This window comes from Salmo salar, chromosome 15 (genome assembly GCF_965601325.2).
Source record: "Salmo salar chromosome 15, fSalSal1, whole genome shotgun sequence".
Classification (NCBI taxonomy): Eukaryota; Metazoa; Chordata; class Actinopteri; order Salmoniformes; family Salmonidae; genus Salmo; species Salmo salar.
Window position 1 is genome coordinate 100,747,724 of NC_138305.1, and position 125,112 is coordinate 100,872,835.

Consider the following 125,112-nt stretch of genomic DNA (forward strand, 5'->3'; position numbering starts at 1 on the left):
AGCAGAAATCGTTCTCTGGAGTGATGAATCACACCTCCCCATCTGGCAGTCCGACAGACTAATCTGGGTTTGACAGATGCCAGGTGAATGCTACCTTCCCGAATGCATTGAGCCAACTATAAAGTTTGGTGGAGGAGGAATAATGGTCTGGGGCTGTTTTTAAAGGTTAAGTCTAGGCCGCTTATTTCCAGTGAAGGGAAATCTTAACGTTACAGCATACAATGACATTGCAGAAGATTCTATGCTTCCAACTTTGTTTCAATAGTTTGGGGAAGGACCTTTCCTGTTTCAGCATGACAATGCTCCTGTGCACAAAGCGAGTTCCATACAGAAATGGTTTATCGAGATCGGTGTGGAAGAACTTGACTGGCCTGCACAGAGACTTGACCTCAACGCCGACTGCGAGCCCGACCTCACTAATGCTCTTGTGGTTGAATGGAAAGCAAGACCCCGCAGCAATGTTCCAAAATCTCGTGGGAAGCCTTCCCAGAAGAGTGGAGGCCGTTATAGCAGCAAAAGGGGGACCAACTCCATATTAATGCTGATGATTTTGGAATGAGATGTTCGACAAGCAGGTGTCCACATACTTTTGATTAAGACCCCACTGAACGATTCAGAACATGAAAAATCATGTTTATCTTGGTAAAAATGTATTTATTAACATCAGGAAGTGAAATTGTCCACCCCGCTCTGGGCAAAGTGGGTTGACACCCTATAGTGAGGGTTTGGTCTCAGAAGGAAAAGGAAGGAGATGTGTGTTTTGATTGTTACATTGCTGAAAGTGAATGTATATTGTGTGTTGTTTTTCCTCACTATCTCTATCATTTACAGTAAACAACCTCTTCTGTTATGCCACCATCTGTATTAACTCTGCCTTAAGCTAGAATCTCAGGTGGATATTTGAAACTGTTCCTCCCTATTGTACTTATCAAGCCGGGGCATAAAGTATGAACGCTATTTTAATTGGATTCCACAAGCCAAGAGTTCCAAATGTGGGTTCCTAATGTGAATGCGGGTGAACTCGGATTAAGACCATCATGTCGAAGATAAGGCCATCATGTCAAAGAAAAGGCCATCATGTTGGAGATAAGACCATCATGTCGAAGATAAGGCCATCATGTAGAAGATAAGGCCATCATGTCGAAGATATTTTGTCCAAGATGGCATAGCAGTCAGACGTCTTTGTCCTTCGTCCTGTCGTGTCCCATGTATATATATTTTAATATATTTTTCTTCGCATATCTTTTTATATTTTTCTAACCCCTTACTTCAAAATACTCTCCTGCAACCCGCCTCACCCAATGTGGTGTGGACCTGCTTTTTCTCTAAGGTATTTTTCTCTACCTCTATTACTAGAATCTCCAACATAAGCTAGCCAGCTAACGATCATCAGCTAACCGTTAGCTCGGAAAGCTCTCGTCAGTTTGTACGACGCGATTCAACCAGAGCATACCGGACCTATTTTTCTCTCCATATCCCCGGATTCCTACTGCAAGCTCTGAACCTTCTCATCTTCCGACCTTCGCAGCTAACGTCCCCTGAATGCTACCTGTCTAGAGCACAACGGACTGTTAGCTTACGAGGCCCATCGAATACATTTCGAAGCTCCTAGCTAGCAGTCAGCTATCCTTTGCTAGCGGTCATCAGCTACCTTCATCCCGGACAACTCTCGCCAGTCTGTACAGCACGACTCAAACCAGAGCTAGTCGGACTTATTCTTCTCCATATCTCCGGATTCCTACCGCAAGCTCTGAACCTATTTTTTATTATATATATATATATATATATATATATATATATATATATATATAATTTTTTTCCCACCTAGAATTATAGCAGCTAACGTCCCCTGAATGCACAGCCGCTAATCCGCGGCCTGCTAGCTTTCTAAAGCACATTGGACTGCTGGCTTAAGAGGCCCTTCAGACATATTTCTTTAGCCACTATACATCTTTTGTGAATTGGCCTGGTTTACCACACGGAGCCCTGCTGATCCGTCCGCTGATGTAACTGCACGAGGAGGCCACAACAGACTTTCCTCCGTCGCGTCGCCCCTCTAAGGCCTTTCTGTTAGCCTGCTAGCCCGCCGCTAGCTGCCTGAAGCCACACACTGAACTCTTATGATCACCCGGCTAAGCATGCCTCTCCCTAACGTTACCATGCCTTGTCTATTGCTGTTTTGGTTTGTAACTATTGATTTTATTTCACTGTAGAGCCTCTAGCACTGCTCAAAACGCCTCGGCTAACAATTTAGTTCCACCTCCCACACACGCAGTGACATCACCTGGTTTAAATGCTATTTCTAGAGACAATATCTCTTTCGTTATCACTATATGCACAGGTTTACCCCCCACTGTATTCACATCCTACAATACCTTTGTCTGTACATTATGTCTTGAATATATTCTACCCTGCCCAGAAATCTGCTCCTTTTACTCTCTGTTCTGAACGTGCTAGACGTCCAGTTCTGTTAGCCTTTAGCCGTACCCTTATCCTACTCCTCCTCTGTTCCTCTGGTGATGTAGAGGTTAATCCAGGCCCTGCAGTGTCTAGCTCCACTCCCATCCCCCAGGCTCTCTCGTTTGTTGACTTCTGCAACCATAAAAGCCTTGGTTTCATGCATGTTAACATTAGAAGCCTCCTCCCTAAGTTTGTTTTATTCACTGCCCTAGCACACTCCACCAATCCGGATGTCCTAGCCGTGTCTGAATCCTGGCTTAGGAAGACCACCAAAAACCTTGACATTTCCATCCCTAACTATAACATTTTCCGACAAGATAGATCTGCCAAAGGGGGCGCAGTTGCAATCTACTGCAAAGATAACCTGCAGAGTTCTGTCTTACTATCCAGGTCTGTACCCAAACAATTCGAGCTCATACTTCTAAAAATTAACCTTTCCAGAAACAAGTCTCTCACTGTTGCCGCTTGCTATAGACCACCCTCTGCCCCCAGCTGTGCCCTCGACACCATATGTGATTTGATTGCCCCACATCTATCTTCTGAGCTCGTGCTGCTAGGTGACCTAAACTGGGACATGCTTAACACCCCGGCCATCCTACAATCTAAGCTTGATGCCCTCAACCTCACACAACTTATCAATGAACCTACCAGATATAACCCCAAATCCGTAAAAACGGGCACCCTCATAGATATCATCCTAACTAACTCGCCCTCTAAATACACCTCTGCTGTTTTCAATCAAGATCTCAGCGATCACTGCCTCATTGCCTGCATCCATAATGGGTCCGCGATCAAATGACCACCCCTCATCACTGTCAAACGCTCCCTAAAACACTTCTGCGAGCAAGCCTTTCTAATCGACCTGGCCGGGGTATCCTGGAATGACATCGACCTCATCCCGAGAGTAGAGGATGCCTGGTTGTTCTTTAAAAGTGCCTCCCACACCATCTTAAATAAGCATGCCCCATTCAAAAAAATGTACAACCAGGAATAGATATAACCCTTGGTTCACTCCAGGCCTGTCTGCCCTTGACCAGCACAAAAACATCCTGTGGTGTTTTGCATTAGCATCGAATAGCCCCCGTGACATGCAACTTTTCAGGGAAGTTAGGAACCAATATACACAGGCAGTTAGGAAAGCTAAGGCTAGCTTTTTTAAACAGAAATTTGCATCCTGCAGTACAAACTCAAAAAAGTTCTGTGACACTGTAAAGTCCATGGAGAATAAGAGCACCTCCTCCCAGCTACCCACTGCTCTGAGGCTAGGAAACACTGTTACAACCGATAAATCCACTATAATTGAGAATTTCAATAAGCATTTCTCTACGGCTGGCCATGCTTTCCACCTGGCTACCCCTACCGCAGTCAACTGCCCGACACCCTCCACAGCAACCTGCCCAAGCCCCCACCATTTCTCCTTCACCCATATCCAGACAGCTGATGTTCTGAAAGAGCTGCAAAATCTGGACCCCTACAAATCAGCCGGGCTAGACAATCTGGACCCTCTCTTTCTAAAATTATCTGCCGAAATTGTTGCAACCCCTATTGCTAGCCTGTTCAACCTCTCTTTCGTATCGTCTGAGATTTCCAAAGATTGGAAAGCTGCCACGGTCATCGCCCTCTTCAAAGGGGGAGACACTCTAGACCCAAACTGCTACAGACCTATATCTATCCTACCCTGCATCTCTAAGGTCTTTGAAAGCCAAGTTAACAAACAGATGACCAACCATTTTGAATCACACTGTACCTTCTCTGCTATGCAATCTTGTTTCAGAGCCGGTCATGGGTGCACCTCAGCCACACTCAAGGTCCTTAACGATATCATAACCGCCATCGATAAGAGACATTACTGTGCAGCTGTATTCATCGACCTGGCCAAGGCTTTCGACTGTCAATCACCACATTCTTATTGGCAGACTCAACAGCCTTGGTTTCTCAAATGATTGCCTCGCCTGGTTCACCAACTACTTCTCTGATAGAGTTCAGTGTGTCAAATCGGAGGGCCTGTTGTCCGGACCTCTGGCAGTCTCCATGGGGGTGCCACAGGGTTCAATTCTTGGGCCGACTCTCTTCTCTGTATACATCAATGATGTCGCTCTTGCTGCTGGTGATTCTCTGATCCACCTCTACGCAGACGACACCATTCTGTATACTTCTGGCCCCTCTTTGGACACTGTGTTAACTAACCTCCAGACGAGCTTCAATGCCATACAACTCTCTTTCCGTGGCCTCCAACTGCTCTTAAACGTAAATAAAACTAAATGCATGCTATTCAACCGATCATTGCCCGCACCTGCCCGCCCATCCAGCATCACTACTCTGGACGGCTCTGACTTAGAATACGTGGATAACTACAAATACCTGGGTGTCTGGCTAGACTGTAAACTCTCCTTCCAGACTCATATTAAGCATCTCCAATCCAAAATGAAATCTAGAATCGGCTTCCTATTTCGCAACAAAGCATTCTTCACTCACGCTGCCAACCATACCCTCGTAAAACTGACCATCCTACCGATCCTCGACTTCAGCAATGTCATCTATAAAATAGCCTCCAACACTCTACTCAACAAACTGGATGCAGTCTATCACAGTGCCATCCGTTTTGTCACCAAAGCCCCATACACTACCCACCAATGCGACCTATACGCTCTCGTTGGCTGGCCCTCACTGCATACTCGTCGCCAAACCCACTGGCTGCAGGTTATCTACAAGTCTCTGCTAGGTAAAGCCCCGCCTTATCTCAGCTCGCTGGTCACCATAGCAGCACCCACTCGTAGCACGCGCTCCAGCAGGTATATCTCGCTGGTCACCACCAAAGCCAATTCCTCCTTTGGTCGCCTTTCCTTCCAGTTCTCTGCTGCCAATGACTGGAACGAACTGCAAAAATTTCTGAAGCTGGAGATTCCCATCTCCCTCACTAGCTTTAAGCACCAGCTGTCAGAGTAGCTCACAGATCACTGCACCTGTTCATAGTCCATCTGTATACAGCCCATCTATCTACCTCATCCCCATACTGTATTTATTTATTTATTCTGCTCCTTTTGCACCCCAGTATCTCTACTTGCACATCCATCTTTTGCACATATTCCATTCCAGTGTTTAATTGCCATATTGTAATTACTTTGCCACCATGGCCTATTTATTGCCTTAATTCCCTTATTTTACCTAATTTGCACTCACTGTATATATACTTTTTGTTTTCTTTTTTCTACTGTATTATTAACTGTATGTTTTGTTCATTCCATGTGTAACTCTGTGTTGTATGTGTCTAATTTCTATGCTTTATCTTGGCCAGGTCACAGTTGCCAATGAGAACTTGTTCTTAACTAGCCTACCTGGTTAAACAAAGGTGAAATGTAAAAAATTTTTTTTTACAAAAAATAAGGCCATCATGTCAAAGAATTGAGCATCATGTCGAAGAAAAGGCCATCATGTTGAAGAAAAGGCCATCATGTCAAAGAAAAGGCCATCATGTCAAAGAAAAGGCCATCATGTCGAAGAAAAGGCCATCATGTCGAAGAAAAGGCCATCATGTCGAAGAAAAGGCCATCATGTTGAAGAAAAGGCCATCATGTTGAAGAAAAGGCCATCATGTTGAAGAAAAGGCCATCATGTTGAAGAAAAGGCCATCATGTTGAAGACTTGGCCATCATGTAGGACAGTGGTTCCCAAACTTTGTATAGTGCTGTACCCCTTCAAACAATCAACCTCCAGCTGCGTATCCCCTCTAGCACCAGGGTCAGCTCACACTCAAATGTTGTTTTTTGGCATCATACTGTAACTCTGCAATGTTGGGTTGTATTGGAGAGAGTCTCAGTCTTAAATAATTTTCCACACACAGTCTGTGCCTGTATTTAGTTTTCATGCTATTGAGGGCCGAGAATCCAGTCGCACATTGGTACGTGGTTGCAAAGGGCATCAGTGTCTTAACAGCACGATTTGCCAAGGCAGGATTCTCTGATCGCAGCCCTATCCAGAAATCTGGCAGTGTCTTCTGATTTAATTCCATTTTTACAGAACCACTTGTTGCAATTTCGATGAGGCTCTCTTGTTCAGATATGGGTAAGTGGACTGGAGGCAGGGCATGAAAGGGATAATGAATCCAGTTGTTTGTGTCATCCGTTTCGGGAAAGTACCTGCATAACTCATGCGTAACTCATTCAAGTGCTTCGCTATATCACATTTGACATTGTCGGTAAGCTTGAGTTCATTTGCACACAAAAAATCTTACAATGATGGAAAGACCTGTGTGTTGTCCTTGTTAATGCAGACAGAGTAGAGCTCCAACTTCTTAATCATAGCCTCAATTTTGTCCCGCACATTGAACATAGTTGCGGAGAGTCCCTGTAATCCTAGATTCAGATCATTCAGGCGAGAAAAAACATCACCCAGATTGGCCAGTCGTGTGAGAAACTCGTCATCATTGAAGCGGTCAGACAAGTGAAAATGATGGTCAGTAATGAAAACTTTAAGCTCATCTCTAAATTAAAAAAAAACATGTCAATATTTTGCCCCACTTCTGTATGTTGTAAAAGAGTTACATGGTCACTGCCCATATCATTGCGTAGTGCAGAAAATACACGAGAGTTCAGGGGCCTTGCGTTAACAACTGCATGCACGCGCGTTACCACTCCACTAAGTTTCCCTGTCATGGCTTTTGCGCCATCAGTACAGATACAAACACATCTTGACCAACAAAGCCCATTTCATGTCACAAAGCAGTCCAGTACATTCAAAATATCCTTTGAAAATGTGAAAAAATATGTTTTGGCGTACCACCGACGGCATTGCGTTTACCCCAGTTTGGGAATACCTGATGTAGGAGATAAGGCCATCATGTAAAATATAAGGCATTCATGTAAAATATAAGATCATCATGTAAAAGATAAGACCATCATGTAAAAGATAAGGCCATCATGTAAAAGATAAAGCCATCATGTAGGAGATAAAGTCATCATATAGAAGATAAGGTCGTCATGTAGGTGATAAGGTCGACATGTAGAAGATAAGGTCATCATGTAGAAAATAAGGTCATCATGTAGGAGATAAGGCCATTGTGCAAAAGATAAGGTCATCATGTAGGAGATAATGTCATCATGTAGAAGATGTGTCACGCCCTGATCTGTTTCACCTGTCTTTGTGATTGTCTCCACCCCCTCCAGGTGTCCCCCATCTTCCCCATTATCCCCTGTGTACTTATACCTGTGTTTTCTGTTTGTCTGTTGCCAGTTCGTCTTGTTTGTCAAGCTTACCAGCGTTCGTCCTGTCAGCTCCTGGCTTTTCCCAGACTCTCTTTTTCTCGTCCTCCTGGTTTTTGACCCTTGCCTGTCCTGACCCTGTACCCGCCTGCCTGACCACTCTGCCCGTCCCTGAGCCTGCCTGCCATCCTGTACCTTTGCTCCACCTCTGGATTACTGAACTCTGCCTGAGCCTGCCTGCCATCCTGTACCTTTGCTCCACCTCTGGATTACTGAACTCTGCCTGTCTCTGAGCCTGCCTGCCGTTCTGTACCTTTGCTCCTACTCTGGATTAACGACCCCTGCCTGCCTTGACCTGTCGTTGGTTACAATACACATTGTTACTTCACACAGTCTGCACTTGGGTCTTACCTTGATTCCTGATAATAAGGTTATCATGTAGGAGATAAGGCCATCGTGTAGAAGATAAGGCCATCGTGTAGAAGATAAGGCCATCGTGTAGAAGATAAGGCCATCGTGTAGAAGATAAGGCCATCGTGTAGAAGATAAGGCCATCGTGTAGAAGATAAGGTCATCGTGTAGAAGATAAAGTCATCATGTAGGAGATAAGGTCATCATTTAAAAGATATGGTCATCATGTAGAAGCCCAGCAATAGAGCCATTTTAACTCTTCCCACAATGTGTGGCCCTTTATGTGTTGTATATGATGTTTAGAGAGAGGACGGGGGAGCAGACAAGGAGAACGTTATAGTGTGATCAGAAAATCCTTTTAGCATGTTGGATGGAAACAAACAGAGACAGACAGAAATCCACATGCACCTCACACCGCCACAAGCAAGCCTGAGGGAGGGAGGGAGGGAAAACAGTCAAAAACAATACAGAGAAATGAAAGAGACATGGATTGAGAGGTGGTGTAAATAGCTAGAGGGAAGGATGGGACTTTGTTGTTGGAATAAAAGGATGGGGTGTAAGCTTTGGTCTCCAGTGACAGCTGCCAGTAGGTATAACACACATACATTTATAGCTGCTAATAGGTTTAACAGGGTTTGGCAGGAGGGTTGATAAACTGACAACCATTAATATCCACAGCACAGTCCCAAATGACAAAAAGACAGATTTATGAATCTGGAAATAAAATGTAATATCTGGCGGTTTGAGTAGAACTCTGTAATCAACAACAGATAGGCACTATGACCATCTCGCACATCTCAAATGAACACGTCCATGTCACAATAATGTGTGTCACCACTTTTGTATCTCTACTTTCTCCAAAGCCTTGTTGGTAACATGCTAAGCCATCAAAGGTCATTTAGACACCAGTTAAGGTGTTTGTTTGGTAAAAGACTGACAGATCAAAGAGGAGAAACGAGCGTGTTGTCAGTTCTAATCCTACATGGGGGAACCTCACAGCTCTCTTGTCTGGGGAGTAGCACACACACACACACACACACACACACACACACACACACACACACACACACACACACACACACACACACACACACACACACACCACACACACACACACACCTGGGGAGGTGAGGGTGCTTCCTGACATGCTCCTCACTGGGGAGGTGCAGTGTTGTTGCTGCGAGGGTCCTGGAGCCCCCTGGAGCTGCAGCATCTGATCCATCTGGTCCATCTGGTCCAGCTGCGGCTCCAAGCTGCAGGCGTATAGGTCTGCAGGCAGGCAGGCAGGCAGGTCTCCACCGGGCCCTCCTCTTCTGCTTCCACACATGACACCACGCTATGGAACCTGGCAGCTCTGAAAGCACTCCACACCACCCTGCCCTGCGTCCCCCGAACACACTCACTGAGTGATACATGACAGAGCACTGTGGCTATTAAAGATGGTATATAAGGATTTCCTATTCTCACAGGACTTCATATTTTGTATGAAATGTAACAAGCCTGTTCTGATTAGGAAGTAAAGATTTTAGGCACAGAAAGAGGCAAACTTCTTACATAAATAAATACACATAGATATATTCATACAAGTTTGTGCGCACTCACGGACACACACACAGTCTTTCTCTGAGAGAAGCAAAAGGGCTTGCTGTGAATCAACTGTAAACAGACAGAGTCTGAAGTCAATAGAGCCCCCTTTCACACCTAATCCCCCCAACACTTGTGAAGCGATCTGGGGGAGGCTGGGAACTGAAGAGAGGCCTGGGAGAAAGGGAGGGTACTGCAATCTGTAATATCCTCCCATCTTCACCAACCGATGTTACATTTATCATAGAGTTATCCAGAACCCCCAACCGATGTTACATTTATCATAGAGTTATCCAGAAACCCCAACCGATGTTACATTTATCATAGAGTTATCCAGAAACCCCAACCGATGTTACATTTATCATAGAGTTATCCAGAAACCCCAACCGATGTTACATTTATCATAGAGTTATCCAGAAACCCCAAACGATGTTACATTTATCATAGAGTTATCCAGAAACCCCAACCGATGTTACATTTATCATAGAGTTATCCAGAAACCCCAACCGATGTTACATTTATCATAGAGTTATCCAGAAACCCCAACCGATGTTACATTTATCATAGAGTTATCCAGAAACCTCAACCGATGTTACATTTATCATAGAGTTATCCAGAACCCCCAACCGATGTGTTACTTTTATCATAGAGTTATCCAGAACCCCCAACCGATGTGTTACTTTTATCATAGAGTTAACAAGAAACTTATACTTTGAATTTCCTCGTACAACAAACCTCCTTTTACCTCTTGTGTTATTCTCTCTCTTTCTGTCTCTCTCTGTCTCTCGCTCTCTCTGTCTCTCGCTCATTCTCTCTTTCTGTCTCTCTCATTTGTAATTCTGTACAGCCTTTGCATTTCTTATTAGGAAGCATATCTTATTAGAACTGAATCCACCCCTCACTCCTCTGCACCTATGTATTTTATACTGTTTTAAACCCTCCATTATGTCTCTCTCACATCTGTCTCGCTCCCTTATTGACTTCATCAAGATCTTTTCTAACTGCTGGGAGAGAGAGAAGTACAGAGTGGGTAGGAGAGAGGTAGAGACACAGAGAGAGAGAGAGAGAGAGAGAGAGATACATATATAGAGAGAGAAAGATTGTGGGAGAGAGAGACAGACTGAAAGAGAGAGAGACAGACTGAAAGAGAGAGAGACAGACTGAAAGAGAGAGAGACAGACTGAAAGAGAGAGACAGAGTGAGGTGCGTTGAGGTGGGTTAGGGTGAGACGCTCCAGTGCTTAGCTGCCAAACAGAAGGTCCCTCCAGAGCAAAGCAGATGAGAAGAGAGGAGCGAAAGAAACGGCTGAGAGAAAAGAAAAGGATGGGAGTTTGATGTGAGCAGTCAACCCCCCTCAACCACTTCACCCCCTTCTCTCTTTCTCCAGCAGAACGTCTATGCTTGCTTTCTTAGTATTCCTCTGAAGCCTCAAGGGAGAGAGAAATGCAGACATGTGGACTGCTGGTGAGGCCCAGGCTGGGTGGTGTGTGTGACGGGGTGTTTGTTAAGGCCTGACAGAGAGGATAGGGAGACTAGCGACTTGAAAGGCCGCCACCAGGGACTTGGGCTGGACAAGTCCTCCCTATACCTCACCCCACTCTACCTCTCCTCCCTCTACCTCACCCCCTCGACTTCTCCTCCCTCTACCTCTCCTCCCTCTACCTCTCCTCCCTCTACCTCTCCTCCCTCTACCTCTCCCTCTCCTCTACCTCTCCTCCACCTCTCCTCCCTCTACCTCACCCCCTCTACCTCTCCTCCCTATAACTCTCCTCCCTATAACTCTCCTCTACCTCTCCTCTCTCTACCTCTCCTACCTATACCTCTCCTCCCTTTAACTCTCCTCTACCTCTCCTCCTCTACCTCTCCTACCTATACCTCTCCTACCTATACCTCTCCTCCCTTTAACTCTTCTCTACCTCTCCTCCTCTACCTCTCCCTACCTCTCCTACCTATACCTCTCCTCCCTTTAACTCTCCTCTACCTCTCCTCCTCTACCTCTCCTACCTCTACCTCTCCTCCCTCTACCTCTCCTACCTTTAACTCTGCCCTATCTCTCCTCTATCTCTCCTCCCTCTACAGTACCTCTCCCACATCTACCTCACCCCCCTCTACCTCTCCTCCATCTCTGCCTCTCCTCCCTCTACCTCGCCTCTCTATCCTCCACCTCTCCTCTCCTCCCTATATCTGTCCTCTACCTCTCCTCCCTATAACTCTCCTCTGTCTCGCCTCCCTCTACCTCACCCCCCTCTACTTCTTCTCCCTCTACTCTCCTCCTCTTCTCCTCTCCTCCCTCTACTTCTCCTCTCCTCTCCTTCCTCCACCTCTCCTCTCCTTCCTCCACCTCTCCTCTCCTCCCTCCACCTCTCCTCTCCTCCCTATAACTCTCCTCTGCCTCTCCCCCCTCTACGTCACCCCCTCTACCTCTTCTCCCTCTAACTCTCCTCTCCTCTCCTCTAGCTCTCCTCTCCTCTTCTCTCCTCTCATCTCTTTCCCCTACCCTACCTCTCCTCTCCTTCCTCTACCTCTCCTCTCCTTCCTATAACTCTCATCTGCCTCACCTCCCTCTATCTCACCCCCTCTACCTCTTCTCCCTCTACCTCTCCCCTCTAACTCTCCTCTCCTCTCCTGCCTCTAGCTCTCCTCTACCTCTCCTCTCTTTCCTCCACCTCTCCTCCCTCTACCTCTCATCTCCTTCCTCTACCTCTCCTCCTTCTACCTCTACTCCCTCCACCTCTTTCCTCTACCTCTGCTCTCCTTCCTCTCCCTCTCCTCTCTTCTCTCTACATCTCTATCCTCTACCACTCCTCACCTCCCTTTACCTATCTTCCCTCAACCTCCCCTCCCTCTACATCTATCTCTCCTTCTCTCTACCTCTACCTTTCCTCCCTCTAATGCTCCTCTCACTGTCCACATGTCCTTCTCTAGTCCTTTCTGTGCACAGTTCTCATGCCGACCAGATTCACATGACCAGTTAAAATCCCATCAATAATACTGAGATATATTCACTTCTGTGTTCCAAGCCTCGGTAGAGGTGACGTATGTTGTCTTCTTTATTAGTGCGAATGGTAAAGTTTGTGTTTTAGTAACTATAGCTACAACAATGATTCCCTTACAGAACAATTACTATCCCAACTATCCTCTCTATTGCTACTACCAATAAACCATACACACAAACTTTGTCCGTTCCACTTCCTCCTCTCCCCCAAAGTGTCCCTCTTCTGTCACCTTGAGCCTGGTCGTCATGCTTCCCTGACCGTTCCAAAGGTCACAGCTTGTAGCCACTGTCATTACCTGTCACTCTTCCCACACTCCCTCCCTCCTTCCCGCCATCTCTCCATCTCTCCCTCCTCAAGACGCTCTCTGTCATGGATTTCATTCCTCGGCTCTGGGAGACACATCAAAGTGACATTCTTAGTTGGGCTTTGAAGGTTAAGAGCGGAGAGAGTGAGAAGTGATCCTACTAGGAAATGAGCAGAGTGTGTGTGTAGCGTGTAGCTTGTAGCGTGTAGCGTGAAGAATGTAGTATGTAGTGTGGACATGGGAGGGAATGGAGAACATGCAGATGCAGGGCAGTAGAGTCAAGTTGACCAAGGTTGCGCTCAACAGGACCCTGTTAAAGTGTTAATTTATGTGTTTCATTGTATCAGACAGTCTGCCATTTACAATTACAGTTTTATCTGATTCTCAGTCTATCCACATCTAAGGATTCATCATTCTAACATTTTTGGAGGAACAGATAGTTGTGTTTCAGCACAAAAGCAGTCTAGTCTAATCAGGGAATGTTGTTACTGCGGGAGGAACCAGATGAAAGGGAGGCACTGCAGACAAGTCACTGTCCTTCATATTACCACTGAAACACTCAGTAAACAAAGCTATTGTAACATCTTTGTTTAATTGAAACAAGCTTGATTGAGAGGAGAAGGGAACAACTTAAAGAGACAGGGATGTGAACACAGGCAACTGTGGTGTCATTTCATCAACCAGGAGAGAGAAGGGAGTGTCGCAAAACTTTAATCACATCAGATCAATTATTCATGTTGTGGGCCCTGGTGATACACACCACACACACACACACACACACACACACACACACACACACACACACACACACACACACACACACACACACACACACACACACACACACACACACACAGACCTGACAGACAGACTGGCGGGCTGGAATGAATAATGCAAGCAGCATTTACACTGGAAAGTCCATCTCTGATCTCTGCTCAGTCTGTTAGAAACATTATGTAACAACAGGGAATGACAAGTAGAGAGAGAGGCAATGTATCAAACAGGATGAGACAAAACCCTCAAACTAAACCTGCCAGGTCACACCAGACCCACTGCAGTATTATACGTTTGTCCTGGCAACAGGGTAAAATACATTGTAGATGTATCCTGGCAACAGGGTAAAATACATTGTAGATGTGTCCTGTAACACCACCACAGCATTTTTTAAATCAGTCTGTTATACACATTACGACAAATGAGGACATATCGCTACAAAATTCATTGCAACTTGGAAGTTATTGCTGTCAAGGGAGAAGGGAGACGACAAAGACAGAGAGAGGTTCTGGGGGAGGGAAGAGGAAGGAGAGAGGATGATGGGCGTGGAGTGGGGATGGGGGGGGCGAAAAGAGGCAGGGAGGGGAAAACAGGTAGGGTGAGATAGAGAAAAAAAGAGAAAAAAAGTGTAATTCTTGGCTGCCACCATTTATCGTTAAATCCATGACAGGCACCTACCATAAGTCACTAAATAATCGCACAGAGATCCCTCATGTCCTCCTCTCTCCTTCCTGATGCCCTTGGTACCACCGCAGTGATAGGTCAAACTACTGCCTGTCGGCACCGGATTTGCTATATGGTGCGTTGGTTTTGTCTCTGACTTGTTCATTCCACAGGAGTTGTGTTGGGTCTACTGTACAAAAGCAGCGGTGCGTTTTTACTTCCTTTTTTCATGGAACCCCTTAAATACCTACTAAAGATCTAGGGTTGAGAATCACCACTACAAGGTGGATGGATAAAAGACGATGGAATATAACAGGACACAGTGTGTTTCTAACACGGCATCACCAGATAGTGATCCTGCATTTCAGAGGCCACATTAACTGTATTGACATCTGCATGGGAAACGTTCCATTGCATTAGCAATTCTCAATTCACCTTTGTTCTCTTCTTAAATTCCATTAAAGTTTCAGATATGTGAGACGCAGGAAGAGTATCCTTCTTTCTGGACATATATGACATGTTTATATCTACAGTGCTTTCTAAAAGTATTCATGCCCCTTGACTTATTACATATTTTGCTGTGTTACAACCTGAATTCATAATGGATTAAATATAAAAAAAATTCTCACCCATCTACACACAATACCTCATAATGACAAAACCAAAACATGTTTTTAGAAATTTTTGCAAATATATAGAAATATCTCATTTACATAAGTATTCACACCCCTGAGTCAATACTTTGTCAATACTTTGTAGAAGTACCTTTGGCGATTACAACTGTGAGTCCTTTTGGGTATGTCTCTAAGAGCTTTGCATACCTGGATTCTACAATATTTTACCATTATTCTTTAAAAAATCTTCAAGCTCTGTCAAGTTGATTGTTGATCATTGCTAGACAGCCATTTTCAAGTCTTGCCATAGATTTTCAGGGTGTTTTAGGTCAAAACTGTAACTAGGCAACTCAGGAAGTCTTCTTGGTAAGCAACTCCAGTATAGATTTGACTTTGTGTTTTAGGTTATTGTCCTGCTGAAAGGTGAATTAATCTCCCAGTGTCTGGTGGAAAGCAGACCGAACCAGGTTTTCCTGTAGGATTTTGCCTTTGCTTATAGCTGTATTTTTTTAAACCCCCCTAGTCCTTGCTGATGACAAGCATTACCATAACATGATGCAGCCACCGCCATGTTTAAAAATATGAAGAGTGGTACTCAGTGATGTGTTGTGTTGGATTTGCCACAAACATAACACTTTGTATTTATTTCTTTACTACATTTTTTGCAGTATTATTTTAGTTAGTGCATTGTTGCAAACAGGATATATGTTTTGGAATATTTTTATTATGTACAGGCTTCCTTCTTTTTATTCTGTCATTTAGGTTAATATTGTGGAGTAAGTATGTTGTTGATCCATCCTCATTTTTCTCATATCACAGCCATTAAACTCTGGAGCTGTTTTAAATCCCTGAGCAGTTTCCTTCCTCTCAGGCAACTGAGTTAGGAAGGAGACCTGTATCTGTCACGTCCTGACCAGTGAAAAGGGTAATTTTGCCATAGTAGAATGGTCAGGGCGTGGCAGGGGGGTTGTTTTGTGTGTTTTGGGGTTGGTTTGTTTCTAGGGGAATTTGTTCTAGTTTTCTGTTTCTATGTTTCATTTTCCATGTGTGGCCGAGTATGGTTTCCAATCAGAGGCAGGTGTCTTTCGTTGAACAAAGTTGTCTGTTCTACAACTAATTAACTAAATGATAATCAAAACACAGAAGAATACAGTATGCATCGGTCATAAATGCTAATAACATAAAGAATTGTTATATACAGTACCAGTCAAAAGTTTGGACACACCTACGCATTCCAGGGTTTTTCTTTATTTGTACTATTTTCTTCATTGTAGAAAATAGTGAAGACATCATAACTATGAAATAATACATATGGAATCATGTAGTAACCAAAAAAGTGTTTAAACAAAGTAGCCACCCTTTGCCTTGATGACAGCTTTGTAGACTCTTGGCATTCTCTTAACCAGCTTCATTAGGTAGTCACCTAGAATTCATTTCAATGAACAGGTTTGCCATTTTAAAAGTTCATTTGTGGAATGCATTTGAGCCAATCAGTTGTGTTGTGACAAGGTAGGGTTGGTATACAGAAGATAGCCCTATTTGGTAAAAGACCAAGTGCATATTATTGCAAGACCAGCACAAATAAGCAAAAGGAAAACAACAGTCCATAATTACTTTAAGACATGAAGGTCAGTCAATAGGGAACATTTCAAGAACGTTCAAGAAGTTTCTTCAAGTGCAGTCGCAAAAACCAAGCGATATGATGAAACTGGCTCTCATGATGACCGCCACATGAAAGGAAGACCCAGAGTTACCTCTGCTGTAGAGGATAAGTTCATTAGAGTTAACTGCACCTCAGACTGCAGCCCAAATAAATGCTTCACAGACTTCAAGTCACAGACACATCTCAACATCAACTGTTCAGAGGAGACTACAGTACATGAATCAGGCCTTCATGGTTGAATTGCTGCAAAGATACCACTACTAAAGGACACCAATAAGAAGAAGAGACTTGCTTGGTCCAAGAAACACGAGCAATTTACATTAGATCTGTGGAAATCTGTCCTTTGGTCTGATGAGTTAAAACTAGAGATTTTTGGTTCCAACCACGGTGTCTTTTTGAGACATGTCCAATCATTTGACTGGTAATGTATATGTCATGTTAATGCCTTTAAATGGGTTGATTATGTTTGTTGGGCCGCACTATGTATCCTTGTCATGTCCCTGCCTGTCACACCTGAGGTGTAGAGGAGCGATGAGCACCATGTTAGAATGATGTACGGTGTCTCCCTTTGACTCTGATAAAAAGGTAGAGTGTCTGTACAGACGGACCGATGGATGGAGAGAGGGATCAATTCTTCCCTCTGTCCTCTTCCTCTCCATGTGTGATATTTATCTCCCCTTCTCCCTGAACAGGGATATTTTGGACACTTTGTACCTGTCTACAGAGATTAGCATGAAGTTGGGGGACATGCATGAAAATGTCATTGTTTTCTTGTGTTTTATTTTCCTGATGCTGTTTATACAGTGTGGATGATTCTTCATCCCCGACGGGGAGAGAGAGAGAGAGAGAGATAAAAAAAAAACGAGTTTTGTCTTCCTGGAATGGGGAACAATAAATAAGTAGTAATGAGGGAAATGCATGCATGCATGCGCGTGTGTGTGTGTGTGTGTGTGTGTGTGTGTGTGTGTGTGTGTGTGTGTGTGTGTGTGTGTGTGTGTGTGTGTGTGTGTGTGTGTGTGTGTGTGTGTGTGTGTGTGTGTGTGTGTGTGTGTGTGTGTGTGTGTGTGTGTGTGTGTGTGTGTGTGCATGTGTAAATGTGTGTATGCTTGTGTGTGTGTGTGTGCGTGCCGGCGCATGTGTGTCTGTCTGTGTGGGTTTGTTAGGAATCGTTTTCTGTCATCACTTTAGAAGACTGTGACCCCAGAACACAGTGGCACTGAGCTGCTGTGTTATTCAGACAGTGGCTCACCCCCCCATCCTCTGGAGAAGGCTAGTCTGTGGTTGCTGGGAGCTGACTGACTGACATTTGCACATCAAAATCGACTCCGTTTCCCCCCTAAAGACCTACACTGCTTAAGGAAAACAGTGGAGGGACAAGGGTCTCTGTTTGTGGAGGTGGTGTGTGTGTGTGTGTGTGTGAGAGAGAGTCGTGTAATGAATGGAATCCTGCTGTGCCATATTAGCCTCACTTGAATGCCACACAAGGCTCTGCTGCAATTCTGCCTATTAATTTAGGTGAGTGTGTGTGTGTGAGAGAGAGTCGTGTATGAATGGAATCCTGCTGTGCCATATTAGCCTCACTTGAATGCCACACAAGGCTCTGCTGCAATTCTGCCTATTAATTTAGGTGAGTGTGTGTGTGTGTGAGAGAGAGTCGTGTATGAATGGAATCCTGCTGTGCCATATTAGCCTCACTTGAATGCCACACAAGGCTCTGCTGCAATTCTGCCTATTAATTTAGGTGTGTGTGTGTGTGTGTGTGTGTGTGTGTGTGTGTGTGTGTGTGTGTGTGTGTGTGTGTGTGTGTGTGTGTGTGTGTGTGTGTGTGTGTGTGTGTGTGAGTGTGTGTGTGTGTGTGTGTGTCCTGCATGCCTGTGTGTGTCCATCATGTGTCACGGTAGCTGCCAGGGCTTCGTGTTCTGTCTGGCTGAATCTCCTGCTCTGCTTCAGCAGTCAGTCTCCTCTCAGTTCCCTCAAAGAGCATCTCTGTCCCTTAGAGGCTCTACCTCTTCTACACTGCATCCATTTCAGATACACTCTCTTCTCCTCATCCTCTTCTCCTCTCCCCTCGGCACCAGACTCACCACAACTCCTCTCCTCCTTTCTTCCTCTCCTCCTCCTCCTCCTCTTCTCCCCCTCCTCCTCCTCTCCCGGGGCTCAGGTGTGTGATTGACAGCTGTCCACTTATATGAGGCAGAAGAACACCAATAGTTCTCGGACTGAACAACACTAAAACTATTCTAAACCAGATTAACTGTTTCCTCTAACATTTCTCAGTTTTTCTTTTTATCAGCGTCTTAAAAAGTTACAATATGCAGAAATCACTCAGCCATTTCCTGGTTGCTAAAATTCTAATAAACTAATCAGAAAAAGAAACGTCCTCTCACTGTCAACTGCATTTATTTTCAGCAAACTTAACATGTGTAAATATTTGTATGAACATAACAAGATTCAACAACTGAGACATAAACTGAACAAGTTCCACAGACATGTGACTAACAGAAATTGAATAATGTGTCCCTGAACAAAGGGGGGGGGGGGGGGGGTGGGGGGTCAAAATCACAAGTAACAGTCAGTATCTGGTGTGGCCATCAGCTGCATTAAGTACTGCAGTGCATCTCCTCCTCATGGACTGCACCAGATTTGCCAGTACTTGCTGTGAGATGTTACCCCACTCTTCCACAAAGGCACCTGCAAGTTCCCAGACAATTCTGGGGGAATGGCCCTAGGCCTCACCCTCCGATCCAACAGGTCCCAGACGTGCTCAATGGGATTGAGATCCGGGCTCTTTGCGGTCCATGGCAGAACACTGACATTCCTGTCTTGCAGGAAATCACGCACAGAACGAGCAGTATGGCTGGTGGCATTGTCATGCTGGAGGGTCATGTCAGGATGAGCCTGCAGGAAGGCTACCACATGAGGGAAGAGGATGTCTTCCCTGTAACGCACAGCGTTGAGATTGCAGGCAATGACAACAAGCTCAGTCCGATGATGCTGTGACACACCGCCCCAGACCATGACGGACCCTCCACCTCCAAATCAATCCCGCTCCAGAGTACAGGCCTCGGTGTAATGCTCATTCCTTCAACAATAAACGCGAATCCGACCATCACCCCTGGTGAGACAAAACCGTGACTCGTCAGTGAAGAGAACTTTTGCCAGTCCTGTCTGGTCCAGCGACGGTGGGTTTGTGCCCATAGGCGACGCAGTTGCCGGTGACGTCTGGTGAGGACCTGCCAGGTCCTCACCAGATGAACGTTCACGCAGATGAACAGGGACCCTGGGGATCTTTCTTTTGGTGTTTTTCAGAGTCAGTAAAAAAGCCTCCTTAGTGTCCTAAGTTTTCATAACTGTGACCTTAATTGCCTACCATCTGTAAGCTGTTAGTGTCTTAACGACCGTTCCACAGGTGCATGTTCATTAATTGTTTATGATTCTTTACAATAAAGATATGTGAAGTAATTTGGATTTTTATGAATTATCTGTGAAAGACAGGGTCCTGAAAAAGGGACGTTTTTTTTTTTGCTGAGTTTTGTTTGACTAATTTCACTTTATGTGACAAAACCTCCAGTCTTCGTGTAGAGAATCATTGTACCATTCTAAACAGCTCTTAAATATATTTTTCAGCTGTTTGAAGCTGGTGTACAAAACCCAAAGTAAAAGACGCAAAAACAAAACTTAAGAATGGGAAGCATAGAAATTGCTCCACAGAACAGATCTACCACTTCTTAGACTTACTTTCAATGAGAATGACAGATCTATAACTCACATTTCTATGTGAATTTGGTCAGGTGGCCCACAAAGTGACATATTGCAGCTTTTAACCACCACTTTGTTTTGAAAGGTTTTCTCAATAGCATGTCTATAGTTCCAGTTCTATTTTTTTAATAAATGATGCTTCTATACTTTATATATCCTAAATATAATGAAAATGGTAGTTGTACCTCTTTAATCCATGGGGTTTCGCAAAATCATGTTGTGACATCCCCCTAGGTTTTAGCATTTTCTAACGGGGTAGGAGGTGAAGTGCTCCATTTACTGCTCTATGGCTGAACCTTATTTTAGTGGTCTACAATAGAACCTTTAGTCTACTGCTCTACGGTAGAACCTTTAGTTCACTGCTCTATGGTAGAACCTTCAGTTTAGTGCTCTACAGTAGAACCTTTAGTTTACTGCTCTATGGTACAACCTTTAGTTTACTGAACAGGTCAAACTGGCTCTAACCAGAATAGAAAGAGGAGTAGGAGGCCCCGTTGCACAACTGAGCAAGAGGACAAGAAATAAAAGATTAAGATGGGCAAAAAAACACAGACATTGGACAGAGGAACTCTGCCTAGAAGGCCAGCCTCCCGGAGTCACCGCTTCACTGTTGACGTTGAGACTGGTGTTTTGCGGGCACTATTTAATGCAGCTGCCAGTTGAGGACTTGTGAGGCGTCTGTTTCTCAAACTAGACACTCTAATGTACTTGTCCTCTTGCTCAGTTGTGCACCAGGGCCTCCCACTCCTCTTTTTATTCTGGTTAGAGCCAGTTTGCACTGTTCTGTGAAGGGAGTAGTACACAGCGTTGTACGAGATCTTCAGTTTCTTGCCAATTTCTCGCATGGAATAGCCTTGATTTCTCAGAACAAGAATAGACTGACAAGTTTCAGAAGACCGGTCTTTGTTTCTGGACATTTTGAGCCTGTAATCGAACCCACAAATGCTGATGCTCCAGTTGCAGAGGGAGGTGTTTTGTCCCAGAGTCCTTAGCTTAGCGATGAGCTTTGTGGGTACTATGGTGTTGAACGCTGAGCTGTAGTCAATGAACAGCATTCTCACATAGGTGTTCCTTTTGTCCAGGTGAGAAAGGGCAGTGTGGAGTGAGATTGAGATTGCGTCATCTGTGGATCTGTTGGAGCGTTATGCGAATTGGATTGGGTCTAGGGTGTCTGGGAGGATGCTGTTGATGTGAGCCATGACCAGCCATTCAAAGGACTTCATGGCTATCGATGTGAGTGCCACGGGGTGGTAATCATTTAGGCAGGTTACCTTCGCTTCCTTGGGCAATGGGACTATGGTGGTCTGCTTGAAACATGTAGGTATTACAGACTCTGTCAGGGAGAGGTTGAAAATGTCAGTGAAGACACTTGACAGTTGGTCCGCGCATGCTTTGAGTACACGTCCTGGTAATCCGTCTGGCCCAGCAGCTTTGTGAATGTGGACCTTTTTAAAGGTTTTGTTCACGTCGGCTACTGAGAACATTATCTAGAACAGCTGGTGCTCTCGTGCATCCTTCAGTGTTGCTTGCCTCGAAGCGAGCATAAAGGCATTTAGCTCGTCTGGTGTGTGTGTGTGTGTGTGTGTGTGTGTGTGTGTGTGTGTGTGTGTGTGTGTGTGTGTGTGTGTGTGTGTGTGTGTGTGTGTGTGTGTGTCAGTCACCAGATCTCAACCCAATTGAACACTTATGGGACATCCTGGAGAGGCGCCTGAGCATCCCTCCAGTAGAGTTAACCTTCTGTCTTATGTAACTATACCAAACATAACATACTAATTTCTTTGTCCTGGATTTACTTTAACTATGTTCCGTCTAGTCTATGAGACCAGTCTGAAATACAGGACAGATTCAGGTGGAGGGAAATAGGAAGACAACCAGACAATACAGAGAAGTGTTTACACTGATGTTAAAGCTCATTAGAGAAGTATCAGTGTCTCCCTCTGTCATTTCTCCCCATGATGACTAGGACCTCAAGTGTTTTCAGCTGCATCTGTGCGTTATTGATTTGTATGATGTATTAAAGGTAGCCTAGAGTCTAGGCTGAAAGAATATATATGATAGGATTACCAGGAAATAGAGCTATTGATCGGGTCAAGAAGAAGAAGCAGGCTTTACGTTATAGGTAAAGAGAGGATTCGAGGGCGGCAGGTAGCCTAGTGGTATAAATATGAACTTGATAGAACTAAAAATGCATGCATTGTCTAACATAATGTCCTAGGAGTGTCATCTGATGGAGATTGTAAAAGGTTAGTGCATCATTTTAGCTGGTTTTATGGTTTTGGTGACCCTGTCTTTGAATTGACAAAACATTACACACAACTCTTGTAAATGTACTGTCCTAACATACTCTAAATTTATGCTTTCGCCGTAAAACCTTTTTGAAATCGTAAAACGTGGTTAGATTAAGGAGATGTTTATCTTTCAAAGGGTGTAAAATAGTTGTATGTTTGAAAAATTTGAATTTTGACATTTATTTGGATTCAAATTTGCCGCTCTTGAAATGCACCTGCTGTTGATGGAGTGCACCACGGGGGGGACGCTAGCGTCCCACCTAGCCCATAGAGGTTAAGAGCGTTGAACCAGTAACCGAAAGGTCACTGGTTTGAATCCCAGAGCCGACAAGGTGAAAGATCTGTCGCTGTGCATTTGAGCAAGGCACTTAACACATTTAGCCAGTATTTCCCATGCTGGACTGAGTCTTTTTTCCCAGCAGGCATTAAATTGCATTCAAATATATAAATAAATTGTGCATTGCCAGGAATCCTAAATACACCAGTCCTTTCCAGAGCAAAATCTATGGCTCTGATCTTTCTATTCCAGCCCAGAAGGTGGCGATCATGCACTCACAGTTCGCTACCAACCGCCATTACACTCCACTGAAGAAGAACAAGGAAAAACGGAAGTCCTGTGGTATGTGCGTAGCAAATAAATAATATTTTTCACAGGTATTTGCAAGCTAATACATATTACGCTGGTGTGGAATTTGTAATGCTACTTTTGCCACATATACATATTAATTAATGACACGAATGCCTTCGACTTAGCCTCTAATAAAGTCCTTTATCGACTGCATGCTAGCCAGCTATTAACATTAAAGCAGCAATCAGCAGTTAAAACAATAACAAAGCTGAGAAATGTAACCACCCTCAAAATCAGAGATATAGCTATGAATGCAAAGGCTGACCATCACATATCAAACTTAGGCTAAATAGTGTTTACGTTACTCAGTTTACAAACATTTGGGTAAAACATGCTTAGATTTGGGGTTCTGATGGTGTACGACAGTTGAACTAATCTCAAGAATATATAGGTACATATCGTTAATTCACAAGTCCAAAAATGGATATAGCAACTGCAGATTGCCCCCTTTAACGTTACTGTTGACAGCGGTTGTAAATACATTTGTTTATTTAAAAATGTAGCAAAAGCAAACCTGTGGGATAACTTGCCATAAAGAGTGTGCGTGTGACCACCTCTCCCTCCCAGATATAGCTAGGTCAGTGGTCTTCCTCCTCCAGTCCAGATTGAGGAGATTGCCACCTGTCTTCCTGTCTGTCAGTATGTCATCCAGGACAGAACAGAGTTGCAAGTCTCTCCTATTTGGCTTGCTGCTTGTGCTGCTCTGTGAGGTGTTCTCGTTTGCACACGCAAGCAAGGTATGTTAATTGACGGGGCCATACTCACTGGTGTACAGTGTCAATTTCTGATGATGCTCACACAAATCATTAGCCTGGTCCCAGATCTGTTTGTGCTGTCTAACCAATTCCTGCGGTCATTGTCAGTTGGCAAGACAGCACAAACGGATCTAGGACCACACTCTTAGAAAAAAGGGTTCTTCGGCCATCCCCATAGACAGGTTGGTTGTTTAGCAACTATGCAGCGAAACAGACACAAAACAGACAGTGTTGGCTTAGATTGTTGACATGTTAAATATATTTCGACTCCAATGTTTATTGAAAACATAAATAAGTTTACACAATGAGCGCTTGTTGTCTCTCAAATACATTGTTACAGTTGTTGGTTAGCTAGCTAGGGAATTTTTGCCATATTAGCATAGATCTCAAAACAGACACGGTATCAAGAACAAGATAAAACTAGCTGAAACGAGCGACCTATGGTTCCCACATGGCAGCTTTAGTCATTGTTGCTAGCTATCTGACCATCCAGAATCACAACAACACACGGACTTCTGCCCCATTGGAGCACATTGTTTTCGTGACGTTGTTAGCAAACCCATTTTGGTTTCAGGTAGAACCCTTTTGGGTTTCATGTAGAACCCTCTGTGGAAAAGGTTCTACATGGAACCAATAAGGGTTCTCCTATGGGGACAGCCAAAGAACCCTTTTAGGTTCTAGTTATCATCTTTTTTTCAAAGAGTACAGGCTAACAAATCACTGTGTTTTGAAGACCCCCATGACGATAATGTTATTCTCTATGTTCACAGAGTTTTGAAGACGTGCGCTGCAAGTGTATCTGTCCACCCTACAGGAACATCACTGGACACATCTACAGCAGGAACGTCTCCCAGAAAGATTGGTGAGAAATGTTCTATCACATAGGTCCTATGCACATCATGCAGAATTCACAATCTGGTCTAACTCAGTCACTCATCTTTGTTCGCTCCTATTGTCTTCCACAGTACATTTAACTAGTTCTGCCAATGAGCCGTGGATTTAAGGTTCCCCCACTCACACAATTTGCTGATCGATGTCTTCATGTTTCAATGTAGTTCTGGAAAGAATGAATAAAAGTGTGAAGCTTACATCTTGGACTAACATAGAGGCAGTAGACTAATAATAAGAGACTAGTTATGTATAATGTGTGTACCTTTGTCTGTGCTCAGTAACTGCCTCCATGTAGTGGAGCCCATGCCAGTGCCAGGCCATGATGTGGAGGCCTACTGTCTGCTGTGTGAGTGCAAGTATGAGGAACGCAGCAGCAACACCATCAAGGTACTACTGACCCTTTACAATGACACACAGAGTTGATTTCAACTGATATTACCTGGTCAAAATTGGCAATTTTAATGCTAAAGAGACTATGGTGTAGGGAAGGAGTATGATATTCAACAAGTTACATCATTAGTAAAGGAACAGATTGTACCACGGTAATATCACGGTACCAATACGTCATGATACTTATGATACCAACATTTTAGAATACTGTAGTACCATTTCATATGATACTACCACATCTTTCAGCCCTTAGATTTACTCAGCCTCTGAGTGCCAGAGAGGAAAAACAACCTTTTTTCAATCTGTCGCGGATTTTATATCATTTAACAAACCATGTTGCGGGCTGTTTTGAACTAATCCCGGGCCACTAATTATTGGTTTGATAACAAACAAACTTGTTCAGTCATGTGTTTCTGATTATATTTTGCCCAATAGGAAATGAATGGTGAATAATGTATATTGTAAATTTGGAGTCAGTTTTATTGTAAGTAAGAATAGATGTTTCTGAACACTTCTACATTAATGTGGATGCTACCATGATTACGGATAATAATGAATGAATCGTGAAAAATGATGATCGTATCCCCAAAATCATGACTAAAGATCATACATTACCCCTAAAGAAATCTCTCACTGATACCAATAATACTTTTGGGGGTATGGTATTTGTGTCCTCTGTAACTTTCTCATTCATCATTATTCACAATTCATTCATGATTATTCCTTACCATGGTAGCATCCACATTGACGTAGAAGTGTTCAGAAACATCTATTCTTATTTACAATAAAAGTGACTCCAAAATGACAGAATACATTACTCACCATTCAGTTCTTATTGAGAAAAACATCATCCGAAACGCAACCAAAACAAACTGTATATGCATCCAACAAGTTTGTAGTGTCACAAGCTTGATGTAGTCATTGTGTGCTAGGAATATGGGACCGAATACTAAACTTTTGACTATTTTAATACACTATTAGTGAATTTGTCCAAGTACTTAACTTCTTTAAATGGGGGAGTAGATGCAAAAAGTGCTTTCATTTCTAAACAGTAAAATAATCCTGCAGCAACAGGATTTGAACCTTTAGTCCATAAATGTGCTTGATCGGTGATTAAACTATTAGCTAGACAATAGTAGGATTCATGAAAGTGCAGTACTGTTAATATAACTGTGGGGTTTCAGTGAATTTATGTGGCTTAGGAAAATTCTCAGCAACAAAAGTGATCAAATTAAGATCCTATATCTGTATGTATGAAAATGCCCTCAAATAAAAGGTGACATTCTGTATTGTTGCCAAGTATGAAACATTTGATCTCGAATCCAAAATGCTATAGTATAAAGTAAAATGTAAAAAATGTAGCTTCTCTGTCCAAATAAATGAGAGAACCAGACTGAGACCATTGTTCAGAAATGCAAGTTTTTATTTAGGCCTTAATGTTCATCAGTAAAATTCATTAGAATTTCATTAAGGAATGTGATGGCCAAATGTTGTACATTATCTCTGGCTTACTGGTAACTGATGTTGTACATTATGGCTGGCTTACAGGTAACTGTAAGTGTAGTAGAAGGTTCCACTACTCAGACCGCAGGTTACGCTGTGACTGCCAAACTGGACCTTAGTGGTGCAGGTTCCCAGGTGGTCATCAAAGTTTAGGTCCTTGTCCCAGATCTCGAACTTGAGGGAAGCACTGGAAGGCACATTCAGAAAGTTGAATACAGCACTCCAGGATGGGTTTTGAGTATCCTTGTGCCAGTCTGTCATGCCACCGGGTTCGCCACCACACCAAACCTTGACGTAGGGGTCAGGGTAATTACCAGCAGGGTCCCCTCGAAGGCCGCTGGCTTGAAGGCCGGACACCCTGACGTTTGCACCATGGACGCCAACCAGCATACAGAGAAACAGCAGTCCCAGAGAGAGGGAGGCCATGGCTTTCAGTAGGGGAAAGAAAACTAAGAGAGGGAAAAAATAAAAGGGAGGGGTTTAAATACATTTGCATGTCAACAGGATGACAAAATATAGCCTATTCAAGCCACATGAGAGTCAGAAAGAACCTAAGTAAAAAACACTAACTGTCTTCAGAGAAGAGGAGATACAACACTGACAGTCTTCACAGAGAAGAGGAGATACACCACTAACAGCCTTCACAGAGAAGAGGAGATACACCACTAACAGTCTTCACAGAGAAGAGGAGATACAACACTAACAGTCTTCACAGAGAAGAGGAGATACAACACTAACAGTCTTCACAGAGAAGAGGAGATACAACACTGACAGTCTTCACAGAGAAGAGGAGATACAACACTGACAGTCTTCAGAGAGAAGAGGAGATACAACACTAACAGTCTTCACAGAGAAGAGGAGATACAACACTAACAGTCTTCACAGAGAAGAGGAGATACAACACTAACAGTCTTCACAGAGAAGAGGAGATACAACACTAACAGTCTCCACAGAGAAGAGGAGATACAACACTAACAGCCTTCACAGAGAAGAGGAGATACAACACTGACAGTCTTCACAAAGAAGAGGAGATACACCACTAACAGTCCTTCACAAAGAAGAGGAGATACACCACTAACAGTCTTCACAGAGAAGAGGAGATACAACACTAACAGTCTTCACAGAGAAGAGGAGATACAACACTAACAGTCTTCACAGAGAAGAGGAGATACAACACTAACAGTCTTCACAGAGAAGAGGAGATACAACACTAACAGTCTTCACAGAGAAGAGGAGATACAACACCAACAGTCTTCACAGAGAAGAGGAGATACAACACTAACAGCCTTCACAGAGAAGAGGAGATACAACACTAACAGTCTTCACAGAGAAGAGGAGATACAACACTGACAGTCTTCACAGAGAAGAGGAGATACAACACTGACAGTCTTCAGAGAAGAGGAGATACAACACTAACAGTCTTCACAGAGAAGAGGAGATACAACACTAACAGTCTTCACAGAGAAGAGGAGATACAACACTGACAGTCTTCACAGAGAAGAGGAGATACAACACTGACAGTCTTCACAGAGAAGAGGAGATACAACACTGACAGTCTTCAGAGAAGAGGAGATACAACACTAACAGTCTTCACAGAGAAGAGGAGATACAACACTAACAGTCTTCACAGAGAAGAGGAGATACAACACTAACAGTCTTCACAGAGAAGAGGAGATACAACACTAACAGCCTTCACAGAGAAGAGGAGATACAACACTGACAGTCTTCACAAAGAAGAGGAGATACACCACTAACATCCTTCACAAAGAAGAGGAGATACACCACTAACAGTCTTCACAGAGAAGAGGAGATACAACACTAACAGTCTTCACAGAGAAGAGGAGATACAACACTAACAGTCTTCACAGAGAAGAGGAGATACAACACTGACAGTCTTCACAGAGAAGAGGAGATACAACACTGACAGTCTTCACAGAGAAGAGGAGATACAACACTAACAGTCTTCACAGAGAAGAGGAGATACAACACTAACAGTCTTCACAGAGAAGAGGAGATACAACACTAACAGTCTTCACAGAGAAGAGGAGATACAACACTGACAGTCTTCACAGAGAAGAGGAGATACAACACTGACAGCCTTCACAGAGAAGAGGAGATACAACACTGACAGTCTTCACAAAGAAGAGGAGATATACCACTAACATCCTTCACAAAGAAGAGGAGATACACCACTAACAGTCTTCACAGAGAAGAGGAGATACAACACTAACAGTCTTCACAGAGAAGAGGAGATACAACACTAACAGTCTTCACAGAGAAGAGGAGATACAACACTAACAGTCTTCACAGAGAAGAGGAGATACAATACACTGCTTTTCAACCAGTCGGAAATAATTAGATGAATTCCGGGCTTGTAAAATTACACCAAGGCTAATTATAAGCCTTCAACCATAACACCCACTAATAATTGTATTATTTTATCAAAATAGTTCAACCTGCTTTTATTTCAATAATCACTGATCTGGCTTTCAAGTGTGTCTATGAAAATGTCATTTTTGTTACAAATGTAACCAGAACCATGCACATCCACTAATAGTGAACAACGTCTGGTAGCAGTCTTTATAGAACATTAACACAGGTTTCAAACAGTTTCTCAAGCACAAGCCCACCGCTAGCGAGTAGCCAGCTAATCTTGTATATTTAAAGTCTAGCCAACTTGGATCTATTTGTTTGTTAACAAGGTAGAACAGTTGACCTGTTATGAATACACCCTCCTGTCTGTCTCCAACTGTTTAAACAGCATAGCCTGCGACCTACATGGATAAAAATGTGCTTATTTCTCAGAATGAGAACGTGTCAATTCCTTATACAAACATATGCGGGAAGTACTTTCTATTTGAGTGTTTACCAGCATTTGTAGCTTGAGTCTGATAATTATATGTACAAAACAGTTAATCTGGTAATACTTGCGGAATACAAAAATATATTTTTGGTATGTTTTCCAGTTTCTTGAAATACTTTATAAATGCAACTTATTTCTATGTGAAATGGTCTATTCATTCCTTTTACATTTTTGTAGACGCTCTTATCCAGAGCAACTTACAGTAAGTAGTGAGTGCATACATGTTCATACTGGTCCCCCGTGGGAATTGAACCCAACAACCTTAGCGTTGCAAGGTGTGTCCAAACTTACAGTGCCTTCGGAAAAATATTCAGACCCCTTGACTTTTTCTAAATGCTGTTACGTTGCAACCTTATTCTAAAATGTATTAAATAAACTAAATTCCTCATCAATCTAATGACAAAGTGAAACATCTGCAAATGTATTGAAAATAAAAAACATAACTTATGTAAATAAGTATTCAGACCCTTTGCTATGAGACTCGAAATTGAGCTCAAGTGCATCCTGTTTCCATTGATCCTCCTTGAGATGTTTCTACAACTTGATTGGAGTCCACCTGTGGTAAATTCAATTGATTGGACATGATTTGGAAAGGCACACAGCTGTCTATATAAGGTCCCACAGTTGACAGTGCATGTCAGAGCAAAAACCAAGCCATGAGGTGGAAGGAATTGTTCGTAGAGCTCCGAGACAGGATTGTGTCGAGGCACAGATCTGGGGAAGGGTACCAAAAAATGTCTGCAGCGTTGAAGGTCCGCAAGAACACAGTGGCCTCCATCTCATCATGGTGGTGGCAGCATCATGACCATACTTGAACCCGATCGAACAGCTCTGGAGAGACCTGAAAATATCTGTGCAGCAACGCTCCCCATCCAACCTGACAGAGCTTGAGAGGATCTGCAGATAAGAATAGGAGAAACTCCCCAAATACAGGTATGCCAAACTTGTAGTGTCCTACCCAAGAAGACTCGAGGCTGTAATCGTTGCCAAAGGTGCTTCAAGAAAGTAATGAGTAAAGGGTCTGAATACTTATGTAAATGTAATATTTCATTATTTTTTTATATTTTTTTTGCAAAAATGTTTTAAAAAATGTTTTAGCTTTGTCGTTATGGGTTATTGTGTGTAGATTGATGAGGAAAAAAACTATTAAGACAATTTAGAATAAGGCTGTAACGTAACAAAATGTGGAAAAAGTTGAGAGGTCTGAATACTTTCCGGGGGTCAAAACTTAAATTAAAAAAAAATAGATAGGATTTTTAGGCCGTATCGCCCTGTCCTATGCAGGTGGTTGCTGTTTTCATCAAATGCCATAATTTATCATCAATTTACACATGCATTTCTATTCTATTAAGTATTCGATAGTTCATTGTTTTATTAATTGTTCCATTCTTTTTTTTTTACATACAATACTAACTATTACTGCATTTGTAAATAACATGAATAATAAATAATATTATTTATATTATATAAATAGCAAATAATATATGAAATATCACCCTTCTTTTTAGATACATCCTTCCTTTCCTCTCTTTGTACCCCTGCATGTTTAACTTGTCAAATGTTTGCCTTAGCATGTCAGAAAGCTAAACTTGAATCCAAGCTACATTTATTTTCCATCCCCCCCCAGGTGACGATCATCATCTACCTGTCAGTGGTGGGCTCTCTGCTACTCTACATGTTGTTCCTGCTGCTGGTTGAACCTCTCATCCGTAAACATGACCCCTACATCCAACCCCTTCACAACGAGGATGACTCTGAGGTATATAAACAGATATACAGTGCCTTCGGAAAGTATTCAGACCCATTGACTTCTTACACATTTTGTTTTGTTACAGCCTTATTCTAAAATGTATTTAACCAAAAAAAATCCTCATTAATCTACACACAATACCCCAAATCATCAAGTAAAAACAGGTTTTTAGACATTTTAGCAAATTTATTAAAATTAAAAAAACATACCTTATTTACATAAGTATTCAGACCCTTTGCTATGAGACTCGAAATTGAGCTCAGGTGCATCCTGTTTCCATTGATCATCCTATAGATGTTTCTACAACTTTATTGGAGTCCACCTGTGGTACATTCAATTGATTGGACATGATATGGAAAGGCACACCTGTCTATATAAGGTCCCATAGTTGACAGTGCATGTCAAAGCAAAAACCAAGCCATGAGGTCAAAGGAATTGTTCGTAGAGCTCTGAGACTATTGTGTCGAGGCACAGATCTGGGGAAGGGTACCAAAAAAAATTCTGCAGCATTGAAGGTCCCCAAGAATACAGTGGCCTCCATCATTCTTAAATGGAAGAAGGATGAAACCACCAAGACTCTTCCTAGAGCTGGCCGCCCGGCCAAACTGAGCAATTGGGGGAGAAGGGCCTTGGTCAGGGGGGTGACCAAGAACCCGATGGTCACTCTGACAGAGATCTAGAGTTCCTCTGATGAGATGGGAGAACCTTCCAGATGGACAACCATCTCTGTAGCACTCCAGCGATCAGGCCTTTATGGTAGAGTGGCCAGACGGAAGCCACTCCTCAGTAAAAGGCACATGACAGCCCGCTTGGAGTTTGCCAAAGGTCACCTAAAGACCTCAGACCATGAGAAACACAATTCTCTGGTCTGATGAAACCAATATTGAACTCTTTGGCCTGAATGCCAAGTGTCACGCCTGGAAGAAACCTGGAACCATCCCTACGGTGAAGCATGGTGGTGGCAGGATCATGTTGTTGGGATGTTTTTCAGCAGCAGGGACTGGGAGACTAGTCAGGATCGAGGCAAAGGTGAACGGAGCAAATTACAGAGAGATCCTTGATGAAAACCTGCTCCAGAGCGCTCAGGACCTCAGACTGGGGCGAAGGTTCACCTTCAAACAGGACAACGACCCTAAGCACACAGCCAAGGCAACACAGGAGTGGCTTCGGGACAAGTTTCTGAATGTCCTTGAGTGGCCCAAGCAGAGCCCAGACTTGGAGAGACCTGAAAATATCTGTGCAGCAACCCTCCTCATCCAACCTGACAGAGCTTGAGAAGATCTGCAGAGAAGAATGGAAGAAACTACAGGTGTGCCAAGCTTGTTGCGTCATACCCAAGAAGACTCGATTTTGTAATCACTGCCAAAGATGCTTCAACAAAGTACTGAGTAAAGGGTCTGAATACTTATGTAAATGTGATAGTTTTTTAAATGTGTATAAATGAGCAAACATTTCTGTTTTTGCTTTGTCTTTATGGGGTATCGTGTGTAGATTGATGAGGATTTTAGAATAAGGCTGTAATGTAACAAAATGTCAAGCGGTCTGAATACTTTCCGAAGGCACTGTACACCGCACATAGGAAACAAACTCGGGAAGATATGGTGTATGCTTCTTAACATATGCAACACAATGTTACGTCTGTCGGGAGGCTGTGGGATGTGAGGAACAATTCTACTGGTTTGCTGGTTTCTGCGTCACTGATTAACAGGTGTGTGTAACGTCCTGTACACTCTCTCTGTCTGTCTGTCTGTCTGTCTGTCTGTCTGTCTGTCTCTCTCTGTGTGTGTCCCCCCCTCCCTTACAGGACATGCGGCCGCAGCCTGAGTGTGCTGCTGCTGCCCAGGGAGGCAGAGGTAACACGGTACTGGAACGGGTAGAGGGAGCCCAGCAGCGCTGGAAAAAACAGGTCCAGGAACAGCGCAAGACTGTCTTTGACCGACACAAGATGCTTAGTTAAACCTCAATGGCTGACTTCAGATCAGAGGCTAGAGTCACCTCCCAAGCTTCGTCCACATCTGCTACTGTTGTAGTGTCATTAGCTACATGTTGTTCTTCAGGATTTCAGTCCCTTTGCCATTTCAATACAGTCCCTGCACATTTAGGATCATTTATGAGCGTTATGGTAATTCTGTTTGGAACGATCGCTGGCCCATTTGTCCTTTGTTTCCAAAATGGTGGTTGCTGTCATGAGAATATAGATGTGTATCAAAATGAGGAGAATAGCTAAACAGCAAAGTGGAAGTAGTGGTTGCATCATCATCTCTGCATCATCTGCATGGAAAGACAAAACAGGAAATGGAACTGGATATATTACAATCACTTTATCCAAAATAAGCTTTGATAAAATAGGACTGATTCAGAATATTTGTAATGTGCTAAGCACATTTTACAAATAATTTTCAATCCTCATTGTAGCATTGTTTTGTGAAGCTACCTCAGCGTACCGGATACTTTAGGTAGGCTGAATGCTTGTGAATGATAGGCTCACTGTAAATAGGCTGCCGGTATGTAATTGGTTACCTTAGTTATTAGCTGGTGCTAAGCCAAGTTCATTCCTTAGTTTAAGCACTGTTTATCATCAGAACCACTTGTGGTTCATTTTGCACTTCCTGGTGATATCCTTTGCACTTAAAGACACAAGCAAGGAAAAGGTATTCCTTTATTTAGCCATGTAATGATGATTGGTAGTTTGGCTGGCTTTGAAGAATTTGTTGTTGATAGGCTGTCTCTACCTGGAGTGGACACAGATGAGTGAAACCTCTGAGGATGCTAAATGTGATTGGCTTAGCTTGTAACAATCATTGTTATGTAGTAATTAACTGTAGAATCATTGGTTCATGTTTTTTGGAATCACTGGAATGCCAAATGTCTTTGTATGATTCCAGAGTGGAATATTGCAGTCAGTGGATTGTCTCACATTCTATTAACTAGCACTGACTGAGGCTCTGTGCTGTGTGCGTGGAGGGGCGACATTTCCAGTCACAGTCTGAGGTGAAGTTATGCTAGCCTGCTTTACCTTAAACACACACACACACATTGATAATTGATGAAAAGGTCTATTGAATTATTATTGAATTCATGTTTTAGCTGACGTATTTTAATGCAGATGTACTCTTAATTGACATTATTTTGAATGTAATTATCAAACTGAATATGGTAGGTGTTGTATGTTGATGTTAAAGACATATCAACTGATATGTGTGTTTTGATATAGGCTAGGATTTTATTACATTGTTTATTTTAGTTGGACTCTGTTCTGAGATCTTGCAATGTTGAAAGAATGTCTGTGTAATTGTCTACATCATGCTTGGAAAACAGTAAAAATGGCCCTTGGTTGAGCTTATATTTATCCTGTTGGAGTTATTTGGTGAAATCAGTGTAACATAGTTTGATTGAAGCTGCTTATGTATTTATAGACGATGTTAAACCCCTTGTTGTCACTTGAGTTACCTGCCGCCATATCCCTCATCTTCAGAGGTGCCTGTATGACTCATGACCACTAGATGGCCACACGGCACATTATGATGTGGAAATGGAAGTGGTCCTATGTTAGGTACGGTATTAACTGGAACTGGGCCCATGATCTATAATACCACACCGTGCACATTTAGTCAATTCAGCACTTAGCTTTAGTCAATGACCATAATATATTTTATCTTTGAGACTTAGAGAGCTGTTTTTTGTGTGTCATTTTTAACTAAGATTGAGGTGGAGAGAGTATTGAGGGTGAGTAACAGGGTAGTATTATGAGATGGCACCGGAGAAGAAGGCTGAGGTAGAGTAGCTGTAGACCACACTATCTACTTAGAGATTTACGCCATAAGCAAACAAGAAAACGCTCACCCAGAGGCGACGCTCCTAGTAGCCAGTGACTTTAATGCAGGGAAACTTAAATCTGTAAACTGCATTATTGGTTACGGGCTCGTAAGTAAGCATTTCACTAAAAGGTCTACACCTGTTGTATTCGGCGCATGTGACTAATAAAGTTTGATTTGACCATAATGTATTTTTTATCTTTTACTAAGAGAGCTGTTTTTTAACTAAGATTGAGGTGGAGAGAGTATTGAGGGTGATTAACAGGGTAGGGGTGGATGGGGAGTATTATGGGTGTGTCGTGTCTCTGACTATGATTAAATGAGATGACATGCTATTTTCAAATCGATTATCCAACTTTTAATTATTTGATTCAATTACTCAGGCAATAACTAACTCATTAGGACTCCTGGGGCACCACGGAAGCATTAGTTTATATAGAGCGGCTATCTCCCAAATCCACCCTTAATTAAAGATCTGAAGATCTTTTATATCAATTGCAGTCAATTATTAAACGTCACCTTATTCAGTCTCATTCTGATTGTCGTAAAGTACTTGGTTATCTGCACGAACCCTGGCTAACAAGTTGAATCAGCAATGCACAAATTGGCTTAGTTATTTATTTACTAAATACCTAAATAAACCACATAGAATTACATATATATACACAGGATAGATCATACATTGATTACTAATCATGTCATGAAAAATCCCTAGTGGGCTAACCCGATATGACGGCTGGTTACACGAAGGAAGGGGGTTGGGTTTGAATGAAAGAGCGGGAAGACTGAGGGACAAAGGAATTGGGTTTCTATCGGACCTTGAGAAGCTATGCTACCGTAAATACAGAATCTCATGCATTCTAATAACCGCCCATTCGGAAAAGGAAAATGCAAGATATATATTTACTCTGAGCTGCGCTTCGATAGATGGATCGAAGATGAAAGACTGGTTTGCCCAGCAGAGATTACCATTGTCCTTTGAAGAATCTTTCTGGTCGTAGTGTTGTAGAGCAGATACGTTGTAGTACCCTGTCGTTCTTCGGAGATTGTCTGTCCTTTCCTAGGCCACGTATGTTTACAGCTACAGCTGATAACTCGACGTCTAGGATGTATCACTTCTTCTTTAGTGAATAATAGTTCAAAGTTCATACCAAGTTGCCATAATCAGCTCGTGCTGTATTCTGGCTGGTCTAGTCGAAATTCACCATTCCACTGTGGTGATCGTCACCTCCACGTGATCTGGTCTTATGTAAATTTTGTTAGATAGAGTAGTCATTCAACAATTCGCAACCCCAGCTCACGCAGGGGTTTGCTTAGTCTGACTAGAATTGGGTCACGGGGGGCTTTTGTACTGGGGAAGAAATGGGCGTGTTTCATCCCGCTCCAACCAATGTCTGTTCACTTGAGCGTGGCCACTGAGTGAGCATAAGTTTACTTATGAAAACAATTGTCTTGTTTAGGAGGAAAAAATTAAATTCATCGTTTCACAAATAGTTTCATATTTACAAATTTAAATTGCACAACAATTCCATGTGAAACTAGAATGTGTAGACTTTCCAAGATACAATTTATGCCGTCCTATCATCAGATATAATGTCCCAGACAACATCTGATCTGACATCATATTCTTTAAGTACCAACGGACACTTCCAAGTGGTTGAGAAAGGGAAGTATTGTTCCATTCCCAAACCTTTTGATGTTACTATACTTTCTCTGTAGTAACAAAAGGGCTTTCCAAGAGTCCATTCTGCAGAGTGGTGAGAGAAGGGGGACAGGTATTTATGGAAAGGTCATAAACCTCACCCAACAGGGCAACATCATGACAGGTGGCTAACAGACAATTCTGAGTTCAATCTTGGTTTCATCAGATCTTGTTTCTCATGGTCTGAGAGTGATTTAGGTGCCTTTTGGCAAACTCCAAGCGGGCTGTCAAGTCTCTTTTACTGAGGAGAGACTTCCCGTCTGGCCACTCTACCATAAAAGCCTGATTGTTGGTGCTGCAGAGATGGTTTTCCTTCAGGAAGGTTCTCCCATCTCCACAGAGGAACTCTGGATCTCTGTCAGTGTGACCATCGGCTTCTTGGTCACCTTCCTGACCAAGGCCCTTCTCCACCGATTGCTCAGTTTGGCTGGGCAGCCAGAGATAGGAAGATTCTTGGTGGTTCCAAACTACTTCCATTCAAGAATGATGGAGGCCACTGTGTTGGAGGGTATTGGGGGTAGCTAAAGGTACGGGAGGGTCAGGGATATTGGGGAGGGGGGGATGGGGAGGCTGGGGATGGGTATAGGGTGGGGTTGAGAGTCAGAGAGGGGGATAGGGGTGGGGTGGAAGGTTGAGAGACGGGGGTGGAAGGGGGAAGCAGGTCAGAGCAGGGGGTCAGGGGAGTCCTCCTGAGGCAGCCTAGCTGCCCCCCAGACAGAGAGAGGTGTAACTGTCCCCCTACCAACCAGAGATCTAAAGAAAACCCTCATCTGTCAACATGAAGAAGTAGATGAAAGAAGGAGGTACTTGTAGCAGCTCTAGCAGAATTGTCTCAACACATGAAAAAGAAGAGAGGAGAAAAGAGGGATGAGAGACAAAGCGAAGGAGTTGTGGGCAGCACTTCTAGAACCCTCTGAGAAAAGAGGGAGGAGGAGAAATGAAGGGAATTGAAGGTAGAGGAGCACGCTGCAGCCCTGTCTACCCTCATGAAAGAGAAGAGGAGAGAGTGAGGGAAAGAGGTGTGGATGTTCTTTCTTGCCTTCAGTGGCCAGGGCAGGGTAACTTTTGCTTCTGTGACACAGTGCAGATGAAGGATTGATTCTACTATAGATTGCCAACCCAAACTAATCTACAGTATAAACGTTCTTCATCTGAACAGTACAGTGAGTGGGCAGCCAGGAACACAGAGGTTGCTTCCCAAACGGCACCACATCCCTACTGCCTATGGGCTCTGGTCAAAACCAGTGTTGGAAAAAGTACCCAATTGTCACACTTGAGTGAAAGTAAAGATACTTTAATATAAAATGACTCAAGTAAGCATTGAAAATGTAACAAGTACTTTTGGGTGTCAGGGAAAATATATGGAATAAAAAGTACATTATTTTCTTTAGGAATGTAGTGAAGTAAAAGTTGTCAAAAATATAAACAGTAAAGTACAGATACCCCAAAAAGTGACTTAAGTAGTACTTTAAAATATTTTTACTTAAGTACTTTACACCACTGGTCAAAAGTAGTGCACTATATAGGGAATAGGGACAATACCATTAGGGAAGCAGACAAAGACTATCAGCAGTCCTCTCAGGTTGTCATGATCTCACAGACACGGTCCGAGGTGAGGGGCTTTTCCACCCGTTCTAGTATTCTATTTCAATGACAGTTAGCTTGAATCTGAAGACAGGTTGTTGAGGGATGCCTTCCTCCTCTGGGGTTTCCTCCCTGCTTTTGGATCAGTCTCGCATGCTACAGCTGCCTGCTGGTTATACATTGGTGTATACATTTCATCTACATTATATTCATTCAACACTATTTCTCCTGGACAGAGGCAAAGGTTTGTCTTCAGTTCACAACTTTTCATGGTGAGATGGAGATGGATATTTCTGCCTTTAGATCCACTGCTTGTTTACATCATAACATATGGTTTGTGAGATGATTTGCCTGCTGATAGGATTTCCAACTAGATTAAAGATAATACATTTGTATTTCCATAGTCATGTTCTGTGATATTTTATAGGATGAAACATTCATGGTATGTTTAAAAGGAGGGCGCGACAGGCAGATTCATGGTCTGTTTAAAGCTGTTCTGATTGTAACATAATTACACTGAGTATACCAGAAATTAGGAACACCTTCCTAATATATTTTTTGTTGTTGTCAGATCTAGCTTTTACAACATTGGCAAAACCAACAAATAAAACATCTAAAAACATGTGTGACTTGATTTTCTTGTCTGCAAATAAATATGAAGCCAAGATCAATGAAATAAAAAAATTGAAAAAAACTGGAGTACTGTACTTTAAGACAAATTCACCTCCATCTTTCATCGAATCAGATGGCTTATTCATCACAAAACCATTTGATGTTGCCAATTATTTTAATGATACCTTCATTGGCAAAGTGGGCAAACTTAGGCAGGAAATGCCAACAGCGAACAGTGAGCCATCGTATTCACACATAAAAAAACTAATAATGAAAGAAAAGCATTGCAAGTTTGAATTTTATCAAGTTAGTGTGGGAGAGGTGGGAAAATTATTGTTATCGATCAATAATGACAAACCTCCTGGCATTGAAAAGTTAGATGAGCTACTGAGGATGGTAGCTGACTCTATAGCCACACCTACCTATCTGTCATATCTTTAATCTGAGCCTAGAGGAAAGTACTTGTCCTCAGGCCTGGAGGGAAGACAAAGTCATTCCGCTACCCAAGAGTGGTTAAGCAGCATTTACTGGTTCTAATAGCAGACCTAGCAGCTTACTGCCAGCTCTTAGTAAACTGGTGGGAAAAATTGTTTTTGACCAAATAGAATGCTATTTCTCTGTAAACAAATTAACAACAGACTTTCAGCATGCTTATGGAGATGGGCACTCAATATGTACTGCACTGACACAAATGACTGATGATTGGTTGAAAGACATTGATAAGATTGTAGGAGCTGTACTGTTAGAATTCAGTGCAGCCTTTGACATTATTGACCATGACCTATTATTGAGAAAACATATGTGTTATGGCTTTTCAACCTCAGCTCTGAATCCACAATATGGCAATCTATCTAATAGAACTCAGAGGGTTTTCTTCAATGGAAGCTTCTCTAATGTCAAACATGTAAAGTGTGGTGTACTGCAAGGCAGCTCTCTAGGCCCTCTACTATTTCCTATTTTTACTAATGACCTGCCACTGGCATTAAACAAGGCATGTGTGTCCATGTATGCTGATGACTCAACCATATACGCATCAGCAACCACAGCTAATGAAGTCACTGAAACCCATAACAAAGAGTTTTGCAATGGGTGACCAGTGAAAAACTGGTCATAAGCATCTCTAAAACTAAGAGCAGTGCATTTGGTACAAATCATTCCCTAAGTTCTAGACCTTAGCTGAATCTGGTAATGAATGGTGTTGCTGTTGAACAAGTTGAGGAGAATAAATAACCTGAGATTGTTACCTGAGATTGTAAACTGTCATGATCAAAACATATAGATTCAATGGTTGTAAAGATGGGGAGAGGTCTGTCCGTAATAAAGACATGTTCTGCTTTTTTGACACCACACTCCAAAAAGCAAGTCCTGCAGGCTCTAGTTTTATTTTATCTTGATTATTGTCCAGTCGTGTGGTCGAGTCCTGCAAGGAAAGACCTAGATAAGCAGCAGCTGGCCCGGAACAGAGTGGCACATCTTGCTCTTCCTTGTAATCAGAGGGCCAATATAAAATTCTATGCAATCCAGTCTCTCTTTGCTAAGAGTTGAGGAGAGACTGACTACATCAATTCTACTTTTTATTAGAAACAATGTGTTGAAAATTCCAAATTGTTTGCATAGTCAACTTTAACACAGCTTTGACACAGACACTTACCCCACCAGGAATGCACCAGAGGTCTTTTCACAGTCCCCAAATCCAATAAAGCATACAGTATTATATAGAGCCATTATTGCATGGAACTCCCTTCCGTCTCATATTGCTCAAATGAACAGCAAACCTGGTTTCAAAAAGCCGATAACGTAACAGCGCATGGCACAACGCCTCTCCCCAATTTGACCTAACTAGTTTGTGTGTATGTATTGATATGTAGGCTACGTTTCTCTTTTTTTAAATGTATGTAGTTCTGTCCTCCAGCTGTTCTTGTCTATTAATGTTCTTGATTATGTCATGTTTTGTGTGGACCCCAGGAAGAGCAGCTGCTGCTTTCACAACATCTAATGAGGACCCTAATTAAAAACCCCTCCAAAAATATATAATATCGTGAGATATCAATAAATACTAAGAAATATCATGAGTGAGTGAACCTAGCCAGTCCACCAGAGTAGTCCTTTCTGGAGTGCATCGCAGAACAACAGATGAGTTCGCTTGAATTGTGCTGAACAATATGATAACATATGCTGCAGAATAACATGACAAAGGTCATGCTGCTGCTGCTACTGCTACTCAATTGGAACACACAAGTTCTAAAATAGTTGTGTTTATTAACTGAAAATAATCAATCCACTGTCAATGGAATACGCAACATTTCTGAAGCAGGATTGACCCATAACTGGAGTTACCCCATATGTCTTGGACTGATTAAAAATAAATACCATGGGACACTTTCAAAGCCACTATCAAAAGCAGACATCACTTCCCCAAATCAATGGTACTCAGCTACTAATAACTTTATCCCCTAAATAAATTGTCCAAAAGTGATAATACAATTCATAAAGATTGGATAGGAACTTTCTGCTAGAAACAGATGTACCTAGACGTGCTACAGTAGAAACACATTATTAGCAAAGCCTAAGGTAATAATTGCTTTTCATGATCATTTTAAAGTGATGTTCACCAGTTGTCACCTCTATTTAGGTGATAAAATGATATTGGTCACCCTAATGGAGTTCCATGATTATCTCACGACAGTTTGTAATGTACTCGATGCAATTAAAGATCATTAAACAGTATAAAATAAGTAGGGTCCTGTATTTTGCACAGTCATGTGACATGCCTGGATTTTAACCTTCATCTAAAGCTTTTTCATCAAACTGTCCCCTTTTATTTTAGGTCAGATGGTCCAGCACCATCCTCAGACAATAGCTTTCATTTTTGGTGCATTCTCATTTCAAAATAACCCTTAAAATACATGATAAAATCTTGCTGTGGCAGATAATTGCGCAAAACACAGGGCCCAAATGTGTGTCTGCTCTCTTCATCCACCTCAAACTCGACAGGTTCTCCATCTCCAACACTGAGAAAGGTATTATACTGTTTTTCTCCAACACTGCAAAGGTATTTCCTTGGGTTGTTTTTCTTTATGGTTGTACATTGTACAAAAACCTCTTATTTGGTGCCATTCCTGTTGGTGAAACCAACTAGCCATTCCTGACTTGATACTACACTTGATCTTAGGCAAAAGGCAGAGAAATGATAACCATAGGCATTGCTGACATTGAACCACATCGTGAAGAAGTGAAACAACCAGAACAACTCAGTTTGGATCCAAGCTAGTTCGACTTGGGGGGAATCAGATGACATCCGACTGGCAATGAAGCAGACATCAAATGAGACCTAAGGCTTTTCCAATTCTAACACAAATCAGATAATGAAAGTAGCACAATAAATGAAAAATGCCCAAGCAGGCTGTACTTACCAGGATTTCAGATACATACATTTCAGTGAGTTTTTAAAAAAAGAGGTAGAAAATGGGCAGAAACAGCGAGGGACTAGCTGGACTTTAAAAAAACACTCATTTCCATTGTCAGTTACAAAATGTTTTAAAACGTTTTCAGTTGCCTGCATTAAGGAATACAACCATGGTTCAGTTGACCAAGCAGAGTGTCAAAATGCCAATGAGTTAAAAGGTATGTCTGTCATTTAATTTCGCTCCTCTCCTCCGAGTGATGTTCTGCTCGTTGGGGTTCTACTCATTGGGGTTGGCGTCATGGTACACAGACAGGTCAAAGGTTAGTACTTTGCTGATGACGCAATCTCCTTGCTGTGGGGGGGGGGGGGGGGGGAGGGGTGCTGTCAGTTTTGCCATTATTTCATAGAAAACAGCTAGCACACAACTACATTTTATTATCTAATATGTGAGAGAAAGTATTATGGAAAGTATTGTTTTTATGCAAAAGTCATAAAAAGGATTTATGGATAGGTGTGTTGCATCTTATGTTTATGCGGTGCTTGTGTGTGAGCATACTTCTGGATAGACCCCTATGAGCGAGTCAGCCTTGGTGTAGAACTCTTCCTTCAGAGAGATCACTATAGCCTGAGTATTCACTGACTGGTCCTTAATGTAGTTGGCCACCTGCAGAGTCACATATTTAGAGAGTTAGGACGTTGAGGTTTCTGCATTATGATGCATTTATTTACCTACATTCCTTGGCAGCCATGTTAGCACCCCCTGGGCAATATTGACCAACAGCAGTCCACTGAATAATAAAGCAATGATAAATACAATATTCTAAATTCTCGTCATGAATGGATAAATGGAACGCTCGAAGGCGCCAACATGGCATCCATTCTTATAGTTGGCCCAACTTTCTAAATATATGGCTCTGGTCACCTGTATAGATGGACAGTATTAGACATAACAGCATGGTCATTACATAAGTGATGTAGTTGGCCACCTACAAAATCTCCAACTCTGTTAGACATAACAATAACATGAGGCACGTCTGAAATGGCATCCTATTTCCAACCTATCCCCTTTATACACTAAGAATATGTGCTTTTTCCATGACAGAATGAGCAGGTGAATCCAGATGCTATGATCCCTTATTGATGTCACTTGTTGAGGCAACTGAGAATACACTGTGTATGTGTGTTATTCAGAGGGTGAATGGGCAAGACTAAAAAATATAAGTTCCTTTGAACGGGGTATGGTAGTGGGTGCCAGGCGCACCGATTTGTGTCAAGAACTGCAACGCTGTTGGGTTTTTCACGCTCAACAGTTTCCCGTGGGTATCAAGAATGGTCCACCACCCAAAGGACATCCAGCCAATTTGATACAACTGTGGGAAGCATTGGAGTCAACAAGTGCCAGCATCCCTGTGGAACGCATTCAACACCTTGTAGAGTTCATACCCTGATGAATTGAGGCTGTTCAGAGGGCAAAATGGGGGGGGGGTATTAAGTATGGACATTTCATGAGATTAAAATGTAATTTTTGCAGCAGGGTTTTAGACACCTTGCCGATGTTGGTGTTGTCCAGAGCAGCATCAATCTCATCCAGGACGAAGAATGGGGCAGGCTTGTAGCTGTGTATGGCAAACAGCAGAGCCAGGGCGGCTACAGTCTTCTCCCCTCCAGACAGGTTGTCCATGGGTCTGAACCTCTTTCCAGGGGCAACACAGTTATAGTTGATCCCATCCAGGTAAGGCTCCTCAGGGTTCTCTGGCCCAAGGAAGGCCTGGGGGTAGACAGATATTTAACCAACATGTACACACAGGTGCAGCCAAATATCACAACATCCAAGAAGGAATAGTTGTCTCGCTCACAATTAAAAGCTGATGGTTTTATTTCTTTAGACTAAAAGCAGAACTTTTAGTCCCAATTTTTGTACATTATTTTGAATAAGTTAAATTTTATTTGTTCTGGGAACACAGTTAACCGTTTAAAAGTCAGCCCCTGCCAAGGACACTCCATTTGACTCAACCCAATAGGACAAAACGATATGCTATCTGGTCACAGAGAGTGATACCTGGGCAGAGCTGTTGCGTGACAGGGCTTTGTAGATCTCATCAATGTTGGTGGATACAGCCTCAAAACAGGCGTTAAAGCGGTCAAACCTCTCCTTCTTGATCTGCTCAAACGCCTGCTTGGCTTTCTTGGCTCTCTTACGGGCCGCCTCAAACTCTGGAATACAGAATAGATCATCATGAACACCTTATGCAATAATTATAAATTCTTTCTTGTTTCAGAAACATTTCATACAGTCAGTGAGAGAGAGGGAGGGATTAAGTTAGCCCATGTCTCCAGACTCAAGTGTAAGCCAGGGTTCTACATTTCTAAATTCCCCCACCTCCTCCTCTGTCCCTGACAGACTGTAGTTTCTCCATGGTCTTCATGTTGGGTTCCACACCTAACTAAACCCTGTCCTCCTCTCTCCTTCTTACCATCGCTGGTCTCCTGGAACTTGTCCCTGACAGACTCTAGTTTCTCCATGGTCTTCATGTTGGGTGCGCTGATCCTCTGCAGTATAGACTGCTGCTCATTGAGACGCTGCTGCAGTGTGTGCATCTCTGCTTTGATCTCATCCTCCGCCAGCGCGTCCTGAGTGCACACACACACACACGCACACACACACACACACACACACACACGTTAAGTGACTCATATCCTCGGCACACACTGCATTTCAAACTCACCTAAAACAACCTTATTGCTGGGTATTGAATCATGACTGAAACAGCTACAGTACACACAGATATAGAGTCTGAGTCTATGTGGAGAGAGAAACTATGTCCCAATTCTCCACACATCTCCTAAAGTATCTACTTGCACACTCCCAGACACAGCCTTAGTATGCAGGGCTCAGACATGTGTGTACTTCTTACCTTGAGGTTTTCAGACAGGTTGCTGTAGTCTCTCTCTATGAGAGCCTCTTTAGCCAGGACAGTACTGGATGGTCTGGACTGGTCTCCTGGAACTGACTGCTATTTGGGGCAGCAGGTAGCCTAGTGGTTGGAGCGTTGGGCCAGTATCCGAAAGGTTGCTTGATCGAATCCCTGAGCTGACAAGGTAAAAATCTGTTGTTCTGCCCCTGAACAAGGCAGTTAACCCACTGTTCCTAGGCTGTCATTGAAAATAAGAATTTGTTCTTAACTGACTTGCCTAGTTAAATACAAATAAATAGACTCCTCCTGCTGAGAGCTCCCCTAGAGGGAGAGAGGGAGAGAGAACAGTGAGGCAGTCAGGTTGGTCGGAAGGGAGGAGTGAGAGAAAGAAAGCTGAGAGAAAGAAAGCAGGAGTGAGAGCACAAGAAAAATAAAGAGTGTGTTTAGCACCTCTCCCTGGCCGATGTCGTCCATGGTCCCAGAGCGTAGCGGCAGTCTGATGTCCTGCATCTTACAGGCCTGCAGCAGGTTGTGGCGGTCGCTGCGTTTCTGCTCCAGCTTGGTCTCGATGGCCGTCACCTCTTTCTGCAGCTGGGTCAGCTCCCTGTGGAAATAACACATTGGTCAAACAATGCCAAACTACAATGCTACAAACTAGTAGCTATCTTTCTGAGTCAACTCCTTGAGGGAATAATATGCATTGCTCAAAGAATACTGCTGCAAACTACAAACACAAACGTAAACACACACTGAAGCAAAATGGCAACGCTACAACTGTCCTTTTTTCTTAAAACACATAAATAAAGCAATGTAGTAAGTAAAAAAAAAGTTCCTTGTAGAAATGGGTGGAAAAAAGAGGATGAGGGTTTGGTTTGTGTGCTTGGGCGTGTCTAAACTTTGAGACTCACTTGTTGGCTCCTCCTAGTTTCTTACGTATCTCCTCCATCTGGTGGTTCTTGTCGTTGACCTCTGACTTCTTGGTGAGGTGCTGGTTCTTCAGGTCCTGCAGCTGGGACATGATCTCATCTATGGTCTTCATGTGGCGGTGCTCCTCCTGGGAAAGACAGACACAGGGAGAAAAGGTTTGAAAGCTCTTCCAATCTGACCAAGAAAGAAAGAAATGACACATTTGATTGACTCCATCGGTCTGAGAATTTAGGTTGCATCCCGATTATCCACCCTTCTTCTGAAGCGTGCACATTTCCTCATCATGGATTTAAAAGCATTGGATTGGTGGATGGTGGTTGGCAGGAGTGTCCACCATTGTTAAATCCATGAGAAGGAGTGTGCACACTTCAGGAGAAGGGTGACAAATCAGGAAACAGATTTACAGTGCCTTCAGAAAGTATTCATACCTCTCAACTTCTTCCACATTACAGCCTGAATTCAAAATCGATTCAATATACATTTTTTTTCAATATCTCATTTACATAAGTATTCACAAACAGACATATGACACAATATATTTAGCTAATTTAGGCTTTTTCTCCAGCAGGATATTAGGATAGATGTGACAGTCAAAACACCTCAAAACAGACACGGTATCAAGAACAAGATAAAACTAGCTGAAACGAGCGACCTATGGTTCCCACATGGCATCTTTAGTCATTGTTGCTAGCTATCTGACCATCCAGAATCACAACAACACACGGACTTCTGCCCCATTGAAGCATTCACATCGTTTTCGTGATCTAACCCTTCTATAAAATAACCCTTTTTGGTTTCAGGTAGAACCCTTTTTGGTTTCAGGTAGAACCCTTTTTGGTTTCAGGTAGAACCCTCTGTGGAAAGGGCTCTACATTGAACCCAAAAGAGTTTTACCTGGAACCAATAAGGGCTCTACATTGAACCCAAAAGAGTTTTACCTGGAACCAATAAGGGCTCTACATTGAACCCAAAAGAGTTTTACCTGGAACCAATAAGGGCTCTACATTGAACCCAAAAGAGTTTTACCTGGAACCAATAAGGGCTCTACATTGAACCCAAAAGAGTTTTACCTGGAACCAATAAGGGCTCTACATTGAACCCAAAAGAGTTTTACCTGGAACCAATAAGGGCTCTACATTGAACCCAAAAGAGTTTTACCTGGAACCAATACGGGTTCTTCAAAGGGTTCTCCTATGGGGACAGCCAAAGAACCCTTTTAGGTTCTAGTTATCATCTTTTTTTCAAAGAGTACAGGCTAACAAATCACTGTGTTTTGAAGACCCCCATGACGATAATGTTATTCTCTATGTTCACAGAGTTTTGAAGACGTGCGCTGCAAGTGTATCTGTCCACCCTACAGGAACATCACTGGACACATCTACAGCAGGAACGTCTCCCAGAAAGATTGGTGAGAAATGTTCTATCACATAGGTCCTATGCACATCATGCAGAATTCACAATCTGGTCTAACTCAGTCACTCATCTTTGTTCGCTCCTGTTGTCTTCCACAGTACATTTAACTAGTTCTGCCAATGAGCCGTGGATTTAAGGTTCCCCCACTCACACAATTTGCTGATTGATGTCTTCATGTTTCAATGTAGTTCTGGAAAGAATGAATAAAAGTGTGAAGCTTACATCTTGGACTAACATAGAGGCAGTAGACTAATAATAAGAGACTAGTTATGTATAATGTGTGTACCTTTGTCTGTGCTCAGTAACTGCCTCCATGTAGTGGAGCCCATGCCAGTGCCAGGCCATGATGTGGAGGCCTACTGTCTGCTGTGTGAGTGCAAGTATGAGGAACGCAGCAGCAACACCATCAAGGTACAACTGACCCTATACAATGACACACAGAGTTGATTTCAACTGATATTACAGTGAGGGAAAAAAGTATTTGATCCCCTGCTGATTTTGTACGTTTGCCCACTGACAAAGAAATGATCAGTCTATAATTTTAATGGTAGGTTTATTTGAACAGTGAGAGACAGAATAACAACCAAAAAATCCAGAAAAACGCATGTCAAAAATTGTATAAATTGATTTGCATTTTAATGAGAGAAATAAGTATTTGACCCCCTCTCAATCAGAAAGATTTCTGGCTCCCAGGTGTCTTTTATACAGGTAACGAGCTGAGATTAGGAGCACAATAATCCTGCAGCAACAGGATTTGAACCTTTAGTCCATAATGTGCTTGATCGGTGATTAAACTATTAGCTAGACAATAGTAGGATTCATGAAAGTGCAGTACTGTTAATATAACTGTGGGGTTTCAGTGAATTTATGTGGCGTAGGAAAATTTTCAGCAACAAAAGTGATCAAATTAAGATCCTATATCAGTATGTATGAAAATGCCCTCAAATAAAAGGTGACATTCTGTATTGTTGCCTAGTATGGAACATTTGATCTCAAATCCAAAATGCTGCAGTATAATGTAAAATGTAAAACATGTAGCTTCTCTGTCCAAATAAATGAGAGAACCAGACTGAGACCATTGTTCAGAAATGCAAGTTTTTATTTAGGCCTTAATGTTCATCAGTAAAATTCATTAGAATTTCATTAAGGAATGTGATGGCCAAATGTTGTACATTATCTCTGGCTTACTGGTAACTGATGTTGTACATTATGGCTGGCTTACTGGTAACTGTAAGTGTAGTAGAAGGTTCCACTACTCAGACCGCAGGTTACGCTGTGACTGCCAAACTGGACCTTAGTGGTGCAGGTTCCCAGGTGGTCATCAAAGTTTAGGTCCTTGTCCCAGATCTCGAACTTGAGGGAAGCACTGGAAGGCACATTCAGAAAGTTGAATACAGCACTCCAGGATGGGTTTTGAGTATCCTTGTGCCAGTCTGTCATGCCACCGGGTTCGCCACCACACCAAACCTTGACGTAGGGGTCAGGGTAATTACCAGCAGGGTCCCCTCGAAGGCCGCTGGCATGAAGACCGGACACCCTGACGTTTGCACCATGGACGCCAACCAGCATACAGAGAAACAGCAGTCCCAGAGAGAGGGAGGCCATGGCTTTCAGTAGGGGAAAGAAAACTAAGAGAGGGAAAAAATAAAAGGGAGGGGTTTAAATACATTTGCATGTCAACAGGATGACAAAATATAGCCTATTCAAGCCACATGAGAGTCAGAAAGAACCTAAGTCAAAAACACTAACTATCTTCAGAGAAGAGGAGATACACCACTAACATCCTTCACAGAGAAGAGGATATACAACACTAACAGCCTTCACAGAGAAGAGGAGATACAACACTAACAGTCTTCACAGAGAAGAGGAGATACAACACTGACAGTCTTCACAGAGAAGAGGAGATACAACACTGACAGTCTTCACAGAGAAGAGGAGATACAACACTAACAGTCTTCAGAGAGAAGAGGAGATACAACACTAACAGTCTTCAGAGAAGAGGAGATACAACACTAACAGTCTTCAGAGAGAAGAGGAGATACAACACTAACAGTCTTCAGAGAAGAGGAGATACAACACTAACAGTCTTCACAGAGAAGAGGAGATACAACACTAACAGTCTTCAGAGAGAAGAGGAGATACAACACTAAAAGTCTTCACAGAGAAGAGGAGATACAACACTAACAGCCTTCACAGAGAAGAGGAGATACAACTCTAACAGTCTTCAGAGAAGAGGAGATACAACACTGACAGTCTTCAGAGAGAAGAGGAGATACAACACTAACAGTCTTCAGAGAAGAGGAGATACAACACTAACAGTCTTCAGAGAAGAGGAGATACAACACTAACAGTCTTCAGAGAGAAGAGGAGATACAACACTAACAGTCTTCACAAAGAAGGAAAAAAATACAAATTATTTCCAAAAAAGTGAGGAAGGACAAACTATGTTAATTGTCAAGGAAATCCTTTTGTTAGTGGTACAATATGCAAAATGCTATAAAGTACACATGTTTACAGGACTCATTAAAACGATATGAAGATGAGACTGGAGTAGATCTTACCTGTGCTATGTAGAGTCTGTAGACGAGGGTCTATATCTCAGGGGAACCAACCACTGATGGTTTTTCCTGTGCCCAATCGCTGTTTATAAGTACTTCATCGGGCTTCTCCAATTCAACCCCAACATACAGTATGCCCCCAGTATGCCCCCAGATAACCCACAGGTGGTCTTTTCTCAGGGATTCCTCAACCAATGAGAGCACACGGAGGCAGCAACACCTACAATACAGGTGTTACATTTAAACCTTTAATGCTGATTAAATGTTTGCCAGACTTTTAACCAATAAGGCAATACCAAGTGGCATATTAAGACAAACAGACCTTGGCATCACCTCAGGGTTGTTGGCATCACCTCAGAGTTGTTGGCATCACCTCAGGGTTATTGGCATCATCTCAGTTACCACCTGCCCCTTGAGTCACTAAACCCCCAAGCGCCACTCTGCGCCACGTGCAGCACAGAGTCAGCCATAGAGCAGCACCTGTGGAGCAGGTTAAGGGTTAAGTGGTCTCTGAGTTGGTGGCACCTGTTTTCGACAAACATCATCACTGTCTAATGTGTATATAAACTTCTATTCTGTTGTGTATTCGACACTGAACAAAAAAATAAACGCAACATGTAAAGTGTGGGTCAAATGTTTCATGTGGTGAAATAAAACATTCAAAAGGCACTCGCACATCTGAGCAAGATTTCATGTGGTGAAATAAAATATCCCAGAAATGTTCCATATGCTTATTTCTCTAAATATTTATTCACAAATTTGTTTACATCCCTGTTAGTGAGCATTTCTCCTTTGCCAAGACAATCCATCCACCTGACAGGTGTGGCATATTAAACAGCATGATCATTACACAGGTGCACCTTGTGCTGGGGACATTAAAAGGCCACTCTAAAATGTGCAGTTTTGTCACACAGCTCAATGCCACAGATATTTTGAGGGAGCATGCAATTGGCACGCTGACTGCAGAAATGTCCACCAGAGCAGTTGCCAGAGAATTGAATGTTAATTTCTCTACCATATGCCGCCTCCGATGCAGTTTTAGAGAATTTGACAGGACGTCCAACTGGCCTCACAACCGCAGACCACGTGTACATTTTCTGGCAACAGCTCTGATGGACGTTCCTGCAGTCAGCCTACCAATTGCACGCCCCCTCAAAACTTGAGACATCTGTGGCATTGTGTTGTGTGACAAAACTGCACATTCATTTTTAGAGGGACCTTTTATTGTCCCCAGAACAAGGTGCACCTGTGTAATGATCATGCATTTTAATTAGCTTCTTGATATGCCACACCTGTCAGGTGGATGTATTATCTTGACAAAGGAGAAATGCTCACTAACAGGGATGTTGTCACATCTGTCGTCAGGAATGGACCAAGGCGCAGCGGGTTGCGTGCTCATCATTGTTATTTATTAGTGAACACGAAAAAAAACAAAGAAACACGACAGTACAACAGTCTTGCAGGCTATACTAAAAGCAATGCAAAAACAACTACCCACAACCACAAAGAAAAACACACACCTGTTTATAGGACTCCCAACCAGAGGCAACTAGAAACACCTGCCTCCAATTGAAAGTCCAGCACCCAACCTACACATAGAAAACCTCTGCCACGTCCTGACCAAAACTAATACAATTACTCCCTCTGCTGGTCAGGACGTGACAGTCCCCCCCCCCCCCCCCAAAGGTGCAGACCCCGACTGCACCTAAAAGAAAAGAGAAAAACCCCCAAACAACAAAAAATATCCCCCTAAACTAAAGGGAGGGAAGGGAGGGTGGCTGCCGTCAACGACGGCACTGTGCGACACCCCCCTCCCCAACCCACCTATATAGGAGGCGGCTCAGGTGCGGGACGTGGACCTCGCTCCATCTTCGGCGTCGCCCACTTAGGCGGCGCCGATGGCTGCTCTGGGCAGACAGGCGACTCTGGCTGACCCGGGCAGACGGACCACTCTGGCTGGGCCGGACGACAGGCGGGCCGCTCGGGCTGGGCCGGAGGACAGGCGGGCCTCTCGGGCTGGGCCGGAGGACAGGCGGGCCGCTCGGGCTGATCCGGGCAGACGGGCCGCCCTGGCTGATCCGGGCAGACGGGCCGCCCTGGCTGATCCGGGCAGACGGGCCGCCCTGGCTGATCCGGGCAGACGGGCCGCCCTGGCTGATCCGGGCAGACGGGCCGCCCTGGCTGATCCGGGCAGACGGGCCGCCCTGGCGTCTCCTGACTGGCGGGCAGCCCTGGCGACTCCTGACTGGCGGGCAGCCCTGGCGACTCCTGACTGGCGGGCAGCCCTGGCGACTCCTGACTGGCGGGCAGCTCTGGCGACTCCTGACTGGCGGGCAGCTCTGGCGACTCCTGACTGGCGGACAGCTCTGGCGACTCCTGGCGGGCAGCTCTGGTGACTCCTGACTTGCGGGCAGCTCTGGCGGCCCCAGACTGGCGAGGCTGGGCTGACACACTAGATGCCTGATGCGTGGGGCTGGTACAGGACGTGCCAGCCTGGAGACACGCACCTCAAGGCTAGTGCGTGTAGCGGGAAACACTGGACCGTAGAGGCGTACTGGCGGTCTCGAGCGCAGGGTTGGCATCACCCCTTCAGGCTTGATGCCCACTCTCCCCTGGCACATGCGGGGCGCTGGTACTGCGCATACCGGCCTGAAAATACCAGGCCTCACCACAGCACCTACCCCAAAGCACGGGACCTGTCCAGTCTGTTTCAGTCCAAAAAGGGTACGAGGAGCTGGCCTGAGTCTCCAATCTCGCCCCGCCAAACAGCCCTTGTGCCCCCCCCAAAATAATTATTGGGGCTGCCTCTCGGGCTCCCTTACCCACCATGTTCCCCAGTCTTCGCCAGAATTCCTCCGCTGCTTGGTCCTGGTATGGTGGGTAGTTCTGTCACATCTGTCGTCAGGAATGGACCAAGGCGCAGCGGGTTGCGTGCTCATCATTGTTATTTATTAGTGAACACGAAAAAAAACTAAGAAACACAACAGTACAACAGTCTTGCAGGCTATACTAAAAGCAATGCAAAAACAACTACCCACAACCACAAAGAAAAACACACACCTGTTTATAGGACTCCCAATCAGAGGCAACTAGAAACACCTGCCTCAATTGAGAGTCCAGCACCCAACCTACACATAGAAAACCTCTGCCACGTCCTGACCAAAACTAATACAATTACTCCCTCTGCTGGTCAGGACGTGACAGATGTAAACAAATTTGTGCACAACATTTCAGAGAAATGTGCTTCTTGTGCATATGGAAAATCTCTGGGATCTTATATTTCAGCTCTTGGAACATGGGACAAACACTTTATATGTTGCGTTTATATTTTTGTTCAGTGTATAAATAAAAAATTATATATGAAATATCCCTCTCCTCCAACAGACACATCTCAACATCAACATCAGGCCTTCATGAAATTTCTGCAAAGAAACCACTTCTAAAGGACACCAATAATAAGAAGAGACTTGCTTGGGCCAAGAAACACGAACAACGGACATTAGACCGGTGGAAATCTGTCCTTTGGTCTGATGAGTCCAAATTCTAGATTTTTGGCTACAACCGCCATGTCTTTGTGAGACGCAGAGTAGGTGAGCGGATGATCTCCGCCAGTGTGGTTCCCGCCATGAAGCATGGAGGAGGAGGTGTGATGGTGTGGGGGTGCTTTGCTGGTGACACTGTCAGTGATTTATTTAGAATTCAAGGCACACTTAACCAGCATGGCTACCACAGCATTCTGCAGCGATACGCCATCCCATCTGGTTTGTGCTTAGTGGGACTATCATTTGTTGTTCAACAGGACAATGACCCAACAAACCTCCAGGCTGTGTAAGGGCTATTTGACCAAGGAGAGTGATGGAGTGCTGCATCAGATGACCTGGCCTCCACAACCACCCGACCTCAACTCAAATGAGATGGTTTGGGATGAGTTGGACCGCAGAGTGAAGGAAAAGCAGCCAACGAGTGCTCAGCATGTGGGAACTCCTTCAAAACTTTTGGAAAAGCATTCCAGGTGAAGCTGGTTGAGAGAATGCCAAGACTGTGCAAGCTGTCATCAAGGCAAAGGGTTGCTACTTTGAAGAATCTCACATCTAAAATATATTTTGTAGAAAATAGTAAAAATAAAGAAAAACCCTTGAATTAGTAGGTGTGTCCAAACTTTTGATTGGTACTGTACATAGTGAGTCGCCCAGCCCATATCTCCCAGCCCTAAGCAGATGGCACCTGTTTTTGACAAATATCATAATTTATCATCAATTTATACATTAACATCTTTTCTTCAGTTTTTTATTAAAACAAATGTCCATTCTTTTTTACATACAAGACTAAGTATGTCACGTCCTGACCAGTATAGGGGTTATTGGTTATGGTAGTTTGGTCAGGACGTGGCAGAGGGTATTTGTTTTATATGGTTCGGGGGTTATGTGTATGTAGAGGGGTATTGTATTTATGTGTTCCGGGGTTTTTAGTGTATGTTCTTGTTTGGGGTTTCTAGATTTTCTAGGTTTTGTATTTCTTTGTTGGCCTGGTGTGGCTCTCAATCAGGAACAGCTGTACATCGTTGTTCCTGATTGGGAGTCATACTTAGGGAGCTTGTTTTCACTTGTCTCTTTGTGGGTAGTTGTATTTGCACTGCTGTTATTATAGCCTGTGAAACTGTCAGTCTGTCGTTCTTTGTTTCTTGTTTCCGTGGTCACTTTAGTTAAATAAAATAATGATGAGCACGCGCCTTGGTCCCCTTCTCTCTTCAACGACGGCCGTGACAGAACTACCCACCAAACACGGACCAAGCAGCGGAGGAAGGAGCAATGGGTGGACTGTCGTGAGTCATGGACTTGGGAGGAGATTCTGGCCGGAGAGGGCCCATGGAGGAAGTCTGTTGAGGACCAGGAACGCTACTGGGGAACACGGCTGGCGAGGAAGCCGGAGAGGCATCACCAATAATTTTTTTTGGGGGGGGCACAAGGGTAGTTTGGCTGGGCCAAGGGTGAGCCCTAAGCCAGCTCCCCGTGGTTATTATGGGGAACATATGAAGTGGAGAGCGCTGAGGTATGCTGAAGTGCGTACAATCTCGCCCATACGCACGCACAGTCCGGTGCGAGTGATCCCAGCCCCTCGCAGGTGCCGTGCTAGAGTGGGCATCCATTGTGCTACCTGTCCCAGACCTGTTGTCCCAGACCTGCTGGAACCCTGACCTATTCACCGGACGTGCTACCTGTCCCAGACCTGCTGTTTTCAACTCTCTAGAGACAGCAGGAGCGGTAGAGATACTCTCAAAGATCGGCTATGAAAAAGCCAACTGACACTTACTCTTGTGTTACTGACTTGTTGCACCCTCGACAACTACTATGATTATTATTATTTGACAATGCTGGTCATTTATGAACATTTGAACATCTAGGCCATGTGCTGTTATAATCTCCACCCGGCACAGCCAGAAGAGGACTGGCCACCCTTCATAGCCTGGTTCCTCTCTAGGTTTCTTCCTAGGTTATGGCCTTTCTAGGGAGTTTTTCCTAGCCACCGTGCTTCTACACCTGCATTGCTTGCTGTTTGGGGTTTTAGGCTGGGTTTCTGTACAGCACTTTGTGATATCAGCTGATGTCAGAAGGGCTATATAAATAAATTTGATTTGATCCAGCCTGGTAGGAGGATGCCTGCGCAGCGCATCTGGTCACCGGTGCGCCTCCTAGGTCCAGGCTACCCTACGCCCTCTCTACGCACGGCAACCATCAGGCCCCTGCACAGCCCAGTTCGCCCTGTACCAGCACTCTGCTCATACAGGGCTACTAGTTCCATCCAGCCAGGACGGGTTGTGCAGGAGGTGCGATCGAGACCGCCAGTGCGTCTCCACGGCCTGGTATATCCAGTACCAGCACCACGCACCAGGCCTCCAGTGCGTCAGCCCAGTCCAACTCAGCCTGTTCCCGCTCCTCGCACTAGCCTTAAAGTGCCTGTCTCCAGTCTGGTAGCTCCACTACCAGCCCCACGCATTAGGCTTCCAGTGCGTCAGCTCAGTCCAGAGTGTCCGGCGACAGTGTCCGGCAACAGTGTCCGGTCCAGAGTGTCCGGTCCAGAGTGTCCGGTCCAGAGTGTCCTGTCCAGAACCGAGTAAGTCTGCCTACAGCCCGGCACCGAGTGAGTCTGCCTACAGTCCAGGGTCATCAGTGAATGGCCTCAGGCAGAGGATTTCAGTGGGGGTGGATGGGTCAGGTAGGGGACTGAGGCCTGAGCCGGAGCCACCTCCATTGTAGGTTTGGGGAGGGGGGGGGGGGGTGTAGCACAGGAGCTGTCGGTGACGGCAGCCACCCTCCCTTCCCTCCCTTTAGTTAGGGGTTTATTTTTGGGTTTTTTGTTGTGAGGTGCATCCGGGGTCTGCACCTTTGGGGGGGGGGGGGGGGGTATTGTCACATCCTGACCAGTATAGGGGTTATTGGTTATGGTAGTTTGGTCAGGACGTGGCAGAGGGTATTTGTTTTATATGGTTCGGGGGTTATGTGTATGTAGAGGGGTATTGTATTTATGTGTTCTGGGGTTTTTGGTGTATGTTCTTGTTTTGGGTTTCTAGGTTTTGTATTTCTTTGTTGGCCTGGTGTGGCTCTCAATCAGGAGCAGCTGTACATTGTTGTTCCTGATTGGGAGTCATACTTAGGGAGCTTGTTTTCACCTGTCTCTTTGTGGGTAGTTGTATTTGCACTGCTGTTTAGCCTGCAAATCTGTTAGCTATCGTTCTTTGTTTATTGTTTTTCCGTGTTCGCTATAAAATAAATATAATCATGAGCACGCAACCCGCTGCGCCTTGGTCTAATCACTTCAACAGTCGTGACAAAGTATTACTGTATTTGCAAATAACCTGAATAGTAATATTATCTATAATATTTAAATAACAAATCATATGAAATATCCCTCTCCTGCTTTTTAGATACATCCTTCCTTTCCTCTCTTTGTACCCCTGCATGTTTAACTTGTTTGCCTTTGCATGTCAGAAAGCAACCAAAGGCTTTGTCTGCTAAACTTGAATCCAAGCTACATTTATTTTCCATCCCCCCAGGTGACGATCATCATCTACCTGTCAGTGGTGGGCTCTCTGCTACTCTACATGTTGTTCCTGCTGCTGGTTGAACCTCTCATCCGTAAACATGACCCCTACATCCAACCCCTTCACAACGAGGATGACTCTGAGGTATATAAACAGATATACACTACACAGAGGAAACAAACTCGTCTAACCCATCAATTAAGTTTCTAGTTGCTTTCAAGGTGCATTTTATTTATTGTACCCCTCTTACTGGGGTTAGTAGATATGTGATTGTCCTACCTAGCTATCTTAAGATGAATGCACTAAGTGTATGTCACTCTGGATAAGAATGTCTGCTAAATGATTAAAATGTAACCTCGGCAAAAAAAGAAACGTCCCTTTTTCAGGACCCTGTATTTCAAAGATAATTCGTAAAAATCCAAATAACTTCACAGATCTTCATTGTAAAGGGTTTAAACACTGTTTCCCCATGCTTGTTCAATGAACTGTAAACAATTAATGAACATGCACCTGTGGAACAGTCGTTTAGACACTAACAGCTTAGGTAATTAAGGTCACAGTTATGAAAACTTTGGACACTAAAGAGGCCTTTCTACTGACTCTGAAAAACACCAAAATAAATGAAAGTGCCTTAGGCATGCTGCAAGGAGACATGAGGACTGCAGATGTGGCCAGGGCAATAAATTGCAATGTCCGTATTGTGAGACGCCTAAGACAGAGCTACAGGGAGACAGGACGGAGAGCTGAATGTCCTCGTAGTGGCAGACCACGTGTAACAACACCTGCACAGGATCGGTACATCTGAAAATCACACCTGCGGGACAGGTACAGGATGGCAACAACAACTGCCCGGGTTACACCAGGAATGCACAATTACTCCATCAGTGCTCAGACTGTCCGCAATAGGCTGGGAGAGGCTGGACTGAGGGCTTGTAGGTCTGTTGCAAGGCAGGTCCTCACCAGACATCACCGGCAACAATGTCGCCTATGGGCACAAACCCACCGTAGCTGGACCAGACAGGACTGGCAAGAAGTGCTCTTCACTAACAATTCGCGGTTTTGTCTCACCAGGGGTGATGGTCGGATTTGCGTTTATCGTCGAAGGAATGAGCGTTACACAGAGGCCTGTACTCTGGAGCGGGATCGATGTGGAGGGTCCGTCATGGTCAGGGGCGGTGTGTCACAGCATCATCGGATTGAGCTTGTTGTCATTGCAGGCAATCTCAATGCTGTGCGTTACAGGGAAGACCTCCTCCTCCCTCATGTGGTACCCTTACTGCAGGCTCATCCTGACATGACCCTCCAGCATGACAATGCCACCAGCCACACTGCTCGTTCTGTGCGTGATTTCCTGCAAGACAGGAATGTCAGTGTTCTGCCATGGACCGCGAAGAGCCCGGATCTCAATCCCATTGAGCATGTCTGGGACCTGTTGGATCGGAGGGTGAGGGCTAGGGCCATTCCCCCCAGAAATGTCTGGGAACTTGCAGGTGCCTTGGTGGAAGAGTGGGGTAACATCTCACAGGAAGAACTGGCAAATCTGGTGCAGTCCATGAGGAGGAGATGCACTGCAGTACTTAATGCAGCTGGTGGCCACACCAGATACTGACTGTTACTTGTGATTTTGACTCCCCTTTGATCAGGGACACATTATTCCATTTCTGTTAGTCACATGTCTTTGGAACTTGTTCAGTTTATGTCTCAGTTGTTGAATCATGTTATGTTCTTACAAATACTTATAAAAAAAATATTTGTTTGCTGATAATAAATGCAGTTGACAGTGAGGATGTTTCTTTTTTTGCTGAGTTAAAAATGTATGGTGTATGCTTCTTAACATCTGCAACACAATGTTACCTCTGATGGGAGGCTGTGGGATGTGAGGGTTATGAGGAACAATTCTGGTGTGCTGGTTTTTGTGTCACTGATTAACGTGTGTGTGTGTGTGTGTGTAACGTCCTGTTCTGTCTCTGTCTCTTTGTCTGTGTGTGTCCCCCCCTCCCTTACAGGACATGCGGCTGCAGCCTGAGTGTGCTGCTGCTGCCCAGGGAGGCAGAGGTAACGCGGTACTGGAACGGTAGAGGGAGCCCAGGTCCAGGAACAGCGCAAGACTGTCTTTGACCGACACAAGATGCTTAGTTAAACCTCAATGGCTGACTTCAGATCAGAGGCTAGAGTCACCTCCCAAGCTTCGTCCACATCTGCTACTGTTGTAGTGTCATTAGCTACATGTTGTTCTTCAGGATTTCAGTCCCTTTGCAATTTCAATACAGTCCCTGCACATTTAGGATCATTTATGAGCGTTATGGTAATTCTGTTTGGAACGATTGCTGGCCCATTTGTCCTTTGTTTCCAAAATAGTGGTTGCTGTCATGAGAATATAGATGTGTATCAAAATGAGCAGAATAGCCAAACAGCAAAGGGGAAGTAGTGGTTGCATCATCATCTCTGCATCATCTGCATGGAAAGATAAAACAGGAAATGGAACTGGATATATTACAATCACTTTATCCAAAATAAGCTTTGATAAAATAGGACTGATTCAGAATATTTTTAATGTGCCTAAGCACATTTTACAAATAATTTTCAATCCTCATTGTAGCATTGTTTTGTGAAGCTACCTCAGCGTACCGGATACTTTAGGTAGGCTGAATGCTTGTGAATGATAGGCTCACTGTAAATAGGCTGCCGGTATGTAATTGGTTACCTTAGTTATTAGCTGGTGCTAAGCCAAGTTCATTCCTTAGTTTAAGCACTGTTTATCATCAGAACCACTTGTGGTTCATTTTGCACTTCCTGATGATATCCTTTGCACTTAAAGACACAAGCAAGGAAAAGGTATTCCTTTATTTAGCCATGTAATGATGATTGATAGTTTGGCTGGCTTTGAAGAATTTGTTGTTGATAGGCTGTCTCTACCTGGAGTGGACACAGATGAGTGAAACCTCTGAGGATGCTAAATGTGATTGGCTTAGCTTGTAACAATCATTGTAATGTAGTAATTAACTGTAGAATCATTGGTTCATGTTTTTTGGAATCACTGGAATGCCAAATGTCTTTGTATGATTCCAGAGTGGAATATTGCAGTCAGTGGATTGTTTCACATTCTATTAACTAGCACTGACTGAGGCTCTGTGCTGTGTGCGTGGAGGGGCGACATTTCCAGTCACAGTCTGAGGTGAAGTTATGCTAGCCTGCTTTACCTTAAACACACACACACACACACACATTGAGAATTGATGAAAAGGTCTATTGAATTATTATTGAATTCATGCTTTAGCTGACGTATTTTAATGCAGATGTATTCTTAATTGACATTATTTTGAATGTAATTATCAAACTGAATATGGTAGGTGTTGTATGTTGATGTTAAAGACATATCAACTGATATGTGTGTTTTGATATAGGCTAGGATTTTATTACATTGTTTATTTTAGTTGGACTCTGTTCTGAGATCTTGCAATGTTGAAAGAATGTCTGTGTAATTGTCTACATCATGCTTGGAAAACAGTAAAAATGGCCCTTGGTTGAGCTTATATTTATCCTGTTGGAGTTATTTGGTGAAATCAGTGTAACATAGTTTGATTGAAGCTGCTTATGTATTTATAGACGATGTTAAACCCCTTGTTGTCACTTGAGTTACCTGCCGCCATATCCCTCATCTTCAGAGGTGCCTGTATGACTCATGACCACTAGATGGCCACACGGCACATTATGATGTGGAAATGGAAGTGGTCCTATGTTAGGTACGGTATTAACTGGAACTGGGCCCATGATCTATAATACCACACCGTGCACATTTAGTCAATTCAGCACTTAGCTTTAGTCAATGACCATAATATATTTTATCTTTGAGACTTAGAGAGCTGTTTTTTGTGTGTCATTTTTAACTAAGATTGAGGTGGAGAGAGTATTGAGGGTGAGTAACAGGGTAGTATTATGAGATGGCACCGGAGAAGAAGGCTGAGGTAGAGTAGCTGTAGACCACACTATCTACTTAGAGATTTACGCCATAAGCAAACAAGAAAACGCTCACCCAGAGGCGACGCTCCTAGTAGCCAGTGACTTTAATGCAGGGAAACTTAAATCTGTAAACTGCATTATTGGTTACGGGCTCGTAAGTAAGCATTTCACTAAAAGGTCTACACCTGTTGTATTCGGCGCATGTGACTAATAAAGTTTGATTTGACCATAATGTATTTTTTATCTTTTACTAAGAGAGCTGTTTTTTAACTAAGATTGAGGTGGAGAGAGTATTGAGGGTGATTAACAGGGTAGGGGTGGATGGGGAGTATTATGGGTGTGTCGTGTCTCTGACTATGATTAAATGAGATGACATGCTATTTTCAAATCGATTATCCAACTTTTAATTATTTGATTCAATTACTCAGGCAATAACTAACTCATTAGGACTCCTGGGGCACCACGGAAGCATTAGTTTATATAGAGCGGCTATCTCCCAAATCCACCCTTAATTAAAGATCTGAAGATCTTTTATATCAATTGCAGTCAATTATTAAACGTCACCTTATTCAGTCTCATTCTGATTGTCGTAAAGTACTTGGTTATCTGCACGAACCCTGGCTAACAAGTTGAATCAGCAATGCACAAATTGGCTTAGTTATTTATTTACTAAATACCTAAATAAACCACATAGAATTACATATATATACACAGGATAGATCATACATTGATTACTAATCATGTCATGAAAAATCCCTAGTGGGCTAACCCGATATGACGGCTGGTTACACGAAGGAAGGGGGTTGGGTTTGAATGAAAGAGCGGGAAGACTGAGGGACAAAGGAATTGGGTTTCTATCGGACCTTGAGAAGCTATGCTACCGTAAATACAGAATCTCATGCATTCTAATATCCGCCCATTCGGAAAAGGAAAATGCAAGATATATATTTACTCTGAGCTGCGCTTCGATAGATGGATCGAAGATGAAAGACTGGTTTGCCCAGCAGAGATTACCATTGTCCTTTGAAGAATCTTTCTGGTCGTAGTGTTGTAGAGCAGATACGTTGTAGTACCCTGTCGTTCTTCGGAGATTGTCTGTCCTTTCCTAGGCCACGTATGTTTACAGCTACAGCTGATAACTCGACGTCTAGGATGTATCACTTCTTCTTTAGTGAATAATAGTTCAAAGTTCATACCAAGTTGCCATAATCAGCTCGTGCTGTATTCTGGCTGGTCTAGTCGAAATTCACCATTCCACTGTGGTGATCGTCACCTCCACGTGATCTGGTCTTATGTAAATTTTGTTAGATAGAGTAGTCATTCAACAATTCGCAACCCCAGCTCACGCAGGGGTTTGCTTAGTCTGACTAGAATTGGGTCACGGGGGGCTTTTGTACTGGGGAAGAAATGGGCGTGTTTCATCCCGCTCCAACCAATGTCTGTTCACTTGAGCGTGGCCACTGAGTGAGCATAAGTTTACTTATGAAAACAATTGTCTTGTTTAGGAGGAAAAAATTAAATTCATCGTTTCACAAATAGTTTCATATTTACAAATTTAAATTGCACAACAATTCCATGTGAAACTAGAATGTGTAGACTTTCCAAGATACAATTTATGCCGTCCTATCATCAGATATAATGTCCCAGACAACATCTGATCTGACATCATATTCTTTAAGTACCAACGGACACTTCCAAGTGGTTGAGAAAGGGAAGTATTGTTCCATTCCCAAACCTTTTGATGTTACTATACTTTCTCTGTAGTAACAAAAGGGCTTTCCAAGAGTCCATTCTGCAGAGTGGTGAGAGAAGGGGGACAGGTATTTATGGAAAGGTCATAAACCTCACCCAACAGGGCAACATCATGACAGGTGGCTAACAGACAATTCTGAGTTCAATCTTGGTTTCATCAGATCTTGTTTCTCATGGTCTGAGAGTGATTTAGGTGCCTTTTGGCAAACTCCAAGCGGGCTGTCAAGTCTCTTTTACTGAGGAGAGACTTCCCGTCTGGCCACTCTACCATAAAAGCCTGATTGTTGGTGCTGCAGAGATGGTTTTCCTTCAGGAAGGTTCTCCCATCTCCACAGAGGAACTCTGGATCTCTGTCAGTGTGACCATCGGCTTCTTGGTCACCTTCCTGACCAAGGCCCTTCTCCACCGATTGCTCAGTTTGGCTGGGCAGCCAGAGATAGGAAGATTCTTGGTGGTTCCAAACTACTTCCATTCAAGAATGATGGAGGCCACTGTGTTGGAGGGTATTGGGGGTAGCTAAAGGTACGGGAGGGTCAGGGATATTGGGGAGGGGGGGATGGGGAGGCTGGGGATGGGTATAGGGTGGGGTTGAGAGTCAGAGAGGGGGATAGGGGTGGGGTGGAAGGTTGAGAGACGGGGGTGGAAGGGGGAAGCAGGTCAGAGCAGGGGGTCAGGGGAGTCCTCCTGAGGCAGCCTAGCTGCCCCCCAGACAGAGAGAGGTGTAACTGTCCCCCTACCAACCAGAGATCTAAAGAAAACCCTCATCTGTCAACATGAAGAAGTAGATGAAAGAAGGAGGTACTTGTAGCAGCTCTAGCAGAATTGTCTCAACACATGAAAAAGAAGAGAGGAGAAAAGAGGGATGAGAGACAAAGCGAAGGAGTTGTGGGCAGCACTTCTAGAACCCTCTGAGAAAAGAGGGAGGAGGAGAAATGAAGGGAATTGAAGGTAGAGGAGCACGCTGCAGCCCTGTCTACCCTCATGAAAGAGAAGAGGAGAGAGTGAGGGAAAGAGGTGTGGATGTTCTTTCTTGCCTTCAGTGGCCAGGGCAGGGTAACTTTTGCTTCTGTGACACAGTGCAGATGAAGGATTGATTCTACTATAGATTGCCAACCCAAACTAATCTACAGTATAAACGTTCTTCATCTGAACAGTACAGTGAGTGGGCAGCCAGGAACACAGAGGTTGCTTCCCAAACGGCACCACATCCCTACTGCCTATGGGCTCTGGTCAAAACCAGTGTTGGAAAAAGTACCCAATTGTCACACTTGAGTGAAAGTAAAGATACTTTAATATAAAATGACTCAAGTAAGCATTGAAAATGTAACAAGTACTTTTGGGTGTCAGGGAAAATATATGGAATAAAAAGTACATTATTTTCTTTAGGAATGTAGTGAAGTAAAAGTTGTCAAAAATATAAACAGTAAAGTACAGATACCCCAAAAAGTGACTTAAGTAGTACTTTAAAATATTTTTACTTAAGTACTTTACACCACTGGTCAAAAGTAGTGCACTATATAGGGAATAGGGACAATACCATTAGGGAAGCAGACAAAGACTATCAGCAGTCCTCTCAGGTTGTCATGATCTCACAGACACGGTCCGAGGTGAGGGGCTTTTCCACCCGTTCTAGTATTCTATTTCAATGACAGTTAGCTTGAATCTGAAGACAGGTTGTTGAGGGATGCCTTCCTCCTCTGGGGTTTCCTCCCTGCTTTTGGATCAGTCTCGCATGCTACAGCTGCCTGCTGGTTATACATTGGTGTATACATTTCATCTACATTATATTCATTCAACACTATTTCTCCTGGACAGAGGCAAAGGTTTGTCTTCAGTTCACAACTTTTCATGGTGAGATGGAGATGGATATTTCTGCCTTTAGATCCACTGCTTGTTTACATCATAACATATGGTTTGTGAGATGATTTGCCTGCTGATAGGATTTCCAACTAGATTAAAGATAATACATTTGTATTTCCATAGTCATGTTCTGTGATATTTTATAGGATGAAACATTCATGGTATGTTTAAAAGGAGGGCGCGACAGGCAGATTCATGGTCTGTTTAAAGCTGTTCTGATTGTAACATAATTACACTGAGTATACCAGAAATTAGGAACACCTTCCTAATATATTTTTTGTTGTTGTCAGATCTAGCTTTTACAACATTGGCAAAACCAACAAATAAAACATCTAAAAACATGTGTGACTTGATTTTCTTGTCTGCAAATAAATATGAAGCCAAGATCAATGAAATAAAAAAATTGAAAAAAACTGGAGTACTGTACTTTAAGACAAATTCACCTCCATCTTTCATCGAATCAGATGGCTTATTCATCACAAAACCATTTGATGTTGCCAATTATTTTAATGATACCTTCATTGGCAAAGTGGGCAAACTTAGGCAGGAAATGCCAACAGCGAACAGTGAGCCATCGTATTCACACATAAAAAAACTAATAATGAAAGAAAAGCATTGCAAGTTTGAATTTTATCAAGTTAGTGTGGGAGAGGTGGGAAAATTATTGTTATCGATCAATAATGACAAACCTCCTGGCATTGAAAAGTTAGATGAGCTACTGAGGATGGTAGCTGACTCTATAGCCACACCTACCTATCTGTCATATCTTTAATCTGAGCCTAGAGGAAAGTACTTGTCCTCAGGCCTGGAGGGAAGACAAAGTCATTCCGCTACCCAAGAGTGGTTAAGCAGCATTTACTGGTTCTAATAGCAGACCTAGCAGCTTACTGCCAGCTCTTAGTAAACTGGTGGGAAAAATTGTTTTTGACCAAATAGAATGCTATTTCTCTGTAAACAAATTAACAACAGACTTTCAGCATGCTTATGGAGATGGGCACTCAATATGTACTGCACTGACACAAATGACTGATGATTGGTTGAAAGACATTGATAAGATTGTAGGAGCTGTACTGTTAGAATTCAGTGCAGCCTTTGACATTATTGACCATGACCTATTATTGAGAAAACATATGTGTTATGGCTTTTCAACCTCAGCTCTGAATCCACAATATGGCAATCTATCTAATAGAACTCAGAGGGTTTTCTTCAATGGAAGCTTCTCTAATGTCAAACATGTAAAGTGTGGTGTACTGCAAGGCAGCTCTCTAGGCCCTCTACTATTTCCTATTTTTACTAATGACCTGCCACTGGCATTAAACAAGGCATGTGTGTCCATGTATGCTGATGACTCAACCATATACGCATCAGCAACCACAGCTAATGAAGTCACTGAAACCCATAACAAAGAGTTTTGCAATGGGTGACCAGTGAAAAACTGGTCATAAGCATCTCTAAAACTAAGAGCAGTGCATTTGGTACAAATCATTCCCTAAGTTCTAGACCTTAGCTGAATCTGGTAATGAATGGTGTTGCTGTTGAACAAGTTGAGGAGAATAAATAACCTGAGATTGTTACCTGAGATTGTAAACTGTCATGATCAAAACATATAGATTCAATGGTTGTAAAGATGGGGAGAGGTCTGTCCGTAATAAAGACATGTTCTGCTTTTTTGACACCACACTCCAAAAAGCAAGTCCTGCAGGCTCTAGTTTTATTTTATCTTGATTATTGTCCAGTCGTGTGGTCGAGTCCTGCAAGGAAAGACCTAGATAAGCAGCAGCTGGCCCGGAACAGAGTGGCACATCTTGCTCTTCCTTGTAATCAGAGGGCCAATATAAAATTCTATGCAATCCAGTCTCTCTTTGCTAAGAGTTGAGGAGAGACTGACTACATCAATTCTACTTTTTATTAGAAACAATGTGTTGAAAATTCCAAATTGTTTGCATAGTCAACTTTAACACAGCTTTGACACAGACACTTACCCCACCAGGAATGCACCAGAGGTCTTTTCACAGTCCCCAAATCCAATAAAGCATACAGTATTATATAGAGCCATTATTGCATGGAACTCCCTTCCGTCTCATATTGCTCAAATGAACAGCAAACCTGGTTTCAAAAAGCCGATAACGTAACAGCGCATGGCACAACGCCTCTCCCCAATTTGACCTAACTAGTTTGTGTGTATGTATTGATATGTAGGCTACGTTTCTCTTTTTTTAAATGTATGTAGTTCTGTCCTCCAGCTGTTCTTGTCTATTAATGTTCTTGATTATGTCATGTTTTGTGTGGACCCCAGGAAGAGCAGCTGCTGCTTTCACAACATCTAATGAGGACCCTAATTAAAAACCCCTCCAAAAATATATAATATCGTGAGATATCAATAAATACTAAGAAATATCATGAGTGAGTGAACCTAGCCAGTCCACCAGAGTAGTCCTTTCTGGAGTGCATCGCAGAACAACAGATGAGTTCGCTTGAATTGTGCTGAACAATATGATAACATATGCTGCAGAATAACATGACAAAGGTCATGCTGCTGCTGCTACTGCTACTCAATTGGAACACACAAGTTCTAAAATAGTTGTGTTTATTAACTGAAAATAATCAATCCACTGTCAATGGAATACGCAACATTTCTGAAGCAGGATTGACCCATAACTGGAGTTACCCCATATGTCTTGGACTGATTAAAAATAAATACCATGGGACACTTTCAAAGCCACTATCAAAAGCAGACATCACTTCCCCAAATCAATGGTACTCAGCTACTAATAACTTTATCCCCTAAATAAATTGTCCAAAAGTGATAATACAATTCATAAAGATTGGATAGGAACTTTCTGCTAGAAACAGATGTACCTAGACGTGCTACAGTAGAAACACATTATTAGCAAAGCCTAAGGTAATAATTGCTTTTCATGATCATTTTAAAGTGATGTTCACCAGTTGTCACCTCTATTTAGGTGATAAAATGATATTGGTCACCCTAATGGAGTTCCATGATTATCTCACGACAGTTTGTAATGTACTCGATGCAATTAAAGATCATTAAACAGTATAAAATAAGTAGGGTCCTGTATTTTGCACAGTCATGTGACATGCCTGGATTTTAACCTTCATCTAAAGCTTTTTCATCAAACTGTCCCCTTTTATTTTAGGTCAGATGGTCCAGCACCATCCTCAGACAATAGCTTTCATTTTTGGTGCATTCTCATTTCAAAATAACCCTTAAAATACATGATAAAATCTTGCTGTGGCAGATAATTGCGCAAAACACAGGGCCCAAATGTGTGTCTGCTCTCTTCATCCACCTCAAACTCGACAGGTTCTCCATCTCCAACACTGAGAAAGGTATTATACTGTTTTTCTCCAACACTGCAAAGGTATTTCCTTGGGTTGTTTTTCTTTATGGTTGTACATTGTACAAAAACCTCTTATTTGGTGCCATTCCTGTTGGTGAAACCAACTAGCCATTCCTGACTTGATACTACACTTGATCTTAGGCAAAAGGCAGAGAAATGATAACCATAGGCATTGCTGACATTGAACCACATCGTGAAGAAGTGAAACAACCAGAACAACTCAGTTTGGATCCAAGCTAGTTCGACTTGGGGGGAATCAGATGACATCCGACTGGCAATGAAGCAGACATCAAATGAGACCTAAGGCTTTTCCAATTCTAACACAAATCAGATAATGAAAGTAGCACAATAAATGAAAAATGCCCAAGCAGGCTGTACTTACCAGGATTTCAGATACATACATTTCAGTGAGTTTTTAAAAAAAGAGGTAGAAAATGGGCAGAAACAGCGAGGGACTAGCTGGACTTTAAAAAAACACTCATTTCCATTGTCAGTTACAAAATGTTTTAAAACGTTTTCAGTTGCCTGCATTAAGGAATACAACCATGGTTCAGTTGACCAAGCAGAGTGTCAAAATGCCAATGAGTTAAAAGGTATGTCTGTCATTTAATTTCGCTCCTCTCCTCCGAGTGATGTTCTGCTCGTTGGGGTTCTACTCATTGGGGTTGGCGTCATGGTACACAGACAGGTCAAAGGTTAGTACTTTGCTGATGACGCAATCTCCTTGCTGTGGGGGGGGGGGGGGGGGGGGAGGGGTGCTGTCAGTTTTGCCATTATTTCATAGAAAACAGCTAGCACACAACTACATTTTATTATCTAATATGTGAGAGAAAGTATTATGGAAAGTATTGTTTTTATGCAAAAGTCATAAAAAGGATTTATGGATAGGTGTGTTGCATCTTATGTTTATGCGGTGCTTGTGTGTGAGCATACTTCTGGATAGACCCCTATGAGCGAGTCAGCCTTGGTGTAGAACTCTTCCTTCAGAGAGATCACTATAGCCTGAGTATTCACTGACTGGTCCTTAATGTAGTTGGCCACCTGCAGAGTCACATATTTAGAGAGTTAGGACGTTGAGGTTTCTGCATTATGATGCATTTATTTACCTACATTCCTTGGCAGCCATGTTAGCACCCCCTGGGCAATATTGACCAACAGCAGTCCACTGAATAATAAAGCAATGATAAATACAATATTCTAAATTCTCGTCATGAATGGATAAATGGAACGCTCGAAGGCGCCAACATGGCATCCATTCTTATAGTTGGCCCAACTTTCTAAATATATGGCTCTGGTCACCTGTATAGATGGACAGTATTAGACATAACAGCATGGTCATTACATAAGTGATGTAGTTGGCCACCTACAAAATCTCCAACTCTGTTAGACATAACAATAACATGAGGCACGTCTGAAATGGCATCCTATTTCCAACCTATCCCCTTTATACACTAAGAATATGTGCTTTTTCCATGACAGAATGAGCAGGTGAATCCAGATGCTATGATCCCTTATTGATGTCACTTGTTGAGGCAACTGAGAATACACTGTGTATGTGTGTTATTCAGAGGGTGAATGGGCAAGACTAAAAAATATAAGTTCCTTTGAACGGGGTATGGTAGTGGGTGCCAGGCACACCGATTTGTGTCAAGAACTGCAACGCTGTTGGGTTTTTCACGCTCAACAGTTTCCCGTGGGTATCAAGAATGGTCCACCACCCAAAGGACATCCAGCCAATTTGATACAACTGTGGGAAGCATTGGAGTCAACAAGTGCCAGCATCCCTGTGGAACGCATTCAACACCTTGTAGAGTTCATACCCTGATGAATTGAGGCTGTTCAGAGGGCAAAATGGGGGGGGGGTATTAAGTATGGACATTTCATGAGATTAAAATGTAATTTTTGCAGCAGGGTTTTAGACACCTTGCCGATGTTGGTGTTGTCCAGAGCAGCATCAATCTCATCCAGGACGAAGAATGGGGCAGGCTTGTAGCTGTGTATGGCAAACAGCAGAGCCAGGGCGGCTACAGTCTTCTCCCCTCCAGACAGGTTGTCCATGGGTCTGAACCTCTTTCCAGGGGCAACACAGTTATAGTTGATCCCATCCAGGTAAGGCTCCTCAGGGTTCTCTGGCCCAAGGAAGGCCTGGGGGTAGACAGATATTTAACCAACATGTACACACAGGTGCAGCCAAATATCACAACATCCAAGAAGGAATAGTTGTCTCGCTCACAATTAAAAGCTGATGGTTTTATTTCTTTAGACTAAAAGCAGAACTTTTAGTCCCAATTTTTGTACATTATTTTGAATAAGTTAAATTTTATTTGTTCTGGGAACACAGTTAACCGTTTAAAAGTCAGCCCCTGCCAAGGACACTCCATTTGACTCAACCCAATAGGACAAAACGATATGCTATCTGGTCACAGAGAGTGATACCTGGGCAGAGCTGTTGCGTGACAGGGCTTTGTAGATCTCATCAATGTTGGTGGATACAGCCTCAAAACAGGCGTTAAAGCGGTCAAACCTCTCCTTCTTGATCTGCTCAAACGCCTGCTTGGCTTTCTTGGCTCTCTTACGGGCCGCCTCAAACTCTGGAATACAGAATAGATCATCATGAACACCTTATGCAATAATTATAAATTCTTTCTTGTTTCAGAAACATTTCATACAGTCAGTGAGAGAGAGGGAGGGATTAAGTTAGCCCATGTCTCCAGACTCAAGTGTAAGCCAGGGTTCTACATTTCTAAATTCCCCCACCTCCTCCTCTGTCCCTGACAGACTGTAGTTTCTCCATGGTCTTCATGTTGGGTTCCACACCTAACTAAACCCTGTCCTCCTCTCTCCTTCTTACCATCGCTGGTCTCCTGGAACTTGTCCCTGACAGACTCTAGTTTCTCCATGGTCTTCATGTTGGGTGCGCTGATCCTCTGCAGTATAGACTGCTGCTCATTGAGACGCTGCTGCAGTGTGTGCATCTCTGCTTTGATCTCATCCTCCGCCAGCGCGTCCTGAGTGCACACACACACACACGCACACACACACACACACACACGTTAAGTGACTCATATCCTCGGCACACACTGCATTTCAAACTCACCTAAAACAACCTTATTGCTGGGTATTGAATCATGACTGAAACAGCTACAGTACACACAGATATAGAGTCTGAGTCTATGTGGAGAGAGAAACTATGTCCCAATTCTCCACACATCTCCTAAAGTATCTACTTGCACACTCCCAGACACAGCCTTAGTATGCAGGGCTCAGACATGTGTGTACTTCTTACCTTGAGGTTTTCAGACAGGTTGCTGTAGTCTCTCTCTATGAGAGCCTCTTTAGCCAGGACAGTACTGGATGGTCTGGACTGGTCTCCTGGAACTGACTGCTATTTGGGGCAGCAGGTAGCCTAGTGGTTGGAGCGTTGGGCCAGTATCCGAAAGGTTGCTTGATCGAATCCCTGAGCTGACAAGGTAAAAATCTGTTGTTCTGCCCCTGAACAAGGCAGTTAACCCACTGTTCCTAGGCTGTCATTGAAAATAAGAATTTGTTCTTAACTGACTTGCCTAGTTAAATACAAATAAATAGACTCCTCCTGCTGAGAGCTCCCCTAGAGGGAGAGAGGGAGAGAGAACAGTGAGGCAGTCAGGTTGGTCGGAAGGGAGGAGTGAGAGAAAGAAAGCTGAGAGAAAGAAAGCAGGAGTGAGAGCACAAGAAAAATAAAGAGTGTGTTTAGCACCTCTCCCTGGCCGATGTCGTCCATGGTCCCAGAGCGTAGCGGCAGTCTGATGTCCTGCATCTTACAGGCCTGCAGCAGGTTGTGGCGGTCGCTGCGTTTCTGCTCCAGCTTGGTCTCGATGGCCGTCACCTCTTTCTGCAGCTGGGTCAGCTCCCTGTGGAAATAACACATTGGTCAAACAATGCCAAACTACAATGCTACAAACTAGTAGCTATCTTTCTGAGTCAACTCCTTGAGGGAATAATATGCATTGCTCAAAGAATACTGCTGCAAACTACAAACACAAACGTAAACACACACTGAAGCAAAATGGCAACGCTACAACTGTCCTTTTTTCTTAAAACACATAAATAAAGCAATGTAGTAAGTAAAAAAAAAGTTCCTTGTAGAAATGGGTGGAAAAAAGAGGATGAGGGTTTGGTTTGTGTGCTTGGGCGTGTCTAAACTTTGAGACTCACTTGTTGGCTCCTCCTAGTTTCTTACGTATCTCCTCCATCTGGTGGTTCTTGTCGTTGACCTCTGACTTCTTGGTGAGGTGCTGGTTCTTCAGGTCCTGCAGCTGGGACATGATCTCATCTATGGTCTTCATGTGGCGGTGCTCCTCCTGGGAAAGACAGACACAGGGAGAAAAGGTTTGAAAGCTCTTCCAATCTGACCAAGAAAGAAAGAAATGACACATTTGATTGACTCCATCGGTCTGAGAATTTAGGTTGCATCCCGATTATCCACCCTTCTTCTGAAGCGTGCACATTTCCTCATCATGGATTTAAAAGCATTGGATTGGTGGATGGTGGTTGGCAGGAGTGTCCACCATTGTTAAATCCATGAGAAGGAGTGTGCACACTTCAGGAGAAGGGTGACAAATCAGGAAACAGATTTACAGTGCCTTCAGAAAGTATTCATACCTCTCAACTTCTTCCACATTACAGCCTGAATTCAAAATCGATTCAATATACATTTTTTTTCAATATCTCATTTACATAAGTATTCACAAACAGACATATGACACAATATATTTAGCTAATTTAGGCTTTTTCTCCAGCAGGATATTAGGATAGATGTGACAGTCAAAACACCTCAAAACAGACACGGTATCAAGAACAAGATAAAACTAGCTGAAACGAGCGACCTATGGTTCCCACATGGCATCTTTAGTCATTGTTGCTAGCTATCTGACCATCCAGAATCACAACAACACACGGACTTCTGCCCCATTGAAGCATTCACATCGTTTTCGTGATCTAACCCTTCTATAAAATAACCCTTTTTGGTTTCAGGTAGAACCCTTTTTGGTTTCAGGTAGAACCCTTTTTGGTTTCAGGTAGAACCCTCTGTGGAAAGGGCTCTACATTGAACCCAAAAGAGTTTTACCTGGAACCAATAAGGGCTCTACATTGAACCCAAAAGAGTTTTACCTGGAACCAATAAGGGCTCTACATTGAACCCAAAAGAGTTTTACCTGGAACCAATAAGGGCTCTACATTGAACCCAAAAGAGTTTTACCTGGAACCAATAAGGGCTCTACATTGAACCCAAAAGAGTTTTACCTGGAACCAATAAGGGCTCTACATTGAACCCAAAAGAGTTTTACCTGGAACCAATACGGGTTCTTCAAAGGGTTCTCCTATGGGGACAGCCAAAGAACCCTTTTAGGTTCTAGTTATCATCTTTTTTTCAAAGAGTACAGGCTAACAAATCACTGTGTTTTGAAGACCCCCATGACGATAATGTTATTCTCTATGTTCACAGAGTTTTGAAGACGTGCGCTGCAAGTGTATCTGTCCACCCTACAGGAACATCACTGGACACATCTACAGCAGGAACGTCTCCCAGAAAGATTGGTGAGAAATGTTCTATCACATAGGTCCTATGCACATCATGCAGAATTCACAATCTGGTCTAACTCAGTCACTCATCTTTGTTCGCTCCTGTTGTCTTCCACAGTACATTTAACTAGTTCTGCCAATGAGCCGTGGATTTAAGGTTCCCCCACTCACACAATTTGCTGATTGATGTCTTCATGTTTCAATGTAGTTCTGGAAAGAATGAATAAAAGTGTGAAGCTTACATCTTGGACTAACATAGAGGCAGTAGACTAATAATAAGAGACTAGTTATGTATAATGTGTGTACCTTTGTCTGTGCTCAGTAACTGCCTCCATGTAGTGGAGCCCATGCCAGTGCCAGGCCATGATGTGGAGGCCTACTGTCTGCTGTGTGAGTGCAAGTATGAGGAACGCAGCAGCAACACCATCAAGGTACTACTGACCCTATACAATGACACACAGAGTTGATTTCAACTGATATTACAGTGAGGGAAAAAAGTATTTGATCCCCTGCTGATTTTGTACGTTTGCCCACTGACAAAGAAATGATCAGTCTATAATTTTAATGGTAGGTTTATTTGAACAGTGAGAGACAGAATAACAACAAAAAAATCCAGAAAAACGCATGTCAAAAATTGTATAAATTGATTTGCATTTTAATGAGAGAAATAAGTATTTGACCCCCTCTCAATCAGAAAGATTTCTGGCTCCCAGGTGTCTTTTATACAGGTAACGAGCTGAGATTAGGAGCACAATAATCCTGCAGCAACAGGATTTGAACCTTTAGTCCATAATGTGCTTGATCGGTGATTAAACTATTAGCTAGACAATAGTAGGATTCATGAAAGTGCAGTACTGTTAATATAACTGTGGGGTTTCAGTGAATTTATGTGGCGTAGGAAAATTTTCAGCAACAAAAGTGATCAAATTAAGATCCTATATCAGTATGTATGAAAATGCCCTCAAATAAAAGGTGACATTCTGTATTGTTGCCTAGTATGGAACATTTGATCTCAAATCCAAAATGCTGCAGTATAATGTAAAATGTAAAACATGTAGCTTCTCTGTCCAAATAAATGAGAGAACCAGACTGAGACCATTGTTCAGAAATGCAAGGTTTTATTTAGGCCTTAATGTTCATCAGTAAAATTCATTAGAATTTCATTAAGGAATGTGATGGCCAAATGTTGTACATTATCTCTGGCTTACTGGTAACTGATGTTGTACATTATGGCTGGCTTACTGGTAACTGTAAGTGTAGTAGAAGGTTCCACTACTCAGACCGCAGGTTACGCTGTGACTGCCAAACTGGACCTTAGTGGTGCAGGTTCCCAGGTGGTCATCAAAGTTTAGGTCCTTGTCCCAGATCTCGAACTTGAGGGAAGCACTGGAAGGCACATTCAGAAAGTTGAATACAGCACTCCAGGATGGGTTTTGAGTATCCTTGTGCCAGTCTGTCATGCCACCGGGTTCGCCACCACACCAAACCTTGACGTAGGGGTCAGGGTAATTACCAGCAGGGTCCCCTCGAAGGCCGCTGGCATGAAGGCCGGACACCCTGACGTTTGCACCATGGACGCCAACCAGCATACAGAGAAACAGCAGTCCCAGAGAGAGGGAGGCCATGGCTTTCAGTAGGGGAAAGAAAACTAAGAGAGGGAAAAAATAAAAGGGAGGGGTTTAAATACATTTGCATGTCAACAGGATGACAAAATATAGCCTATTCAAGCCACATGAGAGTCAGAAAGAACCTAAGTCAAAAACACTAACTGTCTTCAGAGAAGAGGAGATACACCACTAACATCCTTCACAGAGAAGAGGAGATACACCACTAACATCCTTCACAGAGAAGAGGATATACAACACTAACAGCCTTCACAGAGAAGAGGAGATACAACACTAACAGTCTTCACAGAGAAGAGGAGATACAACACTGACAGTGTTCACAGAGAAGAGGAGATACAACACTAACAGTCTTCAGAGAGAAGAGGAGATACAACACTAAAAGTCTTCACAGAGAAGAGGAGATACAACACTAACAGCCTTCACAGAGAAGAGGAGATACAACTCTAACAGTCTTCAGAGAAGAGGAGATACAACACTGACAGTCTTCAGAGAAGAGGAGATACAACACTAACAGTCTTCAGAGAAGAGGAGATACAACACTAACAGTCTTCAGAGAGAAGAGGAGATACAACACTAACAGTCTTCACAAAGAAGGAAAAAAATACAAATTATTTCCAAAAAAGTGAGGAAGGACAAACTATGTTAATTGTCAAGGAAATCCTTTTGTTAGTGGTACAATATGCAAAATGCTATAAAGTACACATGTTTACAGGACTCATTAAAACGATATGAAGATGAGACTGGAGTAGATCTTACCTGTGCTATGTAGAGTCTGTAGACGAGGGTCTATATCTCAGGGGAACCAACCACTGATGGTTTTTCCTGTGCCCAATCGCTGTTTATAAGTACTTCATCGGGCTTCTCCAATTCAACCCCAACATACAGTATGCCCCCAGTATGCCCCCAGATAACCCACAGGTGGTCTTTTCTCAGGGATTCCTCAACCAATGAGAGCACACGGAGGCAGCAACACCTACAATACAGGTGTTACATTTAAACCTTTAATGCTGATTAAATGATGGCCAGACTTTTAACCAATAAGGCAATACCAAGTGGCATATTAAGACAAACAGACCTTGGCATCACCTCAGGGTTGTTGGCATCACCTCAGAGTTGTTGGCATCACCTCAGGGTTATTGGCATCATCTCAGTTACCACCTGCCCCTTGAGTCACTAAACCCCCAAGCGCCACTCTGCGCCACGTGCAGCACAGAGTCAGCCATAGAGCAGCACCTGTGGAGCAGGTTAAGGGTTAAGTGGTCTCTGAGTTGGTGGCACCTGTTTTCGACAAACATCATCACTGTATAATGTGTATATAAACTTCTATTCTGTTGTGTATTCGACACTGAACAAAAAAATAAACGCAAAATGTAAAGTGTGGGTCAAATGTTTCATGTGGTGAAATAAAACATTCAAAAGGCACTCGCACATCTGAGCAAGATTTCATGTGGTGAAATAAAATATCCCAGAAATGTTCCATATGCTTATTTCTCTAAATATTTATTCACAAATTTGTTTACATCCCTGTTAGTGAGCATTTCTCCTTTGCCAAGACAATCCATCCACCTGACAGGTGTGGCATATTAAACAGCATGATCATTACACAGGTGCACCTTGTGCTGGGGACATTAAAAGGCCACTCTAAAATGTGCAGTTTTGTCACACAGCTCAATGCCACAGATATTTTGAGGGAGCATGCAATTGGCACGCTGACTGCAGAAATGTCCACCAGAGCAGTTGCCAGAGAATTGAATGTTAATTTCTCTACCATATGCCGCCTCCGATGCAGTTTTAGAGAATTTGACAGGACGTCCAACTGGCCTCACAACCGCAGACCACGTGTACATTTTCTGGCAACAGCTCTGATGGACGTTCCTGCAGTCAGCCTACCAATTGCACGCCCCCTCAAAACTTGAGACATCTGTGGCATTGTGTTGTGTGACAAAACTGCACATTCATTTTTAGAGGGACCTTTAATTGTCCCCAGAACAAGGTGCACCTGTGTAATGATCATGCATTTTAATTAGCTTCTTGATATGCCACACCTGTCAGGTGGATGTATTATCTTGACAAAGGAGAAATGCTCACTAACAGGGATGTTGTCACATCTGTCGTCAGGAATGGACCAAGGCGCAGCGGGTTGCGTGCTCATCATTGTTATTTATTAGTGAACACGAAAAAAAACAAAGAAACACGACAGTACAACAGTCTTGCAGGCTATACTAAAAGCAATGCAAAAACAACTACCCACAACCACAAAGAAAAACACACACCTGTTTATAGGACTCCCAACCAGAGGCAACTAGAAACACCTGCCTCCAATTGAAAGTCCAGCACCCAACCTACACATAGAAAACCTCTGCCACGTCCTGACCAAAACTAATACAATTACTCCCTCTGCTGGTCAGGACGTGACAGTCCCCCCCCCCCCCCTAAAGGTGCAGACCCCGACTGCACCTAAAAGAAAAGAGAAAAACCCCCAAACAACAAAAAATATCCCCCTAAACTAAAGGGAGGGAAGGGAGGGTGGCTGCCGTCAACGACGGCACTGTGCGACACCCCCCTCCCCAACCCACCTATATAGGAGGCGGCTCAGGTGCGGGACGTGGACCTCGCTCCATCTTCGGCGTCGCCCACTTAGGCGGCGCCGATGGCTGCGCTGGGCAGACAGGCGACTCTGGCTGACCCGGGCAGACGGACCACTCTGGCTGGGCCGGACGACAGGCGGGCCGCTCGGGCTGTGCCGGAGGACAGGCGGGCCTCTCGGGCTGGGCCGGAGGACAGGCGGGCCGCTCGGGCTGATCCGGGCAGACGGGCCGCCCTGGCTGATCCGGGCAGACGGGCCGCCCTGGCTGATCCGGGCAGACGGGCCGCCCTGGCTGATCCGGGCAGACGGGCCGCCCTGGCTGATCCGGGCAGACGGGCCGCCCTGGCTGATCCGGGCAGACGGGCCGCCCTTGCGTCTCCTGACTGGCGGGCAGCCCTGGCGACTCCTGACTGGCGGGCAGCCCTGGCGACTCCTGACTGGCGGGCGGCTCTGGCGACTCCTGACTGGCGGGCGGCTCTGGCGACTCCTGACTGGCGGGCAGCTCTGGCGACTCCTGACTGGCGGGCAGCTCTGGCGACTCCTGACTGGCGGGCAGCTCTGGCGACTCCTGACTGGCGGACAGCTCTGGCGACTCCTGACTGGCGGGCAGCTCTGGTGACTCCTGACTTGCGGGCAGCTCTGGCGGCCCCAGACTGGCGAGGCTGGGCTGACACACTAGATGCCTGATGCGTGGGGCTGGTACAGGACGTGCCAGCCTGGAGACACGCACCTCAAGGCTAGTGCGTGTAGCGGGAAACACTGGACCGTAGAGGCGTACTGGCGGTCTCGAGCGCAGGGTTGGCATCACCCCTTCAGGCTTGATGCCCACTCTCCCCTGGCACATGCGGGGCGCTGGTACTGCGCATACCGGCCTGAAAATACCAGGCCTCACCACAGCACCTACCCCAAAGCACGGGACCTGTCCAGTCTGTTTCAGTCCAAAAAGGGTACGAGGAGCTGGCCTGAGTCTCCAATCTCGCCCCGCCAAACAGCCCTTGTGCCCCCCCCAAAATAATTATTGGGGCTGCCTCTCGGGCTCCCTTACCCACCATGTTCCCCAGTCTTCGCCAGAATTCCTCCGCTGCTTGGTCCTGGTATGGTGGGTAGTTCTGTCACATCTGTCGTCAGGAATGGACCAAGGCGCAGCGGGTTGCGTGCTCATCATTGTTATTTATTAGTGAACACGAAAAAAAACTAAGAAACACAACAGTACAACAGTCTTGCAGGCTATACTAAAAGCAATGCAAAAACAACTACCCACAACCACAAAGAAAAACACACACCTGTTTATAGGACTCCCAATCAGAGGCAACTAGAAACACCTGCCTCAATTGAGAGTCCAGCACCCAACCTACACATAGAAAACCTCTGCCACGTCCTGACCAAAACTAATACAATTACTCCCTCTGCTGGTCAGGACGTGACAGATGTAAACAAATTTGTGCACAACATTTCAGAGAAATGTGCTTCTTGTGCATATGGAAAATCTCTGGGATCTTATATTTCAGCTCTTGGAACATGGGACAAACACTTTATATGTTGCGTTTATATTTTTGTTCAGTGTATAAATAAAAAATTATATATGAAATATCCCTCTCCTCCAACAGACACATCTCAACATCAACATCAGGCCTTCATGAAATTTCTGCAAAGAAACCACTTCTAAAGGACACCAATAATAAGAAGAGACTTGCTTGGGCCAAGAAACACGAACAACGGACATTAGACCGGTGGAAATCTGTCCTTTGGTCTGATGAGTCCAAATTCTAGATTTTTGGCTACAACCGCCATGTCTTTGTGAGACGCAGAGTAGGTGAGCGGATGATCTCCGCCAGTGTGGTTCCCGCCATGAAGCATGGAGGAGGAGGTGTGATGGTGTGGGGGTGCTTTGCTGGTGACACTGTCAGTGATTTATTTAGAATTCAAGGCACACTTAACCAGCATGGCTACCACAGCATTCTGCAGCGATACGCCATCCCATCTGGTTTGTGCTTAGTGGGACTATCATTTGTTGTTCAACAGGACAATGACCCAACAAACCTCCAGGCTGTGTAAGGGCTATTTGACCAAGGAGAGTGATGGAGTGCTGCATCAGATGACCTGGCCTCCACAACCACCCGACCTCAACTCAAATGAGATGGTTTGGGATGAGTTGGACCGCAGAGTGAAGGAAAAGCAGCCAACGAGTGCTCAGCATGTGGGAACTCCTTCAAAACTTTTGGAAAAGCATTCCAGGTGAAGCTGGTTGAGAGAATGCCAAGACTGTGCAAGCTGTCATCAAGGCAAAGGGTTGCTACTTTGAAGAATCTCACATCTAAAATATATTTTGTAGAAAATAGTAAAAATAAAGAAAAACCCTTGAATTAGTAGGTGTGTCCAAACTTTTGATTGGTACTGTACATAGTGAGTCGCCCAGCCCATATCTCCCAGCCCTAAGCAGATGGCACCTGTTTTTGACAAATATCATAATTTATCATCAATTTATACATTAACATCTTTTCTTCAGTTTTTTATTAAAACAAATGTCCATTCTTTTTTACATACAAGACTAAGTATGTCACGTCCTGACCAGTATAGGGGTTATTGGTTATGGTAGTTTGGTCAGGACGTGGCAGAGGGTATTTGTTTTATATGGTTCGGGGGTTATGTGTATGTAGAGGGGTATTGTATTTATGTGTTCCGGGGTTTTTAGTGTATGTTCTTGTTTGGGGTTTCTAGATTTTCTAGGTTTTGTATTTCTTTGTTGGCCTGGTGTGGCTCTCAATCAGGAACAGCTGTACATCGTTGTTCCTGATTGGGAGTCATACTTAGGGAGCTTGTTTTCACTTGTCTCTTTGTGGGTAGTTGTATTTGCACTGCTGTTATTATAGCCTGTGAAACTGTCAGTCTGTCGTTCTTTGTTTCTTGTTTCCGTGGTCACTTTAGTTAAATAAAATAATGATGAGCACGCGCCTTGGTCCCCTTCTCTCTTCAACGACGGCCGTGACAGAACTACCCACCAAACACGGACCAAGCAGCGGAGGAAGGAGCAATGGGTGGACTGTCGTGAGTCATGGACTTGGGAGGAGATTCTGGCCGGAGAGGGCCCATGGAGGAAGTCTGTTGAGGACCAGGAACGCTACTGGGGAACACGGCTGGCGAGGAAGCCGGAGAGGCATCACCAATAATTTTTTTTGGGGGGGGCACAAGGGTAGTTTGGCTGGGCCAAGGGTGAGCCCTAAGCCAGCTCCCCGTGGTTATTATGGGGAACATATGAAGTGGAGAGCGCTGAGGTATGCTGAAGTGCGTACAATCTCGCCCATACGCACGCACAGTCCGGTGCGAGTGATCCCAGCCCCTCGCAGGTGCCGTGCTAGAGTGGGCATCCATTGTGCTACCTGTCCCAGACCTGTTGTCCCAGACCTGCTGGAACCCTGACCTATTCACCGGACGTGCTACCTGTCCCAGACCTGCTGTTTTCAACTCTCTAGAGACAGCAGGAGCGGTAGAGATACTCTCAAAGATCGGCTATGAAAAAGCCAACTGACACTTACTCTTGTGTTACTGACTTGTTGCACCCTCGACAACTACTATGATTATTATTATTTGACAATGCTGGTCATTTATGAACATTTGAACATCTAGGCCATGTGCTGTTATAATCTCCACCCGGCACAGCCAGAAGAGGACTGGCCACCCTTCATAGCCTGGTTCCTCTCTAGGTTTCTTCCTAGGTTTTGGCCTTTCTAGGGAGTTTTTCCTAGCCACCGTGCTTCTACACCTGCATTGCTTGCTGTTTGGGGTTTTAGGCTGGGTTTCTGTACAGCACTTTGTGATATCAGCTGATGTAAGAAGGGCTATATAAATAAATTTGATTTGATCCAGCCTGGTAGGAGGATGCCTGCGCAGCGCATCTGGTCACCGGTGCGCCTCCTAGGTCCAGGCTACCCTACGCCCTCTCTACGCACGGCAACCATCAGGCCCCTGCACAGCCCAGTTCGCCCTGTACCAGCACTCCGCTCATACAGGGCTACTAGTTCCATCCAGCCAGGACGGGTTGTGCAGGAGGTGCGATCGAGACCGCCAGTGCGTCTCCACGGCCTGGTATATCCAGTACCAGCACCACGCACCAGGCCTCCAGTGCGTCAGCCCAGTCCAATTCAGCCTGTTCCCGCTCCTCGCACTAGCCTTAAAGTGCGTGTCTCCAGTCTGGTAGCTCCACTACCAGCCCCACGCATTAGGCTTCCAGTGCGTCAGCTCAGTCCACAGTGTCCGGCAACAGTGTCCGGCAACAGTGTCCGGTCCAGAGTGTCCGGTCCAGAGTGTCCGGTCCAGAGTGTCCGGTCCAGAACCGAGTAAGTCTGCCTACAGCCCGGCACCGAGTGAGTCTGCCTACAGTCCAGGGTCATCAGTGAATGGCCTCAGGCAGAGGATTTCAGTGGGGGTGGATGGGTCAGGTAGGGGACTGAGGCCTGAGCCGGAGCCACCTCCATTGTAGGTTTGGGGAGGGGGGGGGTGTAGCACAGGAGCTGTCGGTGACGGCAGCCACCCTCCCTTCCCTCCCTTTAGTTAGGGGTTTATTTTTGGGGTTTTTGTTGTGAGGTGCATCCGGGGTCTGCACCTTTGGGGGGGGGGGGGGGGGGGTATTGTCACATCCTGACCAGTATAGGGGTTATTGGTTATGGTAGTTTGGTCAGGACGTGGCAGAGGGTATTTGTTTTATATGGTTCGGGGGTTATGTGTATGTAGAGGGGTATTGTATTTATGTGTTCCGGGGTTTTTGGTGTATGTTCTTGTTTTGGGTTTCTAGGTTTTGTATTTCTTTGTTGGCCTGGTGTGGCTCTCAATCAGGAGCAGCTGTACATTGTTGTTCCTGATTGGGAGTCATACTTAGGGAGCTTGTTTTCACCTGTCTCTTTGTGGGTAGTTGTATTTGCACTGCTGTTTAGCCTGCAAATCTGTTAGCTATCGTTCTTTGTTTATTGTTTTTCCGTGTTCGCTATAAAATAAATATAATCATGAGCACGCAACCCGCTGCGCCTTGGTCTAATCACTTCAACAGTCGTGACAAAGTATTACTGTATTTGCAAATAACCTGAATAGTAATATTATCTATAATATTTAAATAACAAATCATATGAAATATCCCTCTCCTGCTTTTTAGATACATCCTTCCTTTCCTCTCTTTGTACCCCTGCATGTTTAACTTGTTTGCCTTTGCATGTCAGAAAGCAACCAAAGGCTTTGTCTGCTAAACTTGAATCCAAGCTACATTTATTTTCCATCCCCCCAGGTGACGATCATCATCTACCTGTCAGTGGTGGGCTCTCTGCTACTCTACATGTTGTTCCTGCTGCTGGTTGAACCTCTCATCCGTAAACATGACCCCTACATCCAACCCCTTCACAACGAGGATGACTCTGAGGTATATAAACAGATATACACTACACAGAGGAAACAAACTCGTCTAACCCATCAATTAAGTTTCTAGTTGCTTTCAAGGTGCATTTTATTTATTGTACCCCTCTTACTGGGGTTAGTAGATATGTGATTGTCCTACCTAGCTATCTTAAGATGAATGCACTAACTGTATGTCACTCTGGATAAGAATGTCTGCTAAATGATTAAAATGTAACCTCGGCAAAAAAAGAAACGTCCCTTTTTCAGGACCCTGTATTTCAAAGATAATTCGTAAAAATCCAAATAACTTCACAGATCTTCATTGTAAAGGGTTTAAACACTGTTTCCCCATGCTTGTTCAATGAACTGTAAACAATTAATGAACATGCACCTGTGGAACAGTCGTTTAGACACTAACAGCTTAGGTAATTAAGGTCACAGTTATGAAAACTTTGGACACTAAAGAGGCCTTTCTACTGACTCTGAAAAACACCAAAATAAATGAAAGTGCCTTAGGCATGCTGCAAGGAGACATGAGGACTGCAGATGTGGCCAGGGCAATAAATTGCAATGTCCGTATTGTGAGACGCCTAAGACAGAGCTACAGGGAGACAGGACGGAGAGCTGAATGTCCTCGTAGTGGCAGACCACGTGTAACAACACCTGCACAGGATCGGTAGATCTGAAAATCACACCTGCGGGACAGGTACAGGATGGCAACAACAACTGCCCGGGTTACACCAGGAATGCACAATTACTCCATCAGTGCTCAGACTGTCCGCAATAGGCTGAGAGAGGCTGGACTGAGGGCTTGTAGGTCTGTTGCAAGGCAGGTCCTCACCAGACATCACCGGCAACAATGTCGCCTATGGGCACAAACCCACCGTAGCTGGACCAGACAGGACTGGCAAGAAGTGCTCTTCACTAACAATTCGCGGTTTTGTCTCACCAGGGGTGATGGTCGGATTTGCGTTTATCGTCGAAGGAATGAGCGTTACACAGAGGCCTGTACTCTGGAGCGGGATCGATGTGGAGGGTCCGTCATGGTCAGGGGCGGTGTGTCACAGCATCATCGGATTGAGCTTGTTGTCATTGCAGGCAATCTCAATGCTGTGCGTTACAGGGAAGACCTCCTCCTCCCTCATGTGGTACCCTTACTGCAGGCTCATCCTGACATGACCCTCCAGCATGACAATGCCACCAGCCACACTGCTCGTTCTGTGCGTGATTTCCTGCAAGACAGGAATGTCAGTGTTCTGCCATGGACCGCGAAGAGCCCGGATCTCAATCCCATTGAGCATGTCTGGGACCTGTTGGATCGGAGGGTGAGGGCTAGGGCCATTCCCCCCAGAAATGTCTGGGAACTTGCAGGTGCCTTGGTGGAAGAGTGGGGTAACATCTCACAGGAAGAACTGGCAAATCTGGTGCAGTCCATGAGGAGGAGATGCACTGCAGTACTTAATGCAGCTGGTGGCCACACCAGATACTGACTGTTACTTGTGATTTTGACTCCCCTTGGATCAGGGACACATTATTCCATTTCTGTTAGTCACATGTCTTTGGAACTTGTTCAGTTTATGTCTCAGTTGTTGAATCATGTTATGTTCTTACAAATACTTATAAAAAAAATATTTGTTTGCTGATAATAAATGCAGTTGACAGTGAGGATGTTTCTTTTTTTGCTGAGTTAAAAATGTATGGTGTATGCTTCTTAACATCTGCAACACAATGTTACCTCTGATGGGAGGCTGTGGGATGTGAGGGTTATGAGGAACAATTCTGGTGTGCTGGTTTTTGTGTCACTGATTAACGTGTGTGTGTGTGTGTGTGTAACGTCCTGTTCTGTCTCTGTCTCTTTGTCTGTGTGTGTCCCCCCCTCCCTTACAGGACATGCGGCTGCAGCCTGAGTGTGCTGCTGCTGCCCAGGGAGGCAGAGGTAACACGGTACTGGAACGGTAGAGGGAGCCCAGGTCCAGGAACAGCGCAAGACTGTCTTTGACCGACACAAGATGCTTAGTTAAACCTCAATGGCTGACTTCAGATCAGAGGCTAGAGTCACCTCCCAAGCTTCGTCCACATCTGCTACTGTTGTAGTGTCATTAGCTACATGTTGTTCTTCAGGATTTCAGTCCCTTTGCAATTTCAATACAGTCCCTGCACATTTAGGATCATTTATGAGCGTTATGGTAATTCTGTTTGGAACGATTGCTGGCCCATTTGTCCTTTGTTTCCAAAATAGTGGTTGCTGTCATGAGAATATAGATGTGTATCAAAATGAGCAGAATAGCCAAACAGCAAAGGGGAAGTAGTGGTTGCATCATCATCTCTGCATCATCTGCATGGAAAGATAAAACAGGAAATGGAACTGGATATATTACAATCACTTTATCCAAAATAAGCTTTGATAAAATAGGACTGATTCAGAATATTTTTTATGTGCCTAAGCACATTTTACAAATAATTTTCAATCCTCATTGTAGCATTGTTTTGTGAAGCTACCTCAGCGTACCGGATACTTTAGGTAGGCTGAATGCTTGTGAATGATAGGCTCACTGTAAATAGGCTGCCAGTATGTAATTGGTTACCTTAGTTATTAGCTGGTGCTAAGCCAAGTTCATTCCTTAGTTTAAGCACTGTTTATCATCAGAACCACTTGTGGTTCATTTTGCACTTCCTGATGATATCCTTTGCACTTAAAGACACAAGCAAGGAAAAGGTATTCCTTTATTTAGCCATGTAATGATGATTGATAGTTTGGCTGGCTTTGAAGAATTTGTTGTTGATAGGCTGTCTACCTGGAGTGGACACAGATGAGTGAAACCTCTGAGGATGCTAAATGTGATTGGCTTAGCTTGTAACAATCATTGTAATGTAGTAATTAACTGTAGAATCATTGGTTCATGTTTTTTGGAATCACTGGAATGCCAAATGTCTTTGTATGATTCCAGAGTGGAATATTGCAGTCAGTGGATTGTTTCACATTCTATTAACTAGCACTGACTGAGGCTCTGTGCTGTGTGCGTGGAGGGGCGACATTTCCAGTCACAGTCTGAGGTGAAGTTATGCTAGCCTGCTTTACCTTAAACACACACACACACACACACACACACATTGAGAATTGATGAAAAGGTCTATTGAATTATTATTGAATTCATGTTTTAGCTGACGTATTTTAATGCAGATGTATTCTTAATTGACATTATTTTGAATGTAATTATCAAACTGAATATGGTAGGTGTTGTATGTTGATGTTAAAGACATATCAACTGATATGTGTGTTTTGATATAGGCTAGGATTTTATTACATTGTTTATTTTAGTTGGACTCTGTTCTGAGATCTTGCAATGTTGAAAGAATGTCTGTGTAATTGTCTACATCATGCTTGGAAAACAGTAAAAATGGCCCTTGGTTGAGCTTATATTTATCCTGTTGGAGTTATTTGGTGAAATCAGTGTAACATAGTTTGATTGAAGCTGCTTATGTATTTATAGACGATGTTAAACCCCTTGTTGTCACTTGAGTTACCTGCCGCCATATCCCTCATCTTCAGAGGTGCCTGTATGACTCATGACCACTAGATGGCCACACGGCACATTATGATGTGGAAATGGAAGTGGTCCTATGTTAGGTACGGTATTAACTGGAACTGGGCCCATGATCTATAATACCACACCGTGCACATTTAGTCAATTCAGCACTTAGCTTTAGTCAATGACCATAATATATTTTATCTTTGAGACTTAGAGAGCTGTTTTTTGTGTGTCATTTTTAACTAAGATTGAGGTGGAGAGAGTATTGAGGGTGAGTAACAGGGTAGTATTATGAGATGGCACCGGAGAAGAAGGCTGAGGTAGAGTAGCTGTAGACCACACTATCTACTTAGAGATTTACGCCATAAGCGTAGCACACCATGTACATTTTGTCAATCCAGCACTTAGCTTTAGTCCATGACCATAATGTATCTTTGAAACTTAGAGCTGTTTTTTGTGTCTTTTTAACTAAGATTGAGGTGGAGAGAGTATTGAGGGGGAGTAACAGGGTAGGGGTGGATGGGGAGTATTATGAGATGGCGCCGGAGAAGAAGGCTGACGTTTTATGTGTTCCCAACCATTTGTGTTTTTGTTCGTTTCTAACTTATTTCGTACATAATGTTGCCGCTACCATCTCTTATAACTTCTGGACATCAGGACTGCGATTACTCACCATGGACTGGCAGAATCCTTTTTTTCCTTCAACGAGTTTTTCAAGCCCGACGTGAATGATGTACTGCTTTCCCGGGAACAGGCCCAGATCCCCGTGAAGAGAAGGCGGAGAAAAAGGGGCCAAAGGGCGTGCTGCCTTCTGAGAATTCGGAGGCGATCGAATAAACCTTCACTTCCTTCCATTCTGCTAGCAAACGTGCAATCTTTGGAAAATAAAATCAATGACCTACGCGGAAGATTAAACTACCAACGGGACATTCAAAACTGTAATATCTTATGCTTCATGGAGTCGTGGCTGAACGACGACGCTATCAACATATTGGTAACACTCTGTACCGGCAGGATTAAACAGTGGCGTCTGCTAAAACAAGGGGCGGCGGACAATGTATTTTTGTAAATAACAGCTGGTGCACGATATCTAAGGAAGTCTCGAGCTATTGCTCGCCTGAGGTAGAGTAGCTGTAGACCACACTATCTACCTAGAGAGTTTCCATCTGTATTTTCGTAGCTGTTTACATACCACCACAGACTTAGGCTGGCACTAAGACCGCATTCAATGAGCTGTACTCCGCCATAAGCAAACAAGAAAACGCTCACCCAGAGGCGACGCTCCTAGTAGCCTGTGACTTTAATGCAGGGAAACTTAAATCCGTTTTACCAAATTTCTATCAGCATGTTAAATGTGCAAACAGAGGGGGAAAGAAAACTCTGGACCACCTTTACTCCATACACAGAGACGCATACAAAGCTCACCTTTGCCCTCCATTTGGCAAATCTGAACATAATTCTCTCCTCCTGATTCCTGCTTACAAGCAAAAAATAAAGCAGGAAGCACCAGTGACTCGATGAATAAAAAAGTGGTCAGATGAAGCAGATGCTAAACTACAGGACTGTTTTCCTAGCACAGACTGGAATATGTTCCGGGATTACTTCAATGGCATTGAGGAGCACACCACATCAGTCATTTGCTTCATCAATAAGTGCATCGATGTCATCGTCCCCACAGTGACCGTACGTACATACCCCAACCAGAAGCCATGGATTACAGGCAACATCTGCACTGAGCTAAAGGCTAGAGCTTCCGCTTTCAAGGAGCGGGACTCTAACCCGGAAGCTTATAAGAAATCCTGCAATGCCCTCTGATGAGCCATCAAACAGACAAAGCGTCAATACAGGACTAAGATTGAATCGTACTACACCGGCTCTGACACTCGTCGGATGTGGCAGGGCTTGCAAACCATTACAGACTACAATGGGAAGCACAGCCGAGAGCTGCCCAGTGACACGAGCCGACCAGACGAGCTAAACTACTTCTATGCTCGCTTCGAGGCAAATAACACTGAAACATGCATGAGAGCACCAGCTGGTCCCGGGAAGACTGTGTGATCACGCTCTCCACAGCCGATGTGTGTAAGACCTTTAAACAGGTCAACATTCACAAGGCCGCAGGGCCAGACAGATTACCAGGACGTATACTTCGAGCATGCGCTGACCAACTGGCAAGTGTCTTCACTGACATATTCAACCTCTCCCTGTCCGAGTCTGTAATACCAACATGTTTTAAGCAGACCACCATAGTCCCTGTGCCCAAGAACACTAAGGTAACCTGCCTAAATGACTACTGACACATAGCACTCATGTCTGTAGCCATGAAGTGCTTTAAAAGGCTGGTCATGGCTCACATCAGCACCATTATCCCAGAAACCCTAGACCCACTCCAATTTGCATACCACCCCACAGATGATGCTATCTCTATTGCACTCCACACTGCCCTTTCCCATCTGGACAAAATGAACACCTATGTGAGAATGCTATTCATTGACTACAGTTCAGCATTCAACACCATAGTGCCCTCAAAGCTCATCAATAAGTTAAGGATCCTGGGACTAAACACCTCCCTCTGCAACTGGATCCTGGACTTCCTGACGGGCCGCTCCCCAGGTGGTAAGGGTAGGTAAGAACACATCCGCCACACTGATCCTCAACACAGGGGCCCCTCGGGGGTGCGTGCTCAGTCCCCTCCTTTACTCCCTGTTCACTCATGACTGCACAGCCAGGCACGACTCCAACACCATCATTAAGTTTTCAGATGACACAACAGTGGTAGGTCTGATCACCGACAACGAGGAGACAGCCTATAGGGAGGAGGACAGAGACCTGGCCGTGTGGTGCCAGGACAACAACCTCTCCCTCAATGTGACCAAGACAAAGGAGATCATTGTGGACTACAGGAAAAAGAGGACCCGAGCACACCCCCATTCTCATCGATGGGGCTGGAGTGGAGCAGGTTGAGAGCTTCAAGTTCCTTGGTGTCCACATCACCAACAAACTAACATGGTCCAAGCACAAGAATACAGTCATGAAGAGGGCACGACAAAACCTATTCACCCTCAGGAGACTGAAAAGATTTGGCATGGGTCCTCAGATCCTCAAAAGGTTCTACAGCTGCACCATTGAGAGCATCCTGACTGGTTGCATCACTGCCTGGTATGGCAACTGCTCGGCCTCCAACCGCAAGGCACTACAGAGGGTATTGCGAATAGCCCAGTACATCACTGGGGCCAAGCTTTCTGCCATCCAGGACCTCTATACCAGGCGGTGTCAGAGGAAAGCCCTAAAAATTGTCAAAGAGTCCAGCCACCCTAGTCATAGACTGTTCTCTCTGCTACTGCACGGCAAGCGGTACCGGAGCGCCAAGTCTAGGTCCAAGAGGCTTGTAAACAGCTTCTACCCCCAAGCCATAAGACTCCTGAACATCTAATGTAATGGCTACCCAGACTATTTGCATTGCCCCCCCCCCCCTTTACACCGCTACTACTCTCTGTTGTTATCATCTATGCATAGTCACTTTAATAACTCCCCCTACATGTAAATATTACCTCAGCTAACCAGTGCCCCCGCACATTGACTTTGTACCGTACCCCCCTGTACGGTATATAGTCTCGCTATTGTTATTTTACTGCTGCTCTTTAATTATTTGATACTTTTATTTCTTATTCTTATCCTTATTTTTTTAAACTTCATTATTGGTTAAGGGCTCGTGAGTAAGCATTTCACTGTAAGGTCTACACCCCTGTTGTTTTCGGCGCATGTGACTAATGCAATTTGATTTGACCATAATATATTTTTTATCTTTTACTAAGAGAGCTGTTTTTTTTTATCTAAGATTGAGGTGGTGAGAGTATTGAGGGTGAGTAACAGGGTAGGGGTGGATGGGGAGTATTATGGGTGTGTCGTGTCTCTGACTATGATTAAATGAGATTACATGCTATTTTCAAATCGATTACCCAACATTTAATTATTTTATTAAATTAATCAGGAAATAACTAACTCGTTAGGACTCCTGGGGCACCACGGAAGCATTAGTTTATATAGAGCGGCTATCTCCCAAATCCACCCTTAAAGATCTGAAGATTTTGGGTTATATAAATAGCAGTCAATTATTAATCGTCAACTTATTCCTTATGCACGAACCCTGGCTAATAAGTTGAATCAGCAATGCACAAATTGCTTAGTTATTTATTTACTAAATACCTAAATAAATCACATAGAATTACATATATATACACACAGGATAGATCATACATCAATTACTAATCATGTCATGAAAAATCCCTAGTTGACTAACCCGATGTGACGGCTGGTTACACGAAGGAAGGGGGTTGGGTTTGAATGAAAGAGCAGGAAGACTGAGGGACAAAGGAATTGGGTTTCTATTGGACCTTGAGAAGCTATGCTACCGTAAATACAGAATCTCATGCTTTCTAATAACCGCCCATTCGGAAAAGGAAAATGCAAGATATATATTTACTCTGAGCTGCGCTTCGATAGATGAATCGAAGATGAAAGACTGGTTTGCCCAGCAGAGATTACCATTGTCCTTTGAAGAATCTTTCTGGTCGTAGTGTTGTAGAGCAGATACGTTGTAGTACCCTCAGTTCTTAGGAGATTGTCTGTCCTTTCCTAGGCCACGTATGTTTACACGTATGTTGAGCGTGGCCACTGAGTGAGCATAAGTTTACTTATGAAAACAATTGTCTTATTTAGGAGGAAAAAATTACATTTCATCGTTTCACAAATAGTTTCATATTTACAAATTTAAATTGCACAACAATTCCATGTGAAACTAGAATGTGTAGAGCAGATACGTTGTAGTACCCTGTCGTTCTTCGGAGATTGTCTGTCCTTTCCTAGGCCACGTATGTTTACAGCTACAGCTGATAACTCGACGTCTAGGATGTATCACTTCTTCTTTAGTGAATAATAGTTCAAAGTTCATACCAAGTTGCCATAATCAGCTCGTGCTGTATTCTGGCTGGTCTAGTCGAAATTCACCATTCCACTGTGGTGATCGTCACCTCCACGTGATCTGGTCTTATGTAAATTTTGTTAGATAGAGTAGTCATTCAACAATTCGCAACCCCAGCTCACGCAGGGGTTTGCTTAGTCTGACTTGAATTGGGTCACGGGGGGCTTTTGTACTGGGGAAGAAATGGGCGTGTTTCATCCCGCTCCAACCAATGTCTGTTCACTTGAGCGTGGCCACTGAGTGAGCATAAGTTTACTTATGAAAACAATTGTCTTGTTTAGGAGGAAAAAATTAAATTCATCGTTTCACAAATAGTTTCATATTTACAAATTTAAATTGCACAACAATTCCATGTGAAACTAGAATGTGTAGACTTTCCAAGATACAATTTATGCCGTCCTATCATCAGATATAATGTCCCAGACAACATCTGATCTGACATCATATTCTTTAAGTACCAACGGACACTTTCAAGTGGTTGAGAAAGGGAAGTATTGTTCCATTCCCAAACCTTTTGATGTTACTATACTTTCTCTGTAGTAACAAAAGGGCTTTCCAAGAGTCCATTCTGCAGAGTGGTGAGAGAAGGGGGACAGGTATTTATGGAAAGGTCATAAACCTCACCCAACAGGGCAACATCATGACAGGTGGCTAACAGACAATTCTGAGTTCAATCTTGGTTTCATCAGATCTTGTTTCTCATGGTCTGAGAGTGATTTAGGTGCCTTTTGGCAAAATCCAAGCGGGCTGTCAAGTCTCTTTTACTGAGGAGAGACTTCCCGTCTGGCCACTCTACCATAAAAGCCTGATTGTTGGTGCTGCAGAGATGGTTTTCCTTCAGGAAGGTTCTCCCATCTCCACAGAGGAACTCTGGATCTCTGTCAGTGTGACCATCGGCTTCTTGGTCACCTTCCTGACCAAGGCCCTTCTCCACCGATTGCTCAGTTTGGCTGGGCAGCCAGAGATAGGAAGATTCTTGGTGGTTCCAAACTACTTCCATTCAAGAATGATGGAGGCCACTGTGTTGGAGGGTATTGGGGGTAGCTAAAGGTACGGGAGGGTCAGGGATATTGGGGAGGGGGGGATGGGGAGGCTGAGGATGGGTATAGGGTGGGGTTGAGAGTCAGAGAGGGGGATAGGGGTGGGGTGGAAGGTTGAGAGACGGGGGTGGAAGGGGGAAGCAGGTCAGAGCAGGGGGTCAGGGGAGTCCTCCTGAGGCAGCCTAGCTGCCCCCCAGACAGAGAGAGGTGTAACTGTCCCCCTACCAACCAGAGATCTAAAGAAAACCCTCATCTGTCAACATGAAGAAGTAGATGAAAGAAGGAGGTACTTGTAGCAGCTCTAGCAGAATTGTCTCAACACATGAAAAAGAAGAGAGGAGAAAAGAGGGATGAGAGACAAAGCGAAGGAGTTGTGGGCAGCACTTCTAGAACCCTCTGAGAAAAGAGGGAGGAGGAGAAATGAAGGGAATTGAAGGTAGAGGAGCACGCTGCAGCCCTGTCTACCCTCATGAAAGAGAAGAGGAGAGAGTGAGGGAGAGAGGTGTGGATGTTCTTTCTTGCCTTCAGTGGCCAGGGCAGGGTAACTTTTGCTTCTGTGACACAGTGCAGATGAAGGATTGATTCTACTATAGATTGCCAACCCAAACTAATCTACAGTATAAACGTTCTTCATCTGAACAGTACAGTGAGTGGGCAGCCAGGAACACAGAGGTTGCTTCCCAAACGGCACCACATCCCTACTGCCTATGGGCTCTGGTCAAAACCAGTGTTGGAAAAAGTACCCAATTGTCACACTTGAGTAAAAGTAAAGATACTTTAATAGAAAATGACTCAAGTAAGCATTGAAAATGTAACAAGTACTTTTGGGTGTCAGGGAAAATATATGGAATAAAAAGTACATTATTTTCTTTAGGAATGTAGTGAAGTAAAAGTTGTCAAAAATATAAACAGTAGAGTAAAGTACAGATACCCCAAAAAGTGACTTAAGTAGTACTTTAAAATATTTTGACTTAAGTACTTTACACCACTGGTCAAAAGTAGTGCACTATATAGGGAATAGGGACAATACCATTAGGGAAGCAGACAAAGACTATCAGCAGTCCTCTCAGGTTGTCATGATCTCACAGACACGTCTTTTCACCCCCCCAGGGTGCTTATCCAAGGGTCAACCCTCCGCTATTTTAAAACCCCAGTCAGTAACAGTTAATGAAGCCAGTTCATTTAGTGTTAAGTATCTGTCTGGCTGACTAGCTGGTTTTAATCCATTTTGTTGAATTTTTAGGGCACAGTTAGCCAAAGATAAATAATATACTGGTGTCATATTGTTGAGTACCCATGAGTGTACTATCAAATTGCCACGGTCTGAGGTGAGGGGCTTTTCCACCCGTTCTAGTATTCTATTTCAATGACAGTTAGCTTGAATCTGAAGACCGGCTGTTGAGGGATGCCTTCCTCCTCTGGGGTTTCCTCCCTGCTTTTGGATCAGTCTCACATGCTACAGCTGCCTGCTGGTTATACATTGGTTTATACATTTCATCTACATCTCATCTACATTATATTCATTGAACACTATTTCTCCTGGTCAGAGGCAAAGGTTTGTCTTCAGTTCACAACTTTTCATGGTGAGATGGAGATGGATATTTCTGCCTTTAGATCCACTGCTTGTTTACATCATAACATATGGTTGGTGAGATGATTTGCCTGCTGATAGGATTTCCAACTAGATTAAAGATAATACATTTGTATTTCCATAGTCATGTTCTGTGATATTTTATAGGATGAAACATTCATGGTATGTTTAAAAGGATGGCGCGACAGGCAGATTCATGGTCTGTTTAAAGCTGTTCTGATTGTAACATAATTACACTGAGTATACCAGAAATTAGGAACACCTTCCTAATATATTTGTTGTTGTCAGATCTAGCTTTTACAACATTGGCAAAACCAACAAATAAAACATCTAACAACATGTGTGACTTGATTTTCTTGTCTGCAAATAAATATGAAGTCAAGATCAATGATCAAAAACTGGAGTACTGTACTTTAAGACAAATTCACCTCCATCTTTCATCGAATCAGATGGCTTATTCATCACAAAACCATTTGATGTTGCCAATTATTTTAATGATACCTTCATTGGCAAAGTGGGGAAACTTAGGCAGGAAATGCCAACAGCGAACAGTGAGCCATCGTATTCACACATAAAAAAACTAATAATGAAAGAAAAGCATTGCAAGTTTGAATTTTATCAAGTTAGTGTGGGAGAGGTGGGAAAATCATTGTTATCGATCAATAATGACAAACCTCCTGGCATTGAAAAGTTAGATGAGCTACTGAGGATGGTAGCTGACTCTATAGCCACACCTACCTATCTGTCATATCTTTAATCTGAGCCTAGAGGAAAGTACTTGTCCTCAGGCCTGGAGGGAAGACAAAGTCATTCCGCTACCCAAGAGTGGTTAAGCAGCCTTTACTGGTTCTAACAGCAGACCTATCAGCTTACTGCCTGCTCTGAGCAAACTGTTGGGAAAAATTGTTTTTGACCAAATAGAATGCTATTTCTCTGTAAACAAATTAACAACAGACTTTCAGCATGCTTATAGAGATGGGCACACAACATGTACTGCACTGACACAAATGACTGATGATTGGTTGAAAGACATTGATAAGATTGTAGGAGCTGTACTGTAAGAATTCAGTGCAGCCTTTGACATTATTGACCATGACCTATTATTGAGAAAACATATGTGTTATGGCTTTTCAACCACAGATTGCCATATTGTGGATTCTGAGCTATCTAATAGAACTCAGAGGGTTTTCTTCAATGGAAGCTTCTCTAATGTCAAACATGTAAAGTGTGGTGTACTGCAAGGCAGCTCTCTAGGGCCTCTACTATTTCCTATTTTTACCAATGACCTGCCACTGACATTAAACAAGGCATGTGTGTCCATGTATGCTGATGACTCAACCATATACGCATCAGCAACCACAGCTGATGAAGTCACTGAAACCCATAACAAAGAGTTTTGCAATGGGTGACCAGTGAAAAACTGGTCATAAGCATCTCTAAAACTAAGAGCAGTGCATTTGGTACAAATCATTCCCTAAGTTCTAGACCTTAGCTGAATCTGGTAATGAATGGTGTTGCTGTTGAACAAGTTGAGGAGAATAAATTACCTGAGATTGTTACCTGAGATTGTAAACTGTCATGATCAAAACATATAGATTCAATGGTTGTAAAGATGGGGAGAGGTCTGTCCGTAATAAATACATATTCTGCTTTTTTGACACCACACTCCACAAAGCAAGTCCTGCAGGCTCTAGTTTTATTTTATCTTGATTATTGTCCAGTCGTGTGGTCGAGTCCTGCAAGGAAAGACCTAGTTAAGCAGCAGCTGGCCATGAACAGAGCGGCACATCTTGCTCTTCCTTGTAATCAGAGGGCCAATATAAAATTCTATGCAATCCAGTCTCTCTTTGCTAAGAGTTGAGGAGAGACTGACTACATCAATTCTACTTTTTATTAGAAACAATGTGTTGAAAATTCCAAATTGTTTGCATAGCGAACTTTAACAAAGCTCTGATACAGACACTTACCCCACCAGGAATGCACCAGAGGTCTTTTCACAGTCCCCAAATCCAATAAAGCATACAGTATTATATAGAGCCATTATTGCATGGAACTCCCTTCCGTCTCATATTGCTCAAATGAACAGCAAACCTGGTTTCAAAAAGCCGATAACGTAACAGCGCATGGCACAACGCCTCTCCCCAATTTGACCTAACTAGTTTGTGTGTATGTATTGATATGTAGGCTACGTGTGTCTTTAAAAAAAAATGTATGTAGTTCTGTCCTCCAGCTGTTCTTGTCTATTAATGTTCTGTATTATGTCATGTTGTATGGACCCCAGGAAGAGCAGCTGCTGCTTTCACAACATCTAAAGAGGACCCTAATTAAAAACCCCTCCAAAAATATATAATATCGTTAGATATCAATAAATACTAAGAAATATCATGAGTGAGTGAACCTAGCCAGTCCACCAGAGTAGTCCTTTCTGGAGTGCATCGCAGAACAACAGATGAGTTCGCTTGAATTGTGCTGAACAATATGATAACATTTGCTGCAGAATAACATGACAAAGGTCATGCTGCTGCTGCTACTGCTACTCAATTGGAACACACAAGTTCTAAAATAGTTGTGTTTATTAACTGAAAATAATCAATCCACTGTCAATGGAATACGCAACATTTCTGAAGCAGGATTGACCCATAACTGGAGTTACCCCATATGTCTTGGACTGATTAAAAATAAATGCCATGGGACACTTTCAAAGCCACTATCAAAAGCAGACATCACTTCCCCAAATCAATGGTACTCAGCTACTAATAACTTTATACCCTAAATAAATTGTCCAAAAGTGATAATACAATTCATAAAGATTGGATAGGAACTTTCTGCTAGAAACAGATGTACCTAGACGTGCTACAGTAGAAACACATTATTAGCAAAGCCTAAGGTAATAATTGCTTTTCATGATCATTTTAAAGTGATGTTCACCAGTTGTCACCTCTATTTAGGTGATAAAATGATATTGGTCACCCTAATGGAGTTCCATGATTATCTCACGACAGTTTGTAATGTACTCGATGCAATTAAAGATCATTAAACAGTATAAAATAAGTAGGGTCCTGTATTTTGCACAGTCATGTGACATGCCTGGATTTTAACCTTCATCTAAAGCTTTTTCATCAAACTGTCCCCTTTTATTTTAGGTCAGATGGTCCAGCACCATCCTCAGACAATAGCTTTCATTTTTGGTGCATTCTCATTTCAAAATAACCCTTAAAATACACGATAAAATCTTGCTGTGGCAGATAATTGCGCAAAACACAGGGCCCAAATGTGTGTCTGCTCTCTTCATCCACCTCAAACTCGACAGGTTCTCCATCTCCAACACTGAGAAAGGTATTATACTGTTTTTCTCCAACACTGCAAAGGTATTTCCTTGGGTTGTTTTTCTTTATGGTTGTACATTGTACAAAAACCTCTTATTTGGTGCCATTCCTGTTGGTGAAACCAACTAGCCATTCCTGACTTGATACTACACTTGATCTTAGGCAAAAGGCAGAGAAATGATAACCATAGGCATTGCTGACATTGAACCACATCGTGAAGAAGTGAAACAACCAGAACAACTCAGTTTGGATCCAAGCTAGTTCGACTTGGGGGGAATCAGATGACATCCGACTGGCAATGAAGCAGACATCAAATGAGACCTAAGGCTTTTCCAATTCTAACACAAATCAGATAATGAAAGTAGCACAATAAATGAAAAATGCCCAAGCAGGCTGTACTTACCAGGATTTCAGATACATACATTTCAGTGAGTTTAAAAAAAAAAGAGGTAGAAAATGGGCAGAAACAGCGAGGGACTAGCTGGACTTTAAAAAAACACTCATTTCCATTGTCAGTTACAAAATGTTTTAAAACGTTTTCAGTTGCCTGCATTAAGGAATACAACCATGGTTCAGTTGACCAAGCAGAGTGTCAAAATGCCAATGAGTTAAAAGGTATGCCTGTCATTTAATTTCGCTCCTCTCCTCCGAGTGATGTTCTGCTCGTTGGGGTTCTACTCATTGGGGTTGGCATCATGGTACACAGACAGGTCAAAGGTTAGTACTTTGCTGATGACGCAATCTCCTTGCTGTGGGGGGGAGGAGTGCTGTCAGTTTTGCCATTATTTCATAGAAAACAGCTAGCACACAACTACATTTTATTATCTAATATGTGAGAGAAAATGTAAAGACAGTCTTATGGAAAGTATTGTTTTTATGCAAAATTCAAAAAAAGGATTTATGGATAGGTGTGTTGCATCTTATGTTTATGCGGTGCTTGTGTGTGAGCATACCTCTGGATAGACCCCTATGAGCGAGTCAGCCTTGGTGTAGAACTCTTCCTTCAGAGAGATCACTATAGCCTGAGTATTCACTGACTGGTCCTTAATGTAGTTGGCCACCTGCAGAGTGATATATTTAAAGAGTCAGGACGTTGAGGTTTCTGCATTATGATGCATTTATTTACCTACATTCCTTGGCAGCCATGTTAGCACCCCCTGGGCAATATTGACCAACAGCAGTCCACTGAATAATAAAGCAATGATAAATACAATATTCTAAATTCTCGTCATGAATGGATAAATGGAACGCTCGAAGGCGCCAACATGGCATCCATTCTTATAGTTGGCCCAACTTTCTAAATATATGGCTCTGGTCACCTGTATAGATGGACAGTATTAGACATAACAGCATGGTCATTACATAAGGGATGTAGTTGGCCACCTACAAAATCTCCAACTCTGTTAGACATAACAATAACATGAGGCACGTCTGAAATGGCATCCTATTTCCAACCTATCCCCTTTATACACTAAGATTACGTGCTTTTTCCATGACAGAATGAGCAGGTGAATCCAGATGCTATGATCCCTTATTGATGTCACTTGTTGAGAATACACTGTGTATGTGTGTTATTCAGAGGGTGAAAGGGCAAGACTAAAAAATAAAAATGTGTCAAGAACTGCAACGCTGTTGGGTTTTTCACGCTCAACAGTTTCCCGTAGGTATCAAGAATGGTCCACCACCCAAAGGACATCCAGCCAATTTGATACAACTGTGGGAAGCATTGGAGTCAACAAGTGCCAGCATCCCTGTGGAACGCATTCAACACCTTGTAGAGTCCATACCCTGATGAAGTGAGGCTGTTCTGAGGGCAAAATGGGGGGGGGGGGGGGTATTAAGTATGGACATTTCATGAGATTAAAATTTAGTTTTTGCAGCAGGGTTTTAGACACCTTGCCGATGTTGGTGTTGTCCAGAGCAGCATCAATCTCATCCAGGACGAAGAATGGGGCAGGCTTGTAGCTGTGTATGGCAAACAGCAGAGCCAGGGCGGCTACAGTCTTCTCCCCTCCAGACAGGTTGTCCATGGGTCTGAACCTCTTTCCAGGGGCAACACAGTTATAGTTGATCCCATCCAGGTAAGGCTCCTCAGGGTTCTCTGGCCCAAGGAAGGCCTGGGGGTAGACAGATATTTAACCAACATGTACACACAGGTGCAGCCAAATATCACAACATCCAAGAAGGAATAGTTGTCTCGCTCACAATTAAAAGCTGATGGTTTTATTTCTTTAGACTAAAAGCAGAACTTTTAGTCCCAATTTTTGTACATTATTTTGAATAAGTTAAATTTAGTTTCTTCTGGGAACACAGTTAACCGTTTAAAAGTCAGCCCCTGCCAAGGACACTCCATTTGACTCAACCCAATAGGACAAAACGATATGCTATCTGGTCACAGAGAGTGATACCTGGGCAGAGCTGTTGCGTGACAGGGCTTTGTAGATCTCATCGATGTTGGTGGATACAGCCTCAAAACAGGCGTTAAAGCGGTCAAACCTCTCCTTCTTGATCTGCTCAAACACCTGCTTGGCTTTCTTGGCTCTCTTACGGGCCGCCTCAAACTCTGGAATACAGAATAGATCATCATGAACACATTATGCAATAATTATACATTCTTTCTTGTTTCAGTAACATTTCATACAGTCAGTGAGAGAGAGGGAGGGATTAAGTTAGCCCATGTCTCTAGACCCAAGTGTAAGCCTGGGTTCTACATTTCTCAATTCCCCCACCTCCTCCTCTGTCCCTGACAGACTGTAGTTTCTCCATGGTCTTCATGTTGGGTTCCACACCTAACTAAACCCTGTCCTCCTCCTCTCTCCTTCTTACCATCGCTGGTCTCCTGGAACTTGTCTCTGACAGACTAGTTTCTCCATGGTCTTCATGTTGGGTTCCACACCTAACTAAACCCTGTCCTCCTCTCTCCTTCTTACCATCGCTGGTCTCCTGGAACTTGTCCCTGACAGACTCTAGTTTCTCCATGGTCTTCATGTTGGGTTCCACACCTAACTAAACCCTGTCCTCCTCTCTCCTTCTTACCATCGCTGGTCTCCTGGAACTTGTCTCTGACAGACTAGTTTCTCCATGGTCTTCATGTTGGGTTCCACACCTAACTAAACCCTGTCCTCCTCCTCTCTCCTTCTTACCATCGCTGGTCTCCTGGAACTTGTCTCTGACAGACTAGTTTCTCCATGGTCTTCATGTTGGGTTCCACACCTAACTAAACCCTGTCCTCCTCCTCTCTCCTTCTTACCATCGCTGGTCTCCTGGAACTTGTCTCTGACAGACTAGTTTCTCCATGGTCTTCATGTTGGGTTCCACACCTAACTAAACCCTGTCCTCTTCCTCTCTCCTTCTTACCATCGCTGGTCTCCTGGAACTTGTCTCTGACAGACTAGTTTCTCCATGGTCGTCATGTTGGGTTCCACACCTAACTAAACCCTGTCCTCCTCTCTCCTTCTTACCATCGCTGGTCTCCTGGAACTTGTCCCTGACAGACTGTAGTTTCTCCATGGTCGTCATGTTGGGTTCCACACCTAACTAAACCCTGTCCTCCTCTCTCCTTCTTACCATCGCTGGTCTCCTGGAACTTGTCTCTGACAGACTAGTTTCTCCATGGTCTTCATGTTGGGTTCCACACCTAACTAAACCCTGTCCTCTTCCTCTCTCCTTCTTACCATCGCTGGTCTCCTGGAACTTGTCCCTGACAGACTCTAGTTTCTCCATAGCCTTCATGTTGGGTGCGCTGATCCTCTGCAGTATAGACTGCTGCTCATTGAGACGCTGCTGCAGTGTGTGCATCTCTGCTTTGATCTCATCCTCTGCAAGCGCATCCTGAGAAAGTGCACACACACACACACACACACACACACAGGCACGCAAACAAAGACACACACACGTTAAGTGACTCATATCCTCGGCTCACACTGCATTTCAAACTCACCTAAAACAACCTTATTGCTGGGTATTGAATCATGACTGAAACAGCTACAGTACACACAGATATAGAGTCTGAGTCTATGTGGAGAGAGAAACTATGTCCCAATTCTCCACACGTCTCCACTTGCACACTCCCAGACACAGCCTTAGTATGCAGGGTTCAGGCATGTGTGTACTTCTTGAAAATAAAGGAGAGCCGCACACTCTAGCTCAGATGCAAAAATGTAATATCCAACGTTTGGACAGCCAAGCTGTCTTCATCAGGGTATGATCACACACACTGCGAGATGAGTCATTTATATAGTGTCAAAAAACACACAGGTGTCTGTAATCATGGCCAAGTGTGGCCTAATATCATTGGTTAATTCTCAAATATTAAAATGGCATACAAAGATTAATTTTAGACTACACAAGCTTACAAACAATTACAATGGCAAAGTCACAATAATCACAAGAATGGCTTCAGATCAAAGTCTATGTTGAGACCGAAGGGAGCAAGGGTCTTTAAATTAAAGATCCAGGCAGCCTCTCGTTTTGACAATTAATTATCAAGGTCACCCCCTCTCCTAGGGAGGGTGACATGTTCGATGCCAATATAACGCAGAGACGAAATCGAGTGGTTTGCTTCCAAAAAGTGGGCCGCAACTGGGTAAGTCAAGTTTTTGCACCTAATGGTGCTACGATGCTCTGAGATACGCACTGTGTGTTCTTCTTACCTTGAGGTCTTCAGACAGGTTGCTGTAATCTATCTCTATGAGAGCCTCTTTAGCCAGGACAGTACTGGACGTTCTCTGACTGCTGTTAGATTCCTCCTGCTGGGAGCTCCCCTAGAGGGGGAGAGAGAGAACACAGTGAGGCAGTCAAGTCAGGTCGGTTGGAAGCAGGGTTGGGGAGTAACGGATTACAATTTTTTTTTAACTGTAATCTGTTACTTTACAAGCAAAAATATTGTAATCAGATAACAGATACTTTGAAAAACTAGATGATTACTTCGAGGATTACTTTTAAATTCAGAAAGGATGTTTGCAGAAAAACATATTTGACACTTATCTGTTTCTCAATCACATTCAAATCAGCATTGAAAAAAGGCGCGAGTTTAAGGTTGTTCCACCTGAGCGAGTCTGACCACAAGTCAGAGACCACTATGATGAAACACCAATTGTGTTTGATGGATTGCAGAAAAGAGCAGGATTAGGCTTTTGTAGGCTACAGTCCAAGGTATGTCTTCCAATGGTGCGACTGCTGTCGGCATCCAAAGATTATCCAACTTGGATAAACGCTTGGACATAAGGATGACAGCAGCGGTGTAGTCTACGGCGACACAGATATCACTTATTGTTGAATCACACTGCTGCTCTCTCATTTAACTATTTGACCCTTACGGATTGTGGTAGTTGTGGATAGCTGTTCACAAATCTAAATGTACAGTTGAAGTTGGAAGTTTACATACACTTACGTTGGAGTCATTAAAACTTGTTTTTCAACCACTCCACAAATTTCTTGTTAACAAACTATAGTTTTGGCAAGTCGGTTAGGACATCTACTTTGTGCATGACACAAGTAATTTTTCCAACAATTGTTTACAGACACTAAGTTGACTGTGTCTTTAAACTGCTTGGAAAATTCCAGAAAATGATGTCATGGCTTTAGAAGCTTCTGATAGGCTAATTGACATCATTTGAGTCAATTGGAGGTATACCTGTGGATGTATTTCAAGGCATACCTTCAAACTCAGTGCCTCATTACTTGACATCATGGGAAAATCAAAAGAAATCAGACTAGACCTCAGAAGAAAAAAAATGTCGACCTCCACAAGTCTGGTTCATCCTTGGGAACAATTTCCAAACGCCCGAAGGTACCACGGACCACGCAGCCGTCATACCGCTCAGGAACTAGACGTGTTCTGTCTCCTAGAGATGAACGTACTTTGGTGCGAAAAGTGCAAATCAATCCCAGAACAACAGCAAGGACCTTGTGAAGATGCTGGAGGAAACAGATACAAAAGTATCTATATCCACAGTAAAACGAGTCCTATATCAACATAACCTGAAAGGCCGCTCAGCAAGGAAGAAGCCACTGCTCCAAAACCGCCATAAAAAAGCCAGACTACATTTTGCAACTGCACATGGGGACAAAGATCGTACTTTTCAGAGAAATGTCCTCTGGTCTGATGAAACAAAAATAAAACTGTTTGGCCATAATGACCATCGTTATGTTTGGAGGAAAAAGGGGGAGGCTTGCAAGCCGAAGAACACCATCCCAACCGTGAAGCACGGGGGTGGCAGCATCATGTTGTGGGGGTGCTTTGCTGCAGGAGGGACTGGTGCACTTCACAAAATAGATGGCATCATGAGGCGGGAAAATTATGGGGATATATTGAAGCAACATCTCAAGACATCAGTCAGGAAGTTAAAGCTTGGTCGCAAATGGGTCATCCAAATGGACAATGACCACAAGCATACTTACAAAGTTGTGGCAAAATGGCTTAAGGACAACAAAGTCAAGGTATTGGAGTGGCCATCATAAAGCCCTGACCTCAATCCCATAGAAAATTTGTGGGCAGAACTGAAAAAGCATGCGCTAGCAAGGAGGCCTACAAACCTGACTCAGTTACACCAGCTCTGTCAGGAGGAATGGGTCAACATTCACCCAACTTATTGTGGAAAGCTTGTGGAAGGCTACCTGAAACGTTTGACCCAAGTTAAACAATGCTACCAAATACTGAGTGTATGTAAACTTCTGACCCACTGGGAATGTGATGAAAGAAATAAAAGCTGAAAGAAATAATTCTCTCTACTATTATTCCGACATTTAACATTCTTAAAATAAAGTGGTGATCCTAACTGACCTAAAACAGAGAATTTTTACTAGGATTAAATGTCAGGAATTGTCAAACTGAGTTTAAATGCATTTGGTTAAGGTGTATGTAAAATTCCAACTTCAACTGTATATTTGAACCCAATGATAGTTGAAGTTTAAGCTGCCTATCTAATCATTGTTTTTGAAACCAGTGGACAGCCAGTGAAAAATGCGCTCTTGCAACAGCTGCATACTGCTGATCCCAGCCTATGGAATAAAAGTAAGGCTTTTATTGCTCAATCTAAATCATGCTGATTAAAGAAAATGCATCCATAGGCCTAATGGACACATGCTCAAGCTCGCACAATTATTTTTATTTAATGTAAAGATATAATTCAATCGTATTATTATATGTAGTAGAAAGCGGTGGGTTAGAAGAAGCCTACATAACCAACCCATAAAGTAAAATTTAACATCCATGTATAGCCAGCTATGTAAACTTTAACATTGATTTATCCTGCAATAGATGTCGTTCAATTATTAACATACATTTTTGTCTTCTTCTAATGCCTCTTAAGGGGAAAGTAATCTAAAAGTAACTGAATGTAATGAGATTACGTTACTGAGTTTGGGTAATCCCAAAATTATGTTACTGATTACAATTTTGGACAGGTAATTTAGTAACAGATTACATTTAGAAAGTAACCTACTGTTATGACGTTGGCCTCTTTGAGTACAGGGAGGACAGTTGACCCCCTCCCCCTTGCACCATCCCCCAACCTACCTCCCCCCACCCAGTCCCTGTGTGAAGGAGTGGTAAAATTCCAGAGAAGAGTCTCTGGCCACATGGCCCATAGAGAGACACAGGAAATTCTTCCAACTCACAGAATTGGGGAACTGAGTGACATTTGTGTTCTGGAGAAGGTATGAAAGATTGGTGAAGAATCCAGCTACGAACTGGTCCGCTTGGTACAATTTTGTGATACTCAGAAGAGACAATATAGCCATATTACCATAAAACGGTTTATATAATAGCCTCAGCGATGAGACTTGCATCCACATGGTTGTATAAAATGTATTAATAAGGATAAAGCTATTTGTAATACATTGAGATGCTATGTACTGATGTTAATGTGATAGAATTGTATTTCTGTACCAAGCTTAACTCAGTCATCGGCACGCCCCCAGGGACACAGACAGGACCAGGCGTCATGTGACATGTTCACTATAAAACCCACCCTGATTTACTTTCTTCAGACCCGGCCTCCACTCCATTGCGAGTTGGCCAATAGGTTTGACCATCCAAGTACTCTACTGAAAGTGAACTATACCACGTGGTTAACTTTTAGACTATCGATACCGACAGAATAAGAACAAGTCTTTGATATTAATTATTAGTCTGCAGCTAAGTAAATTATATCATTGAACGCGAAGACCAACGAAACATCCATTCTATAACGACATTAATGAATGTCGCTTTGAAAGATACATTCTAACCGGGAGAGAGAGAGAGAGGAGAGAGAGAGAGAGAGAGAGAGAGAAACTCTCCAACAGAACGACGCTCCAACAAGGATCCCGACGACACACTGAGCGTAAATATATATTGATTGCAATTGTTCCCGAATGAGTGAGCGTTCAATTGTCAATTGTTAATATTAATGAACTCTGTGTACCTCCTCAGCTGAACATTTTATGACCCATTGTTCTACAAGACACCAGCCATGCCTGTTAGCCACTAGGGCACATTACTCTACCAATTCTTTGTGATGATAATTACTGTTTGTATACTTTATGTGAATTACTTAGTTTAGTAAATAAATGATTTTAAGACAATTGATATATGGATGACTCTTAGTAAAGACTGGGTTCGTGCAGATACAACAATTTACGACGTTTGGAATGAGACTGGACGCGAGGTAAAATACACCATTTAAACCAGAAGATAATCGGCCTATACTATAACAGAATATAATATATAATGTTATAATATAGGAAAGTTATATTAGGAAAATTATAGCTTTGTAATCGGAATATTTTCCTTGGTGCCCCGATCTCCTAGTTAATTACAATTAAACGATTCATCAGTTTAATCTCGTGATAATAATTACAGGGAGTTAATTGATAAACATGTCTTCAGTTTAATGGTACCCCAAAGACACGACACTACCAAACACTGGTCAGAAGGGAGCAAGAGAGAGCGAGAGAAATAAAGAGTGTGTTTAGCACCTCTCCCTGGCCGATGTCGTCCATGGTCCCAGAGCGTAGCGGCAGTCTGATGTCCTGCATCTTACAGGCCTGCAGCAGGTTGTGGCGGTCGCTGCGTTTCTGCTCCAGCTTGGTCTCGATGGCCGTCACCTCTTTCTGCAGCTGGGTCAGCTCCCTGTGGAAATAACACATTGGTCAAACAATGCCAAACTACAATGCTACAAACTAGTAGCAATCTTTCTGAGTCAGCTCCCTGAGGTAAACACAAACAGTTGTCAAACACTGAAACAAAATGGCAACGCTACAACTGTTCTTTTTTCTTAAAACACATAAATAAAGCAATGTAGTAAGTAAAAAAAAAGTTCCTTGTAGAAATGGGTGGAAAAAAGAGGATGAGGGTTTGGTTTGTGTGCCTGGGCGTGTCTAAACTTTGAGACTTACTTGTTGGCTCCTCCTAGTTTCTTACGTATCTCCTCCATCTGGTGGTTCTTGTCGTTGACCTCTGACTTCTTGGTGAGGTGCTGGTTCTTCAGGTCCTGCAGCTGGGACATGGTCTCATCTATGGTCTTCATGTGGCGGTGCTCCTCCTGGGAAACACAGGGAGAAAATGGTTAAAACCGCCTCTTCCAATCTGACCAACAAAGAAAGAAATGACACATTTGATTGACGCCATCGGTCTGAGAATTTAGGCCGCGTCCCAACATTTCCTCGTCATGGATTTAAAAGCATTGGATTGGTGGAGGGTGGTTGGCAGGAGATTGTTAAATCCATGATTGTTAAATCCACGATTGTTAAATCCATGAGCAGGAGTGTGCAATTGCACATTTCAGGAGAAGGGTAGCGAATCGGGACACAGACTTACAGTGCCTTCAGAAAGTATTCATCCTACTTCTCTACTTATTCCACATTTTGTCGTGTCCAAAATGTAGTATAAGCCTGAATTCAAAATGGATTTGGGGTCACTTAGAAATGTCCTTGTTTTTGAAAGAAAAGCACATTTTTTTTGTCAATTAAAATAACATCAAATTGATCAGAAATACAGTGTAGACATTGTTAATGTTGTAAATGATTATTGTAGCTGGAAACGGCTTATTTTCTTATGGAATATCTACATAGGCGTACAGAGGCCCATTATCAGCAACCATCACTCCTGTGTTCCAATGGCATGTTGTGTTAGCTAATCCAAGTTAATCATTTTAAAAGGCTAATTGATCATTAGAAAACCCTTTTGCAATTATGTTAGCACAGCTGAAAACCCGATCGAACATCTCTGGAATAATTATGTAAATGTGATATTTCAGTTTTTTCTAAAAACCTGTATTTGCTTTGTCATTATAGGGTATTGTGTGAATATTGAACAATTGAATCAATTTTAGAACAAGGCCATAACATAACAAAATGTTGAAAAAGTGAAGGGGTCTGAATACTTTCCGAATGCACTGTATGTGTGGGGTACAGAGATGAGGTAGTCATTCAAAAATCATGTTAAACATTATTGCACACAGAGTGAGTCCATGCAACTTGTTAAGCAAATTTTTACTCCTAAACTTATTTAGGCTTGCCATAACAAATGGGGTTGAATACTTATTGACTCAAGACATTTCAACTTTTCCTTTATTTATTAATTTGTAAAATATAATTCCACTTTGACATCATGGGGTATTGTGTGTAGGCCACTGACCAAACATCTGGATTCAATCCATTTTAAATTCAGGCTGTAACACAACAAAATGTGGAAAAAGTCCAGGGATGTGAATACTTTCTGAACGCACTGTCGTTTAGAAGCCGTTTACGTTTGAGTCTTAAGAAGGTAGAGAGGTTATATATTGCCATAGTATCTCTACCTTCTTGAGTCTGTATCTCAGCCTTGTCTTACCTTCTTTAGTCTCTCTATCTCGGTCTCGTCCTTCTTGACGGTCTGCTCCCACATCATGACCTTCTCTTGGTCCTCCTTCAGCTGGTTCTTCTCATAGTCCAGCTGGATGCCCAGACGAGTCTTCTGGGTCTCAAACTCCAGCCTAGAGGACACAAAGAGACACAAAATGGACAACGTTAGCTAAGTAAACCCACTCAGAGAAACTGAGAGACAGGCTAAAGGCAAGGCATGAACTGGATAATGTAAAGGGTCAACAAACTCAGAAAAACTGAGTGACAGACTAGGCTCAAAATGGCTGATGTTAGGTCAAACTACCCAGAGAAACTGAAAGACAGGCGAGTCACAAAATGGACATCTGCAGTGCATTAAAAACAGGTTGACTTGGTTCATATTGACCCATAGGGGATGATGAGAGACTCACCGTTTCTTTGCGATCTCGTTCTGCCTCTTGACCTTCTCCTCCTCGAACTCTCTGATGTTCCTAACGCCAATCTCCTTACAGAACTCGATGAACACCTCGTCTTCCACAACGTTCATACGGTCTCTCAGATTATTGACCTCCTTCTCACGTGATTGGATGATCCTCTTGATGTCGTTGATGCGAGGGCAGAAGTTAGCCAGCTCACTCTCCAGCTTGGACTTCTCCTACAGGAGGTGGGAAAATGACTTGAGTCTAATGAATCACACCTAACACCACTACTACTATTAGTTGATTGATGACTCTTAATGACCAATTATAGGTCATCATGGAAACACAAACGGGCACTTAGAGACACGTTGGTCCACAGCCTCAAGTTACAAAACCAACTGACACTTTGTGCTGTGGCCCACTGTGTTGCTACACCTCCATACCTGCATGTTGAGGGAGAGGTGTCGGGTCTTGGTCTGTTCCAGGTCACTCTGGGAGTATTTCAGTCTCATCTGGAGGCCGTGGGCCTGAGACTGGACCTGACGCAGCTCTGCCTCCTTCCTCTTAGCCTTCATTTGCTCCTGTAGACACAAGAGAGGTGCATTGTGGATAATGTAGTGAGCATCCTCCACAGATTTCTGATACTAAATTAGTTTAGTATATTTTGCACAGATACATCACACACACAGTAGTCAATGAACGGAGGGTAAACAAGTCCAGCACTGGCTTATCAGCACCCAGAATCATGTGCTTTTCAGGAAAGAAACTATATACACAAACCCCAATTCATTGTACAGGCCTATAACATTTTTAGAGACAGGTTACCTTGAGTTCCTCAGTGAGTTTTTCCTTCTTGTCCTTGAGTTTGTCCACAGCCTTCTCATCCCAGCGCCTGGCCTTAGCCTTCAGATCACTGGCTCCACCCGAGATCACACCAGACTTCTGGAACAGAGTACCGTCCAGGGCCACCGTCTGGAGAGAGAGAGGGGGAGTGAGGATGGAAAGAGAGAGGGGGGGGGGGGGGGTGGAGGGAGAGAGAGAGAGGATGGAGAGAGAGAGAGAGAGAGGGAGAGAGAGGATGGAGAGAGAGGATGAGGGAGAGAGAGGATGGAGAGAGAGAGAGCGTGAGAGTGATAGATGGATGGACAGACAGAAAAATACATTTTGTTAGGTTGCATAACTTTCAATCAACCAGTGAAGGTGTGTGTGTGTGTCCATGTGTTTGTACCTTGTGTCTGTAGGGCCCTCCGAAGGCGATGCGTCGAGCGTCCTCTACGTTCTCACAGACCAGTGCGTTACCACAGGCGTACTGCAGGGCCTTCTTAATGTGAGGCGGCTCATAGCGGATCACATCGATCACCAGCTTGGCTCCACGCAGCTCACGCAGCTTCTCATCTGTAGGCTTCACCTGGAGACACAACACAGAGACCCGGACAGTAAAGACTGATACAACCACAGAGACCCGGACAGTAAAGACTGATACAACCACAGAGACCCGGACAGTAAAGACTGATACAACCACAGAGACCCGGACAGTAAAGACTGATACAACCACAGAGAGACCCGGACAGTAAAGACTGATACAACCACAGAGAGACCCGGACAGTAAAGACTGATACAACCACAGAGAGACCCGGACAGTAAAGACTGATACAACCACAGAGAGACCCGGACAGTAAAGACTGATACAACCACACAGAGACCCGGACAGTAAGGACTGATACAACCACACAGAGACCCGGACAGTAAAGACTGATACAACCACACAGAGACCCGGACAGTAAAGACTGATACAACCACACAGAGACCCGGACAGTAAAGACTGATACAACCACAGAGAGACCCGGACAGTAAAGACTGATACAACCACAGAGAGACCCGGACAGTAAAGACTGATACAACCTCACAGAGACCCGGACAGTAAAGACTGATACAACCACAGAGAGACCCGGACAGTAAAGACTGATACAACCACACAGAGACCCGGACAGTAAAGACTGATACAACCACACAGAGAGACCCGGACAGTAAGGACTGATACAACCACACAGAGACCCGGACAGTAAAGACTGATACAACCACAGAGAGACCCGGACAGTAAAGACTGATACAACCACAGAGAGACCCGGACAGTAAAGACTGATACAACCCACAGAGAGACCCGGACGGACGTCCCCGGCCCGGACAGGACTGATACAACCACAGAGACCCGGACAGTAAAGACTGATACAACCACAGAGAGACCCGGACAGTAAAGACTGATACAACCACAGAGAGACCCGGACGGGACGTCCCCGGCCCGGCAGAAGACTGATACAACCACAGAGAGACCCGGACAGTAAAGACTGATACAACCACAGAGAGACCCGGACAGTAAAGACTGATACAACCACAGAGAGACCCGGACAGTAAAGACTGATACAACCACAGAGAGACCCGGACAGTAAGGACTGATACAACCACAGAGACCCGGACAGTAAAGACTGATACAACCACAGAGACCCGGACAGTAAAGACTGATACAACCACAGAGAGACCCGGACAGTAAGGACTGATACAACCACAGAGACCCGGACAGTAAAGACTGATACAACCACAGAGAGACCCGGACAGTAAGGACTGATACAACCACACAGAGACCCGGACAGTAAAGACTGACACAACCAGACAGAGACCCGGACAGTAAAGACGGAGGTAACTGTTAGGATTCCACCCTATGTAAGTGCGACCAGTCCCATTAATCGCAGTCTTCCCCAGTGTTTTACCTCCAAATAGACAAGGTTGAAGGAAGGTCTCCGGCTCTCCGCTCTACTCCTTGATGTACTGGATGCAGACTCATTCATCCATCCATTCATCCATCCATCCATCCATTCTTAGCATCGTACCTCCAGATAGTCGAGGGGCAGGAAGGTCTCCGGCTCTCCTCTCTGCTCTTTAATGTACTGGATACAGTCTCTACCGGTCTTCTCTGAGTCCACGATAATGGCGTCCATATTCTTGCCCAGCACCTTGGTCACAGCGATCTGAAACTTCTTCTGAGTGGGCTGACACAGGTCGATCAGACGGCCATACTGGAGGGAGGGCGTGGGGAGAGAACGATAGCATTGGAATATGTAAAAACCATTTCACGATGACTTCAATGTTCTGATGACTCAGTTAGTAGAGCATGGCGCTTCGCACGCATGACTGGAAATCGCTTTGGATAAAAGCGTCTGCTAAATGGCATATATTATCAATATTCCAAAAGAAGAAACATGTCTAGAACAGAGAACAGGTGTGAGGAGAGAAGAACAGAGAACAGGTGTGAGGAGAGTAGAACAGAGAACAGGTGTGAGGAGAGTAAAACAGAGAACAGGTGTAAGGAGAGTAGAACAGAGAACAGGTGTAAGGAGAGTAGAACAGAGAACAGGTGTAAGGAGAGTAAAACAGAGAACAGGTGTAAGGAGAGTAAAACAGAGAACAGGTGTAAGGAGAGTAAAACAGAGAACAGGTGTAAGGAGAGTAAAACAGAGAACAGGTGTAAGGAGAGTAGAACAGAGAACAGGTGTAAGGAGAGTAGAACAGAGAACAGGTGTAAGGAGAGTAGAACAGAGAACAGGTGTAAGGAGAGTAGAACAGAGAACAGGTGTAAGGAGAGTAGAACAGAGAACAGGTGTAAGGAGAGTAGAACAGAGAACAGGTGTAAGGAGAGTAGAACAGAGAACAGGTGTAAGGAGAGTAGAACAGAGAACAGGTGTAAGGAGAGTAGAACAGAGAACAGGTGTAAGGAGAGTAGAACAGAGAAAGAGACCGTGTTTCTACTGGACCAGTTGTCTCCACCTCTGAATACTCAGCTAAGAAAAGACTACTGACATTTACTCCTGAGGTGCTGACCTGTTGCACCCTCTATAACCACTGTGATTATTATTTGACCCTGCTGGTCATCTATGAAAGTTTGAACATCTTGAAGAATGATCTGGCCTTATTGGCCATGTACTCTTATAATCTCCACCCGGCACAGAGTAATGGCCTGTTTTTCCTAGCCACCGTGCTTCTAGATCTGCATTGCTTCCTCTTTTAGGCTGGGTTTCTGTATAGGCACTTTGTGACAACTGGTGATATAAAAAGGGCTTTATAAAATAAATGTGATTGATTGACATTGACAGGCATAGAAAGTGAACTCTGTGGTTGTCCTGTGCCAGCATCCAGTCCCACCACAGATCTGCGGTAGAGTTTCTTCATGCTCTCTGCTTTGTCTGGTAGCCTCTAGCCTTTACAGGGAACGGTGTGGTAACTATATGCTAGCTGTTAGCCTCCAGTGATCCTTCCACAGGTTTGGTGTGCAGTCTCCTGACCCTCTCCATGATCTCAGGTTTGCTTTAGCTAGCCTCTGACCCCAAGCCTCTACAGCTAACGCTGCGTTACCCTATGCTAGCCTCTGACCCCCTAGCCTCTACAGACAACTCTGTCGTTACCCTATGCTAACCTCTGACTCCTAGCCTCTACAGACAACTCTGTCGTTACCCTATGCTAGCCTCTGACTCCTAGCCTCTACAGACAACTCTGTCGTTACCCTATGCTAGCCTCTACAGACAACTCTGTCGTTACCCTATGCTAGCCTCTGACCCCTAGCCTCTACAGACAACTCTGTCGTTACCCTATGCTAGCCTCTACAGACAACTCTGTCGTTACCCTATGCTAGCCTCTACAGACAACTCTGTCGTTACCCTATGCTAGCCTCTACAGACAACTCTGTCGTTACCCTATGCTAGCCTCTGACCCCAAGCCTCTACAGACAACTCTGTCGTTACCCTATGCTAGCCTCTGACCCCCTAGCCTCTACAGACAACTCTGTCGTTACCCTATGCTAGCCTCTGACCCCTAGCCTCTACAGACAACTCTGCGTTACCCTATGCTAGCCTCTGACCCCCTAGCCTCTACAGACAACTCTGCGTTACCCTATGCTAGCCTCTACAGACAACTATGTCGTTACCCTATGCTAGCCTCTGACTCCTAGCCTCTACAGACAACTCTGTCGTTACCCTATGCTAGCCTCTACAGACAACTCTGTCGTTACCCTATGCTAGCCTCTGACCCCAAGCCTCTACAGACAACTCTGTCGTTACCCTATGCTAGCCTCTACAGACAACTCTGTCGTTACCCTATGCTAGCCTCTGACCCCTAGCCTCTACAGACAACTCTGTCGTTACCCTATGCTAGCCTCTACAGACAACTCTGTCGTTACCCTATGCTAGCCTCTACAGACAACTCTGTCGTTACCCTATGCTAGCCTCTACAGACAACTCTGTCGTTACCCTATGCTAGCCTCTGACCCCAAGCCTCTACAGACAACTCTGTCGTTACCCTATGCTAGCCTCTGACCCCCTAGCCTCTACAGACAACTCTGTCGTTACCCTATGCTAGCCTCTGACCCCTAGCCTCTACAGACAACTCTGCGTTACCCTATGCTAGCCTCTGACCCCCTAGCCTCTACAGACAACTCTGCGTTACCCTATGCTAGCCTCTACAGACAACTCTGTCGTTACCCTATGCTAGCCTCTGACTCCTAGCCTCTACAGACAACTCTGTCGTTACCCTATGCTAGCCTCTACAGACAACTCTGTCGTTACCCTATGCTAGCCTCTGACCCCTAGCCTCTACAGACAACTCTGTCGTTACCCTATGCTAGCCTCTACAGACAACTCTGTCGTTACCCTATGCTAACCTCTGACCCCAAGCCTCTACAGCTAACTCTGCGTTACCCTATGCTAGCCTCCAGGTCTTACCACAGATCCGGGGTACAGTCTCTTGATGCTGTCCATGATCTCTGCTTTGCGTGCCTGCCTGCTGTTCTCCTGTCTGTCAATCCTGGCATCTCCTAGCTGCTCCATCACCTAGGGAACAGACACAGAAAGACAGGCTGTCAATCACATTTCTTAATGTCCTCAGCCCAAACCATGTATATGACAGGATCCAGGGACTTGCCATTTGCTAGAAAATCCATAACAGCAAAACTGAAATGATAAGATTCTGTTTTTTTCCCCAGATTGGCATTTGTGATACAGCTATCATGTAATGTCAACACAACATGTTTTGTCTTTCCCAATATGTTTCAGTATCAATCAATGACTGATTGAATGATTGACAGATAGCGTTCCAGTACCTGATTGAGTTCCAGGTTGATCTCGTCGATCCTGTTCTTTGCCCCCTCCACCTGCTCAGTCAGCTCCTCCTCCATTCTCTTCTGTTCATCCAGAGACTGCTTGCTGGTGGTAATGTAGTCCTCCAGCTTCTCAATACGCTTCTGGTTCTCCTCTATCTCACGGATCTTCTGCTTGATCTTTGCCTGCAGATGAACATTTGAATAACGTTTCTCTCTCTTTGGTCACTCCTTCAACTTTTCCGTTGGGTGCCCCAATGAGCACAACTCTTTATTCTGTATCAGCATCCTTTACCTCAGTCTCCACTTTCTTCCTCTCTTCCAGGTCGAGGCGATCCTGGTCTGCCTTCTGGTCTCTGTTGAACTTCTCCAGCTCCTGGGCAAGAGTGGCCGCCCGCTTACTGGCCTCCTCCTTCAGACGGTGGTACACCTTCACCTGGGGAGGGAAGGAGGGGGAAGAGGTGGAGAGTAGTAGATATTACTGGATGGTTCAAATCAAATGTTATTTGTCTAATGCGCCGAATACAACAGTGAAATGCTTACTTACAAACCCTTAACCAACAATGCAGTTAAGAAAAAGACCTATAATAAATAAGAAATAAAAGGAACAAATAATTAAAGAGCAGCAGTTAAATAACAATAGCGAGGCTATATACAGGGGTTACCGTTAGCTAGCCAGCCAATCAGAATGCTGATTGGCTGAAAGCTGTGGTATATCAGACCGTATACCACAGGTATGACAAAACAGTTATTTTTACTGTTAGTAACCAGTTTATAACAGCAATAAGGCACCTCGGGGGTTTGTGAAATATGGCCAATATACCACGGCTAAGGGCTGTATCCAGGCACTCTGTGTTGCGTCATGCATAAGAACAGCCCATAGCCGTGGTATATTGACCATATACCACACCTCCTCGGGCCTTATTGCTTAAATATATCACACCTCCTCTGGCCTTATTGCTTAGGTCACCTACATATTTATTGGCGTGATCGTAAGTCTGGCCAACCTGGGATATGAACCAGCAACCTTCATAACACACGGTTTTCCTCTAGTGTGAGGTCCAAAAATACACCAGATCCTGTCCCTGGCTCTTGGCCACCTCCTCCATGCTTCTCTCCTAATGACCCTTCATAGATCATAATGAAGCTAATGACTGTCAAAATGACTGTCCTGTGAGGATTCAATTGGTCAGATCAGCTTGGCAACGGTTGACAGTAACCAGACCGCTCTCACCCACAGAAGAGGGGAGGAGGGAGCTGGTGGGGGTTGACAGCTCACACCCTGTCATAAAGAGGACTCTTTCTTTTCCCCTCCAGTAAAATCCACCAAGGAATGTTCTTTGTTAAAAAAAGAATACTGGAACAATATTTCTAACATAAGAACATGGGCAATGGTCAGAGATAAACTGTCATATTGGTTTTTATTTTGTGATGTCATTAAAAAGGTTATAAAGGAAATACTGTAACTTGAAAAGTATTTACACTACAGGTATGAAGTCTCCATCCTTAACATTGTATATTAAATATGAAAAGTTATGAACGTATTTGTTAAGCTAGAAATGTGATTTTTAGGAGGTACAAGAGAATCTATCTGCTATAAACTGTACATAGTAAGTAGCCACGCCCTGACTGAGGTCAGAGAGCGTGTCAGACTGACGGAACCTTATCCTTCGGCCAGAGTGCATAAAAAGCTTGGTAACAGAAATTAACATTAGACCAGGAAACATTTTAAATGGTTGGAACTTTGAACCTCAACACGAGGTGAAGGAAATCAACTCACCTCCCAGACTAGACCAGAACATTGCCAGGCTGCAGCTCTGTGCGTGTAAAGTGTTTAAAACTCTGACTATTAACACGAGGTGGAGAGAGGAGAACTCCCCTCTCAGACAATCACTGGTACAGCTGATTAGCTGTCTTGAGTCAAATATCTAGAAAAGCGAACTCTTCAAATCATCCTACTGTACTACTCTTCAAATCACTGTACCCTAAAACGCTCATCACCAATGGGAACAGTCGACACAGCTGGCTATCTTCCAGAGTGAACAACAGTAGAAGACGGGAAAAGGGAGACCCATTTTGGACAATCAGAGCCATAAAAGCTTGCCGCTGAAAGGCCAACAAACTTCCTAAGTAGGGCTGGTTCCGACCGAGATAAACGGCGAACGAAGGCATTCACACATAACGTAAGTACATTCATGATTTCTGATTCCAAACGGGTGGCGGTTTGTGTGAAATGTATATGATTACTGTGACAATAGTTCTAAATTGTACCCCTCTCTTCATTTTCTGTGTAACAAGCCGCCATATGTTGTCAGTCTGCTAGGGACCTTTTTCTCATGTATTAAGTGTGTATGTTTATTCTGTGTTATTATTTAGTTAGCTAGTAAAAAAATAATTAAACCAATTTGTGTAGTACTGAATCATGAGTACGGCTGGAGATGGTAACTCTTTAAACAACCGCTCTCGTGGTGCCCCAGATCCTAATGAGTTTAAATGTTATATGATTCATTTAAAAAAATAAAAATAAAAAAATCGGGTAACAACTAAACATAGTTAGTTGATTAAATAAATAATAGTCATCGGCTTAATGAAAGTAAAGTCACCACAATCCTTATGACTCTTCATAGGCTCCCAGTCTCGAACCTGATTTTCCTCCAGTGTGAGGTCCTGTCCCTGGCTCTGGGCCTCCTCCTCCATTCGGTCGTCGAACTCCTGCCGGGCCATTTCCACGGAGCCCTGTTCTTTCTCCAACTCATCCATGTCCCCCTTCCTCTTCTTGTACAGCTTCTGGGCGTTCTGGAGGGACTTCTTGGCTGCTTCTAGTTTTTTTATCTTGTGGGAGGTGTTTTCTTTGGCCTTGATGTACTGGGGTCGCTTTTGGTTCAGCTCAGCGTCCTTCTCCCTGTAAGGGGGGGTACGATATTCCCTCTTTAACTTCCAAAATGGCAACTATTTCCCCTGGCCTATCAAATCTCCACAATTTCTTAGGCTCCTTCCTCACGAGCTATCCCTCCTTTCCCTCGCTCGCTCACTCCCTACTCGCTGGTCTCTCATCACCTCCCCAGCTCTTTCTCCCTCCCTCCATCCATCATCCCCACTTACTTGATCTCTTTCTCCACAGTCTGTTGGTCTCTCATCATCCTCCCCAGCTCTTTCTTCTTCTCCTTCAGTTCCTCCTCCACGTGGTCCATCTTCTTGCGGTCCTTGTCAATCCCCTTGTTGTGTTGCGACAGCTCGCGGTTCAGCTTCTCGATCTCAGCATCATTGTGATACAGTTTGAACAGCTGCATCTGGATGTGGGCTTTCACCACCTCGTCCTTCAGACGCTGGTAACGCTCAGCCTAGAGAGGAGGAGGCAGAAAGTGAATGTGTGTGTGTGTATTGAAGGAAAAAAACAAGCCCTGCACTTCCTTTTTCAGGTGAAAAACAGGAAAATGTTTATTCCATTTCACAGGGCTAACATTTTGACCAACTGGTCTTCTTCAATGTCAGATGATAGTGACAAAATGTGTGTCATAAGAACCACAACAAAGGACTATAAGAATGGAGGAAGGGATGAGAGTATGTCAGTCTAACAATCTCACTCTCAAAGTCCCAGTATGAACTTCCACCAGAAGATTAAAACATGAGTGACGGGGAGAGGGAAAGAGCAGGATGTGGTGCTACCAGACAGGATGTGTCCCCCATACCTCCTCTTTCTCCTGCTTGGCCTCTTTGCGTTCCGCTGCAATGTTTTTCTTGCGGTGGTAGTTGAACTGTGTGTCCTCCTCAGCCTTCACCATCTCCTTCTTCCTGCGGTCGTACTCCTGAGCCAACTCCCCAGACCGGGAGATCTCCTCAAACAGAGCGGTACGCTCCTTAGGGTTCTTCATGGCTATGGACTCCACAGCACCCTGATTGGTGAATACACAGAGGTCAAAGGTTACTAACACTGTCATACATAGGTTAAGAGAGGTCCATGGACAAATGGTCTCTAGAGTTTTAATTCAGTTATAAGAAAACTCTACACACATTCTGCTTAATTATGTAAATCGTTTGCATGTGCGTGATATATTGTGAACAAAGATCAAGAAAATGCTTGTGTTCATTTATACCATTTGTTTGCTTGTGACTATATTAGTGTGAGTGTGTGTGTTTATTTTATTTAACGAGGCAAGTCAATTAAGAACAAATTCCTATTTACATATTTATTTATTGACGACGCTGGGCCAATTGTGCGCCGCCCTATGGGACTCCCAATCACGGACGGTTGTGATAAAGCCTGGAATCGAACCAGGGTCTGTAGTGATGCCTCTTGCACTGAGATGCAGTGCCTTAGACCTCTGCACCACTCGGGAGCCCTGTGTGAGTTATCTCACCTGGAAGACGAGGAAGTTCCTGGCCTTGATGAGGATGCCTAGTTTTTCCAGCTCCTCGCTGTACTCTGCCAGATTCACCACCTTACTGTTGATTCGGTACTCTGACGACGAGCCTAAGACATGCATAAAAAGGGGTAAAACTATTATTATATGCATTACTGTGTGTGTCCTAAGCTCTTCACTGTACTCAGCCAGACCCTCTGAGGAGGAGCCTGACACACACAGACAACATGGAAGATGGTTGTTATGCAGACTGACGCAGATCCTTACTTTTATCTACAGGATATTTTTGTTTGGGATGTGCATATCAACCTTGTTTGCGCCATCAGATATATAAACATCTTCAAAGAGGACCAGACAAAATTGAGTTAGGTGTCATTAACCACACAGTTTCTCTCTACCAATGGATCTGTGTTGAGAAAATCAGTGGGGACAGCCGTGGCTTACCAATGATGATTCTGGTGAAGGTGCGCTCTTCTCCACTGTCCTCATGGTACACCATGCTCACAAACGCTCTGTTGGCTGCTGGTTTCCCCACGGGAGCTCCGTGGATCAGGTCCTTCAGAGTCTTCACACGCAGGTTACTGGTCTTCTCAGCCAGCACAAAGCTGATGGCGTCCATGAGGTTGGACTTGCCTGGGAGGTCAGTGAATTATCTATTCAAGTCTTGCAAATATGGTTGATTTGGAAAAGGACGTAACTAGCTGGCTAGGTTAAGACTACATAATAAAAGTGCTGCTCTAATGTTTATGCATGTGAGTTCTCATTTATTTGTTCCTACTGACTGGGTGACTGTCAGGGAAGGAAATGTGTAGGGCGAGTTCGTTTTGCATGTCCCGGTGCATCGAGTAGGCAGTGTTTACACATTTTACACAATTTTATTGGTCAAAAACTCTCCACCTACCAGTGCACCTGGCCATGCAAAACGAAGTTGGCCATTGCTAGCTATCCAGCTAAACATTATGGAGGCGTGGCTAACTACAGTTATAGCCAATATTAATTCAAATGCAACGGTTCATATGCATGAACATTGCTGTCATTGTCAACAAGGTATTGAAGCATTGCAGCTTGAAACAAATGTAGCAAATAGACAACCCGGCTAAACTAGTAACGTTACCAGTAGTGCTGTAACGCTAAAATAAGCATTAGCTAGATAGAATACTTGCAATATTGACCATAACTTACCGGATCCATTGGGCCCAATAATCGCAGTGAACTTGTGAAAGGGGCCGATGATTTGTCGGCCCTTGTAAGATTTGAAGTTTTCGATCTCTATCAGCTTCAAATAACCCATTATGATCAGATCGCTTGTGCGAAAACAAAGAATCTGTGTTGTTGTGATAGCAGCTAATGCTAGCTAGCGATTGAACTCGTACCATGCACGCAAATTGTAAATATTTGTTAAAAATAATCAAAAGTTACATTATCGATCGGTGTGCCAGGCTAACTAACGCGATTACCTCGCAACAACAATGCGCCATTTTCCAGTCCTGCAGGATTGGAGACCACTGAGCGCGCGTAAGGGAACGACTTCTCGCGAGATCTTCATGCTATGATTAATCAAAATGCCATAATAAACTTCAAGCGTTTATGTTTATGTCGAATGTCAGTACACTGACTGATACAATTATACCGTTTAACTGATATCAGACCGCAATCATTTTATAAGGTTTACATGCCAAAGCAACCAAATATCTGTTTTGTTTAACTTTTCAGCCAACTACAGCCCCGTTCAAAACTATAGGGAGAATGTATAAAATTGATTTGCCGATGGACAACCTTTCCAATGTGGAAGTGGAACGCCGACTGGCCGCGGAGGCTGCGCTCCAGGCTCGGATCTTCAAGCATTGGAGAGAAGAGAACTGGAGGAGATGGAGGGTCAGTGAGAGAAGGCCTTCGGGAAGCAACAGAGGGCAAGATATAGACAGACAGTGGGGTGTATTCATGGATGCCAAGGGAAGCCAGGCTTCCCCCAAAAAATGGCCAAGAAAAAAAGAAAAATACAAACACGATTCCTTCAATTCACAAGAGGCTAAATGTACACTACACGGCCAAATGGATATGGGCACCCCTTCAAATTAATGAATTTGGCTATTTCAGCCACACTGGTTGCTGAGAGATGTATAGAATTGAGCACACAGCCATACAATCTCCATAGACAAATATTGGCTAGAGCTGCCCCAATAAACTGTAAATGCTGTTATTGTGAAGTGGAAACGCCTAGTTGCAACAATGGCTCAGCCGCAAATGTTCATCGGGAGTTTCATGAAATGGGTTTCCATGGCCAAGCAAGCCTAAGATCACCATGCGCAATTCCAAGCGTCGGCTGGAGTGATGTAAACCTTGCCGCCATTGGACTCTGGACTCTGCCCCAATGCATAGTGCCAACTGTTTGGTGGAAGAGGAATAATGGTCTGGGGCTGTTTTTCATGGTCTGGGTTAGGCTCCTTAGTTCCAGTGAAGGGAAATCTTAATACTACAGCATGCAAAGACACTCTAGACGATTCTGTGCTTCCAACTTTGTGGCAACAGGTTGGGGAAGGCCCTTTCCTGTTTCAGCATGACAATGCCCCCGTGCACAAAGCAAGGTCCATACAGAAATGGTTTGTTGAGATCAGTGTGGAAGAACTTGACTGCCTGCACAGAGCCCTGACCTCAACCCTATTGAACACCTTTTGGATGAAATGGAACGCCGACTGCGAGCCAGGCCTAATCGCCCAATATCAGTGGCTGAATGGATGCAAGTCCCTGCAGCAATGTTCCAACATCTAGTGGAAAGCCTTCTCAGAAGAGTGGAGGCTGTTATACCAGCAAAGGGGGGACCAATTACATATTAATGCCCATGATTTTGGAATGAGATGTTCGACGAGCAGGTATCCACATACTTTTGGCCATGTAGTGTATCTGACCGGAGAAAGCATCCAAGCAAATGAAACAGCGCCCCTCTGTCTCAGTATGTGTAGCATATCTACCTGATCATGTCTGGTCAGAAAGAGTTTGACATTGTTGCCCCCGTAGCATTGAATGCAAGCAAAGCCAGAGAGCATTTGGCCTCCCTTGATAATTTAAAAATATAAAATAATAGCCAATCGGCATTGAGCTAAACTGAGTGAAATCCACTGTGAATGGTCCTGGCACACTAAAAAAAGTTTCAAGGGAAGCCAGTTTGGATTTGGCTTCACACCAATCACATCACATCAAGCCAAACGTCATTATTGACAGAACATTTGTAATTGTTGCATCTCGTTGTGTTGTTGTCCTCTGGTGGCTAGCTAGCTAGCTAAAATTGTCCCTTTCCTAAAATTGGATGGAGATGTGGTTTTACTTAATTCTCTGTACTGGCCAATGATTATAACAGCGATTCTGATCCAACCATATATTCATACATTGTGCCCCTGGCCTGAGAGGATGGAAATTCAACATGGTAGACTAAGATGTAGTAGACTAATGTTAACTAGCTGGCTAATCGTTGCCCATGAACGGAAGTTAGGCTAGTGAGCAAGCATTTTAGCCAGGTAGCCTAGGACAACAAAAACTAAAAGCATTTACTGTATCACGGAGTCATAGACAGTTTTGGCAACATGAAAGACAGGAGGATGGCGTTGGTGTTTCTCTACAAGTAGGGGGAGTCAACATGTTTTTTCTACTTGCATGCACACACACACCACAAAAACACACACATACACTCTAACACACACACCAGCCAAGGATGCAGATCAGGAAGCCAGTCTGGTGAGACTGTGAGCCGTGACATGGTGAGTACTCACAGGGTTTCTAACATTATAATTACAAAACGAATTGAAGAAATTACATGATGTCTACACACTCACTCAGGAGAGATAACGAGCACATTAGACGTGACAACACACACACACACACATTATACGTGGGCAGAGTGAGTCTCCTTTTATAAAAGCTTTTCCCCTTGTCTCATTTGCCTGACTGACTTGGTATGAATGGATTCATCCCAGTGGGAAGCATCATTATAAATGCTTATGGTCACGCTGTTTTTTCATGTCAATTATGTGGTTTCTGTTAATTACCCATTATGCATAATAGCTTCGCTGCACTACAGACACAGACATTGTGGTTCAGACAGATATCTCCAGAGCCATTTTAGCAGGTAGTCTCTTGAATTAGGAGGTTCAACCAGCCTGATCTTGTGAGCTGACATTCTGTTTCACTCAAGTGAAGTATCAGAGCGGACTGTCTGGTTACGAGGCTAATTAAGTCTATGGCTAACCCTTCCTCGAGGTAAAAATTGACAAAATGACAAATCTAAAGTCAGACTACACATTACCCCGAATAGTAAGGGAGAAGAGAACATGTTAACCTGGCTGGTTGAGAAAATTCCAAGACTGTGCAAAGCTGTCATCAAGGCAGTTGGTGGCTACTTGGAAGAATCTGAAATATAAAATATATTTTGATTTGTTTAGCACTTTTTTGGTTACTACATGATTCCATATGGGTTATTTAATAGTTTTGATGTCTTCACTATTATGTAGAAAATAGTAAAAATAAAGAAAAACCCTTGAATCAGTAGGTACTCATTCAGTAGGAGAAGGTACTCACACCTACTCATTCAAGGACATATATATGTATGTATGTGTGTGTATATATATATATATCTACAGTTGTAGTCGGAAGTTTACATACACTTAGGTTGGAGTCATTAAATCTCGTTTTTCAACCACTCCACAAATTTCTTGTTAACAAACTATAGTTTTGGCAAGTCGGTTAGGACATCTACTTTGTGCATGACACAAGTAATTTTTCCAACAATTGTTTACAGAGAGACTATTTAACTTACTGTGCCACAATTCCAGTGGGTCAGAAGTTTACATACACTAAGTTGACTGCCTTGAAACAGCTTGCAAAATTCTCACTCTTCATAACATTCTGGAGTATATGCAAATTGCCATCATACAAACTGAGGCAGCAGACTTTGTGAAAATTAATATTTGTGTCATTCTCAAAACTTTTGGCCATGACTGTATATAGTAAAATCAGTTGTTGTGATCATAGAAGTAAGATGTCTATCTCACAACCATAGAGAGAAAACAATCATCATTGTTGATTCATCTACAGAAGCAATCTCATCATGAACCACTCCTTGGATCTCCATCCTTTCTGTATTTCTCCTGTTTTCCCAGATGACATTTTAGAGACTAAGGGAGATTGAAAAGTAGAGAGCCGCTGCCTGGGACTTCCAGCGCACGGAGCAGAACAGAGAGGACGAAGAGGAGGAGAGGAAAGCAATGGAGCTGCAGAAGGAGAAGAGGATTGAGATGGACCGATACGACAAACAGCTGGCCAGAGAGCAGCACAAAAAGTAATCATAGAACACAACCACACTGAGACACTTCACTC

At 43.7% G+C, this 125,112-nt stretch overlaps 4 protein-coding genes, 2 long non-coding RNA genes and 2 pseudogenes across 8 annotated transcripts; 3 read left to right on the plus strand and 5 right to left on the minus strand.

The window, feature by feature from the left end:
• The first annotated feature begins 23,269 nt into the window (after positions 1-23,269).
• Positions 23,270-34,837, plus strand: LOC106572715 (proton-transporting V-type ATPase complex assembly regulator TMEM9). 3 transcript variants are annotated; one of them, XM_014147144.3, is made up of 6 exons: positions 23,270-23,333; positions 23,910-24,079; positions 24,868-24,959; positions 25,267-25,375; positions 31,372-31,503; positions 33,299-34,837. In XM_014147144.3, the coding sequence occupies exons 2-6, from the start codon at positions 23,984-23,986 to the stop codon at positions 33,449-33,451; spliced, it is 582 nt and encodes a 193-aa protein (XP_014002619.1). In that variant the 5' UTR covers positions 23,270-23,333; positions 23,910-23,983; the 3' UTR covers positions 33,452-34,837. The 3 variants fall into 3 exon arrangements, with proteins under 3 accessions (XP_014002619.1, XP_014002620.1, XP_014002621.1); XM_014147145.3 differs by having other exon boundaries at positions 23,305-23,368; XM_014147146.3 differs by having other exon boundaries at positions 23,306-23,337.
• Positions 34,838-41,446: 6,609 nt separating this feature from the next.
• On the minus strand, positions 41,447-47,742 carry LOC145860827 (structural maintenance of chromosomes protein 1A-like; annotated as a pseudogene).
• Positions 47,743-47,756: 14 nt separating this feature from the next.
• On the plus strand, positions 47,757-59,543 carry LOC145860828 (proton-transporting V-type ATPase complex assembly regulator TMEM9; the record flags this gene model as incomplete). Its single annotated transcript, XM_082961510.1, has 4 exons — positions 47,757-47,863; positions 48,171-48,279; positions 57,478-57,609; positions 59,472-59,543. Coding segments are annotated over 4 exons (420 nt in total), but the record flags the coding sequence as incomplete, so codon positions are not given.
• LOC145860923 (uncharacterized) lies at positions 48,945-50,514 on the minus strand. The gene is made up of 2 exons (XR_014380702.1): positions 50,430-50,514; positions 48,945-49,496 (listed from the first exon to the last, which is right to left on the minus strand). It is a non-coding gene; the product is annotated as an uncharacterized LOC145860923 (long non-coding RNA).
• Positions 59,544-67,607: 8,064 nt separating the features above from the next.
• On the minus strand, positions 67,608-73,855 carry LOC106572721 (structural maintenance of chromosomes protein 1A-like; annotated as a pseudogene).
• Positions 73,856-73,869: 14 nt separating this feature from the next.
• Positions 73,870-85,684, plus strand: LOC106592353 (proton-transporting V-type ATPase complex assembly regulator TMEM9-like; the record flags this gene model as incomplete). Its single annotated transcript, XM_045696108.2, is given in 5 exon segments — positions 73,870-73,976; positions 74,284-74,392; positions 83,446-83,577; positions 85,440-85,506; positions 85,509-85,684. Coding segments are annotated over 5 exon segments (480 nt in total), but the record flags the coding sequence as incomplete, so codon positions are not given.
• On the minus strand, positions 75,058-76,460 carry LOC123727347 (uncharacterized). The gene is made up of 2 exons (XR_006759301.2): positions 76,343-76,460; positions 75,058-75,609 (listed from the first exon to the last, which is right to left on the minus strand). It is a non-coding gene; the product is annotated as an uncharacterized LOC123727347 (long non-coding RNA).
• An 11,565-nt stretch (positions 85,685-97,249) lies between the features above and the next one.
• LOC106572714 (structural maintenance of chromosomes protein 1A) lies at positions 97,250-121,261 on the minus strand. The gene is made up of 23 exons (XM_014147143.3): positions 120,928-121,261; positions 120,190-120,378; positions 119,743-119,855; positions 119,074-119,277; positions 118,487-118,725; positions 118,028-118,286; positions 115,680-115,820; positions 115,388-115,570; positions 115,011-115,118; positions 112,131-112,316; positions 110,474-110,653; positions 110,071-110,217; positions 109,689-109,826; positions 109,258-109,481; positions 108,837-108,978; positions 107,402-107,547; positions 106,982-107,135; positions 102,673-102,783; positions 101,695-101,851; positions 100,429-100,583; positions 99,916-100,137; positions 98,974-99,081; positions 97,250-98,769 (listed from the first exon to the last, which is right to left on the minus strand). The coding sequence occupies exons 1-23, from the start codon at positions 121,034-121,036 to the stop codon at positions 98,695-98,697; spliced, it is 3,690 nt and encodes a 1,229-aa protein (XP_014002618.1). The 5' UTR covers positions 121,037-121,261; the 3' UTR covers positions 97,250-98,694.
• Positions 121,262-125,112: the final 3,851 nt, after the last annotated feature.

Excerpts from the sequence above, each read along its gene's own strand:
- LOC106572715 (XM_014147144.3), top strand. The coding sequence starts at position 23,984 with ATGTCATCCAGGACAGAACAGAGTTGCAAGTCTCTCCTATTTGGCTTG. Across the intron at positions 25,376-31,371 it reads GCAGCAGCAACACCATCAAG|GTGACGATCATCATCTACCT; the intron begins GTACTACTGACC and ends ATCCCCCCCCAG. Across the intron at positions 31,504-33,298 it reads ACAACGAGGATGACTCTGAG|GACATGCGGCCGCAGCCTGA; the intron begins GTATATAAACAG and ends CCTCCCTTACAG.
- LOC106572714 (XM_014147143.3), bottom strand. The coding sequence starts at position 121,036 with ATGGGTTATTTGAAGCTGATAGAGATCGAAAACTTCAAATCTTACAAG. Across the intron at positions 109,482-109,688 it reads ACCTCTCCCTCAACATGCAG|GAGAAGTCCAAGCTGGAGAG; the intron begins GTATGGAGGTGT and ends CACCTCCTGTAG. Across the intron at positions 101,852-102,672 it reads ACCTGTCTGAAGACCTCAAG|GATGCGCTTGCAGAGGATGA; the intron begins GTAAGAAGAACA and ends GCACTTTCTCAG.